Source organism: Henckelia pumila, unplaced genomic scaffold (assembly GCF_033568475.1).
Source record: "Henckelia pumila isolate YLH828 unplaced genomic scaffold, ASM3356847v2 CTG_461:::fragment_3, whole genome shotgun sequence".
Taxonomy (NCBI): domain Eukaryota; kingdom Viridiplantae; phylum Streptophyta; class Magnoliopsida; order Lamiales; family Gesneriaceae; genus Henckelia; species Henckelia pumila.
Window position 1 is genome coordinate 9135828 of NW_027331831.1, and position 144179 is coordinate 9280006.

At 33.6% G+C, this 144179-nt stretch overlaps 15 protein-coding genes and 1 long non-coding RNA gene across 23 annotated transcripts in view; 6 read left to right on the forward strand and 10 right to left on the reverse strand.

Moving 5' to 3' along the window:
* The first annotated feature begins 3370 nt into the window (after positions 1 to 3370).
* On the forward strand, positions 3371 to 4002 carry LOC140872315 (uncharacterized). The gene is made up of 2 exons (XM_073275135.1): positions 3371 to 3495; positions 3591 to 4002. Exon 2 carries the CDS (start codon positions 3603 to 3605, stop codon positions 3861 to 3863), a length of 261 nt encoding a protein of 86 aa, XP_073131236.1. The 5' UTR covers positions 3371 to 3495; positions 3591 to 3602; the 3' UTR covers positions 3864 to 4002.
* Positions 4003 to 4388: 386 nt separating this feature from the next.
* LOC140871570 (BTB/POZ domain-containing protein At1g67900) lies at positions 4389 to 7972 on the reverse strand. Of its 4 annotated transcripts, none has more exons than XM_073274138.1 (5): positions 7536 to 7972; positions 6888 to 7137; positions 6669 to 6738; positions 5296 to 6564; positions 4389 to 5211 (listed from the first exon to the last, which is right to left on the reverse strand). In XM_073274138.1, the coding sequence occupies exons 2-5, from the start codon at positions 6944 to 6946 to the stop codon at positions 4720 to 4722; spliced, it is 1890 nt and encodes a 629-aa protein (XP_073130239.1). In that variant the 5' UTR covers positions 6947 to 7137; positions 7536 to 7972; the 3' UTR covers positions 4389 to 4719. The 4 variants fall into 4 exon arrangements, with proteins under 4 accessions (XP_073130239.1, XP_073130238.1, XP_073130237.1 ...); XM_073274137.1 differs by having other exon boundaries at positions 6888 to 7089; positions 7498 to 7972; XM_073274136.1 differs by having other exon boundaries at positions 7498 to 7972.
* Positions 7973 to 23102: 15130 nt separating this feature from the next.
* On the forward strand, positions 23103 to 25351 carry LOC140871575 (uncharacterized). Its single transcript, XM_073274143.1, has 2 exons — positions 23103 to 23459; positions 23932 to 25351. The coding sequence occupies exons 1-2, from the start codon at positions 23391 to 23393 to the stop codon at positions 25018 to 25020; spliced, it is 1158 nt and encodes a 385-aa protein (XP_073130244.1). The 5' UTR covers positions 23103 to 23390; the 3' UTR covers positions 25021 to 25351.
* A 4529-nt stretch (positions 25352 to 29880) lies between these two features.
* On the reverse strand, positions 29881 to 30279 carry LOC140871962 (probable E3 ubiquitin-protein ligase XERICO). Its single transcript, XM_073274701.1, has one exon. The coding sequence runs from the start codon at positions 30277 to 30279 to the stop codon at positions 29881 to 29883; it is 399 nt and encodes a 132-aa protein (XP_073130802.1).
* Positions 30280 to 31332: 1053 nt separating this feature from the next.
* On the reverse strand, positions 31333 to 36085 carry LOC140871614 (chloroplast sensor kinase, chloroplastic). The gene is given in 9 exon segments (XM_073274206.1): positions 31333 to 31788; positions 31918 to 32191; positions 33333 to 33559; positions 33657 to 33749; positions 33854 to 33922; positions 34000 to 34065; positions 34261 to 34553; positions 34656 to 34821; positions 35628 to 36085. Coding segments are annotated over 9 exon segments (1872 nt in total). The 5' UTR covers positions 36054 to 36085; the 3' UTR covers positions 31333 to 31530.
* Positions 36086 to 54888: 18803 nt separating this feature from the next.
* LOC140871963 (uncharacterized) lies at positions 54889 to 58145 on the forward strand. The gene is made up of 2 exons (XM_073274702.1): positions 54889 to 56857; positions 56914 to 58145. Exons 1-2 carry the CDS (start codon positions 54889 to 54891, stop codon positions 58143 to 58145), a joined length of 3201 nt encoding a protein of 1066 aa, XP_073130803.1.
* Positions 58146 to 59550: 1405 nt separating this feature from the next.
* Positions 59551 to 63063, reverse strand: LOC140872218 (uncharacterized). Of its 3 annotated transcripts, none has more exons than XM_073275019.1 (3): positions 62053 to 63063; positions 60390 to 60916; positions 59551 to 60312 (listed from the first exon to the last, which is right to left on the reverse strand). In XM_073275019.1, the coding sequence occupies exons 2-3, from the start codon at positions 60660 to 60662 to the stop codon at positions 59689 to 59691; spliced, it is 897 nt and encodes a 298-aa protein (XP_073131120.1). In that variant the 5' UTR covers positions 60663 to 60916; positions 62053 to 63063; the 3' UTR covers positions 59551 to 59688. The 3 variants fall into 3 exon arrangements, with proteins under 3 accessions (XP_073131120.1, XP_073131119.1, XP_073131117.1); XM_073275018.1 differs by having other exon boundaries at positions 61025 to 63063; XM_073275016.1 differs by having other exon boundaries at positions 60390 to 63063.
* A 2426-nt stretch (positions 63064 to 65489) lies between these two features.
* Positions 65490 to 67669, forward strand: LOC140871464 (probable protein phosphatase 2C 14). The gene is made up of 5 exons (XM_073273988.1): positions 65490 to 65906; positions 66125 to 66295; positions 66558 to 66728; positions 66842 to 67021; positions 67111 to 67669. The coding sequence occupies exons 1-5, from the start codon at positions 65616 to 65618 to the stop codon at positions 67579 to 67581; spliced, it is 1284 nt and encodes a 427-aa protein (XP_073130089.1). The 5' UTR covers positions 65490 to 65615; the 3' UTR covers positions 67582 to 67669.
* A 407-nt stretch (positions 67670 to 68076) lies between these two features.
* LOC140871463 (protein-tyrosine-phosphatase MKP1-like) lies at positions 68077 to 71027 on the reverse strand. The gene is given in 3 exon segments (XM_073273987.1): positions 68077 to 69083; positions 69086 to 70415; positions 70916 to 71027. Coding segments are annotated over 2 exon segments (1359 nt in total). The 5' UTR covers positions 70395 to 70415; positions 70916 to 71027; the 3' UTR covers positions 68077 to 69033.
* Positions 71028 to 77495: 6468 nt separating this feature from the next.
* Positions 77496 to 81524, reverse strand: LOC140871615 (uncharacterized protein At3g49055). Its single transcript, XM_073274207.1, has 5 exons — positions 79818 to 81524; positions 79662 to 79738; positions 78961 to 79072; positions 78714 to 78830; positions 77496 to 78101 (listed from the first exon to the last, which is right to left on the reverse strand). Exons 1-5 carry the CDS (start codon positions 81177 to 81179, stop codon positions 77748 to 77750), a joined length of 2022 nt encoding a protein of 673 aa, XP_073130308.1. The 5' UTR covers positions 81180 to 81524; the 3' UTR covers positions 77496 to 77747.
* A 1293-nt stretch (positions 81525 to 82817) lies between these two features.
* LOC140871215 (glycosyl hydrolase 5 family protein-like) lies at positions 82818 to 86791 on the forward strand. The gene is made up of 4 exons (XM_073273627.1): positions 82818 to 83297; positions 84610 to 84857; positions 85247 to 85767; positions 86120 to 86791. The coding sequence occupies exons 1-4, from the start codon at positions 82896 to 82898 to the stop codon at positions 86659 to 86661; spliced, it is 1713 nt and encodes a 570-aa protein (XP_073129728.1). The 5' UTR covers positions 82818 to 82895; the 3' UTR covers positions 86662 to 86791.
* A 4017-nt stretch (positions 86792 to 90808) lies between these two features.
* Positions 90809 to 95185, reverse strand: LOC140871216 (glutamate--glyoxylate aminotransferase 2). Its single transcript, XM_073273628.1, has 14 exons — positions 95005 to 95185; positions 94074 to 94253; positions 93809 to 93874; positions 93618 to 93735; positions 93149 to 93230; positions 92967 to 93054; positions 92738 to 92896; positions 92469 to 92642; positions 92248 to 92379; positions 92058 to 92123; positions 91686 to 91750; positions 91521 to 91612; positions 91266 to 91422; positions 90809 to 91168 (listed from the first exon to the last, which is right to left on the reverse strand). The coding sequence occupies exons 2-14, from the start codon at positions 94185 to 94187 to the stop codon at positions 91039 to 91041; spliced, it is 1443 nt and encodes a 480-aa protein (XP_073129729.1). The 5' UTR covers positions 94188 to 94253; positions 95005 to 95185; the 3' UTR covers positions 90809 to 91038.
* Positions 95186 to 102012: 6827 nt separating this feature from the next.
* LOC140872068 (uncharacterized) lies at positions 102013 to 103058 on the forward strand. The gene is made up of 2 exons (XR_012147757.1): positions 102013 to 102152; positions 102633 to 103058. It is a non-coding gene; the product is annotated as an uncharacterized lncRNA (long non-coding RNA).
* Positions 103059 to 103148: 90 nt separating this feature from the next.
* On the reverse strand, positions 103149 to 105621 carry LOC140872066 (L-tryptophan--pyruvate aminotransferase 1-like). Its single transcript, XM_073274798.1, has 5 exons — positions 105388 to 105621; positions 104613 to 104919; positions 104096 to 104376; positions 103683 to 103984; positions 103149 to 103599 (listed from the first exon to the last, which is right to left on the reverse strand). The coding sequence occupies exons 1-5, from the start codon at positions 105504 to 105506 to the stop codon at positions 103394 to 103396; spliced, it is 1215 nt and encodes a 404-aa protein (XP_073130899.1). The 5' UTR covers positions 105507 to 105621; the 3' UTR covers positions 103149 to 103393.
* Positions 105622 to 130071: 24450 nt separating this feature from the next.
* Positions 130072 to 134163, reverse strand: LOC140871743 (protein neprosin-like). The gene is made up of 7 exons (XM_073274423.1): positions 133652 to 134163; positions 133470 to 133556; positions 133150 to 133365; positions 132228 to 132392; positions 131792 to 131845; positions 131524 to 131670; positions 130072 to 130644 (listed from the first exon to the last, which is right to left on the reverse strand). Exons 1-7 carry the CDS (start codon positions 133988 to 133990, stop codon positions 130267 to 130269), a joined length of 1386 nt encoding a protein of 461 aa, XP_073130524.1. The 5' UTR covers positions 133991 to 134163; the 3' UTR covers positions 130072 to 130266.
* Positions 134164 to 143338: 9175 nt separating this feature from the next.
* The window catches only part of LOC140871297 (alpha-glucan water dikinase, chloroplastic), an 11198-nt gene continuing 10357 nt past the window's right edge, over positions 143339 to 144179 (reverse strand). For all 3 annotated transcript variants that reach the window (XM_073273741.1, XM_073273740.1, XM_073273742.1), the window contains 2 exons: positions 143910 to 144025; positions 143339 to 143808 (listed from right to left, as the gene is read on the reverse strand). In XM_073273741.1, the coding sequence (XP_073129842.1) occupies positions 143604 to 143808; positions 143910 to 144025 (321 nt within the window). In that variant the 3' untranslated portion in view covers positions 143339 to 143603. The remainder of the gene's footprint in view (positions 143809 to 143909; positions 144026 to 144179) is intronic.

The window sequence follows — 144179 nt, forward strand, 5'->3', positions numbered from 1 at the left end:
TAATAAAATAATTTTTAAAAATAAATTGTGTATCTATTTTAATTTAACAAAAATATTAGACTTTAAAATAATGTAGGTGAAAGATAAAATTAACTTTATAAGTTGATTATGTGTCAATTAAACCATTTTCAATAGTTCATTTACCAATTTGATATTTTACCAATAGTTCGTGTATTAAAATGAATTTTACTCTAAAAAAATAGAAAAATCGATCGAGCTGTAATAATTACATAAGTTTTAATATCAATATTGTGTTAATGTAAAACTATAATAAACGTAACACTTATATTTATAAGCTTACGTGAATTATTGATAATGTCTTATTCTAAACTGTTAATGTGGATGTAAAATAATCATGACCGTAAATAATACAATATTGAAACTGCAAGTGTTACATTGTTCGAAAATGTTTCAAATATTTTTATTAGTTGCAATGTCGAAGATTATATTGATTACATCACTAAGACATGTAATAGGTTTTTTTTTTTCAAAAAGTATATATTATTACCATGAAAATCATTTATTAACTGTGTGTTAATGTCTTCTCATCTCAATTAATTTATTTAACATCGTTTATCGACAACAAAAGATGTTTTCACGTGCATCGCACGTGTCTTTTACTAGTTATATAAATACGCGAAAAAAAAATACACAATTTTTCGATCTGAAAATATTTTCTAAATTTATAATGCTTTTAAATTGTACAGTACTTATTTTTTTTGTTTTTTTTCCTATCTCTCTCTCACATGGCTATCAAAAAAGACGTATTCACATTTTGTAACATTATATTAAGGGTGGCGAAAATTTCTTAAAAAATCCCAATCCGAAATTTTTCTGACTCAAACTTTCGGGATTTTTCCCATCCCGATTAATATCGGGAGCGGGATCAGGAATAAAACCTTATCCCGACCGGATTCCGGACCCGTCCCGAAATAATATAATAATATATTTTTTTAATAACTTTATTAATATAATAAGCTAAATATTATTAGGTTTCAACTCATATAACACTTAATTGTGGACTTAATTCGCATAATTTTTATTGTTGGGACGATCAAATTGTAAAATCACAAAATGCCATTTTATTTTTGTGTATTTTTTTTAAAAAATAAATTAATAATTTAATTAATTCATACTTATAATTATCTAATTAAAAAAAATATGTAGAACAAGACTCAAGAGATTAATTTGACAATCTATTTAACAAAATTTATTTAGTAATTGTATCCGAACATTTTATTAATAATTATTTGATACATTTTTTTTAACAAAACTTTGAAACATTATCCGGAATATTTTAATATTATATGTTTTAAGTTGAATATTTATTTTTATTTATAAATATAAGTTTCTAACTAGTATATTTAATAACATTATCACATTTTTTTATTTTTTGAACAAAATCTTGAACATGAAAAAAAATTCGGGATTTTCTCTCCCTACCCGACGGGATCCCGAATAGTCGGATCCCGAAATGTTTCGGGTACGGGATCGGGAGAAAAAAAAAATTCTCAATTTTTTTCGGGACGTGAGTTGAATAGGGGATTTACGGGACGGATCCCGACCCTATTCCACCCCTACATTATACTACTCTTCTATGAACCTTATCTTTACTTTATTCTTTTGAATTAACTGACGAATTTCAATACGTTAGTCTTAGTATCAATCAACTGGCTGCATTAAGCTTGATTGTTGAATAATATTGGTTATGCTTGTCTTCTCTATTGACAACTAAGAATACCAACTTTGACAGAATTCCAAAATTTATTGGCTCACTTCCAACAATTTCTCAAACCTTTAATGCCTTAAATTTCGCGATACTAATGCTCTTCAACAATGTATTCTCTTATATTTTGATTTCGCGCGTAGGGACACTTTCATATGTCAACCAATAATATATAACACTTTTTCAAGATCAAAGCCAACAGAGAATATGTCGAAACTATCGTCTCTCAGAAACTGTACGAGAAAGCATCCCATAGCATAAATCGACCCATGAATTTTCGTATCCGAAAAATTAGTCAAATTTTAAGTTTGACTGAAACGGTAATTTTGCATTTACTCACATCTTACCTTGCCTAACAACAAACTTAACAAATAACTATTAATATAAGTCCGTTTTAATACACAGGTGAAATCGTTTTGGATCAAAGCCACGTTAAAAATTACAAATTCAGGACACCGTTTATACTTTTTAGCTTGCCCAAGTTGCCCATGGATTCATTTATCACTGGACAGTGGACCCTGGTATTAGATCTGAGAGATCATAGCAATTTTGGGCTCGTTATTTACCCAAAGTTTTGGGTTGGACACAAAATAAAAAAAACAATGGGCTTTAGTCAAATCTCTTAGGTCTATTTCGGATCCATAAAGTAGTGGACTCACTTTGAATCCTAAAAAAACCCATTTTGTCAATTTCCGTAAATGTATATGACTTTACGCGTATAATGTCATATCAACCCCTAAATTATTAAAATTATCAAAATCATGCCACAAAAATAAATTATTAAAACTGAAATTCGACTGTATAAAACAACCAAAACCTATGACGTAGCGGTAAAATGAAGGGTACAATTACCTTTTTATCGAGTGAAAGGGACAAAAATGAAATAATTTTGAAGTGGGTAGATATTTAGAAATGGCCACCTTATCCTCCATTATTAACCAATGGATGTGACCTTTAGGCACCCACACAAGATGCTTGAAATTGAATGAATTAGGAAGTGGGGAGTGATATGTAAAATCGACCCTTCACAAGAATGTCTGCCATGATAATAATATTAGGTATGGGAACTTGGGACCCCTCCAAAAGTGATTCTATAATCATGCTATTTCTCATGAATCCATGATTGATCCAACAAGAACCCAAAAAAAGCAAATCGGTTTATGTATTTTGCATTTATTTACAACATCAGTGGTTGAATGAATCTTTATGCAAAAGTGTCACATTACTTTTGGTGTGACATTAAAAGATATGGATTTATTTGATTATTGTTCAGACCGATTTGAAAAACTCACCGTGCAAAACATATATATGATGATTAAATATAAAAATTTAAATTGTTTTCTTGTCATGTGTTTTTAAGGTTTTGGTGTACTAATGCAAGTCATTTTAGTGGTGATTTGATTTTTCACAACAACTGTTATGAGACTGTTTCACGAGTTAATTTTTTAGACGAATCTCGTATTCGAACAAACCGCAGAAAAAATTATATTTTTTACTTCATCCGAGGACCAGATCGACCCTTATCACGTATAACAGAAACATACTCTTGATTTTTTTTTTTTCATTTATGATTTTCAGATAATTTTGAAGAAGATACTATTAATTAAATGTAAACCCACCCTATGAATTTAGCCCAACAATGAACACAATGCATCCCCTTTCTTATCCTTACCCAAATCCACATCACTTTCACCTTCAATCTTTTATTTAAACCGAATTCCAACTTATGAAAACAAGTTGCATGGTCTACTTCTCTTGCCCTCCAAAAGGTGCAAGCTAGGATAAGTCATCCAAATCATTTTTCGATTAATCTTCACAATCTTGCTTTCAATCCATTCTGACTTTCTTGATTGTTTCATGACAGAGAGAACAAAAGATGGAAAACGAAGAGATGATCATCATCAAAGATAGGAAAGCCGGATATTCGCCCCGGGAATCGGATGTTGCATCTCCTACATCAAAGATGGTGAATGCCGGAGGGATCTCGAGGCAAGGTAGTATTACCAAGTACAACTGCTTGTGTGCTCCAACCACACACGCGGGCTCGTTCCGCTGCAGGTTGCATCGTTCCCCGAGCCTCCAACGGACAAAGAGCATCGACTCCCCGGCCTGCCAGGATTCACAATCTAAGGCATAATCAATGTATGCATGCTCTTTATCATGATATGTATAAGAAGGATGCTACTCAATTATCAGTAATGATTTGAATGAGTGAAATCCAGTTGTACTATATATTATTTTTCATGTTCTTCTATATGATGGTTCTGTTGCTTTTATACAGTTCCTGGAAAGGGTCTCATCTGAGAGAAATTTTGTTAGTTTCAACCTATGAATTTTGATTCATTTTCTAATTCACCAGTTAAACAAATCCAAACCAGTAAAACATAATCAAACTTGTGGCGATAATTTTCTCCACGCCTACATGAGGTTCATTCTTTAGCTTGTGAAAAGAACAGCGAAAGAGAGAAAAAAGCAACCTTGTTTTTAAACTTGGTCTCATCGTGGCCAGTATTCTCAACTTTTATTGTTGAAACCATGATTATTGATTCAATGTTCATGGATTCAAGAGTAATATTTGATGGAGAATTACTGCAACATGTTAATAAGAACAACAAATGAATATTATTATATGGTCAAATGTAAGTGAGAAGCATGACGCAAAGTGTAGGAAATTCATTCATCAAATGCTTAAAGGAAAAGAGTAACTTTTTTCAACATCACATTTAGTTTTACAAGTTCCCCTATTCTAGTTTTACACAAACAAAGGTTCCTAAACAAGATTTTTCCCCTCCTGTCAATAATAATTGCTTGCTTATTTTTTTTATGAAGATTACACCACTAATTCACAAGGGATGATGTTTTATGTCCTAATCATTACAAGGGTTCTTCAAGAATCAGGGGACAAAAGAGACTAAATACAAGGCACATTATAATTTACCCTGGAAAAAAAGAACCAAGCAACCCTCCAAACAAGAAAATTCCAACAAAATTTATCAGTTCTTTTCACTCACACTTCTGTTGATTGGCCAAAGCTTGCTGAACATTCTTTTAGGCCTATTTGGAATCATACAGAACGACTTTGCCTTCGTACATTTCTCGATCCCATTTGGATACACATTGTCGTCCAATTCATCATCCTCTGCAAGCTTCATTTTGAGCGTGGAAACATTGGATTTTGGTGATTTTAAGCCTGATACGCTCCATTGATCCTCTGGTGCAATCGTGGTATTGGTAGTGATCATGGATGTGGCCTTTGCAGGATTCTTCTGCACCGCTAGTAATGCCTTGATATTATTTGGAAACTCGGCCACTTTTCCACCGTTCATGGCAGCTCGAGCTTGCTCAAAGAAAAGGACTTGAACCACCACCCTTAATGGAAGCATCTCGTTTTGTGCAGCGTGCATACATGCTTCTACGGATAGCTTTTTGCAGTCTAATATTTGGCATAACCGTTTTCTTTCACTCTTGTTGAGCTCCGGATGCCCCTGCTTAACAAGAAATAAAAGATTCAGAATAAAATTTTGCATTAGAAGCTGTTGCGAATATAAAGTCATCTTCTATTTTTCTACCTTCAGGTAAAGGTCGATAGCTTTGTAAAGATCATCATGATCAAGCCTGGAAAATTCGGGGATCGATTCAGCAATGGAAATGAACTTAGACAAAGTCAAATTCTTGTCTTTGGCTATCTCTTGTAAATATCCATCCACAAGCTTTGCCACCTTGAGTTTGGAACTATGTGATGCAGAAGAAGATCTCCTACTTTCTTGAAACTCCAAATCGATGTTCTCTGCGGATCGAGACCTTCGCCTCTCGAAATTGGTTTTGCTTCTCCGAGGACTAACTGGTGGACTCTGTCCTTGCAACATAAACTGCTCCAAAATGATCATTACAACATCAATATCATACAGTGTCTCGTTTGTGGATGTTAAGGATGGCACTAATAGATCACCAACTGTGGCATCGTCTAATTGAAGCCCAACCCTTCTTGCCAATTCCATCCTTGAAGACGAAGAAGCTTTCAGTATGTTAGCAGCCTTCAATAGTTTTGACAGAAAACCGCAAGAAACGGCGCCTTTCTCCGCTGGCAACAAACTAACAATTGATTCCAGCAGCACCCTGTGTTTCCTAGTAGCTTCTCCGGTCGAATCCAACTCGCTGTCTGATTCTACTCCCTTCTCAATACTAATGTACTTTGAAATATTCAGTAGCCACCGTGATGCATAGATTCGCAACGCATCACCGATGAGAACCGAAGGAACCTTGCCGCCAGATTTGATGGCTATCATTGCTCTCCAATAAAGATCAATCCCTAAATCTGCTAAATCTTCAGCCCACCATCCTTTACTACTACTTGTAGACTTATGCCTATGGCTCTCCGACCCATTCCACGACATGTCATCTCTCCCACGTCTCGAATAACTGTGTGACAAGTTAATCTTTGCGGGATGAGCTAAAACTTTTGAAGCAATGGCTTCAATGCATCTGCCTGTGATTCGAAGTTTCTCGGACCACAAAGAAAAGGCTTTCGTGCTTTGTAAAGTCACAATCGAGTCCCTCCATCCCTGGAGGATACAAGAAGTCAAAAACACTTCAATCTTGTATATGAGATTACCCTTTTCGATATCTTCCGTCATTTGAAGATACTCGGCTGCACATCGAACCGAAACAATGTTGTAAGCACTGAGAGTGATCGTGATTCCGTAGCAGAATTTCGCGCACATTTCGAAGGCCTCGACTCCTCCAGGATAGTCATGGAGATGGACTATTTGAATTTGCGAGGCTTCTGAGTTCTCCGCACATAACCTCTGCAAGCGCAAGCACTTGGACAGCAGGGGAAACTGCAGCAGGTGAAATTTTTTGGGAATTCAATCACCATAAGTTATCATTCTTTCTATGCAATTTTTCTAGTTACATAACTTATAAAATCAATCTGTAAATTCACCTTATGGAGTAGATATCTACTTCCCTTCACTTGAATGATAAGATCACTCGAAACCTCAGAAGACACAGACCTAAAAATCAAGAAAAACAAGACTCTGATTCTTCTCCATAGAACAAGCATCACAAAATGACGCCATATTAAAGAATTCTCGCGCCAAATCTAGAAGAGCAACCCGAAAATTAGAAGAAACAGAAGCACAAACAAGAAAAGAAAACTCACCTCACGGCCTCAGTGGTGTAGAAAGTATCAGGCCGGGATCCAAGTTTCATAAACTTCATTTCTGAATCTTCTAAATTGGAACAAAACTATGGTGTTTTGCTAAAAGGGCAGCACCATTTCCGAATCAGACAAAAACCAATTTCTCCACTGTTGGTAGCTTCGCTTTTTTACGACACCCTACCAGGAAAAGATCCACCTCCAGCTGCAAGCAATAGATTTTGTCGGAAACCAGGCTTCCACTACCAAGTTTCTTCATTTTTAAATACAAAAAAACATCCAAACAAAACAAAGATTGATTCAATCCCACGATAGAGAGATTTAAGCTAATAAAGAAACAAATATGCAGAATTTTGATTCAAGATGAGGAATTTCAAGAAGTAAGCAAATTTAAAAGAAAACCTTGACTATTCAATCGAATTCTTGACAAGAACCAAGCAAATCAAAAGAAACCACCGATCCCATCAAAGATCGTCAAAAGAATCGAATAAATTTCGGTTTTTGCGTGACACCCATTGTCCAAAACAAGCGGAAAAACATGCAAACACTAAAAACAAAAGTTGCAGATTTCAAGAAACATAGACTATAAGACTAAGATATGAATCATATATACCAGAAAGTAATTAATGTGTGGTTGATTTAAATCTGTACCCACAACTGCCAATCTGTTGGCTGTTTTCTTCCTTTTAATTTCTTGTTTTTCCCTTTAATTTGAGGAGATATAATGTTTAAACCAGTACTGCTACGCCAGCGTGCACACGTGCTTATCCTGCGCCCACTCCCTCATCATTACAACACCAATTTTTACTAGCGCCATTCTTGATTCTTCGCCACCACCACCACCACCACCCGGATTATTTTAGTCAAACTCTACTTTGTAACCAAAATTCTACGCCGCTTCTAAACTCAAGAATCTGTATAATTAATTTGTTTTTACAAATGGAAAAGAGTTGGCATCTGTGTGTATATATATAAATATATATATATATAATATGCAAAAAGAATTAAAGGGATTGTGCTTGATTTTAAAAAAAGGGGAGGAATAGAATAGGTATCACCATCAATGGTGGGTTTAAATCTTGAAGTGTTGTTGGGTGCTGGGCTCGATTTGAAATTATATAAAATTATGGAATCACAACTGCCCTTGTTTTTCGTCAAAATAACACAAACATCACTTTTTCTTCCATTAATGCATGGGGGCCATGCAAAATTAATTCTCGTGTGAAACAAGGGAAAATGAAATGAGTCTCCAAATTACACTACGTGGTTTTACTTTTATTTTATTTTCTTGTTTCGATAAAAATAATTATTTCATGTCAAATTTTTAGAAAAATAACTTTGGAAGTCGAAAAGGTGCACTTCTGAGATAATTAATATTACTTAATTTTATTGATATACGTTAATTTTTTTATATATTGTAATAATTAGAGGTGTCAAAACGAGGCCAGCGGGGCGGGCCGGACCACAACCCTTCGTAACCCACTGTTAAGCGGGGCGGGGCGGGGCGGGGGCCTACCTTTTAGGCGGGTTGGAAAAACGCTAACCCAACCAACCTATTTTAGGTGACGGGACAGGCCAATCCGACGGGCTCACGTGTAAATTTACGGAGTTTTTGCGGGCCAACCCGCAACCCACCACAACCCACCATTAGACGGGGCGGGACGGGGCGGGCCGACCCACCTTTTATACGGGTTGAGAAATTTTCAACCCAACCCACCAATTTTATATGACGGGACAGGCCAAGCCGACGAACCTAGCCCATTTTGACACCTCTAATAATAATTGACTTTTTTAAAAAAAAAGAAAAGAAAAGATATCAAATAATTGATTGAAAAAATATATTATATTATATTAATAAAATATTTGCGAAGCGGAGAAATATCAAAGTATTAAATATAATGATTAATATGTTGAATGTACGATATGATAATGATATATTTTTGTAGAAAAAAATTAGTTGGTTGTATTTTAATTTATTTGGAATAGAATATAAACATATATCTGATAGTTAATATCTTAATACGTGGGTAAATTAATATCACAATGTTAACGTAGCAAATCATGAGTCATTAAATTACGGTCAGAGAAATACCTTTAACATATATATATTGAACTCTATTGAAAATATGACAACTCCATTATTTTGACATCTAATTTATTATAGGAATTTGATATTTATATTCTATTTTGTACGTGTTACCTACATTCCCGTATTATATATGTAAAATGGAGTACAACATGTCAATCCTGAGAATATCATCAAAATTAATTAGCATCAAAAAAAATTTATACATAAAAGAAAAATATGTATGTATATGCATATGTGATGCACACGAGAGAATAGTTGAGTGTGTGTATATATCATTATCGGATGATAAAAATTGATACTTTATATATATTAGGGGTGGATAAAATTTCCGAAATTCCGACCCGTCCCGAATCCCATCTCATTCCCGTTCCGAAAAAATCCCAACCCGAAATTTTTCCGACCCGAACTTTTGAGATTTTTCCCATCCCGATTAATATCGAGAGCGGGATCGAGAATAAAACCTTATCTCGACGGGATTCCCGACTCGTCCCGAAATAATATAATTATATATTTTATTAATATCTTTATTAATATAATAAGCTAAATATTATAGGTTTCAACTAATATAACACTTAATTATGAATTTAATTCGCATAATTTTTATTGTTGGGACGATCAAATTATAAAATCACGAAATGCCATTTTATTTTTGTGTATTTTTTAAAAAAAATTAATTAATAATTTAATTAATTAATATTTATAATTATCTAATTAGAACAAATATGTAGAACAAGACTCAAGAGATTAATTTGACAATCTATTTAACAAAATTTATTTAGTAATTGTATCCGAACATTTTATTAATAATTATTCGATACATTAATTTTTTCTCTTAACAAATCTTTGAAACATTATCCGAAATATTTTAATATTATATGTTTTAAGTTGAATATTTATTTTTATTTATAAATATAAGTTTCTAAATAATATATTTAATAAAATTATCACATTTTTTTTATTTTTTGAACGAAATCTTGAACTTGAAAAAAAATTCGGGATTTTCTCTCCCTACCCGACGGGATCCCGAATAGTCGGGTCCCGAAATGTTTCGGGTACGGGATCGGGAGAAAAAAAAGTTTTTTAATTCTTTTCGGGATGGGAGTTGGGTAGGAGGTTTACGGGATGGGTCTCGACCCTATTTCACCCCTAATATATACTAGCTAGTTACACAAGCAATGTGTGTGTTTTGTTAATGTATATATTTTTAAACTATTATTTTAGAAGATAAAATATATGTAATAATAATTATTATTATTTTAAAAAATTATTATTATTAAAAAAACAACAAACTCAAACAATTTAATATACGGTGGGAGTTATCTTCAAAATTTGAAAATAATTGAAATTATTGAATTGCACATTTGATTTTTAAAAATTATTTTATTAGGTGTAGGGTTATTTTTAAAAGTTCACTTAAAAATAACATAGGTAGTTATTATAATATGCTCTTGCTTTATAATAGTAGTAATAGATAATCATATCATAAATATTAAAATATATAATTAAAAATTGGAGTGAAAAAATATATATATACAGATACACTTAAAAAAATTACAATAAAAAGAAAATACAAATACTGCACAAATTATCATGGAATGAAATTCACGATCATTAGTCGTTGGCCAAGAAAGCAGGGACGGAATCCAGCCCACCTCCACTCAATTTTGCTCATTCTTTATTATCCAAATTAATTCACAATAACATTCATATTTATGAATAATTTACCCACACTATCCTCTTCATCTAATAAAAATCATTTTAATTTGATGTTCTTTAGTTGAATTTTATAGCTCCAACCAACCATATGCAAGAAAAGTGATAACAATTGAAAATGGGCAAGTGGGATTAAGGATTTACTGACAAGGTAAAAAAATACTTGGAAAACTTCATGCGACGTAAAGTGGTTATTGAATGCTACAAAGAAAGATTGCATGTGATAAATTCAGAAAACATTTTTTTTAATATAGTTAATATAAAATTAACGCCTCAGAAAGGAGTACGGAATTAGCTGGCATATCATCAAATTTTCATGAATATTTATTTTTCTTTACGAGGTAACACCTCTCAAGAAATCTATAAAGTAAGATATATACGCATTTTTTTCTTGATTGCCTAGCTTTTAAGCATAATAAATATTTTAAATTATAAACAAGTATTCGTAAAAATTAAAGTTACATTGGATTCTCCTCGTAAGGTACACGAATTGTTCTCTCTTGTACCAATTGGTTGATAATTTGATGACAGAACATCAAGAAAATCAACGAGTGGAAAATATGAGGTTCCAATAATGTAAGAGGTCCCTTTTATTCAGAAAAAAACCTTGGAAATTACAAGAGTACTGTACGACATTAACATGTGAAAATTACTAAAATTTTCTTAAATTTGATAATAATTGAGAATTCATGTATATATCCAATATAGTAAAACAGAAATTGGAGGGTAAAAATTTTTAACCTTTTAAAATACAAAAAAAATAATAATAACATAATATATTGTTTAAATAGAACAATTATGTCTAATTTGGACCATGGATATTGGAAATTAGAATACATGAACAAGATATGTCTCTTCAAATGTCAAAAGGACCAGAAAATAGAGAGGTGAGAAAAATAAACTTTTGAAAATTTGCCACCAATCATTTAATTCCTCAATATGCAGTCAACTAAATTTGCTAAAACTTAGCTTTTGAATGGATGGAATAATTGAGATTATGTTATGTTTCTCGGACTTTATTTTCTTTACAATAACACCAAATCACTCATAATCTTGACCTTGATATTGTTGGGAATATTTAGAACTCAAAACATAACCACATAAATTTTGTAAAAATAAATAAAAATATCGAGAACATATATTGTTTGACAAGAACAAATCATAGATACATGTCCCCCCATGTACTAAGATGGCTCCAAGATCCAAGCCACGACTTGACTCGATCGATGCCTGATCGGGACCATGGCTCAACCATGTGTTGGCTCAATCCACGAGCCCAAGTGACTCTGATAATCGCAAGCGATGGCGATTCCGGTGTTTTTCATCGGGGCCAAGGGCAATTTGGGGATAGAAGTGTGGTGGAGGAGGATGGCATATGGGAAAAGGCGGAGTAGTACAGGGACCCAATCCGTGCTACCCAACGGGGTTACCGTCGGACATATGGGCCCCTCCATTTGGACCAATTGGGCCCATGTTTATTTAGGTGATAGGCTTGGAAATTTTGATTGGCCCAAATTAATTACTTGTTCGGCTTTTCGTGTTTGGGTTTTAATCTCGACTCCAAAGTCCCATCATTTGTATTTATCAACTTTCGAAATTAATTAAGTTGTTTTTTTTTATTTTTAAAAAATGATTTCATCATATTATTATTAGTAAACAGACTCCAATTAAAAAAAGATTTTTTATTTGTTAATCGAATACACTTTGGGTAATAGTTTTAAAATTAATATTTGGTAATATTGCTCACTTCCTTTTCGAAATGGTAAAATAAATGTATTATTGGGGAAAAAAAAGAAATTGAAATATTTTTTTTGAAATTGAAATATTTTTTTATGTATCCGGATTTGCCCCTGACATATTGGGATGAATAGTGGTACCTTTCGGTGAAATATTTTTTCTAATCCCAAAATTGTCTTTACATATTTTTTTAATACATACGATTTTGTTCTTAAATTTGATTTTTAAAATAGTGGGAAAAATCATTCCTCTCAAGATCTTATCATGTTATTGATTTTTATTCTTTATGTAATGCAATAGAATGTACTTGAATTTTCATATTTTATAATTGTAAAAATAATAAATCTCACATCATATTTTTTTTTACAAGAATCTCACATCATATCTAATTTAATTTTCAGAATATATATTATGATTAAATCAAATAATTTAAGAACAAATATACACAATACATAATTAAACCAAGAACTTTATGAACAAAATATACATCATACACATACAAAGTGTGTGCATAGTCATTAATATTAAATATTAAATAATGTCAATCTATGATGTACATGATGTGGACACTACTATCCTTCTTTTCATAACCTACTGCGTTAAAGCCAATCATATATTCTCTTTACTTCCAAAAAAAAAAAAAAACCAAGTATATATTAATGTGTAAATAAGTACATATTAAAATACGTAATTATATTCAAAAAGTTAAAAACTTCATTAAAATAAAATAGAGTCATTACAATCAATATTCGAAAAGTTAAAAATAAATGAAGGAACATCATAAAAAATACAAAACTAGCATAACAATTTGACGCTCTAAATAATATATGAGCAACCACGTTCACTTCACACGATCGAAAATTCAACTTATTACTATAGAATAATGCTAGAGGTACAACATATATCATGTACAACGATATTTACAACAAATATATCGTGAGATTTTACTATTATATCGCGATATTTTACATTCAATTATCATGAGATTTTGATAAATGAAATTTTTGTATTGATTTTTTTGTGTTGTACAAATTGATGTACAAATTTGGTTGTACATAACTCAATTTGTGTGAGATCAATCTGTCCTTAAGAGTTAAGATATTGTCTCAAAGGTGTACGAAATGGGAGACAAGAAGCTAGCTATCTACTTTTATTTCTTTTAACAAGATAGATATTCACTTTATTATCCATATAAAAATTAACACCTGAAAGGCAAGAAGGTTCAAGATAATGATGATAATGGTGTAAAGTGAAGAAAATAGTGCAACTTGAGAAACGTTATCATTCATTGCAAATTAAGTAACTAAGTGGAAACCTATTAATGCATGATCCAATCTTAAATAAAATAAAACGTCCACAAGTTACCCGACGCTACTCAAAACTAAAGAGAAGAATTATTAAAAACAAACTGACCATATCCAACGAGGACTTCATCTAAACTATTTTACGAGTGTTGCCCATTTATGATATATAGATCAAACGTAACATTTGAATTCTATCCGACGAACCCACGTAAAATATACGAGGAACTCATATAATTCAAAATATGTATTATAAATCATTCGGTCGTATCATCCCAATAATCCCAATCCTCAAAAGAAGTAGATTATTGGTCGTCAATAAAATAAGCAAAACAAAAATGGTAGAGTCGAATAATATTCCAAATTTCCAGTTTACTAAAAAATCTCATGTGTACATACTTAAATTAAGTACCACATATATATATACCTTGCATTGACAAAGCCTAGCTAGCATTATTATATGAGTGGACAGGACCAGAAATTGCTAGTGACAGGTACCAATTAAGCACATCAATTCTCGCTCAGTCGATTCGTGCCCCAATCCGTAATTAAGACACTTCAAGAATATATATATATATATATAAAGAATAAATAAAAATAAAAATTCACCAACCCATGGCAGAATCCCAATTTATTGTCAATATATCTTGAAATGTTATATTACTGAGCGTTCGTTACATGTTCGCACATCTCGCAAGAATTTAAATTTGAAATGAAGTTCCACGAGATATTATCGCGACTATTTTATTTTATGATGTTCATGTATGATACCCATCCACTAATGCCCGTGTGTGTGACCTTGATTTTGTCTTGATTTTGTGTCAAGGGTACTGTGGGTGAACTGGCAATTTGATCCCCGAATGGTCACTCTCACCTTATTGTAAAATGGGCCACATAAATTAAAAATCCCCGCTTTTGTTACATATATGATTTAGCACTCTTCTTGTTCATGTTTGTGGTTCTATATTTCCCGATTTTATATCATATTAATTTGATAAATTCGAGTGAAAAATCGGTCAAGTGAGAAGAGACCGTAGCTGATATTTTGATTTTACGATTGTGTTCCAAGTATATACGTATACATAGTAACTAAATTAGTACTATGCATATTTGATTTTTTCATCCAGCTCATGATGAAAGACGATGAAGATTTGTCGTGGACAGGTGATCGAATTCGAAAGCCATATATATTAAGCAAAAAATCCAATGAGACCGGTTCACATGTCAGTTTTGTGAGATGAGTTTTTTAATTGAGTCTTTCGTGAAAAAATATTATTTTTATATTAAAAGTATTACTTTTTATTGTAAATATGAGTAAGGTTATGAGGGGATCTATATGTGTTCTTCCCGGAGCTTTATTCCTCTTATATCCAATGAATGACATGTGTCTATTTTGCTTCCTTTTCTTTTTTCTCTTCAGTTTTTTTGCTTTTGTTTTTATGCTTTTCTTTCATCATTGTTTCTTATTTTTATCTTTTTTAGACATGAATGGTTAATTTTTTTTCTCTTTATTTACTATTTTTCTTATAAAATTGAACTTGTATTTTCCATATTTAATCATTAATATTTACTTATGAGAATTCAACTTTAAATTCTAAACTCAAAAATGATAAAAGTGAAAAAAAATTTTGGTAAATAAATCGTATATTTATATATCAAATTTTACTAATGACCTAATTAATACATATTAGTTAAATTTGGACCATTTTTTGATAAAATATAACTAGTATACACATTTTACCCATAAATAGTTAAATATGAGTTATAAGGGATAAAATGAGTATTTTAGTTAAATTTTATTAAAAACTATAATTTGAAAAATAGATATTTTTTTAATAATGAGTTATATACACATTGAAATAACATTAATGTAGATTTTTATCGTGTGGATGGATGTCTTTATCTTTATGAGGGAGTTAGACTATTTTTTTATTGGTAATATAAATTCCTTGTGGTTTTTAAAATTTATAATTGAGAGTTTTAAAATTTTAATTTTATCATCTATAATAGAATTTATGTAGTAAATGGTAATTGTTGGAAAAAGATTAAGAGAAAACTAGAAAAAAGAAAGATGAATTAAAGAGAAATGTAAAAAGGAAAAGTGAGACACATGTCATTAAATGGGGAGGAGGGGTAAAGCTGGAGGAGGAGCAAAGACTCCCTCTTATTATTATGATTTATGAGGACCAATATTGAAAATTATTTCAAACAAATGTGGCTGATTCACGATGATAAACGTATAAGAATATGATAGATTGATAGTTATAATAGCAATGGTTGATGCGGATATATATGATTAGAAGATTGTGCAATATTTTTTTGGACCATTTTACATTAAATTCATGACAAATACAATCTTGATCATAAATATTGATTAACATGTTTGGATTATTAATTTATTAGAACTACTTCTTGAAAAAAAAACATAAATAAAAGATCAAACTCTACGAAAAGGATTGAAGCCAACCACAATGCATGGGGAATACTAAAATCTTTGCGCAAATTTTATTTAAGAAATAAATCTTACTCTTTTTTTTCTCAAGTTGACATCGGAAAGAGGATTTTTATAATTAACCTCGAACACGAGATCCACGGCATTGCCCATCATTACATAAGTTATTAGTCAGCGAAAAATTTTAGGTTTTTTTAATTTTATGATGTCTTATATTTAATTTTTATTATCAATTTGATCTCTTGACGTAACTCATGCAGACTATGCAGTGACCATATATAAAGGAGATTGGATATACTCAACCAAGGAAGCAGAGTGGAGTGAATCTCATCATTCGACGGCAAATAATTAAAGCAAATGGCTAGCTAATTCATCATTCTAAATAATTTTTCGTTTTTTATTTAATTAAAGAAATAATTAATTAAATCTTGTTCTTCAAATATTCTGAAATACTCTCAGAGTCTCATGTCCTTTTGCCATTAGATCTCGTTATAATTTGGTAATTATTATGATCAACTTTCCCAATTAATTTTGTTTTATTTTTTAATTTTTTTTCCCCCCATTATTCTCAGGCTTTAACCTGCAAATGTCGGAGGTTATTCAACCTCTAACGTTTGTCAAATATTCGAAGGAATAATACTCTCCTAGAACGGCACGATTTTGATTGCGACGCTACCACTTTTGCTTCAGCTTTAGTTAATTTGTCAAGATATGTTAAAAAAAACTAACTGAAAAAAAAAAGAAAAGAAAACAAAGATTACTTTCCCAAGATCGACTTAACATAACTGCATATGTGTTCCACGTGTTGAAAATTGAAAAAAAAAATGTTATATGTATAGTGAAGATTATACACTCGATTATAAGTTATGTTTGACATTACAAAAATTGTTACAACGAATTAATCGTGTATGTATAATTCATTGTATGTATATCATAACTCTGAAAACGTTCGACGAACCAAAGATTGTGTAGATTTTCTATCAAAAACTGGATGCATTGCTCACTCTCGATCTAATTATGTGAAGTAATATCCAAATTTATGTAAGTCTACACATTATTGAAATATTTATTCTCATTAAATTCAATACAACGCATGCATGATATGTAGGGGTGGGCATAATTCGGTTAAAACCGAAAAAACCGGCCGAACCAAAAAATTCGATTTATTTGGTTCGGTTTTTCGGTCGGTTTCGGTTTTATGAAAACCGGTTTTTCGGTTCGGTTTTCGGTTTTATGCCCCGAAAAAACCGAAAAAACCGAATCGGCCGAATTTTGATTAAAATAAGAATTTTATAAATATTGACCATTGGGCCTTAAAAATGGGCCTTTTTTTAATCACTTCTATTTTTTTTCCTTACAAGATGTAAGCCTATTTTAATTAAATATGATTTTTATAAAACTTAATAGTCGCTTTATTGTTTTAATTGAATTTCATATTGTTAATTATAATGGAATAATTTATGTTTTATTGTTATTAGTTCTCTATTATGTATTACATGCATCAAGTGAGATATCATTTTAGTTCTTAAATTTTTTTTAGTATTAACCTTTTTATATTTTGGTTTTCATTTTAGTTTTAAATCCATAATTATTTTAAAAAATTCATAATTTTCTTTGTCCCTAAACTAATATATGCAATCGTGCAAAATAAATTTAATTCGTTACTTAAACCGTATAAAACCGACCGAAAAAATCGGACCGTATCACAAAAAAAACCGAACCGAACCATAATAAAATAGTTCGGTTTCGGACCAAAGATTTTGAAAACCCAAACCGAAAAAACCGAAATAGAGTAAAACCGAACCAAACCAGCCGATGCCCATCCCTAATGATATGAATAATCAAGTTTAAGTTCCAAAGTACCTCACAATTATTAACTATATATATTTGTCCTTTTTGGGTATGGTGAAAATGGGATCAAGGTTCCTTGTACCAAAAACAAAAAACACAAAAATTGGAAGACAATGCCAGCCAATCTACGGCTCCATTGTTGTTATTTGGACAAGACTTGTGAAAAATCAAGCCGATCAATGATTCCGTAGTAAACTTACAATTAAATCAAACAAAAGAAATAGGTTTTTTTTTTTTTTGGGTGTCCCCATTAAGACAAGATCCATCTGTGCAAGCATGGTGTTGTCCCATTATCCCAAGCTGTTTCATGCATTATTCTAAGGGAAGAGTTAAATGGCCTGTTGGTAAGGGAACATCCATATACACAAATTGGTTCCCACCAAAATGTTCCGTTTCACCCACACACGTGCAACCCGGATACGCACAAAACTTCGTGTGGCTCACGGGTCATGTCAGATATGGCTCGAGTCGATCTAACCCATGCACTACAAGGATATAAATTCGGGGTCGTGTGTGTAGGTTTCAGTTGTTGGCTTAATTTCTGGTTAGGTGATATGTCTAGTGTCTATTATTAATGTGCTCAATTCGTGCAAGGAAAAATCAGTGAAAGATATTTATGTATTTTTTTTTTTTATCGTAGTTTGTTTTTTTGAAAAATCAAGAAAACAGGTGTGGAGCCACATCCAGTACTTCTAGTGGTCAATTACCCGTCATGTCTTAAAATATCCAGTTTTTAATTTAATACTTTAAAAGGACGATTTTTTTAATTAGAGATATCAAATTGTGTTAGGTTCATGGAGTTGACCGTCCTGCTATGTAAAATAGGTCGGATGATTTGATGATTTCTCAACCCACTCGCCTTATGGTGGTTGCGTCGGATTGCAGGTTGATCGTCTTAATCCACAAAATTACATATAAAACCGTTGGTTTGTACAGTACTGTCAAGCTACCTATAGGTTGGTTTGATGTTTTTTCAACCTGTCTAAAAAGTGTGTCAACCCATCCTGTTAGCCGGTCTTAACACCTTTGATTTTAACTAAATATCATGAATTCACACCCCCAAACCCTTGAAAAGGATAAACTATGTATCCGGAAGGCGAATTTCACAGAATCTAAATTTTGCTAGTAATTTTTGGAAAATTCAAGTTTCTATTTCTTTGATTAAAAACTTAGATAAAATTTGAAAATATAGGCCCATTTAGTTTAGTAATAGCGAACCCATCATCATATAACTTGGGCTTTGACATCGTGAGGTGGCCAATATCAAAATACCACAAATTGTACCCAATCAACTAAAAGGTATTTGGGCTGGATATCGTGAGGTGGGAAATATCAAAATAGCACAAATTGTACTCAATCAAGTAACAGGTATTTGGGCTTTATTTCAATTGCACACCAAAATTTGCAGAATTTTTTTTTTTCCAAACCCAACTTTGGATTCACCTAACGGCTAACATTTTACAAGATTTTGCTTGTCGGGTCACTGGATTGAATAATTTGAATAATGTAGCTTTTTGTTTGTTAAGAATTCACACAATCCATTCAATAAAAATTTCTAACATTTTTTAAGGTTAAATGAAAAATTCTATAGGTCGTTTAATAAAAACTTTGTAATAACAAAGGGGAAAAAAAAAACCACGAGAAGAACGAGGAAATTATAGCAATAACTGCACTGTTTTGTTTTTAAAAGCAATCCTCCTGTATATATTGAAATATTATGCAATTAAAAAAATGCACCTATTAAAATATCTCGAACTATTAAACGACGAACCAATTTTTTAGTAAACGAAACCAAATCATTTAAAAATAAAAAATAACTACGTGTCAAAGAAAAAGAATGAGATAAGACGTATATATCGATCTTGAATCTCTTTCGTCAAAATCCAAGAACCACTGGTCAATAGAAAAAGAATGTTTGGTTCAACTATAAATTTAAAGTTTATAGGTAGTATTTGCTTTCCATAGATCGATCTCCTTTTACTTTATTTTGATTTTGATTAATTATAAATTAGGAGCAAAAAGTGAGTACCCACCCCCATGTTTAACGGGTATATTGATATATTCTAAGGTTTATGTCCCGAAAAGATCAATGCAAGAAAGCTTAATGCTAAGGGAAAAGCAAACACGTGAAATGTTTCTTAAAAAAGCTACGGATTTTTCAGAAATGGTCCCATTGTGTTCCCTCCCACACGTTGCCCTTTCTAGCTTATGCAATAATTCAATATCTTCATTTCATAAATGTGCTCAAGGGATATTTTGTTGGAGATTTTTCGATCTGGTTTTGTGTTCGTGTGTCCCGAAAGCCGAACCAATACGTACGTTGTGAAAGGACTGATTCATGTCGAAATTAATATGTAAGATGATCTCACAAGAATTTTTTTATTTAGAAAATAAAATCACAAAACATGCCATATAGATAAAGCCACCAATTTGAATTTGAGTACAATAATAGTCTATATAATCCACACATGTTTCCGTTGCGCAATAGTATTTTTTTTTTCCCAATGCTTATAAAAGAGATAGATGAAAAATGATGTTGATCACTTATTTGTAAATATTTTTTATCAATAAAAATACATTAATTAATTAGAGGAAAATGTAAACAGGGTGAACCAGGTTGCCATAATTTATTTTGTTAAAATAATAATAATAAGCTAGCAAGCTTTGTAACATGTCAATAAACCTGGTCAACCATTTTTTTCTTAAAATAGTTTATCGATGTTAGATAATAAAATACCCTCAATAATATAAAAGTGTATTGACTAGTTTTAGACATTTTTTATTAAAATTTTAAATTCTATGTGAATATAAGGTCTTAAACTATAACCCAATCAGTTTTGGGAATCAAATCACTTAAATATATTTTATCTATAAAAAAAAATACTTAAATAGAAGTAAATATAGGTCATTTTCGAAATAATAGTATTTTTATCTTAAGAAGATGTGCGTTGGGTTTTATATAAATAAATATACATCTTTTAACCCCTAAGGATGTGTCCAAGTTGATGGAGTAGGTGAACTCTTGGCTAGAGGTCAGGAGTTCGATTTCCCCCACCAACACCTTCTTGGACTAGCCTGTCACACAGAGCTTGCCTAGTGTGGCTTACCTGGCTAACGTAGTTTGCAGGCTACTGCGTTAGTTCGGAGGTTTATCCAGTGCGCACCGAAGATAGCGGCTGCGGGTTCCCACGTCACAAAAAAAAAAATTAAAAAAAAATACACATCTTTTAGTTGATGACTTAATTTGCTGACTCATGGAAGATGACCGAGTAAAACTCGAAAGGTGGAAAATATGGTTGACCTAAATTACCTGTAAGAGGGGAGAAATTAGGAGGAAAAGAGAAGGAAACTAAACCCTAGACTGGACCCGGAATGTATTTTTAATTTATTTTATATTATAGGTTCTCTTTTCATATTTTAGTTATACTTTATTTATATTATATTAGATAAATTATACATGAATACAGAATTTAGTATAATCTAAGCGCACATAAAAATAATACTTTTAGTCAGATTGGTCGGAAATCCGTTCTAAAAAATTAACACGTGAGTCAGTTTTATAAGAGTTTTTGTGATGATTTAATTAATAGTATTGGTGATGATTCATATTCAAGTGATGTGATGTATATTCTCTCATCGAATTCAAGTCTCGTACATGAAAAAAGAATTTTGAATCACTCAACATCGTTCGTTAAATCATTCATTAATCTTTAACCAAAGAATCCAAAAAACGTTATCCTCGTGTAAATCCAAGGATCAATGTTTTTTTAGTGGTAAAGGATCCACATCATTTCCTCTTGATCCAACACCATCAAAGGAATATAAGGATAGGATCTTCATTAGATCATAGTAATGCTCTATGTGTGCACGGTAGGAATTCAACCCAATTGGATCGTAACCTCCGTGTATAAAATTTGTGGAAGACCATTTAAATGTTCAAATTGAGAACCAAATCTTTTTCGAAAAACCCCAAATAAAATATATACATTTTTATTTTGATTAAAATAATCAATGTCCAGAATATATAAAAATAAAACTCCACCGATAAAATTGTTGGTAGCGAAAATCATCTATTTCCAGACCTGAAATGTGTATAATGATCATATAATTATCACATGATAATATTACAAGTGATATTATTTATACTTAATTTGTTTATTTAATTGAGTGCGAGTAACACAAATTAAAGTGTAAATAATATTACCCTAGGGTAGGTATTGGATGAGGGAAAATAAGAACACTATCTTCCAAATGATACGGCTTTGAGTATGATAATTGCTATGATCCAAGACTTAATCCGGTCCATCCAAAGTTTTCCTTCTCAATCACTCCACCTAATCTCATATACAATACTAAAGTTGGAGGTAGGCTTTATCCCGATGATATCGTGAGATGGATTGACCTAATTTATATATGTCGAATGAAGAGTAGAATTTTTAACTTTAAAAAATATTAATTTTTCATGGATTGGATCGAATACGAGATCCATTTCATAAAATTAATTGGTGAGAACTAATTTTTTATGGATCGGATCGAATACGAGATTCGTTTCATAAAATTAATTGGTGAGAAGGTTTTAGAAAAACTTTTTGTTGTGTAAAAATTGATGGATTTTCCTTTTCAACACCACACAAGATTCTCTATGTATATTTCCTAAATCTTGACCTCACTTCTTCTTCTTTTCTTTTTTTTTCAAATGACTGCTTTGTTTTATAAAAAATGTGGATATTTTACCTATCTAGGGAAAGTAACAACATATAGATGGAAAAGGTTAATAAAGATTATTTGTCATAAATATAAAATTAATTAATAATTTATCAAACGCATAGATTTAAAAATTTAATGTATGGATTGGGAATTCCACGCGCATAAGTTATACTTGAGCAAGTCAAAAGACGTGTTTTAGGGACCGAGCCCAATGTTATCAATCAAATTGCGTATTGGTAAAAGACCGAAATACCCATTCAACGATAAAATGTAATGAAATTGAGGAAGGGCGTTTTGGTCAACTAGATGGAAATATTCCCAGCCTTGAAAGATTTATATATAAATGTGCGTAAGTGGGGTAGAAGACAAGAGAAACGGCTTCCTTGTAATCTTTACAACTGCCACCCATTCACAACCAGAGGGGCAATTTCACGCACATTGCTGTTTCCATTCTTATTTCTGGGTCTTCGTTAATTTTTCTGGCCTGCAAAAAGAGAGAAACTTTCTGTTGTTTGTATTGAGTTTTGATTCTCTTTTCTGACCCCCGGTTGCCTAGAATTTGAAGCGTTGCGAGAGAGAGAGACAGAGATATTCGTCGGGTTTTCATTTATTCGCATTATTTTTATCTGAGTTGATTTTGGGACAAAGTGTTTTTTATGGCTGAGGGGGGATCTTATTATTGTTCCAAGAAGAGCGATGATATATGCGGCAAATCCTGCGGCGAGGTAACTTTTTTTTACCTTTTTCTCTGTTTTTCTTAATTGAAACATTTTCGTATGTTGCATCGAGAAAAAAGTCCAAGTCTTGGTTTTTCTGAAAATAATGATTTTGGTTTTGATTCCCTGATCGGGAATTTTAATTCTGGGTAGCTTTCCTTTTTTTCATTTTTTGGGGAAAATTATAGCGAATGCCATGGATGGGAACTAAGTTTGCCCTTGAATGATATTTTTGGCATAGAAATCTGAAAGGGATTCAAGATCCCATTTGTTTTCAATGTTTGTAGATCGATTTTTGTTCTCCGATGCTACTTTTGCATTTTAATTATTGCAGCAATGTGGATGTATGCCTAAGTTAAGCTTTATGGTTTTTTTCCCACAATGTTGTCGAATTCCAATTTTCTTTGAACAGCTTTTCCATTACAAAGTTGAGGTTGTATGCTTTATGTGGTTTTAAATTTGTTGTGTTTTGGTTGTGCAGGATTCGGGACGGACCTTGAGTATGTCGAGATTGAAGTGCATTATGCGGGGGCTGGATATAAAAGCCTATCTCTTTCTGTTTGTGATGGTGCCGACTTGTGTATTCGTTATTTATGTGCACGGCCAGAAGATTACATACTTTTTAAGGCCTTTGTGGGAGTCTCCACCGAAGCCCTTCCATGAAATACCTCACTACTATCATGAGAATGTGTCCATGGAGAATCTATGTAAACTTCATGGCTGGGAAATACGGGAGTATCCTAGGCGAGTTTATGATGCCGTGTTGTTTAACAATGAGGTCGACATTCTCAAGATACGGTGGAAAGAATTGTACCCTTATGTGACCGAGTTTGTATTGCTCGAGTCAAATTCGACCTTCACTGGGCTGCCTAAGCCTCACGTGTTTTCCTCTGTCCGAGACCAGTTCAAATTTCTTGAGGCACGGTTGACCTATGGGCAAGCTCCGGGGCGATTTAAGAAAGGAGAGAACCCTTTTGTCGAGGAAGCATATCAGAGACTTGCACTAGATTATCTTCTTAAGCAAGCAGGGATTCAAGATGATGACTTGTTGATAATGTCTGATGTGGACGAGATACCGAGTCAACACACGATCAATCTACTGAGGTGGTGTGATGGAATACCTCCAATTCTCCATCTTCGTTTGAAGAATTACTTGTATTCATTTGAGTTTCTGGTTGACGATAGTAGCTGGAGAGCTTCGGTTCACATTTATCAATCTGGGAAGACGAAATATGCTCACTATAGGCAGTCTGATGAAGTCTTGGTCGATGCGGGATGGCACTGTAGCTTTTGCTTTAGACACATTCGCGAGTTCATATTCAAGATGAAAGCTTACAGCCACGTCGATAGGGTGAGATTTTCTCATTTCTTGAATCCGACCAGAATCCAGAGGGTAATCTGCAAAGGTGATGATTTGTTTGATATGCTACCCGAGGAGTACACTTTCAAAGAGATCATCGGAAAAATGGGATCAATACCACATTCGTACTCCGCCGTTCATCTCCCTGCATATCTCTTGGAGAATGCAGACCGATATAAATTTCTCCTGCCTGGAAACTGTGTACGATAGTGTTACTTTTGAATGAATACCCAGAATTATTCATGCCATTCATTTCACAAAATATCTGGGAGAAACCGAACACATTTTGGGATTTATAGTGATTTTGTACATAAGTTTTTTGTAGTGTTGATATTTTCATGGGATTGAATGGTATTTATCTTGTATCAAACATGGAGACGGGCTGTGAAAAGATTACTTCTTTGTAGTAGAATACACCAAAACGTTCATTTGCCATTTCTGGGCATTCATGTGAGGAAATTTTTTGGATTGTAATGTAATTAATTTATTCGTCTGAATACTGAGAACATTTTTAACTCTGTGAACCGATGAAAGTTTGTTAGCAATTCATGTCAACTTTCTCCAAGAACAGGGGAGCAACTTCAGTTATTGATTTGCAGATAGATGCTAGAGGGAAAGCTTCATTTGCGACTTGAACTCGCACCACGAGATATGTTAGTTCGATCATAGTATGTGAGTATTGCCTCTTTAACATTTGATCCAATTACGACATAGGATGTGATATATTGGACAACGTGAAAAAACACATCTGGCTCGAATATTGTTATACAATAACATAGGGGAAACTGTGAGTTGGGGAATCTGATACCTGGAATAGTTTATGATCTTTCTTTTTTTTTTTTTTAAATAAAAAAAATATGAGGGAAAAAATACAGGTTGGCATATCCTTGACAAGGTAATAATTGAAGAGAGGCTGATGTGCAGCTCATTGTTATAAGATATCCATCAGTAAAGAGTGGAAACAGTAATTGATTTTTGTGTAGGGAGTTGATGTTTATACTCCATTTTGTGTTATTTACACTCCACTTCATATGTAAAATAGAGTGAAAATTTATTCACAAATGGAGTGCAAATAACAAAAAATGGAGTATAAATATCAACCTCCCTTTTGTGTATCGTGATATGAATTATTATAAGATAGCTCGTTTTTTAATTGAAGATTATTTCTAATTTTATTGTTATCGGTTGAATTCATTACATTAAATAACCATGAATAAAATCAAGGATAAAACTATGTGTACATAAAGTCTTAGATATAGGGTTACACGCTCTATTAAATTAGGAAAGTATCTCAAAATTCTTTTAAATTCTTTCATCCTACAATTATTTTTCTATCTCAAAAAAACTTTTAATGAAAATATTATTTTTTATTTTATTATTTATTGTGCAGTTTTAGGCTGTCAAAATTGAAACCGACCCGAGTTGACCAGAAAATATCGGATTAGTTTTTCATAATGTAATAATTATTTTTGTAAACTTTGATTTTTAAAAATAATTTTTTATTTTTCTGTAGTAAGTATATTTATAAAATTTGTTCTCATGTATTTAAATCAAAATATATTGATTATTATTATGTGTGTTCAATTATTTTGTTTAAAAAATAAAAAAAAATCATTCTTTATTAAAAATAATTATTATATAATTAATTTTTTCGGGTCAAATTTTGGGTCCAACCAGATCTGACCCGAACTCAAAAAACTCAAACTAATCCAATATTTTTTTGGTCAGCTTGGATCGCGTTAAATTTTGACACCTTTATAACTGCATAATATATAATAAAATAAAAAATATTATTTTTATTAAAAGTTTTTTTGAGCAAAACTAACAATTGTAGGTTGAAAAAAATGAATTTTTAAAAGAGTTTTGAGATATTTTTCTAATTTAATAGTGCGTGTAATCCTTTATGTAAGTATATGCACACATAGAATTACCCTAAAATCAAATAACTTGTACACCTACACACATTATATATTCTAGTTATTTTTTGGAGTATTAATTAGAATTAAATAAATCTAATATTTATTTTAACTTCAGATTACCGGTTGGAAAACAAACTCCGAATACTTCTACTGTTCCACTATATTCACGTTGACTAAAACAGCATAAGCTAACGTGTAAAACGTGATATCTAGACCCTGTCGAACGGCCCACCCGGCCCACGAGGCCCGTCCTTCATGGGCCGGTCATTAAATGGGGCAGGCCGGGCTAGCTTGTCAACTTGATAGGTTGGGGAAAGCCCCAAGTCAGTTAAATCCGGCCCCATATTTCGGGTCATGTTGGTCAACCCAACAAAAAATCGGAAAGATTACCAAATTAATTTAATGAAAATTATTATAAATTATGTGTTTTAAAATTCATCAACCCATGAACATATATAAATCATTATAAATCAATAATATAAATATTTCAGAATTTATCAATCACTCATAGAACATTATTAGTAATGTAATAAATCACTCAAATTTCATCAAATACGGTAATCACTATATATAATATAAAATCATTTGAAACACAAAAATCTTCTTTAAAATATTTCAAAACCCATCAACCATATATAAATTATTGAAAGAATCAAATAATAACACTAATATAAAAAATTTGGACTGTCCGTCTAGACCCGCCTTCTAACGGGCCATTAAATAAGTATTTCAACCCATTTTCATGAACAGACGGGCTTGATCCATCAGTGAAATAAAAAAAAATGTTATAAATTTTATCGAATTACTATAAACCCGGCGGTGGTTCATAAGTTATAACACATCTAACCCCTGAGATAAAATTTCAGGTTTATGACCTAATTGTAAAAAAAAAATCCTGCAAATAAAAAAAAAAACTTGAGAGGAGCTTTGTAAAATATCATAAATAGATAAATTACCCCAAATTAACCTGCAATTTTTTTTTCCCTTGTTTAGATCTTTTACACCATATATAAAAATAATAGTTTGAAGGATTACATCAAGTCTCTTATTTATACTAAGAAAAATACAGTTAGTGTGAAAACTGAGTTGCTAATCCTTTATCAACTAACTAACTAATTATTGTTATATATGGTGTAAAAAGATCTGACAATTTATATGTCAAATAAAAAAATTCAACTAGTACTTCATACCGGTGATATAAAAATACGTATTTTTTCATAAATCGAATCGACCATATACAATTGAGCCGTGAGACAATCATATAAAAATTTTAGTAATTAAGATGTGGGAGATAAAAACTTAGAATAAAAAGTTATTATTATATTATTTATTTAAAATGAGAGCGATCGACTTGATGTACGTATCGGTTATAATTAACCCTTGCAAGAAATGTGCACTGTCGAGGTTGCTTGAAATTCCCGAATTGGGTTTGGTCAAACTTGAACTATTCAAATTTCCACAACTACACGGATCTAACAAAGGTGGACTTATAAAGATTAATCGTATCCAAATTGAAAGACTTTTGTATCTTACTTATGATATTTTTTAAAAAAAATAAACCAAATGTATTCGGAAGCAGCTTTTTTTTGTTCAAAACCAAAGACAATTCCAAAGATTCGTATCCAAAAATAAATTAAAGCCTTTTTTGAATTTTCAAGACCTAACTTAATGTTTATATTTGACACACATAACAAATTCAAAAAGAGAATCAGATTCTATCTTATCGATCAAGTTAAGAAACCACACGTACGTACTATATAAATAGTTCTTGCATCAACAATGTCCGTATCAATTGTATCTCATCATCAAATCTTACAATATACGTCGTTTAGTATTCCACAAAACCTCCTAAATTAACTAAGGCAAAAAAGATGGAAAACAAAAGGAATTTGATGCTCCATGCTAGACAAACCGCTCTATTGGATGCTTACGATCTCTATGAACTAGAGCACATGCCGCCAACCATCAGAAATGTTGCCGACTTCGAAATCCGAAATGTCCGTGCAAAGTCTCATGCACTACCTGATCGTGAATTAGTAGTCAAGTCTGGTGCCGGAAAGGGTAAGAAGGGACGATGTTTCCGGGACACCCGTAAAGACGATAACCGCGATATACGTGGAAATAGTATCGATGCCGAAGCTGAGAAATTCATCGAATTTGAGCACGAGAAGTTTGAGTTGGGCAAATGGATGTCCAATATTGATTGATGCAAATACCATTAAGTATCACTCTGATCTCCAAGTGTTGAATATTAGTTTGTACGTAAATTAACGTTCTTGCTAGAATTGGTTTTTTCGGTCGTTTTCGTCAATTTATTATTATGTTTTATATATTCAAAATAATGATGGCGATGCATCGCTTAGCCTAGGTTGGAAAACTTTATGTCAATAAATGAAAGCATTAATCCCATGTATTTTTAGTGTGGTCCTTACCAATAATTACCATTTATACACACATGTATGTGTAGATATATACAAAATGTAGTTCGTGTAAATTAAATTTGTAAGAGATTGAGTGGAATAAAATGTCCTGTGTATTTATTTATATCGAATGAACATATATATATACGATTACGAAAGTGATTAACAAAAGGTCGGTCGATCGATCTCATTAGATCTTGAATTGCATGCACGAACAATTTAACAAAAAAAATTTTTAATGAAACGATCTCATATAAATCAATTTTGTTGATGTATAATATTATTTTTTATGTTATAATTATTAATTTTCATTGATAAATATTTTTACGTCAATCCTTCTCATTGATATAAAGCACACGTCGATAAAACCGTATCACATGACACCACATACTATCATAATCCGAGAGTTAAATGCATATTAAACATCACATCACGTCATATGCATATAAATCATTTTTTAAACAATAATAAAATAAAATCTTACAAAATTTAATAAAAACAAGTTTAAATATTTGCAATTTGAAGGGACCAAAGATCGATTCCAAGTTATGGGGTTCGGGATATTAATTAAAGAAGTTCAATTACAAACATTAGTTAGTCTGCAAACGAGTAGAGCTAGCTAGCACAAGTAGAGCTAGGCTTCACTAGATTAAACAAATTGATTAATATTATTTAAGGAATAACACCATAATCGATCGACTCCCTTTGCGAGAGACAAAGCACGCATTGGTTTAGAGAATACAACGTCGGCAAAGAGGACAAGTGTTGTGATAGTTATCGAACCATTTGTCCAAACAACACTTGTGGAACAAATGGTTGCAACAAAGCTCGCTCACTCTCTCCTTATCTTTAAACCTACGCAAGCAAACGCAGCACTCCATCACAGCCCACTTGTTGCCGCCGTCACACCGCTTCCTCCACCGCGAACTACGACGTTCAAGGTAGACCCTTTTGGCCGCCGAATCGTCGTCGGAATATTCTTCCTCGGATTCTTGATACGCGGCGAGGGCGCCAAAAACTTGAAGAAATGGTCTCAGCATGTTCTTGACATGATTCACTGACATGACTGCGTTCATCGCCAGCAGTGGCAGAATGCCTTCCGATGGACTGTAAAAATTCGACAGCCCCATATATGTTTTTTTTTTGGAGATCTTTATAATTTGTTTGTTTCAAGAAACGAACACGCTATATATATATATATATATATATAAAGTAAGCCATGGTTTATGGGTTTAAGCCAATGGTGAGGGTGGTGTGGACAAGTGGCGACACGTGTAAGGATGTTATGCTGATTCTTTGGATGGATTCATCCGTCGCCGAAAACAACTCCGTCATTCTCACGGCTGATTCTATGCTACACCGGGTGAAATACTTCCTAATTTTTTTAAGATGTTCGCGTGAACATCTCTCTAAATGACAAAAAATATCATGCTAAATGACAAAAAAGTACAGACGGGGTCCACATGATTTTTTTTAAGCAAGATATTCGCGCGAACATCTTAATAAAAAACACAAAATGAGTATATCTTACCTGGTGTAGAATAGAATCACCCCATTCTCATATATGACTATTTATGGGAAAACGAGGGAATAAAAAATGGAGGATTGGAGTTTCACATAATTGATTTTTTTTCTAAAAAAAAATAAACAAAAAAAAAACTACCCTTAATGAGACGCTTTGATTAAATTAAAAAGTCAAGAGTCTTTTTAATTGAATTAAAAACAAAATCAGACTTATATATTTAAATGGCCCGACTATTTATTTACTCACGTCAATTATTTAGTAGAGTTCAGAACTGAGAGCAGGTGCAAGGAACCGAGGCCACGCGTTCTGCCATGATTATGCATGCATGAGTTGTGGTGGGTACAGTAGAGTGGTAGCTGGCGGAAGGTTCAGGATCATTTTGGTTTGGAGCTAATATTAAATTTCAATATGCTCCACTTCTATCCAAGTTAGTCGGTGTTCGGGTCATTCTTTATGTATCGCATGTCAAATATATGATTGTTAAAAATTTTTTTTATGTTCATTGAGATATGTCCCAGTACTTGGTTATATATATACACGAATACATGCATTTGGTAAGAGGTAACCAATAGACTTTGAAACCAAGAATCTTGAATTACGATCTTGTGGATAGAGAGAGACGATGAAATGTTAACTCGATTCTAAGTTAGTGTACAGATACGAAAACTATAATATTATTACTCAAATGTCATCATAAATTCATAATAATGATTACGTATCATGACAGAGAAAATAAACATTACGTATTAATATTGTGATATCAAGCACTGGAGTTGTAATTTTAAGACACAATAAAAGCATCGTTAAACATATATCGCAGTGAATGTTTATAGCTCAAGAGTTTTTTGTTTACTTTTCAGGCATCCCGGGATGAGCCCTCTACATTGGAGGAAGCCGGAAAGGATAAGGGTAGCCAAAGCTCGATACGAGTACCACCTGCTCCAACTGGTGTCTCCATATTCCTCGGGGAGATAACACGGACAACACAACCATAACTCTCCAGTATCTCTCGAGCAACAGTCAACCCGGCGATGAAGTTCCAAGTCATATTGTCTTCTAATCTATCTCCAGCTAATAGATCTGCTCCAAATGGTGCAAGTGAATGCATCTGTGTCTGAAAGAAATTAATAAGAAATTAAAGGAGTGGTCTACAGTCATGATATGCTAACAAAGAATGCAATACCGAGTGAATGTCTATTTACAAATAGAATAACATTTGAAACAAGAAGAAGAATACCATTACCATATAGTGCATATCAGGTCCATCATCGTCGATGATGATAAGGGCACCTGCTGGAGTTTCAGTAGACACAATTTCAACTTTTCCTCCAATTTCTGTGCGCAATAAAGAACCCTCAATCAAGTTGCTCAATGCCTGCCTCAAAGCAGGTTCATCAACCGCAACCTTTGATGACCTCGAAACATCACATAGTTCCACCGCACGTTGCTGTTTATTTGCAAGAGGTTTTATGGCCGAAACCAAATCCTCCAACACATCAGAGACTTTGCAGGGTCTTCTGGCACAATGTGGCTTCGTAATTAGCAAAAATAACAAAAAAAACACAGAAAAGAAAGAATTGGCAAGACGTTACTCCTTAAGAATCTTTGCAGTTGTGGAGGTAATCTGAATAGGAATCTCTAGATTCTTAGTTACCTCCTTCTATCATATAATAAGTCTGACTCTTACGCATGAAACCTCATGAACTCAAACTCATTAGTTCGCTCTGGATCTTCTCAATTCACCTTTCAGCTTCATTGCTCTAAAAGCAAGCCTTGAATTGAATGAATGAATTTATAGAAATTGCTTAATGGGAGACCGGGCTTGGTGCTCATTGGAAGTCCAATTAAAGGTCTATTCCTTTCCCGTCGGAAGCAGTTGAAGCTTCTTAAGGCTAAACCCATCCCCGTTTCGAACGCCCGGCTTAACATAACAACCCCAGAAGACCAGAACACACGGAAAAAGAGACAAGGACCCTCTTCTTTTCCAAATAAGACACTGGATCATACGTCCACAAAGCAAAGGAAGAGAAGCTTGGTTCTGTACTCCCTCAATCCAAGAAGGAACTCCACAAGCAAGGAACCGCTACTTTCCGAGCATATTAGCTCAAAGGCTCATACAAAGGCAAGTGGGCGACCTACCGAAGTAACTAAAGGCGGATTCACCTATAGTTGCCAAGGGAGGAAGACCAAATTCGTACTAGTAAAAGCGAGACGTCGCCTTCACTGGTTCTTGGGGTTGGAATAGTAGGTCTCTCGAGCCTTGTTCTCTGCGGTCATTCTCGCTGTCCTTGCTGGGACAGCCAGCCATTAAAGGGTTCGTAGATTGCTAAAGTTTCCTTGCAGAGAAAAGGCATTTTTTGCTACTTGATTTTCTAAATTCCCTTCTGATTTGGCTTTTTTTTACTCCATGATTTCTATCTTCATTCTGATGAGAAAAAGTTCTACTCACAAGAAAATAGCAGCAAAATGTCACTCTGTCGCTGCTGACCCTAGTTTTATCAAATCTTCAACCATATTGATTTTGAAGAATGCCTAAAAGTGAAGTCTTCCACACAAGGGCATACAAGTACACACAATAACCACATACACATTGCTTGTCAGGGAAGGGCTCAGAAAAAATCTCTAAACAAGCCATAAAATTATTGAGCACAAGGTTACCTAATTTCCTGATGACGAGAAGGTGCTAGAGCAAGAGGTGGCATGGGAAACTCCAAGTCCTTGGACGGAGAACTTACTGGTAATTGACTATTAGATTCCTGTGATGTGCTGGTAGATGTTTCAGTTGAGAGGCTATTGGGTAGCTGGGAACTTAAGTACTCGGGCTGAGCACCAGCTGAACGACGCGTGTTCTTTAGTGCATTATTGTTATAACGCATTATATTTTCCTAAAATACAAAAGCTACCAATTCAGATGGATAAGCAAGGATGGTGATTTTAACAAAACTGAGTGAGATTAGAAGCTCAAACCAAGATAAATCACACCTTTGTCATGTAGACAGCATCCTGAAGCTGTTGAAGAGTATCTCTCATACGGTCTGCTTGCACTAAAATGTCTTCAACAATGTCGTAAGAAATCTGGACACCCATAGTCGTGATTTAATCAGAGAGCAAATCGGATAATTAAAAAATGGACCAAACATAATTCTAGAAGGGTCTTTCATAGCCATGACCATACCAACCTCACTCCTCCTCATGTGAACAGATAACATCTGGCTCAAAGTTCGAACGCTTGAAAGAGAGCTCCGAATCTGTAAAATAAAGATAATGATACTCATGACAGGCTTAATATCCTAAGATAAAAAGATAGAAAATGAGCACATCTTACTTGCTCAACCAAATCACCCATCCTCACATTATTTTGCCATGATGATTGTTGGAGAAGCATTGCTTTCTGGCGATGGAAAGAAAATAACAACGATGGGAAAAAAAAACTAAAAACAGTAAACAATAAATAAATAACAGGCTCGAAACATTAAAAGAGAACTCTTCTTGGGTATCAATTAGATCGCATATGGAATATTTTCTAATAGGAAGAGTAACAAAAATGATACTGATAATAAGGCATATTCATGCATAAGAAACCTACCTGATCCATGACATAGGCCACAGCTAGTGACTTGGTGATATTTATGGAATTTAGTATTTGGTCTCTAGTGAATTTCAGCATTTCCACAGGCTCATCCTTTAAAGTTGGGACGCCCAAAGGTTCAAGATCCAAGCTGTTTGCTAACGTAAAGGATTTCTCAAGAAAAGGGCGCTCGGCTATGTCATGAATTTCTTTCTCCAGAGACATCTTTGGAAGTTCAGCAACTAAGAAGCCCACAACAAATGGATGTGTTACCATAGGGAAAACTACAGCACCAAGGTCAGGGATAAACTCTGCCTAGAATGAAGAGAATGTATATCAGGACACATTAATAGAGAACATGGAGAACAACTTGAAAAACAACCCTTCATTGCATAGTCACTACATTAAAATACATGCCTTTCGACTTGAAATCGCAGCTTCTGCAACTCTTAAGCCAGCTGGAACACTAAAACTACCAATTAAAACCACAATATCAGCTGCATGGACACCTGGATGGGAAGTAATTAGGCGCAACTCCAAGCGATCCATGACATAGCTACCAGCTGGCCTGACATAAACCTACAGTTAAGTTACATGGTATCAGAGCTCTACTTTGTAGCATCACTCAGGTATTAACATTTCATCACAGTGCCAACTTCTGAATCATAACTAATTATATATTTTTCCCTTTTTTCCAAAATATTGGCAAAAATAAAAAAATACTTGTCCGTTTCTATTGTTCTATACTTCTATGATCTATCTAATGCTTCTTCTCCTTTACCGTTTGGCCAACATCACCAGAAGACAATTTCGCTAAATTCCAACCCATCACAACAAAAGACCTTCTCAAACAGAAGAGAAGAACAAATAAATTTCGCTCCCAGCAATAAACAATTTAACAATTTTAACTTCAGATGTTGTTCTGTGTTCCAAATAAATATCTAACTATATCCATCTTCACTAGGTACTCGTTAACCAAAAGAAATCAAATAAAAATGCTAGCGTGCTTTTATTTCAATGAGAAAGGTCAACCATAGAGCTATATTCCAAGTTCTCACCAATCAAGACTCTTTAATTACAATAAAACGGTGCAAGAAATAATTACTTAATTTGTTTGGATACGCGAAGCTTCTATAATTGCAAAACTGAAATGAGACATTAATATAGTTTGTGCAAGATCACGAAAATAACCGGAAAACCAAAGTAATTTACAGCATGACTGCCACTCAACTTCACAAAAGCTGCTACGATTGTCGATTATCAATAACAAGTTTTGTTAAAATGAGTGTTGCTTGGTGATTGCATGTCAAATTCATCAAAGTGACTTCAACAAGACCATGATTCATAATCAATAATAATTATGATAATTATATTACTAAATATACCGATAGAACAGCATCGGGATTAATGATGCGTCGAAAGAGATCGAGCTGCTCCACACAAAGGCGCTGGAAATCCGGACTCGGCAACACGAAAGCTTTGTTCTTCTCGCCGGAGCCTTTCTCTATCCTCTGCACGAACTCCACCGGAGAAGTGGACGCAGCACGAATCGCGGCCGCCACGGCTGCGGCGGATGGAACCATGGAGTCCCAATCCTCTTCCGCGTCATCGCTGGTGGCGCTCACATGACGGAGCGAAGTAGAGGAGGTGGCAGCGACGGAAAGCGGCCGCTGAGCCGAGGTGTTGGTGGTTGCGCGGCAGGTGATTTGGGGCTGAGGTCTGGTGTAATTTGGAGGGGACGTAGGGGCAAAAGCGTCATTGGAGTTGACGTTGGGAATCAGATTTTGTGGAGGGAACGCAGAGAGAAGCATTGCTTGCAGCAGCCTTATCAGTACTCCCTCTTTCCTCAACTTTTTATCTGCTTCTCATTAATCATTTCATTTTAATTCGTTTATGGCCCTACAATTAAAGACTATTTTTAAGTTACTTAAATTAATATGGAGTATTAATTAAAAATATAGGGATGATTCTTTTATAACTTCATTTATAATTATAAAAAATGTTTTTATTATGTTACGGTTCCGTTTGAACATGTACTTATAAAATATTTTTATAAAATTATTTTTAAAAAACTTTTTATAAAATGTTTTAAAAATTGTTTTAAAAATAAATATGTGTTTGTACAACTATTCTATAAAAATATTTTAATATTTCGAAAGTAATTTTGTTTATTTTTGTTTTTCATAGTTTCATTCTAAAAACATTTAAAAACACATCTCAAGTGTTCTTCAAAATTATACTTGAAAAACACTTTTTAAAAAATATTTTTCAAAAACATTTAAAAAAAGTTTATCCAAACATATTCTTTAAGTTTTTTTACATTTATAAAACAATAATAAAAATATTTTTAAAGTACACAATCTAAATGGAACTCTAGTTTTGTTTTTATTATTTATCAGCCGTTAAAAATAAATAAAGACAATATCAAAGACTACAAATCTACAATGCACCAATTCCATGGAGCATTGAATATCCCATGGTATTGCTCCACGTTCGAGATAGGTTTTTTTTTTTTTTTTTGAGTAAAACGTTCGAGATAGTTTAGGTATGGATCAAAGGGAAATAAATACTTTTAATCATACAAGTTACTTTTTGATAAATGATTTCAAGTATATTTTTTGTGTTTTAGAGAAATAATGTCATAAAAATTAAGAATTTATATATATAGTGTTTCATGTTAATTATGCTTTATTTATAATAATGTATAAATAATTAAAATATGAATTTAAAATTTGATAAATTGTTGCATTATTAACGGGATTTTAACGTGTATAAAAACATACACATGCATTTCGATTTCATCCTTTAGATTATATATATGTCACAAGTCTTAATCGAAAATGTTATTTTTAATAAATAAAGAATAATAAAATCTTAAAGCGGTGAACAGTAGTTTTAATTTTCAAGAAACCAAAACAAAACAACTCTGAACTTACAGAATCAAAGGCCGCCAGTACGTACGTACCATGCATGATATCGTTTCTGTTCCGTCATTCAACAAAAAGGATAACAAAACTGCAACAAGACGTGATTTCAAGCAGCAAACAACAATCACGCATTGTTAACAATAAAATATATCCGCAACACGACGGGGTTATATCAAAACATACCCATGCATTTCGATTTCTTCAGTACAATTAATTCAACGACTCTTCTTGATCGAAAAAAAAAAAAAAACTTTTAATCGGTGAACAGTAGTTTTAATTTTCAAAGAAACCAAAACAACTCTTAACATCATGATATCGTTTCTGTTCCGTCAATGTTCAACAATCTAAAGATAACAAACTGCCACAAGATATGCTTTCAAGCAGCAAACAGTCTAGTAATCTCGCATCCCCATCACATTCAACCATTTGATTTGATTTGATTTGATCAAAACTAGCTACACTAGCAATCACCATTCCTGCGTACCCAATCAAAAAGTAACTAAAAAGAGATCAATAATAGAAAAGAAAAAAAAAATTTTGTGGAAAAACGAAACCTGAATCTCAAAGACGAAACTACTCCGGAGGAACAAGACTAGCAACGATTCGGCATATGAATGTAACGACGAAAACCACCAGAAAGTCTGTTCCAAATCCACCCTTCCCAACCCAATTTTGCACGAACAGGTAGCAGCACATCGTACAGCTAGGTCATCCTCACATTAATCGCAAAATATTTACGCATAAAACGCTTCAGCAGCAGGAGCGGCTCCGAATCAGGGATCCGCTCACGCTCTGGTGAAAAAAAAAGAACAAAGCACCTCCTCGAGAGCCCAAGCAGATTGCAGTAGGATGACGCCCTGGATCACCGTGAGCAATTTCGAGTAAGGAATTCCGCCACGGTTCTGATCTTCGTAATATTCTGCCTTCTCGATAGCAACGAAGATCGGACTGTGAACAAGAAAGCATACGACGGCTATTGCAACGAAGAACTCTCGGTAGAAGCTCACTCTGTCCATCGGCGGCCGGAGATTTAGGGGATTTGCCATTTGCGGCGGAACGGGAGGAGAAATATTGGAATGTTCCAGATGGTTTAATGTTATGGGGTAGTTTCCATATTATATTCGGTCCCGAAAGTTTTTATTATTTTCAAATTAGTCCAGATAGTTTTCATTTATTTAATATCAATCTGGTCACGAAATTATGAGCTACTACAAATTTCCCCGAATTAAAGTTTTTTTTTTTTTTTTTGCATTTTATTTATGTTACATGGATAACACTAAATCAATTTATGTTTATTTTTTTAATACACCAATATATATTACATATCAATTTGATAGATATCTCTAAATTTTAAAATAAGTAACAATTATATATACACCGTTTTGGAAGGTAAGTTAGATGCTACATATACCCCATTGGGCATTTAACTCTGCAAATATTTCTAATAGTTTCGTCTCCTTTTAGAGCATCCCTAAGGGGCGATCAAGTTGGGCGGTCAAGTCCAACTTGATCGCCCCTTTTTTTCCTCAAACCTCAAGGGGCTCCGCGCGATCAAGAACTCTCATTTTTTTTATGCGGGGCCCACCACTATTGTTTGTCTTTTTTTTTTAATTTTTTTTCACGCGGGGCCCACCATTATTTTTTAAAAATAAATGAAATAAATTGTAAAAAAATCAAAAAATTTAAGAATAATTAATAAAAATATTTAAAAAGGTCAACGACTATATTTTTTTAAATTTACTTTTGTCAAGTTTAATTCATGTGTATTTTTTTTCATGTTTGTTTTTTTATTTTGGAATATTATGTATGCTTTTAAAATTATTTTTTATGTTTTAAAAAATATTTTTTTTATTTTTTTATATTTATGTGCATTTTTAATGTAATTTTAAATTTAATTAAGTTTATTTTTGATTGGTTATAAATTTGTGTATTTTATTATGTTTTAAAAATATTATTTAATATATTAAAAAATTAATATTTCAACATCACCATTACAACATCACCACACCATTGTAAAAACACACAATGAAGTTATCAACGCTGACATCATCATGCGATCAAGTTGTCAACTTGACCACACCAACTTCCTCACATCCTTGTACATGCTCTTAGGTTCCAATAACTGATCATTTGTTTTCGGTTGCAGTTTTGTTTCTTCTTGAAATATTATTTGGTTTTTTGAATGATAAAAAAAAAAAAGGATTTCATGTAGCTTCGTTCTTGATTCTTTATATTGGTTTTGATTTCTTTGTTTTTGAAGCCTGCTGTTCTTGGATTAATAAGACTACTTTTTCTAATTATATGCATTTGTTTCACTTAATTAGATGGAGCTAGCTAGCTAAACCTTTAATTAATAACAAAAAAAGAAAGGAAAATTAAAAGATTGCATGTAGATATATAGAGAATTTAATCAAAATTTGATTAACAAAGTTTCACATGTTTAGATGGAGCTAGTACAATTGTCCAACAAAAATGACTTGATTTCTTTTGACAAAGTTTTTTTGGGTCCAGTGCAATTTCTCTATTATAGATATCTTGCTTAATATCTATGTTATATAGAGCCATTATTTTTAACTGCTGATAATTAATACACAGAATACCTATATAATAAAATGATATTTTTAATAATAATCACAACTAATTATAAACAATTTTGTATAAAAAAATCATCCCTAATATTATTTTATTTTAATTGGTGAAGCTTATAAAGATAAAATTATGATTAAATATATCATAACTTAATTCACAACAAAACCTAAATTATTAGATAGATTAATAATTTTATATGACCCTATATTTTCTTAATCATTAGATGTTTTCTTATTTACTAAAATGACATCAACTTTGTGACGTTTAATGTATTTAATTTACGAAAATGTAACTCAATAACTCACCTGTAAAATTAATGTAGAATTTGTGTTTGAGTGATTATTTATTTACAAAAATATTATATATTTTTATTTTTTAAATTAAATTTAACAATTTATTTTTTCTTAAAATATAAGGATTTTACCAAACCCGCAACGCATACACGAGAATATTATTACATATAATAAAATTTTAAATCATTAAACGACAGAAACAAGACATAAATTTGAATTGTCCAATTGAAATGTTTTAAATTTTTTTGGTAAAGTTTTGGGTGGAGTTCAACTTCTCTATTAATTTTAACGGTTGATATTTCACAAAATAACTACATAATAAACAGAACATTGTGAATAATCATAACTAATTATAAATGACGGATATTGATTCAAATATATATATAAATGACGTATAACAAAAATTAATATTCATAATTTTGGTAAATATAATTTATTTATTTAATTTCAAAAATATTGTTTAATGTCTTCCAAAAAACGGTTCGTTTCAACCTAACTTTCCAGGCATTATCCCATGATAGATCTAAGGGTCATCATTTATCAATATATGCGGGATCCAGTAAAAAATAATGGACCCCACATTTATTGATAAATGTCACACTTTCGAGATATATTATTAGCAAGGTTCTAAAAAACGTGAAGCGTGTCGAAGCGCGAGAGCCAAACTTCAAACTTTTTAAGCTTAAGCGCGATTACTACGAGCTTAAGCGTACGCTTAAACGTAAAAAAATATTTTTAATTTAAACTATAATTTTAGTCATCTAAAACACATTACTGAGTAAATAATGAATAAATATAATATGTTCAAGTGTAATGCATTAATTATTTGTGAGATTGTAATTCAATTTATTTCATAATTCATTTCATATCTTGTGTCATCGAACATAAATTAAATTAATTGATTTAATTTAAAACATTAGTTGTAAAATCCCTCAATATGTACTGCATTCACATCATCGCTACACTTAACCATACAATATTGTACATTTATAACATTGCTAACAATCACTCACTAATAAATCACTAATTTATGATATATTTTCGTCTTATTAATAAATTTTGATTTTTAGAAAAGTCGGGTCAACTTATGTCTGACCTCTTTTTTACTGATTTTGGCCAAACCGAAGCATTTTTGTGAAGATTCAAGCTTAAGCGAAATTAAACGAGGCTTAATCAAGCTTTTTAGAACATTGATTATTAGGCATGGATCAAAGTGAAAATACAAGAGAATACGTTGGTAAAATTTCATTTTTGAAAAATAATCATCCCAAGTGTATTTGAGTCTATTAAATGCACATTAGAAAATCATATTTTTTTAAAAAAGAATAGTTAACCCAAATTATTTTCTAGCTATCTTTAGATATTAAACTTCCACGAGATTTAATTGTAACAGGTGGTGCAAAGTGCAATGATGACGTAAAACGAAATTTAATGTTTTTTTTTGTGCGTGGATCAAATAAGATTTTCGTGACAATTGAGTCTTGAGCTCGAGACTTTGTTTTATACTCAAGATTTAATGTCAGATGAGCTACATATCATCGACCAATATTAATGTATTTTTTTTAAGAAGGGATTCGTCAATTGTTATTATTTGAAAGAACTCGTGTCGAAATTTTTTATTTACTCTCTTTGTAGTTTGTACGCATGCAAATTTTTCTATAGTTAAAATAATTATTTATACGTACGATACTTTTCTTAGTTTCTAATTAATAATTTTCAGATTTTTTTGTCAATTAAATGTGATATATCAAAAAAATTAAATATATAAATAAAGATAAATAAACAATTTCAATAATTCAAAATTATGTTAGGATGGAAGAATTTTAAATATATTTTTATTTTTTAAAGAAAGAGTTATTTTCACCAATCACCCCTGTGAAATATTAAAAATGTACACTTTTTCCCTGTGAAATTTTAATAGGCATCTTCAACCCTGACCTTTTAAAAAATTAGCACACTCGCCCCTTCAGATGAGTGATTGTTGCGCACGCGCCTCTCATGCGACTGGGCAAAAATTTTGATATTTTTTTGCACCAAATACCCTTGTGAAATATTAAAAATGCATATTTGACCCCTGTGAAAATAATTTTTAAATCTATTCAACTCATAATACACAATTTTTATTAAAATATAATTATAAAATATTTATCAAACATTTTTTGTTTTATTACTTTTATTTTTAATTTTAAATTTATTATGATTATATAATTGTTTTCTAAAAAATATTATCATTTTATCTTGTTATCATCTTACTATCTTATTATATTATTAAAGTAGAGATCATCTAATTAACAAATTTTCAATTAATTGGTGAAACTTGATATGGAATTACCATTATCTCCTAATTTAATTTTCAATAAAACCAAAATTATTGGACAAAATAGTCATTTTATACAGTTTCCTATTTTCTAGCCATTAAAAGCTCACTTTGTGCCATTTGATATTATTTTATTTACAAATATGACTTTCACTTTGTAAGATATATATATTTTTGTGAATATTTGTTTAGAAAAACTTTATATTATTATTATTTTTTAATTTTAAAATTTATTATTTATTGTTTTATTATTTTTTAATTTTACAATTTATTATTTATTGTTTTATTATTTTTTAATTTTACAATTTATTATTTATTGTTTTTTTAAAAAAAAAACAAAATGTACGAGCACACAACGCGTGCAGCAGAATACTTGTTTATGAATGCATGTTTAATGAAAAATTTGGAAATACGAAATTAATTTAATAAAATAATGATAACAGGATAAAGTAATAATATTTTTTAGAAAATAATTAATTAATGATAATACATTTAAAATAAAAATTAAAAAATAATATAAAAAAAATGTTTTTTAAATATTTATAATTGAATTTTATTAAAAATTGTGTATTATGGATTGAATAAATTTTAAAATTATTTTCATAGGATCAAATATGTATTTTTAATATTTCAAAAGGGTATTTGGTGCAAAAAAATTATTAAAATCTTTGCCCAATCGCATGATCAGAGGCGCGTACGCAACAATCATTCATCTGAAGGGACGAGTGTGCTAATTTTTTAAAAGATCAGGGTTGAAGATGCCTATTAAAATTTCACAGGGGAAACGTGCACATTTTCAATATTTCACAGGGTGGTTAGTGCAAATAAAGAAATAATGTCATAAACTACAAATTCTTCTCTTGTTTATTATATAGAAAATTTATGTTAATTATAACTGATTTGAAGTTGCTATTAATGTGTAAATAAGTAATATACAAATTGAAAGTCTGATATATTTTTACATTCTTAACTATGAAACTATATCAACACAACCCATGCATTTCGATTTCATTCAGTAAAATTTCACAAATCTTAATGAAAAAAAAAACATTTAATCGGTGAACAATAGTTTTAATTTTCAAGAAAACCAAAACAAAACAACTCCGAACGTACAGAATCAAAGGCCTGTAAGCAACAAGATGTGATTAATTTCAAGCAGCAAACAGTACTGTCACTGTCAGTAACCTCGCATCCAAATCACATGGAAGCATATGATTTGATTCGATCGAAACTAGCTATCACCATTCCTGCGTACCAAAACAAAAACAACTGAAAAAAAAAAAAAAAAGAGAACAAGTTTGTGGAAGAACGATCGAGAACTTGAATCTCAAAGACGAAACTACTCCGGAGGAGCAAGACTAGCTAGCAACGATTTGGCTTATGAATAGAACAACGAAAACCACCAGAAAGGCTGTTCCAGATCCACCTTTCACAACTCCATCTCTACCCTTCCCAACCCAATCTTCGAAGCAGCACATCGCACCGGTGGCCCTCACATTCCTCGCAAAATATTTACGCACGAAACGCTTCAGCAGCAGGCGCGGATCCGGATCAGGGATCCGCTCACGCTCTGGTGAAAAAAAAATTAAGAACAAAGCACCTCCCCGAGAGCGAAAACAGATTGCAGTAGGATGACGCGCCGGAGCACCACGAGCAATTTCGAGTAAGGAATTCCGTCAGGGTGCTGATCTTCGTAGTATTCTGCCTTCTCGACAGCAATGGAGATCGGACTGTGAACAAAAAAGCAGAAGACAGCCATTGCAACGTGGAACTCTCGGTAGAAGCTCACTCTATCCATCGGCGGCCGGAGATTTCGGGGTTTCGCGGCGGAATGGGAGGAGGAATATTGGAATGTTCCAGATGGTTTGTTTAATATGATGGGGTAGTTTCCATTATTCCATATTATATTCGATCCCGAAAGTTTGGTATTATTTTCAAATTGGTCCATGCAGTTTTCATTTATTTAATATCATCTGGTCACGAAATCATAAGCTATACCCTACAAGTTTCCCCAAATTAAATAATTTTTTTTGGCATTTTATTTAGGTTACATAGAATAGATAACACTAAAGATCAATTTATGTTTTTTTTATATTTTTTTCCTAATTATGTTAAAACAAATATATATATATATATTAAATATCAATTTGATAGATATTTATAAATTTTCAAATAAGAATTTTTTTAGCACCGTTTTGGAAGACATTAAACAATTTTTTGAAATTAAATAAATAAAAAATATTTACTAAAATTACGAAGATTAAATTTTGTTAACATAATTTATAATTAGTTATGATTATTCACTCAAAAAATGTTATATGTACATGCAGAGTTACACGTTGCATTTCAAATTACATAACAATCTTTAATGTATTTTGAAAAGAGTTTTTTCAAATAAATTTTTTCCTATATGTATATACGAGACTGTTGGTATTTCGGTACACGCATCGCGTATTTGTAAAAGTCTTTTTTTTAATGAAAACAAAAAATAAATGGTAAAATTGCAACAAAAAAAAATGTAGCCTATTTGTAAGCAAATAATCGTCAAAGTGCAGTAGTTGCATAAATTCTAAAAACTCGGTTCACACTTTTTCAATAAAAAAACCAAATCAATAGACACAAATAGTGTGTTATTTTGATAAATAAAAAAATCAAATGACTGAAAAATAAGATAATAATTGCTAAGCACACGCAATCATGATACATGAATATTATGTAAAACAATATTTATATTTTAAAGTGTCTCTATATAAATTACCGATAATTATATTTATTTTTCTATTTTTAAAAATATAATTTATATTTAAATTTTCAATACTATCTTTACCTATATAATTTTAAAAGTTTTAGAAGAGGCAGTCTCTCACTCATAATAATAATAATAATAATAAAAGTTTGTTTATATGTATGTTTGTAAATTTAAGAAAAATAGGTCACTTATGAGAATGTCTAATGCATTTATATTCGTGAGACGTGTCGATCCGTTAATATTTTTTATTATTTAGTTGAGTCGAATATTTGTTTGAACGTGATATATTCACAAAAGTAATTAAAAGACATCATATCTCCCATGTTAAATCAATTTCTTTTAAAAAAATTCAAATAAAAATTTTGTTATTACCGTTTTGGCAGACATCGCGATTAATTTTTTTAAAAAAACTTAATGAAACATGATTTGTTTCGGAAAATTGAAAATAAAATATAATTTAAGTGAAAATAAAAGTAACGGTTAGTGTATTTCTTTTTTACACTTAATAATATTAACAAATTCAATTCTCGTGAGTCGTGAGTAATTCACATTCCAGTACATATCTTATTTTAAAACCTGAAATAATTTACTAAACCGTAAAACTAAAACCAAATCGATTAAAGTGTATCGGCCAAAACGTATATCCATTTCGGCTTACTAAAAAACAAATTTTGGAGGAGCAAAAGTGTAATTCGAGTTAGTGTTGGACGTCTGGGCCGTACAATATTCTGTTTTTTTGTTTTTGTTTTTAACGATATCTTTTTATAATATTTTCAAGTTAAAAGCATTAATATATGTTATATTAAAATTAAAATAAAATAATTTAATTTTAGGGATAATTATTTATGTAAACGTGTTTATAATTAGTTGCGTTTATTATTAAAAATATTTTTTTTATTATATAGGTATTTTATCTATAAAATAATGGATTTATATAATAGAGGTAATATATAAGCAAGATATCTATAATAGGGAAATTGCACAGGACCCAAATTTGTCAAAAGAAACCAAGCTCATTTTCATTGGACAATTGTACTAGCTCCATCAAAATAAGTGAAACTTTGTTAATCAAAATATTGATTCAATTCTCTATATATCTACCTGCATTAATATTTTTTTCCTTTCTTTTTTTGGTATTAATAATTAAAGGTGTAGCCTAGCTCCATGTAAATTAACTGAAACAAATACATATAATTATTAGAAAGAGTTGTCTTATTAATCCAAGAACATGCAGCAGGCTTCAAAAAACAAATTATGAAATCAAAACCAATATAAAGAATCAAGAACGAAAGCTATATGAAATCTTTTTTTCTCATTCAACAAACCAATTAATATTCCAAGAAGATCAAATCATCGAAAACAGATTTATTTTTTCCAGAGAAAACAGTACGTAGTATAGTATCACCATTTCCACTCACGAAAACCGAAAACAGATGATCAGTTAGTGGAACCTGAAACGAGACGACTTAACTTCGGAATATTTTCAGAACGAGGAGCATGACCAGAAAAGGCATTCCGCCTCTGACAAATCCATCTTTATCCTCGCCAACGCACTCAACGAAGAACATGGTCAAGCACGCCACAGTAATCGTCCAGTAATTCCTCCCGGAAAACTTCCTGAAGAAATGGTTCAGCAGCAGGAGCGGCCGCGGGTCGGGGATCCTCTCACGCGCCACCGTCTGTGGGAAGAAAGTAGAAATCAACACCTCCGACGAGAGAAGAACTTGAACCTTGATGAAGATCCGGAGAATCACCAGAAAGTTGGAGTAGCGAATCCCGGCGGAGTATAGATCTTCGTAGTATTCCGCCGTCTTTTTAGCGGCGGAGCAAAGCCAGTTGAGAAGGCAGCAGAGAAAAATGAGCGCCAAGTGGAATAAGCGGTAGATGGTAAGTCTCTCCATAGCGGTTTTATTTTCAGCGAATGAATTAATGGAAGGAAATGTCGTTGGAGTGTTTCATTTATATCGGGTCCCCCCAATAATTTGGCAAATTAGTCCCTGTACTTTTTATTTATTTCATATCGTCCTCGGGACGAAATACATAATACATACAAGTTCCCTCCAATTTATCATGGATATTTGGTATTTTAATGGTGAAAAATTAAGTTCAAACAAATTTTCTTTTAACTCTCGCAACGATATTAATTGTTTAACTCAATTATAAAATAAGAATAAAAAATGATTTTTTTTAATTTTTTTATATTTAAGAGTATGATTGTCGATTTTTAATTAAAGATGTCAAAAATATTTGCCATTTCGCTTAAATGTGTATCATGTGGACAAAAGGGTTGAACCTTTTAACGCTGTGATCCTGTGAATTTTTGTAAGTCCAATTTTAGAATGCTAAATTTTAATTTTAATTTATTTTAATTTGGTCTAATTTTTTATGTGATAGCGTTAACAATTTTCAAAGTTGCACCATCATTTTATTTGGTCACGTAGCACAGTTTGCAGATGTCATATGAGCAATTGAATCAAAATAGAGAAAAAAAAAAAGCACACTAGTTTAAATCTAATAGACTACACTACAGTTTCGATTGGGGCATTTTTTATCTCAAATTATTTCAAAATGTAAATTGCAATTTTATTTTTGTAAATTAATGTTTTTGAAGTTTAATCTAATAACTTGTCAAATTTTGATTTTCATACAATAACTTAATTGGATTTTATTGCTTTGACATTTTTTTTTGTCCGTCTGTTGCTTATTTGTCATTGATGTTTTTTTACGTGACTCGTGTGAAAAAAATAAAACATATAGGGTCCGTTTGAAGTTGAGGATAAGTTAAATAATATAGAGATAAAGTAATATATTGTAATAAAAAATGATAGTTAATAAGAGATTTGATTTAATTGATTATAGTTTGTTTGATTTGATTGATTATATATTATATGAAAATAATAAATTACTATTTTATTCTTTTAATAATTAAAAAATATATGAATAATATTATTTATAAAGAGTAATATAGTAATCTAAATTCAATGATTTGATTGGTGTAAGACAAATAATTTATGATTTGATTGATGTGAGATAAATAATTGAAAATGGATAAATAATATGACAAAAGAAACGTGAGACTAGATAAGATAATTTATAGGTAGATTAATAATGTGTAACTTCAAACACACCCATAGTATACACATTTAGAATCTACTTAAACAAAAATAAAGGAATGAAGGTTGTTTTCCTTTATTTTTCTCTCTTTTTTTATAAATATATTTAGATGAATTTTAATGTGTGTGATATAAGCTTTATTTTTTCCAAAGGTGTCGGGTAGAAGAACATCAGTGTTAAATAAATCATATTCGATGGATTTAGCCTTTTCAGACCAAAAAAATAAAATAAAATTGAATGACTAAATGAAGTCAAATTTTGACAAATGACAATATTAAAAACCCAAAACCTGCATGCATGTTTTACAGAACTAAAATTAAAATTTTCTATTTAAAATTTATCGTGTTTGGATATAAAAATTGTAATAACTAATAAAGTGCTTAAATATATAAATCCTATTTTGATAACTAAAAAAGTTAGTTTTAGTCCGGAAGTCGTCGTTTCGTTTAAGGGGTGAAAAACGATCGACGTATGAAAATAATCGTGAAATTCAAGTAACTGCGACCTTGATTTTTGACCAAGTTATTGAGAGGTAGGGAGATTAAAATTTAAATTAATGGACTCAAGGGTCTACATCGTGTACACCATGTATATATTTTTCTTAAACAAAAAAAAAAAGGGAGATACGAAATATAAATTACGTACCAATGACTATGATATATATTTTTAAAACCCACCAATGAATATGCTATTGAATAAGCTCTGTGGATATAATTTGGACGTTGGCCTATAAAAATTTAAAGAAAATAGCCGTAATTAATCTCTATTCTTTCTTTCTCAAGGGAGGGTACGTAGAGCGACCAAATTGGTGGTGTAGTAGCCCGACTCTACATAATTAATATATAAGAAGATATATATATATATAGAGAATTTTTTTCAAGTGCCCATCTATCATGCCTATTATCATACCCATCATTGGTGAGCATGGTAATGAACATGATAAATGGGCACTTAAAAAAAACTCTATATATATATATTTATTCAATGTAAATTATGCACGTTATATCATAACAAGGTACGTACGTAATATGATAAATCTTCGACAAATATCCTTTTTATCAATTAGTTTGAATGTGGGAGGAACTAATAATTTATCAAAAACAAAATGCCAGGTGCTTGAAGATCTCAAATTTTGGAGGGTATATATATATATATATGAAGGGCAAAAGTATCATTGGAGTCAGTGCTGGGAATAAGGGGAGCAGTTTGCCTTGCGAGCTAGTATTATGAATTATCACTGTCGGTCTGTTTCTTCAACTTTTATCTCCTCCACTATTATATCTAAATATTAATCATTTTAATTTTAATTCATGAAATAAAATGGGTATATATTTCATTCAAAATTTTGATATCTTAATGTGTGATACTTTTGTCATTAAGTGGAATAATAATTACCGTACGTATTAGATATTTAGAAATTAAAGTTGGAACAGCATGAAAACAAAAATAGCTGTTACACATGAACTCTCGTTGTAGACTATATATAATCACGCTATTTTTCATTCAAATTCTATATTTTTAACTCATTTGATCTAAAAAGTTATTTGTAATCGAACTAAGAACGTACAGAGAAGTTGGACTCTCGAGTAAAATAAATAAATAAATAAAAGCCTCTCAATCCAAAAACACTAGTTTTTAATATATTTTCAGAAAGAAACCAAAACAAGTCAGATCGAATCAAAATCAAATAATATCTTTTTTCTATTCCAACCTTCAAAAAAGATTGCAAACAAACCTGCAACAAGATTTTTGAAGGAGCAAACAGTACCCATGCATCCACATCGCATTCAAACATTTACATGCATTGGAAATGAAATTAGATCGTACTATCACCATTTTCCTACGCCCGAAAACAGAAACAACTGGGTGAATGATATATTAAAGCAATAGTGGGAACGAAACTTGAATCTAACTACTTATATTAAGGCCGGGGCTCAAAGGAAACGAAACTCCTGACGCAGAACAACGATTTGGACTATTTTCAGAGCAATGAACACGACCAGAAAGGGAACCCCGCCTTTGAAAAATCCATCTCCATCCTTTCGGAACGATTCCACGAGAAAATGCTGCCAGCACGCTATGCTCACGATCCTCACACTCCTCGCCAAATACTTACTCTCGAAATCCTCCAACAGCAGCCACAGATCCGGCTCAGGAATGAGCTCGAGCTCCCTCCGTGACAAGTAAAAAAGAGGCGCATTCAGGCTCGCGAAAATACTTTGCATCAGGGCGAACATCTGGAGCGCCACCAGCATCTTCGAATAGCGAATGCTGGCTGAGTGCAGATCTTCGTAGTACTCCGCCGTCTCTTGAACAACCGAGAACAGCCAGTGAGAAATACACAAGACCACCACGAGAGCGGCGTGGAATGCGCGAGAAAAGCTAGCTTTGTCCATGCTTTTTTCTCCTTGAGATTTAGGGCTTTTTGGGAAATGGGGTTTTGAATGGGAGGACGAAGAGAATGTTCGAGATTATTCAATTTTGATGGGGTAATAACACATCAGTCCCCAAACTATTGGTACTGTTTTCAAATTGGTCCTTGTTTATTTATTTATTTAAATTTGGGTTCGGTACGTACAACTTTTGATATATATAGTGTACGAATGTTTGCCCAAAATTATAAGTGACAAGCTATGTCAATAAATTTACATAATAACTTCATATAAGGCAGTAAATATTGATGTCTCAACTTTAACATATACTATGAATAAATATATATTTATATATTTTTTTGATGTGAAACCCGCGTCCGCTACTTTTTTTGTGTGTTCTGGGTAAATCTTCGGACTAACGCAATAGCCTGTAAATTACACTAGTCAGGTAAACCACACTGGACAAACTTTATTTGATAGACTAGTCCAAAAAAGTGTTGACAAAGGCAATCGAACTCCTGACAAATGCTGGATAGTTTTTTTTTTTCCCCAGTTGAGCCTGTACGCGTAAATGTATCTATTGCAAACCTAAAGAGGAAACATATAATGACTTCTTATCTATAACCTGACATGGGGAACAAAGTATTAAGGGTGTCCGAAAATGCTCGATGTAAATCTTTCAACGCTTTAAATCAGGAACCATATTATAAGAATGATAAAATAAAAATTTTAAAGAGGAAATGACAAGTAACTCTCCATTAGATTTGTCTTGCAGATGACTTGACTCATTTGATATCAATATCTCAAATTTAAGATGAGATCGAGTAAAAACTTAATTATTATAATCACTTAAAAAAAAAAAAGAACGAAGAAGGATCGATTTCCAATTTTGGAAAAGGGCAACGGGCCTAATTAAAGAATCTATTAATTAGTTCTCTGCTAAACCTCAAGTCCTAGAGGTTTACCATTTCGCTTATTCACCACAATACAAAATATCAAAATATTACTAATCTGTTTAGATATTTAACTAAAAATATAATAATTATCTTACTGTTCCCCAAAATTGAAAAACCTTTTTTTTTTCTAATTTTTGATTTATGGGTATTTTAAATTTAATTATTATTTTTTATTTTATTCTGACAAAATCAAGTCAGAGATTGGTTTTTATATTATTTTTCACAAGGCAACCACCACACTGATTTTTGACTAGTTCTTTTGTGATGGGAGATATAGATAATTAAATAATGGACTCAAGGGTCTGTTACCGTTCTTTAACACAATATTTTTATTTAAAAAAATAAAAAATTACTCCAACCACCATTGTAAAAGTACGCATGAACTAATACATTTTTATGTAACGAGTTTGAACATTTAAGCCTATATGTTATAATTTTTTATCATAAAAGTCTCTAACCGTACGAGAAAATCACATCAAATACCTCGGTGAAATTATTAAAAAACTAATAACACTATGTGTAATGAATTTGAGTAAATGAACCCATGTATTATATTTTTTTAGCTCACTCTTCCCAAAATATATTTTTTATCTAAAATATATATTAAACTACAAAAATTCATCCGTTTAAAAATAATATACTATCATTTTTTCAATTGATATATTATATATTTCGTTCCATCAAATTTATTGTGCAAAGATTTATTTATTTTTTATCACTTAAAATCGTAAAAATCTCAACCATTGAATTGAATTCTTATGTAATAATTGTATTATATTATATAAATAAATAAAAATGTGATTATTTTTTTAAAAAAACTAAAATAATATATAAAAAAAATTCTTCAATTTTTAGGCACCAATTTTCTTAAAATTTAAATGACACGAAGTTAATCTTAATAAATAATTTGAGCACATGATAAAAAGAATTTACAATGAAAAACTTTTTCTTTCTATTTATTTTCAGACGTAAAATAGATTAAATATATTTTTACTGAAAAGTATTATCAAACATCTATTTTTTGTGTTATTATTTTTAAATTATCTAAAAATTATGTTTCGACAAAATATTATTTTTTGGGTGAAATTTTTTTATATATCATTTTAATTTTTTTTAAATAATCATTTTTTTTCATGTAGCTAATATAAGATAAGCTAATATAATCATCATAACATAAAAATTCAATTGAATCGATTGATATTTGTATGATTTTAAGTGATAAAAAATAAATAAATAAATCTTTGCACAACAAATTTAATGGATCAAAATATATAATATATCAATTGACAAAATGATAGAGTATTATTTTTAAATGGAGACATTTTTTGTCTTTTAATATATATTTTAGACAAAAAATATATATTGGGGAGAGTGAGCTAAACAAAATATAAAACAGGGGTTCATTTGGTCAAATCCATTACACAGGGGGTTATTAGCTCTTGGATAATTTCACGGTGTTATTTGGTACTATTTTCTTTAAGAACAAAAATGACTTTGAAATGGTTGTTTTCCTTCTACAAAATTTAGAGTACCAATGACCATGATATTGCGTGGCTCTATGACATATTTTAGGGTAAATTTGTGCTCAGTTCCTAAAATTAAACTAAAGTTTGTGTTCCGTTTTTGTAAAAAAAAAAAGGTGTTTACATTCCCTAATCCATAAAAAAATTGCACTCTCTGGGTCCACATGTTTTTCTCCGATGAAATTCAGTACAAAACATTGTGATGGATATAAATATATTTTTAATATACTTATAAATATAAATAAATAAAATGGTTCAATTTGCGAGAATAATATTTTTAAAAGGACTAATTCTTAAATTTAGAGTCCTGGGTAATTAATTTACATTTTTGAAGCCTAGAAGGGTTAATGTGCGATTTAGCTCAATTTTGCCTATAAATAGAAGTAAATCTCTTCATTTCAAGGTAAGTGACTCTTGAGCCTACAAAAGCTCTCTGCTCTCCTATTTTGTGTGGAGGTGATCGCTGACTTGAGCGTCGGAGGGTTTTCGCCGGGTAACCACCCGGCGCCTCTAACGTGTGTTCGTGAATCAGGTGACAACCCAAAAGGAAGACGTGCGACTTTTTCAGGTGATCATAGAAGCAGGAGACCAGGAGGACGTGCGACTTCCTATTTTATTTGCTGAATAGGGACATAATTATTTCGCCCGCATCAGATTGGCGCCGTCTGTGGGAAAGCCACCTATCCACTAGAGATGCAAACGCGATCACATGCCACCCGTAACACTGAAGGTGGACGGGAGCTCCCGCCTCCTAACCACCCGCCGCAAGAGGAGTTTCTGATCACCCCAAATGCCTTGAAATCCATGTTGGAGGAAGCTGCCTCACGTGCGGTCGCGTAGGCCATGACACATTTTTTGGCAACGCAACAGCATAACTTGGAAAACAATCCAAATGTAAATGGTGAATTGCCTCCTCCTCAACACCAAGAAAGGAGACGCACACTAGAAGAAGAAGTTGGAACGAACAGGGTACCAAACCCCAGTGCAAGAAGGGAAACAGTGCTCCATGAGGAGGAGGTAAATAGCCACGGGCCCGTGCGCCCCGGAATTCGGACTGAGGAGAGAGGAGAAAGTGCTCTAGCAATCTTACCGGCCCGGCGTAGCCCATTCACTACTGCTATCTTAGCCGAGGTACTGACAGCTGGAGTGAAGATAGCAAGTCTGCCAGAGTACGATGGTTCAGGAGATCCTCAGGATCATCTCGACAGGTTTTATGCAAAAGCCGATCTATATGACTTCAGTGATGCCGCGTACTGCAAAATCTTCCGGACTACGCTGACTAATCGCGCACTGGCGTGGTTCAATAAACTCCCAGCAGGAAGCATTGCAAGCCTGGAACAACTTACTCAGCGTTTTCTTCATCAGTTCTCCATTAATCGAAAATACCCTAAGACCGCATCATACCTATTCTCGGTTGTGCAAAAAGAAGGAGAGAGCTTGAGAGAGTATGTGCAGCGTTTCACTCAGGCTGTTCACGAACTCCCACATGTCAATCATGATCTCTTGGCAGGAATTATGCAACAAAACCTCCGTCATCGAAAGTTTAAGGAATCCATAGCGGGAAAACCCCCAAGCACCTTGGAAGAATTACTGGAAAGAGCCGAGAAGTATATACGCATTGAGGAGACTATTGAACCACGATATTTAGGGAAAAGAAAAAGAGAATAAGAAAAACCAAGAGAAGGCCGAAAAGAAGAAAAACGAGGATTCCAAGGCCCTCGTCTTCAGCAGGTACCCCTAAATGCACGCTTGACTGATATATTGGTGGTTGCGGAAAAGCAAGGTTTGCTGCAACCTCCGAGGCCAATGAAAGACAACCCAAAGCGACTGAAATCTGACAAGTATTGCCACTTTCACAAAGACAAAGGACATTCTACCGAAGACTGTTATAGTTTGAGAACAGAAATAGAGAAGCTAATCAAACGTGGTTATTTAAAAGACTTCGTGAGTAAGTCTCACCACCAACAACGAGACAACAAGACTTATGAAGACCGCCGAAACAGAGAACCCCCAAAGAATCATGAGAAGCAAGGAATGCATAATGGAGATTTCCATGAGAACATGCCGATCGGAGGGGTTATCGCTGTTATAACCGGGGGACCAGCTTGCGGAGATTCAAATAGAGCAAGGAAGACTCTTCTGCGTAATGCTTCTAGGGGGAATCACTGTCCTCACCCTAACCAAGCCCAAGTCGTGTGTGAAATATCGAAAATATCAAAAGAAATGACATTCACTGAATCAGATAGGGAATACCCTTTAGTTGAGCACAATGACGCATTGGTTGTCTCCGCTACAATATCCAACTTCTGGGTGAAAAAGATGCTGGTTGACTCAGGCAGTTCAGCAGATATCATTTTTCTTAATGCATTTGTTAAAATGGGGATAGACAATGCACAGCTAACGCCCATCAGCACCCCTTTAGTTGGATTTTCTGGAGAAGTAGTGGAAGCACTAGGAGAGATCACACTTCCTCTCTCGCTAGGATCGTATCCGAGAAGAGTTACAAAAATGATAAAGTTCTTGGTAGTAAATGCATCCTCTGCATATAACGTGATACTGGGGCGCCCGAGTCTAAATGTGTTCCAAGCCATAGGATCAACCTATCATATGAAGTTGAAGTTTCCAACGTCAGAAGGAGTTGGAGAGGCTGTTGGTGATAGCAGGTTGGCTCGGGAGTGTCATGCTAACATCCTGCGAGACCCAGCCAATTGCAAGAAAAGGTCAAGGGTGGACGAGATATCAACTCAGAAGAAAAGGCATCCACAGACAGATGAGCCCAAAAATGATAGAATACATACTATCGATAGTGAAGTCGAGAAAGTAAAACACTTAGAGGCAACCGAAGCGCTCAAAAGAATAGAGGTAACTCCAGGAAGTCCCGGTAGAACTCTTAAGATTGGAACGGAGATGCCTGCTGAAGTAGAACAGATGATAACAACGTTCCTCAGGGAAAATGCAGATGTATTTGCCTGGGAAGGTGAACCCTTACCAGGAATACCTCATGAGTATGCCCTCCATCAACTTAATGTGGACCCCAGGATAAAGCCAGTAAAGCAAAAGAAACGATCTTTTGGAGCAGAAAAGAACAAACATATTACGGTCGAAGTAGAAAAACTGGTGAAGACCAAATATATCAGGCCAGTCTCCTATCCCGAATGGCTAGCAAATGTGGTGCTTGTTCCCAAACCCGGAGGTAAGTGGCGTCTATGCATAGACTTTACCGATTTAAACAAGGCTTGCCCCAAAGATCTCTTTCCCTTGCCACGAATCGACTTGTTGGTTGATTCCACCGCCGGATGTGAGTTGCTCAGTTTTTTGGATGCTTACCAAGGGTATAATCAGATAGGGTTAGCTCCTGAAGATCAAGAAAAAGCAAGCTTCATTACTGATCAAGGTATCTATTGCTATGAAGTAATGCCTTTTGGATTGAAAAATGCTGGGGCCACGTATCAAAGATTGGTAAACAAAATGTTCGAGAAATTGATCGGGCGGAGTATGGAGGTCTATATCGATGATATGTTGATAAAAAGTGTTATAGCTCTCAAGCATATGGAAGATCTCAAAGAATGTTTTGAGATATTGAGAAAATACAAAATGAAGTTAAACCCCAAAAAATGTGCTTTTGGGGTTCGAGGAGGAAAATTCTTAGGATACATGGTTTCCCAGCGAGGAATAGAGGCGAACCCTGAGAAAATTAAAGCAATCCTAAGCATGGCGCCCCCCAAAAGCATAAAAGGGATGCAGGAGTTAGCAGGAAGGATGGCCGCCTTGAACCGTTTTATTTCCAGATCGGCTGACAGAGGGTTGCCATTCTTCAAAGTCCTGAGGCAGGGAAAAGGTTTTCGTTGGACCGAAGAATGTCAGCATGCTTTCGAAGACTTAAAGAAGACTTAGCAGCATCACCATTGCTCGTGAAACCAAGAGACGGAGATACCCTTTTACTCTACTTGGCAATATCGACTGAATCAATCAGCGCAGTTCTGACGGTAGACAGGGAACGAGAACATAAACCCGTGTACTACATAAGCAAAGTACTGCAAGGCGCCGAGCTCCGATACACTAACATCGAGAAGTTTGCCTTAGCATTAGTGGTGGCAGGAAGAAAGCTGCGTCCCTACTTTTTATCCCACCAGGTGGTCGCACTAACAAATCACCATTTGAAGAGAATATTGTCCAGCCCAGAGACATCTGGAAGGATGACCAAATGGGCCGTCGAGCTAAGTGAGTATGGGATTGAATATCAGCCGCGCCCCGCCATTAAAGCACAAGTTCTAGCAGACTTCATAGTAGAAATGGAAACCAATGGCGCAGGAGTTTCAGCTCCCACTTGGGCAATCCACGTAGATGGATCCTCCACGTCTGGAGGGAGTGGAGCAGGAGTGTTAGTAGAGAGTCCACAGGGAGATCAGTTCCAGTACGCCATCAAATTTCAGTTTCCAACATCAAACAATGAAGCAGAATACGAAGCACTTATCATGGGAATAGAACTGGCTTTAGCGGCAGGGGCTGGGAAGCTGATCGCCTATAGCGACTCACAACTCATAGTCAATCAAGTTCAAGGGAACTATGAAGCCAAAGAAGATAGTATGAAGGAGTACTTATCAAAAGTGAAGGACCTTCTTGTTCGTTTAGAGAATTTTGAAATCAAGCAAATTCCTCGAGCTGAAAATGAAATAGCAGATCAACTGGCCAAATTCGGCAGCTCCGCGACAGGAATTAGTAGCAGGAAAATTACGTTCATCACGTGTGATAAAAAGGGAATAGGAACTGGAAGTCTTAACATCCTGTGTGCGAATCAGGGTAAGCCAAGTTGGAAGGATGAAATCATCAAGTACCTGTCAGAAGGAGAACGCCCCCCAGAGCAGGACAAAGCAAGAAAGCTTAGGGTAAGAGCCGCTCGATTCACTTTAATAGACGGAGAACTGTACAAGAGGGGGTACTCTCAGCCGTACTTGAAATGTCTTGCACCTGCTCAGGCAGACTACGTACTCAGGGAAATCCACGAAGGAATTTGTGGAAACCATTTGGGAGGCAAAGCATTGGCTGGAAAAGCACTCCGATAAGGATACTTTTGGCCTACGATGAGGCAAGATGCGCTCGAGCTAGTAAAACGATGTAGGCCGTGTCAAGAACATGCTAATATTCAGCATCTACCAGCTACACCGCTTCAACCACTCGAAAGCCCATTGCCTTTTGCTCAATGGGGAGTGGACCTAGTAGGGCCTTTTCCTCTTGCTGCAGGGCAAAGAAAGTTTCTCATCATAGCTGTCGACTACTTTACTAAATGGGTCGAAACAGAGCCACTTGCAAAAATTTCTGAGAAAGAGGTGATTAATTTCCTATGGAAAAATATAGTTTGCCGATTCGGAATTCCGCGAGCACTAGTGTCTGACAACGACACTCAGTTTTCCGGTGCCAAGTTGAGGGAATGGTGCCTAGGACTGTCCATCCAACAATTCTTCACTTCCGTCGGGCATCCACAAGCCAACGGACAGACCGAAGTAACCAATCGAACTATCCTGCAACATATCAAGACTCGAATTGGGGAGGCCAAGGGAAAATGGGTTGACGAACTACCCAGTGTCCTGTGGGCATACAGAACCACTCCGCGAAGCTCGACAGGAGAATCTCCGTTCAGCCTGGCCTATGGGGCCGAAGCCATTGCCCCTGCAGAAATCGGAGAAGAATCACTAAGGATAAAACATTACAATGCAGAGGGAAACGAGCAGGATTTACGGGCATCTCTAGACCTTATTGAGGAGCTTAGAGAAGGGGCAGCAGTACGAGCCGCAAGGCACAGAGCACGGATGTCAAGGGCATATGACCACCGAGTAAAACAACGAACTTTCCAGGTGGGAGACCTGGTAATGAGAAGAGCAGATATCCTACACCCCGTAGGAAAGCTGGATCCAAAGTGGGAAGGACCATATAAAGTAATCAAAATAGCCCGAGAAGGAGCTTATCGCCTTCAGCATTCGAACGGGAAGGTGCTGCCTAGAACGTGGAATGTGGCAAACTTAAAGAAATATTTTCAGTAACTCATAGCTGCTTTTCCTTTTTAGCTAAGCAACAAGAGTAATAGTTCCGTAGTTGTAATACGTTTTCATATAAATAAAAGTTTTTGTAAAAGCATCGCATCATGCTTTCTCCCTTCACAAAACTGCATGAGTAAATCACGCATGTTTATTCACTTAAAAGCATTTTTTATCGTCACTAAACCCTGGTCGTCAAAAAACAGGTCACCTAAAGCATAAGAGGCCTGGCCAGCCCAGCTAAGGTACTTTGACACTGTAAGAGGTCAAGACGAATAGGAAGCCCCCACCACCCATGAGGTAGGTGTACGCTTTTCCAAGAGACACGACAAACCTTGGAAATCTGATCAATTTCCAAGTACTAACGAGAGTATAACAATAAGGAAATATTTCGAAGCAAGCATAAAATAAACCAAGATATATAGCAGAGTATAACAAAAACCAGCTCCAAAAAACAGACAGAGTATAAAAACATCGGAATATCGCTCTCGCAGGAGCTGGAAAGAGACTATAATAGAAATTCCAAAAAACGCAAAATCGTTTAAAGGACAACTCTCTACACATGAAATAAATATCATGGAACACCAGGAGCATCATCTCCCTGGAGGGAGTTCAAAGCCTCTATAATCTCGAAGTCACCAAAATCATCAAGGGGCGCAGATACCCTCGGCATATCAGTCGGTCCCATGTCCGGATCTGGAAAACCAGGGCCAATCATCTTGACCACATTCTCCGAAACATGCTGCTCGCGAAGAATCCGGCGGCTCTCAAGTATCAACTCGTCATGAATCGCATAGGCACGCCGAAAAACTTCATCCTCAAAAGCAGCGGAGGTGCAAAACGATTCAACAACCCTCTCCTCCAAACTCCTCTGCAACTGCAACCCCGGAGGGGAGGACAAAAACCCAGCTCCAGTCTGCACCTCAGTATAGTGCCTCTCATAAAGAGCACTAAGCTCGGAACGAAGAGTCTCCCCCTCCTTTTCCTTCACACCAAGCTTCTCCGGCCACTGACGGAGTTCTTCCTTAATGCTAGCATTCTCCCCTCCCAAACGAAGAATCTCTTCCTTCGCCCTAACCTCCGAAGCTTCAAGGCGAACAACATCTTCCTTCAGTTTGGCCAACTCCTTCAGAATCTTAGCCTCGTCAGCCCGAGCCTTGTCTTCTCGAGCCTCCAGAGCTCGTACAGCGGACAAAATCTGAAGCCAATAGAGAAAAATAAATAAGAACCTTATTGATAATATCAAGATAAGAAAAATAAACTCTTCAAGAATACCTGACAAGAGCCAAGGGTATTAGAGTGGTGTAGGATCGAAGAGGATCGAGGGATCAAATGGTTCAAATCATGATCCCCTACTACCTTGGCCCCCCGCCTAAGGCCAATCTCAAAATCACTAGAGTCCCAGAAGGACTCTGCACCATCCCTATTCACCCCATCAAGAAGCAAGGGGTGTGATCTCGCTTTCCTCACCGAAGAGGATGAAGCCTCCCGAAGTTTCTTCGCAGGATCAGCAGGAAGGACTTCACCCCCTTTTTTACCCTCCTCCATCGGCCTCTTGCCCGCCCCCCTCCGGTGCTCAATAGCACCAGCACCCGAAGATCTCTCATCAGGCAAGGAAGGGATACTATGGCCCTGGCGTCCCCGTGGTACCACGCCTCGGCTCTCTCCAGCACGGGTAACTGACGCAGCAACACGATCAGATGCATCTCTCCCATTCCCCTTGTGCTTCGGCCCACTCCAAGGAAGAGGGCGGCCGAAGGTATTCTCCCGATGACGGAGCTTACTCAGGTCAATCTGGTTACCTGTAAGGGAGATTGCATAAATATAAAAAAAAATGTTCAGAGCCAAACGAATATAAGTAGTAAATACAACAAGTAAATGATTACACACGCAAAAGACCTAAATAGTACCAGCACTAACTAAACACCGAGGGTCAAAATTTTTGTTAAAGAGCCCCAGAGACCGACACTGTGATTGAAGCTCAAGAATAGATCCTTTATTCTTTATTATAGTAAGCCCAGAGCTCTAATCCACGGGCACCCCCCACCCGCAATCTTTAGCATAAAAGAAATCTGACTTCCAAGCACCTCGATGAGATCGAAGTTTACGTAAGAACCTACACTTCGGACGGGGCTGGAAGTATATATCAGAGTTCGGTTTCGTGGGACGAGCTGAAAAAAGTGCATGAAATAAATCCAGGCTTGGATCCAATTCAAAAGCACCCATTTGATGTCGAAACCCGAAAAAATACAGAAGGGCATTAGGAGTCAACTGACTGAGACTAACACCTAAGCTTTTTATTAACCCTATCAGGATAGGGCATGGAGGAATTGAGAAACCGCTGTTTAGGTGTTCAACATAAACTGTGAAAAAACCAGCAGGCGGAGAGTGACGAGAGTCACCAGGGCACGGAACTATAATGTCGCAGAATCTGGGTATTCCTTTGCAGCGGCACACGTAAGAAACGCTTTCCCGAGACAAAGGATGGGACACCATCTCACCAGGAATCCCATCACTGTCTGACTCGCTAGAAGAACCAGGGTCGGGCTCAAGATTAAAATCAATAGGCTTTGGGCTCTGTAATGATGCCGACGCAACGTCAAGTGTGACAGAATTACTCAAACTGACGATACCTACACCTGAGCTGGGACTATAAGCCGGCAATTCAGTTTCAGAGTATCGCTCAGAATCAAGGCTATGATTGGACTCAGTCTGGGATTCACGTAGAGACATTAATAAGGAATATTCTTTCCCTCTGCCGCATCCTACGTAATTTTGCGAGGATCTCACGAATTAAATTTTGTATATTTGAGATTCTTCTTTGAAAATATTCCTCAAAAATAATTAATGCATAAACATGAAACACATATACATAAACAAATATACAGTCAATAAACTGAAAATTAATTGTATAACACATAAATACAGTAACAACAACCGAGGGAGCGACGCCCGCTCTTTCCCCTCCCATCTTCGCCAGAACACTAAAATAAGCGACACCCGCTCCATGCACACGCAACCCAGCAGCACGCCGCTGCCCTCCTCACCGCCTATCACCACATCTCCGCCGATCAAGAGCGACACCCGCTCATCAGCACAACCACCCCCAGCAGCACGCCGCTGCCCCATCTCCGCCAAAATAGTACCATGAGCGACACCCGCTCACCCGCATTCCACTCCAGCCTTACATCGCCCGACGCCTTACAAAGCTTCACCATGATTAGTAGCACGCCGCTACAAGAATCACCCCTCCACGGCCAACTCACCATCATCCCACCCAACTCCAAATAGCAGCAAGCTGCTACAAACATTCCGAACAGCGCCTCGCCGCGCCCATTACTCTGCCCAGCAACACACCGCGGCAGCCACTCCTCCACTACGCCGCTACAATCAACACCCCGAAAAGCACCCCGTCACCAACGACCAGCCGCTTCAGCAGCTGTATCTCTGCCCAAGAATCGCAACCTCCATGCCATACAATAACATCACTGCCGCACACCATCGCACCACTTCCCAAAATCAACAAAGAGCGACGCCCGCTCATCTTCTCCGCCTAGCAACGCATCGCTGTTCCCATCACCACCTCGCAACCCCTGGCGAGCCATCGCCGCCATCACGCGCACACCAATCCTCACCTATCGCCCCAACCATCCCTCTGCCTCCTTCGAAATCTCAAAAAATTAGTGGAGAAACCACCAACACAGAAAGATGTCTATAAGCTTCGCGCAAGCATATCCACATGAGAACGGCAACTCATCTCTAATCGGCTACAATCAACGCCGTAAGAAAGAAAAAGAAAAAAAAACAACAACAAACAAACAAAAAAAAAAAAAGGAAACAGAGCACGAAACAAAAAATAAAAAAGAGGAAAGAAGAAGGGGACAAAGAGGTGCAGATTATATAAATATATAAAGAAGAAAGCATAAATGTGGGAGAAAGCAGAGTAATGAAACTGTCATTTCGTGGGAGGAAATCGAGGTGAGCCAGCGGTACACTTACTATTTATAGGGGAGTCTTAAACCCTAGAGTCGGGTAAGTGGATGATAGTGTGAATAAAAATGACTAAAAAATCCTTACTCTCAACATTTTCCAAAATAGAGAAAATCGTGTATAAAATATATATATATATATATATATATATATATATATACGAATAAATTAAATTTTGGATAAACATTGAAAGTAGGGGGCCTATGATGGATATAAATATATTTTTAATATACTTATAAATATAAATAAATAAAATGGTTCAATTTGCGAGAATAATATTTTTAAAAGGACTAATTCTTAAATTTAGAGTCCTGGGTAATTAATTTACATTTTTGAAGCCTAGAAGGGTTAATGTGTGATTTAGCTCAATTTTGCCTATAAATAGAAGTAAATCTCTTCATTTCAAGGTAAGTGACTCTTGAGCCTACAAAAGCTCTCTGCTCTCCTATTTTGTGTGGAGGTGATCGCTGACTTGAGCGTCGGAGGGTTTTCGCCGGGTAACCACCCGGCGCCTCTAACGTGTGTTCGTGAATCAGGTGACAACCCAAAAGAAAGACGTGCGACTTTTTCAGGTGATCATAGAAGCAGGAGACCAGGAGGACGTGCGACTTCCTATTTTATTTGCTGAATAGGGACATAATTATTTCGCCCGCATCACATTGAAACTATGATACAAATACATAATATTTGAGTATCAAATGTTCATATCTGGTACTAATATATTATTTTTAAGTTCTTCGACATGTGAGAAAGTATTGATATTTATGACATACTTGTCTTCTTCGAATGAAAATCGGTATAAAATATTATAAATATATGATATTAATATATGATATTTGAATATTAAAGTGTTAGATCTGATAGTGTTTAAACTCAAAATCTTATCATCTTTACTAGATTTAAACCAATAAGTGCTTGAATTTCATATATTAGTACCATATTTTTAGTGTTTTGTACTAAATTTTACCCGTGAAAATACACGTTGGGTCAGAGAGTGCAGAAATATTTTTTTATTACGTCAGGAAGTGTAAACACTTTTTTTTTCTGAGAGATAATGGACACAAACTTTAATTGAGACTTATGAATTTAAAGTAAAATTTACCCATATTTTTATACTGACCTACACAAAAAAAAAAAGAAAAAGAAAAAATCAAAATATGATAAGTGCTTGTAATTTATATCTATTTGTCCTTACACAGCTTGATTACATTATTTACATATCATGGGTAAATATGGAGATATTCAATGCAAATTATATATAACAGATTAGGATAGTTTTTAGGAGAATTTGTAGAAAGCATTTTTCAGTTTTTTTTAACAAATTTTTTTAAAATTTTGTTAAGAAATTCCTAGAAGCTAGATCTACAAAACACTACCTATATATTCATGTAAAAACTAAAAACAGTCACACACCCCTCCATCTTTCTAATGTGTCCACTCGTGTCCTCCTGCAGTAGCTATTCGATAGACATAGTTTAATAGTGCTTATTAGAGGTGTAATCGAGCCGAGCCGAACTCGAGTAACATATTACTCGAGCTCGATTTGTATTTGAATACTCGAGCTCGATCGAGTGGTTAATGTCGTACTCAAGCTCGTCTATAGCTCAAGCTCGAAAATTAAATATAAATATATATAAATAAAAATTATATGAATAAATAAATAAATGAAATATTATATATATTATATTTATATATATATATTTATATTATATATTATATTTATATGTGTTATCGAGTAACTCGAACACATATATTTGAAGATCGAGCTCGAGCTCGAACTCGATCAAACCGAGCTCGAGTCGAGTTTTGACCGAGCTACGCGAGCTACTCACGAGTAGCTCGTCTCGTTTGCACCCCTAGTACTTATGATGGCCTAATCGAAAGTGTGTATGGGCATGGTTTAAATGTTGCAGCGGCGGCATCCGTATATCAAAATTTGTTTTAATCAATAAATATTTTTTAAAATTTAAAGTTTATTTGCTTTTTTTTTTCTCTTTTTTTTTTCCGCTAACATCTCCAATTTAATGATTAAAATGTCTTTAATTAATTTAATAAAAAAAATTCTTCTTTTTTTTTTCCAGGCTCATCCATCTCCCAAAAATTTTTGGTACCCATGTAATTCTTTTAAAAAAAAAAAAGTTTATTATCATAAAAAAGATTGCTTTTCCCAATCCCGTGATATAGCTGGAGCCAACCACCGTTGCCATAATAATGTATAATAAGTAATAACCAATACTAAAAGTTCAAGCTATATTTTTCCTTAATTCCCAACGGCTCCGAAAACAAGAATTCAATGTTTCAAACTACAACTTTTGACCCCATCAAAGAATCTGCCGTGAATTTATATTTCGTCTTTGACCCAACCAAAAATTGTAGCCGTTGTATATAACGAATCCTCTTCAGGAAAAACAAATAAAGTATTCATCGTATATCAAATCATCTTCATTCTCTTGAAATATTACTATGATGGATGGCACCAAGCACTGAAACCAGTGAAGTATCCATTACGCAATGGATCCTTCTTTTTGTTCAAGTAAAGAAAGAGCAAACATTTGTGGGCCAAACTCAGATGGTTTGATTTCCTGTTCTTTGAAAAGAAAGAGACCTCCCAAGATTGAGATCCCGAATGTTTTGAGGGAAATCTCTACTCATATAGTCAAGAAATGTGAGCCCAAAGAGGAAGGTGTTGGTGGTGATCAAGGTTTCTATGATTATGGGGTTGGTGTTTATTCTTTGAAGGGCAAAAAGAAGTTCATGGAAGATGCCCACAAGATTTTTTCATCAAAGGATGGTACTAAAAAGGTAGTGACAAAATGAGATCTTGCTTGTATTCAATTTTTTTACCTGATTGACATATGTTGTTAATGTTTTTCTGTTTATCTCACTGATTCATGTGGACCAAATTGAGGTGAAACTGAGTTATACAAGAATTAATTAAATATAAAGTGTTTGGGTAGTTAATTCATTTGTTTTTTTTAGATGTATGCGTTGAAAGAACTTATGATAAGTGAGAGCTGCAGGAATTTTTTGGGGTGTATGATGGGCATGGAGGAAGCAAGGCTGTAGAGTTTGTGGCAGAGAATTTGCATTTGAGGATATTTGAAAAGTTGGAGAATGCTTCTGAAAGTGAAGCAATAGAAGAAGCCATCAAAGATGGGTACCTGAAAACAGATGGTGAATTTCTGAAGCAGGTAACAGGATGCAGATTGGATCTTTTACTTGGTAATTGCAATCTTGATAGAGGAATTTGACTGTGTAAGCAAGGAATATAAAAATGAAGACTTTTTCAACATGCCAACTTTTGAAGGCAATTACAATGATTTGTTCCCCAAAGTTCACTGGAAAAAGTCCTTGAAAAGCAAACATACATACTACTGTGGGCTTTGGCCAGAGTTCATTCTTTTCTTTTGGATAACAACAAAGAAATTTAACAAGTAGGTGCCAAATTCGCAGGGATTCGGCAGCGGTGCTTGTTGTGTAACTGCGTTGATTCAAGGGCAGGAGCTGTTAGTTTCGAACTTGGGAGACTGCAGAGCAGTTTTGAGTAGGAGTGGAATAGCCGAAGGCCTGACAACCGATCATTGCCCTGCTCGTGAGGATGAACAACAAAGAATAGAGGATAAGGCAAGGCAAACACAAAGAAAACTCAAGGATTTTCACACGTCTGTTGGATGTAGATTTGTTTAGTTTAACTTTTAAAAAGTCTCTGATGACCCTTTTCTTGAATCTTGACACAGGGTGGATACGTGGAGTTCCATCGTGGAGCTTGGAGAGTTCATGGAACACTCGCAGTTTCAAGAAGTATTGGAGATGCCCATCTGAAAGACTGGGTGATCTCTGAGCCTGATACAAAGATTATACACTTAAAACCAGATATGGATTTTCTGATTTTAGCTTCTGATGGGCTTTGGGAAGAGGTAAGCAAACTTTGATCGAACGCACCAAATTTAATCGAATTTCGGTTTAGATTTTCACAAGTTGATTAATCAAATGTAATGAATAACAGGTCACAAATCAAGAAACAGTAGACGTTGTGACGAAGTTATGCTCTGGTAGCACGAAACAAGAAGTGAGATCGGTACCGGAGATTAGGAGTAGTTTATGTCCATGCACAAGTCCCATTGATGTGACAAAATCACCAAGAGTTTCATTGGTTAAAACAAAGAGGATGTTACACCATACATGCCATAAAACGTCTTCGGTTTACCAGAAAAATGTTGATGATCATGACGATGAATACTGTAGTGAAAATCGAAGCCCTCCATCAAAGATTCGAAGAATTTCAAGCACGCAGCAAATCAAGATAAAGAAGAATCCATTTCCACACAATGAGAATGCGGACTTGGCGGAGAAAAAACCGACTTGCAGTTCACTTCTGACTGCTTGCAAAGAGCTTGCAAACCTAGCTGTCACAAGAGGGAGTTTGGATGATATAACTGTTATGATAGTCGACTTGAAATGTTACCAAGATGTTTAATCAATTACTAACAAAATTGCTGACATATGTATCCTTCCAAAAACCAACATAAAATTGTACCTAGCTAAGCTATTCATACTATACTACAGGGAAACTTCTTTGATCGAACAGAAGGGTCTTGAGACCGAATCTGTTGACAATTCCATCAAAAATCTGCTTTTGCGAACTGGGTTCAGTCCCAACTGGATCAATACTGATGGATCCTTAAAAGACTCCCAATTCTTTTGTTAAACCGAGTCTTCTTTTTTCACTTTTGTTCAAGCAGTTACAGTCGTTTCCCCATGTTTCTCATGTAATGACAGTATTTTTCCAGACTTTGTAGTTAAGACACGTGATTGACATTTAGTAATTGTTTCAGAAAATTTCAAGTCAACAGTCAAAACAACTTTCTGAGAATTCCAAGATGAAAAAGGTTAAAAAGCGTAAATTATAAAGACCAAGAAAAGAAAAAGTGCGAACGTTTTAGGCTAGGGGATTAATTAGCCTCAACAATCGAATAGATTTTGTTTTATCATGTATTAAAACGAAAATCAAATTTCACACTTGTTTCATAGAGTGGTCTCTACTTTCTTGCTGAATTTCTTGGATCATCCCCGAGCACAACGGAAAGCTATAGCTAAATACACATTAAATTGCCCCCAGGGGCATAGCTGGACTGGCAAAGGCCTTGGTGAAAAAGAAGGTGACGAGTGTTCAAATCCCGTAAAAGGTGTATTTGGCCTTATTTATCGCGCTTGCGTGTCTTCCTCTCCCTGGGTACTTACCTGGCCAGGCATAACCCTGATTTACCTCCCTTCACGCCGGGGCTTGGGGCGGCTCTGTGTGGGGCCCTTGGGGGTGGGGCTCACCTTTTTTTTTTTTTTTTAAATACACATTAAATTTTTTTTAAAAAAGCCTACCAATTTTGTGCAAGAACTTATTATGGGCACAAATGTATGATGTAAACTAGCAGATACAGATTCAAGGATGTCAAAATGCATCTCTAATATTCTCCATGTATATGCAAAAACAAGGCTACTGGCGGGACACTAAGCTAGTTAACTACTCAAACTACTTTGTCTTTCAGTCAGTTAGTTGTATCATCTGCTGTGAGGTGAATTCACACTGTAAACTAAAAAAGGGGTATTCCCATCTGCAGAGCCAGCACTTTCCTCCATAGGACCATTCTTACAAGGATTGGTATCTCAGCATTCAGGTGCATTGGGAGATTACTGAGTAGATATAGTATACAGATGATGAGTCAGAACAGTTGGACGATGATGGGGAAGAAGCTGAATGAGCCTGCAAAATCATAGGTTGAAGACGGCATTGAACTGGCATTCGGTTTATTGGCTGCTCTAGTTACAAATTACGGGAGTGATTCTGAAGTTTTGGCAAGAGGCACAAAGTTATCAATTTTTGTACAGATATCAATGGAATCCGGCGCCTAATATGTTTTTAAGACACTCGGGTTCAACTTTGAAGAGTGATCGATTCCTTGACTATATCGCTGGAAAATTTCTCCTCAATCTGTTCCAATCATTCTCTCTCGCAGGAAGGCTTGTCTCTGACCCTGCTTCTGATAATGGAAAAGGTGGTACAACCCCACCACCAAGAGCTCGGTGAAACATTTCGAAGTCTAAATCGTACTCGGAACACTTCCTCTGATTGAGACATGGAGGAGCAGTTTCCGGTACCATGTCAGGCTCGACCGACCTGTTTTGTTCCTCGGACTTCACAGAACGGCCATCTGTTAAACCCTTTCCGTAGTTGAATGCATCCCAGAATTCACATGACTCTTTGCCTTCTTTGACATTTATAACGGGACCCTTGGCCATTTCGTAACGAATAAACTGAGCCGTTGCTGCCATCGCATTATCTGACATCATTTGGGAACAATGCTTCCCGCTCCAGACATATAAAGCAGAAGGAATGAGAATAATGAATGCCCCCCGAGAATCAAGACTCCATTCACCCGGGTCACACAACATTTTCGGCACAAGGTGAAGTGGGTCATATGACGAGTGAGGCGCCATTCGATACATCCTAAGCAGAGACATTGGACTTGGGGGAAGGGCATGCACACGTTTCTGGCACTGCAGAAGTTGGCAAGCAAATCCCACATTTGGATCTGTAACTTCTCTGGCAGCTTTGACAAGCTGGTATGCATCATCAAAGCTATGACCCTCTTTCCACATAAGATATGCAATAACCAATGAGGTTGATCGAGAAACTCCCTGACAACAGTGGACTAGGACGTGTTTCCCTTGTTCTCTAACATCTTCAAAATAATCAAACACATCGTAGAGAATACTCGTAATATCCTCAGAAGCGCAGTCCTGCAGCCAAAGTGTCTTGTACACTAGTTCACTCCTAAAATATTCCGGGCAAACAAAACCCACACAGTTCAGCACATGGGTGATCCCATTCTGGCGGAGAATTTCGCGATCCTTTGCAACTGCTTCACTTCCCAAATATACATGGTCTAAAATCCTTGAGCACTCCTTGTCAAAAAAGGCAAGCTTCTCTCTTATACAATCGAACTCTCGAGGTGGTTGTTCGGAAATTAAACCTCCACGGGGTGTCATTGATCCAGGAGTTGGAGGTGGATTCGGCCATATGCCAAGATCATCTGACCCAGTTTTGGGCCAATTGTCGATACTGGGTTTGATGATAGAAAGAGGCTGAAGCGGTGGCAAACATGCCCGTGCTTTGCTGTTCCATAGTGGCTTAGAATGTGACTTTCTTGGCGGGCGTTCAGTCCATGAAGCCGACCTTGAGAATGACTTCCGACTTCCGACTGATGCTGGATCCTTCTCTTCTTCCCTTAACATTTCAAAATTTAAGCAAGCGCACTGTAAAACAAATTAAACCCATCAGCATAGAGCCCTAGAAATCCAGTACCATCAATTTCAAACCCCAAGATTGAAGAAAAATGAAGCCAAACGAACCATCAAATTGAAGTCTATATAAAAAAAACAAAACAAAAGGGACGATGACATTGCCAATTCCAGATGGAAAGCCTCCAAACACAATCAATCCTTAAAAAAGGCGTCGAATAACGTACGATTTTCAACAGATCTTTCTCACACTAAACCCGTCACCAAAATTCTTCACTTCCATGACATTGAGAATACACGAAATCGAACACAAAATATAATTCAGTACAAAACCCACAACTCAACGGAAACCAAAGCTCAAACTTTCAACACAAAGACAAAATTTTCCCCCAACAAAAGTACGCATAAATTCTATCAAATACTAAATTCATAAACACAAGAAGAGCCCAACGAAAGCCATAAATCGGTACAAAAATTTCCCAAGAAAACCAGAGTAACCAAAAAGAAACACGTACGTGAACTCGATGTCCTTCCAAATCGCGAACATGAATTTGAACAGAAATGGAGGGTGGCCGAGGATTCTTCTATCACAAATTGTGTGCACAGAGAGAGTAAAATAGGTCTGCCGATTTTATAGATCTGGAAAATGAAGAGGTCAAACTTGCCACCTCATCATGTTGACCTCATTAAATATTTCAGCGTGATTTTCTCATTTCCCTTTTTCATTTTAGATTTTAGAATTATACTTTTCGCATGTCCATTTTTTAATATTCCATTCTTTACTCTATTTAGTACCTCATTTTCATTATAATTAATCTGAACTAAAGTTTTAATCATTAATATATACATACATGTTATTCAAACTGACCCTTTTTTTTGAAAAAAAATTTAGTCATTTTTTTATAAAAAAAATAATCAAATTCGTGATTTCGTGAACTAGATCATAAATTAGTCAACGACAGGACAAAAAATAAAACAAATTCATATAATTTATTATTAAGGAATGTAATTTTCCCATCTTTTTATTGTTTCGCGACACCAATTAACAAGCATAAAAATTTACTCTAAGGCACCGTTTTGTTCACGGTATTACTAATATATGTATAACTCATCTCATCTCATCTCATCTCACGTTCTTTTCATCATATTATTTATCTATATATTAACTATTTATTTTACATCAATTAAATCATTAATTATTTATCTCACATCAAACAAATCATTGAATTCAAATTACTATATTACCCCTTATAAATAATATAATTTTTATTTTATTTATTGTTAAAAGGACAAAATAGTCATTTAACATTTTTATATAAAATTTAATCAATCAAATAAAATAAATCATAATCTATCAATCAAATCCAATACAATTTTAACTATCATTTTTTATTTATTTTTTATTACATTATACTATTTATCTATATATTATTTATATCATACATCAAGCCAAACGGTAAGAGTCTAAGGTTGTAATTGGATTGAATGATATATGATTTGGATATTAATTAGAAGTATTTGAAGGGAGGGATAGAGAGAATATGATATTCGTCATAATAACTCAAATTAATATTTGAGATTTGAAATTTATTGTCAAACAAATCAATGCATCTAGAATCTCAAATACTGATTCCGATTTTCTCGGGTATAATTAGCTAAACAAATTGACTATCAAAACATACGAAAAATAAAATTGGAAATAAAGAATTTAAAGCACTAACCATTTCCTTTTGGATCTCATGTTTATATATATATATAATCCTATTGGCTGTGATAATTGATAAGTACCCTTCCTATATAATTTCGTGTATGTAGTTGAAAGATGTGTGTGCATGCATCATGCATGTTAAAAGGATATTAATTAAATAATTACACATTAAAGTATCGTTAAAAATCCGACATTTTGATTGGATTAAATAATATTTTGTGTGGCTTATCAAACTAAACTACTTGTTAAATTATTAGCTAAGTAGTCAAATTTTAAAGTACTTGATTAGCGTATTCGTTAGCTGAGTATATTAAGTAAATGAATTTGAACAATTCCAAATGAAAAGCACAACAACTGATTTAATGGGGTATTATATACTAATAATCACCGACTATTACCGGATCAAACCATGCAATATATGTATATATATATATATATATATATATATATATATAATGCATGCCGAGCAAGGTTAGTTTTCGTATTTTTCGAAAAAATCAAACAAGAATTTGAGAAAATTATCGATCCTAGAAGTGATTACGTACATCCCTCGATCATGTATGGTCAAATCCAGAAATAATAAAAATATTAATAATAATAATAATAATAATAATTATTATTATTAATAAATGGAAAAATAACCCATGAATCAGAAAATAATCACTTTTGAAGTCAAATTGAAACTGGTGATTTTGTCGTACTTTTTATAAGCTATGACTATGAAATGGCCAAATTAGGGTGACACTGAGGGGACTTAATCCTATTTTATATATTCAAAGTTTACGAAGCCATTTCAAATTATGATAAGTGCAATATACATCGAGATTCGAGAGGCTGCTGTAACGAAGACGTGTTCCTAAATTGATCACCTTACTGTAGTAAATGTATTGGATTGAATCACTCTAAAAAAAAAATGTATTGGATTGAAAATAAAAGCAATATTATATATGATTTTGATGTAGTCAAAAGACAAAAATTGATATTATTATAAAAAATTCCGGGTGATTTGTGTAGATCCGGAGACTGATAATTACTTAAATAAGTAAAGAGAACAAACTTTATGGTTGTTATCAGTCAATAGTTGTTCGATTAATGTCATAAAAACTAAAGCATTTGACTAAAATGATAGTGTACCTTGGAAATGGAAATGGAAATGAGGTAATTTGTATTCACAGAATATATGTATCGTATAATATAAATATAATTTGGGATAATTCCCAATTTGGTCCCTCATTTTAGACCGCTTTCCTGATTTGGTCCTCTGTTCCTACATCGACCCAATTTAGTCCCTCGGTTTTCGTTGTTTTTCCGCAATTGGTCCATCCGTTTAATTAAACGTCAAAACGAACGGAATGACTTGCTAAGCCGAGGGACTAAATTGGGTCGATGTAAGAACGAAGGACCAAATCAGGAATGAGGTCTAAAATGAGGGACCAATTGGGAATTATCCCCCCATTATAACATTACTTTTGACTAAATGATTTTTTTATCCGTTATATTTATAAAAATATTGTTTACCTAAATAAAAATATTTTATAAGAATTCAACACATACCATATTAATATTATTTTTTAAAATTTAAACACATAATAAAAAGTCTCGTTTATATAAAATTAAAATGTGAACGTTTAATTTTAAAAATTTAAAGTATACTTAGTAAAAATAAATAAATATTTGTTAACAAAAATCAAAATTTTATAAAATAAATATTAATGATGACAATATGTTTAAATATACATTTTTTTCAAACATAAAATATTTTTTGAATGAACTCATATAGGTTTGTTAATATAATTGAAAAACCTTCATAAATCCAAACAAATTAAAATAAGTCAACAATTGATATAACAACTTTGTAATTAAAAAATAAAATGTATAATAAATAAAATAAAAAAAATAAAAAATATTTTTATTTATGTTAAGCAATATTTTTATAAATATTTATATAACTGATCAAACAAATTTCATTTAATGACTCTACTTTTTTTATATTCGTCTTCTTAATAATTTTTAAAATGGAAATCAAAATCGAAATTTAAAATAAATTTATCAATTTTGAGATAAAAAAATTTGCAAAAATATTTTTATAAACTTATAATTTATTTATTATAAATGTGAAATTTTGTTTCTCAAAATTGATAAATTTTAATTTTAAATTTCGTTTTTGATGTCCATCAAAAAAATTATTAAGGAGACGAAAATAAAAAAGTAAAGTCATTAAATAAAATTTTTTTGATCGGTTGTATTTATAAAAATATTGGTTAATATAAATAAAAATATCTTTTTATTATTTTTTATGAAGGTTTTTCAATTATATTAACAAACCTAGATGAGTTCATTCCGAAAATATTTTATGTTTGAAAAAAATGTATATTTAAAACATATTGTCATCATTAATATTTATTTTGTAAAATTTTGATTTTTGTTAAAAAATATTTATTTATTTTATACTTTAAATTTTTAAAATTAAACTTTCACATTTAATATATATAAACGAGAATTTTTATTATGTATTTAAATTTTAAAAAATAATATTAATATGGCTTGTGTTGAATTCTTATAAAATATTTTTATTTAGGTAAACAATATTTTTGTAAATATAACTGATAAAAAAATCATTTAGTCAAAAGTAATGCTAGAATGGAGGGATAATTCTCAATTTGGTTCCTCATTTTAGACCACATTCCTGATTTGGTCCTCCGTTCTTACATCGATCCAATTTAGTCCCACGGCTTAGCAGGTCATTCCGTTCGTTTTGACGTTTAATTAAACGGATGGACCAATTGTGAAAAAAACGACAAAAATCGAGGGACTAAATTGGGTCGATGTAAGAACGGAGGACCAAATCAGGAACGAGGTCTAAAATGAGGGACCAAATTGGGAATTATCCCATATAATTCTTAATTTAAATAACGGGACTTTGACTAGTGTCATGGATGGATATAATCACGTGAAACAAATCAAATATTTAATTAGATGCCACGACGTGTGATATATAAAAAAGAAAATAAATTTGATATTCAAGCTTGAGTATAAATTAGTTCGCTTCATTTATCAATTATCACTAGTATTCTCGTATACGCATTTGTAAAGTTCATTTAAAAAAAAAAACAAATTAAAAAAGAAAATTTTGATTGTAAAATTTAAAAAATACAAAAAAATATAATGTTTTTGTAAATAAATAATTATTAAAACGCAACAATACATTAATTATACAAGTAGGTGGCATTTTCGTAAATAATAAATACTAAAGGTCACAAATTTCACAAATTTAATGTCATTTTGATAAATAAGAAAAAATATAATGGTTAAAAAAGATAAGATAATATAAAATGACTATTTTGCGTAATAATTTTGATATAATTATGAATTAAATTAAGATCTAATCGTAATTTATCTCAAATTTTACTAATTAATTGAAATTTAATTAATTAAATAATATCTATAATAAGATATTGTGCCTTGGTATTTTACGGATTATTCTATGCTACACCTAGAGTACTTCTCCCCCATGATGTGGTCAAATATCAACCATTGGATCATCAACACATATGTCAGTTTTCATAAAAATATAGTGGTCCCACGTGATCTAATGGTATTGAAATAGGGAGAGAAACACTCCCGGTGTAGCATAGACTAACCCATATTTTACACTGCACTTTGAATCAACAAGTGTACAAGTTTTTTCTCTACCCAATTAGCTAAACGCAATAATACAGTGTATGTTTAATTTTTTATTTTTTAAAAAATAAATCCTCAGAATCCCAATTGGAAAGTGATCTAAGATTCAAACTAAATATTATGTTTGCACATAATTAAACTAATGTTATAGTCAAGAAAGGATGGCAGAAGTAAGCAAAAAAAAAAAAAAACTTGTGTGTTTCATGTACCTTAATTAAATTCTATTTTGTAAAAGTAGTCCACAGTTCGTTTTGAATATTTTCATAGTACATTGCGATTTGCGAATAAGACAAGATCAAACATTGTATAATGAATTTATTGACTTCAATACTCATAATCTATTTTTCAGAATACATTTGTTGTCCTCTTGAGACTATATATTATTTATTTAATTATTTTTTATTAATTGGCACTAACGCATTGTTTCTATGAAAAAAAATTCAATTTTGAATCCGTATATTTTCTCATTAGTTGATCAAATAAAATATGAAATAATTATTGCATTCATTATATAATTAGATTACAACTAACAAAATATTAATAATAGAAAAATTAATGCATAAAAAATATGAAATACATTAAATATTTTAAAAATTCATTTTTTAAAAATATAATAATAATCATAACAAAATCAAAGTATACGCGTATCAATATAAAAAAAAATGTGCTTAGAACGAACCAACTAATGTATATCGAATGCTAGAAAAAAGAAAAAAATTATAGGGAATATATATATAGGGGTGAGAAAATATATCGAAAATTTCGGTATACCGCATTTATTGTACCGCAATATACTGTTTAAATCAGTATACCAAAAATTTTGGTATACCGGCATTTCGGTATACCGAAATATCGGTACGGTATCGGTATCTATTTTTTTGATATCGAAATTTTGGTACGGTATGCGATATCATTTGGTAAAGTTGGTACACCGTACTGAACCCCAAATATATATCCGAAGTTGGAGGACGAGAAAATATTTGTTGGAAATCAAAAAATGTGAAAATATGAAATACAGAGATGGTAAGACTTAAGAGAAATAATGGGAAATCAACGTAAAAATTTTATTACGTATCTTGATTTAAGGATTTTATTGTGTATTTTGATTTTTGATTTGAGGTTTTTCTTTTATTGTTATTATCTCTTACTTTATATTTTATTAATTTATTTTTAAATAATTTAAAGCAAATGAAAACAAATAAAGATAATAAAAATATATATATATATTCTATTATATTAAGCACACCAAATTGGTACGATGACGTGATTTTTTTGCTTTTTTTTAATTTTTTTACAATTATTTAGTATTTTTTTAAATAATTATTTAATAAAAAAACGAATTGTACACGCACGCAATGCATGTACGCAAGAACACACGGTATAAACACGTACCATGTACTCGGTACTAGTATATATAAAAAATTGAAACAACAACTAACGGCATAGATTTGCTTGTGCACCACCGTACCACCACCAATCCCACTTTTTCTTAGAGAGTTAGGGGAAGGCGACCGCACCCAGCCGTCGACCTTGGCTCCGTCTCTGGTGTCGACACACCGATAACATATACAACATCACATCAACACCAACACCAACACAAGATTGGTTGCCACATTTCATTCGATCAAGCTGATTGTGTTCGTTATATTCATTGTCACTGTGTTGGGAGTTGGGATACAAAAATTGTGATGGTAAACGGGAAAACGAAAATCAAAATCAATTAATATACCTTCCCCAAGTTTTAATCATATAAAGTGAATTATATAGCAAATGAAAAAGTAACAACTATCAAATCAATGCCCCTAGCTTTTCCTGCGTCTATATATATAATTTTTTTCCCCTTAAAAATCAACTAAAGAGAACATGATCAGTATGCTCATTCAGCTCCACCTTCGAATGCTCACTCGCAAAACATGAGAAGAAGAAAAAGAAACACAAGGATAAAGGGAGAAACAGAATCAAAGAAGTGGTTCGGAGAGTTCCATTTCATTCGCAGATTCTTGATGCGTTTCAGGGCGATGTGAGCCTACAATATTTAAACCAAGCCATTGCCATGGCCAGCAGATGTATCGAGGTCTGCTTAGGCCGGTTATTGGGTTACCCCGTGCATCGAGTTCGTCCAATTGACGTGTGAGCTCTTCCACTCGATCCCTCAGCCTGGACGTCCTCGTATCTGCCAACTTCAACGACTTCTCCGCAGCATCTCTTGCTACCATGGCAGCTTCTGCGGTTTCTTCTTTGAATTTGAGTTTCTTCTCTGACTCGGTTAAGGCCTGCCTTGCCTCCTCTAGTTCTTGACGCACTGCTGCCAACTACAGAACCATGAAAAACTAGCTTGAATTGACGCAATAACATGAGAATATATATGCATATTTATTATCTTTTCACGATCCCAAAATCGAGGAATTCTAATTTCTAATCTCTTAGATCGAACAACACCATAATTCAGACAATTTCCTCATTGTGGCCTAGCTACAAAAGCTAGTACGAGCTATCATTGCCCTCTTAACAATTCCTATCGAATTATTGCTTCATCTTATAGCATCTAATAATGATCAAATACACGACGACCTTGGCAACCACTGACGAGTGGATATATGCCATTCTACAAAAAGTTATAATTGGTAGCAACGATACAATTCAAATATTTTATATCGTATACGACTAAGCGCCGCATTTTATTGCATAAGAAACAGAACACGTGAAAGGAATGAAATAAGGAGATAGACAAATTCCAATTCAGATTGTAAAAAATATTTTTGCTCTTAAGAATTCAAGAAGAAAATTTTGGCCATCAAAGAGAATAATACAATTCTTTTCACAATTTAATTTTTCTTTAGATGTTCAAACACACGGTAAACTAAAACGATTAAAAATTAACACAGATTAACTTCTTCTAACTCATCATTCATCCTCAAGAATACCTGAGCGACGTACTCCTGTTCCACTGCTCGACCGGCAGCAGCTTCTTGCTGTGCTGCCACTTTCCACCGCATGATTTCTTCTTCTGCAGATGCAATATCCATCATAAGCCCTTCAACCTAGGCATACCAAGCAGCAGAACGAGTATCAAACTATGCATTTTCAGAGTGTTGTTAAAAATTAAGTAGGATGTAAAAACTTTGATTTCTAGAGGTTGATGTCATTAAGGATATAGAACCTGTGACCTACATTTTCATTTGCCACTCGCTCCTTCTCTTCCAGTTCTTCCACATGATGTCTCCATTGATTGAGTTCCTTGGCTTGAGCATCTACATGCTCCTTGTATAAACTTGACTCTTTCCTTAATCCAGCAACATTGGCACACAATACTAACGGTCAGGAAAGGGTTTAACACTTTTACAATATCAGTCTCAAATTTATTGATACAATGCATAGCTCATTTTACCAAAAAAAGCAACTTTGTTTGTATGTCCTTGCAGCAAAAACTGTACACAGTTGTGTTCACTAAATTCAGTTATTTTCATTCAGCTTATCTTTAATGCGCAACCAGCAAGTCAGAGTTTTGGACTTCCTAAGATCAATGAAGACCACATGCATTATAAATTTCAGCTTATCTTTAATGCGCAACCAGCAAGTCAGAGTTTTGGAGTTCCTAAGATCAATGAAGACCACATGCATTATAAATTTATATGCTAGTTGAAATCTTGAATCCTTGGAAGAAGTAGGAAAATGTTACTAGCCCTTGTTCCATTGGCCAACATATTGCTCATTAAAATCCAAATAACTGTCATGTTGGACCACTAGCATATTGTGTCAATATTTTGATCATATCATAGCAAATTGAAACTTCGGTGGACAGTCCTGTTATATTTACACATGCAGAAAAAAAAAGATGGCATTGACACTGTAAAATTTTGGCACAAAGGTACCTTAGTTCCTCCACAGAATGCTTTAGCTCGATAATCTCAAGCTGTGACTGCTTAATGATATTCTCCAGCGCACTGGCCTGCGCGTAGAATAATGATTAACAGCTGGAAAAGAAAAGCAGGAAGAAAACGAAAGTTAATGCTAAAAATTACGAGTACCAGAGCATATACTTCATCTTCCTCTGACTCGCCAGTACCCAATTTTTCTTTAGAAGGCTGAAATTTGCTGAACTTATAATCTATACCGGCCTCTTTTAAACCGTTTTCTGCAACTTTAAACAGTTGGTTTGTTTTAGATGACAAGTCAGCTGAACTTCGCTTCGACAATGTACTTCTTAATAAAGACCCAATTTGTTCTTTCTCATTTACTAATTGTGTAATAGTTTCACTCAGACTTTTCGCTTCACGAGTCTTATCCTCTATTGAATCCCTTGTTTTCTCAACAACAATTTTACTCAACTCATATATGGACTCCATTCCAGCTAAAGACGCTCTAATATTTTCCTCATTTGACTCTTGAGCAAGGAATAAGGACTCAGACAATTCTGACGATTTCTTAGCATCAACAATTTTCATAGCTTTACACATTTCCTCGTGGATACTGGACACAAAATTCAATTGATCAATCAACAACGGCCTTTGTGTCTCCATTTTCGATTCATACTCGCTCACCAATAATCTCAATCTTGACAGCTCACTCTCAATTGTGTCATGCTTCTCAAAAAATTCTTTTTCCAATTCAGCCGTTTTCCCATTTTTCTCATCTATTGACTGTTTCAAATTCTCAATTTCCTCACTTTTCTTTGCCATTTCCTCTCTCAACCCACCAATTGTTGCCTCAAGCTGTGAAACTTCGATGGCAATCTCATAATTCCTATGGTCGACCAATTCCCGAGCCTCATTTCTTGCTTTGACACTTGATTCAATCTGTTTTACAAGCTCCTCCACGATATCATTCGTCCTCTTAATTACACTATATGCCACAGCTGGCAATCCAGAATACTTATTAGACTTTGGCAACCCATTCCCTCCAAAATCTTTATAACTACTCACTTTCCTTGATATCTTCTCCGTCCCACTGACAAGCATAGACGACCCCGTTTCCATTTCTACCCTTGTCGCCTCCCTCGCCTTCTCTACTTCCTCTAGCTGCTTCAAAACCTCATCTTTCTGTCTCAATGCCTCCTCTTTCAGCTTAATTTCTTCTTTCAACTCCTTGCTAACACTATCCAATTTCCTCAAAGCTTCCTCCTTCCCATTCACTGCCTCATCACGCTGCCGCGAGCACTCATCTCGTTTCTTGATGGCCTCGTGGCACAACACCTTAAGCCGATTAAATGAAACTTGGATATCATTTTTCGAATTCTCAGCCGCCTCACGAGCTATTCTCTCACGATCAAGCTCTGCAAGAATTTCCCGGAACTTCTCCACAGATACACTTTCTGGTGTCTTAATTTCAATATGCACCGGATCATCTTCCTCAACATCGCTCAATACATCGTTCTCCTCGGCACTCGACATCGTTCAATACCAAGAAAAACAATATATACAATAATTCACAGAAATAGCAAGCACCCACTACAAAAGATCCATCATTTCACTCCAAACACAGAATCAAAACAAAAATAGCGACAACAAAGATCGGGATATTGCGAGGGCCTAGGGTAGAGTAACCCAAAAAAAATCGGAAAATAAGAATTAATACCCACGAGAAGAATTGGGATTGATTGACTTAGTATGCAGACAAGGAAGATGATGATTGAAGGTCTAGAAGTAAACGTTTGAGCATGAAATCGTACCCGGCAAAATCTCTGGAGTCCAGTGGAAGAGGGGGAAAAATAATTCCAGAAAGAACAAAGAAGGAACCGATTAGTCTCATAATCCTTCCTTTGATATAAAATATAATATTTTATTTAATTCCGAACAGGTAATCCATATTATTTCCCTTTATCATATATTATGTTATATTTATAAATAAATAATATTATGTGTTATAATTACTTATCAATATGAATCATAATACTTGGTCGCACAAAATTTTCTTTCCCAGATTACCTCTTCGACTGTTAGAAACAATAACATTATTTTTAAAACAAAATTGAACTATAACAAGATTGAAATTCAAATATAGATTGTAAATTAAAAATGTTACTCTAATATTGTATTTAGATTGATGGATTTGAAATTCAAACACTAACCTAATATCATTATATTTCACGTGTAAAATTATATTTACTTTGACAACGAGTGATAATTTTACAATTGCTTTTTTTGTAATATCAAAAATGTTAAATCTCGTTTTTTTTTAAAAAATTTATTTGTAGCATAACACATATATTTATTTCTTTCGGAAAATATGATAGACGAGAATCGGAATCTATAAAACTAGGAATTGGAGATCGAGTTAGCCCGATCGACCCTCCATGGATTCACCTATATAAGCCGTTGCTAGTCTCTGTTCGAATGTGTGGAATTGGACCAACAAACCAAGAAAGAAAGGAATGGGATGAACTCGAATGTCGATAGAATAGGATTTTTGTGTGATACATACTAAAATTTACTATTTACTAACCTACAATAAAGATTCAACAAGATATATATAAAAATATAATCTAGTAAACATGAATATAGTTCGAATGGGAGGTCTAAATCAGGAATGTGTAGTTAATATTTCATGATCCATGGATTACTCTTTCCTGGTTAGATTATGAAAATTTATTTCAAAATACATGAAAAGAAAACATAAAAATGTTTCTTCAAAAAAAAAAAAAAAACATAAAAATGTTCAATAAATATTTCTAAATATTTCTGTGTGAGGGATCGACCAAATTTATATCCAAAGTGAAAAACAATATTTTTTACATAAAAAAATAATATTTTCTACATAAAAAAATAATATTTTCATAAGTCGTGTCAAATAAAAAATCGTCTCACAAAATCAACATGTAAAACAGTGTCATAGGAATATATATTAGCTTATGATAATTGATAAGAATGTCTTACCTTGTAACTTAAATGATCCATGTTTTGTTTTTATCTTATAATAGCTAATGAACTAGTTGATAACAAATAGAATAAGATAATTGCTTTCGAAAATGACTACCACATTTAAATAACTCGTTTAACGAACTTACACCACTAATATATATATAAAAAAAACAACAACATGGAGTTTAATTACACATTCAATGCCCTCCCAAAAGTCTTGATCCCAAAGAACAAAAAACAAACACAAGGATGTTTTTCCATCTCTGTTTCCATATTTTGGTCACTCAACTTTTCTTGTTATCCACCGGAGATCTCGTGGCGGCACAGCCACTCTCCACAGACTCGCGGTGGGTGGTGGATGAATCCGGCCATCGCGTGAAACTCGCCTGCGTTAATTGGCCATCGCATCTAGAAGCGGCGGTGGCGGAAGGGCTGAGCAAGAAGCCAGTGGATGTCATTTCTAAAGAGATAATTGACATGGGATTCAACTGTGTGAGGCTAACATGGCCACTCTTCTTGTTCACCGATGACACATTGGCTTCTACTAGTGTGAGACAATCTTTCAAGAATCTTGGGTTAATGGGAACCATCTCAGGTTTTCAGAAGAATAATCCAACCATCATTGATCTTACTCTCATCCTTGCCTATCAGGTTAGTCAATATACATACATGATCAACATAACATTCAACAAATGACAATATAAAACTCGTGTTCTTAGGATTACGATTATAATTGTGATGCTCGATTTCGTTTGTTGATCCACATCTTCAAAAACGTCGACTGAGTCGACATGAGTTTGATCTTGGTGCAGAGGTATATGGATTGTATGGTTCAAATGAATTCAAAGTATCTAAAGTATAAATATTAATCTTGACTGGTTCAAGATGTAATTAAAGGATGGTGACCCATAACAATGACAAATGAGCAAATGCCGTTCAATTAGAGTTATTATGATGTGGAAAAATTCTTCCTCAACTAGTTGACTTGTGTTATGGATTTATGGTGTGTTTGGAAATAATATTTTTTAAAAAATAAATAATAATAACATCATATTTGTGATCAATCACATATATTTTAAATCTTTTGGTTACTATTTTAAACTTTAAACTTATATATAAAGACCCTAAACCCTTTTTACAGCCGCAAATTATTTGATTTGAACGCAATTCGGAGGATATTTTTCTCATGCACTCGTGATTAATAGGTCCTGCTATATTATTATTATTATTATCATTATTATAATAAGAGGAGCCTAGGGCAACTTTTTTTTTTTTTTTTTTTTGACGGGAGCCTAGAGTAACTAATATAGGGTGATGGTATAATTTTTTATAAACTTAAAATACACTTATAAAATTACAAAAACACTGCATCATAATTTAATAAAAAAAAATTTCATTAAAAACCTATTATGATTAATTTTTGTTTTATCTATAACTAACATATCTAACAAAATATTTTTTCATCTTTATTTCCACTTTTGAATTTTTAAATGATCGTGTCTTATTTAACATGAAAAAATTATTTCAAAAATTATTTTTAAAATTTCTATTTGATATCATGTCTAGGAGTTTTACAAAAATATAATATGTTGAGATTTTTAATCTTCAATATTTAACATCATTTATATGAAAATACTATAAAAATATAAATAGGCTGAGTTTATGTCATATATAACATCTATTTATTATATCACACACTCACACATGCGTGTGCCTCATCTACCAGTTATTATTATTGATTTGAAACCACGACCATTGTCAACCATCTTATCCAAATAAATCTTATTGCACTATTGGGCCAAACTATAAATAAACTCATCTAAGAAAGTGTTGATAAAGGAGTCGAATCTCTGACCATTGATCAAGTTCACATACTCCACCAACTCGAACACCTCTTTCGAGACGTCCATATATAATATTATTACATTTAAATGAGCTGATGTGAAAACTCGACGTATTTTAGGCGGTGGTGGCTAGTCTCACGAAGAACAACGTGATGATTGTGTTGGACAACCACACGAGCAAGCCCGGATGGTGTTGCAGCAAGCTTGACGGCAATGGATTCTTCGGAGACACGTATTTTGACCCGGACGTGTGGATCAAGGGCCTAACCAAAGTTGCCACCATTTTCAATGGCACCAAGAATGTGGTTGCAATGAGCTTGAGGAATGAACTCAGAGGCCCTAAACAGAATGTCAATGATTGGTACAGGTGTGTATACCTATTATACAAATACAAGTTTGAAAAATAATAGCAACCAGGTGGATTTAATTAGTAATGTCCCAACTACTAAATCTAACATTAGAATATGTTCCATCCAAACAACACAACTTGTCAGAATATGGTTAACAAGATATTCCTCATCACACAACTTTGTATGCTTAATTTATCGTCATTATATTATTCATTCTTCATCATCTCATTCATGAGTCAACCGGTGTGTTAGGCTAAGGAACTCAATAGCTAGAACGAGAATAGTTCCATTCGAATTGAAGATTGAAAACCAAACCATCGTAGAAACTTGTAACTAAAACTAATTTTCAGACTGTTTACTTGTCTTAGATAACAAAAGCTCTACTCATGTCATTATAATCGAATAGGTACATGCAGAAAGGAGCAGAAGCAGTGCACGCAGCAAACCCAAATGTTGTAATCATTTTATCAGGGTTGAAATTTGACAGAGATCTTTCTTTTCTCAATAAGAAACCAGTGAGCTTAAGTTTCACCAACAAGATTGTATTTGAGCTTCATTGGTATGGTTTCTCAGACGGCACCGCATGGCAAACGGGAAACCCGAATCAATTTTGCGGGCGAATAGTAAATGACATTAAGAGAAAGGCATGTTTCTTGTTAGAGCAAGGGTATCCGTTGTTTTTGAGTGAGTTTGGGGTGGACATGAGGGGAACTAACGTCAATGACAACAGGTACTTGAATTGCTTTTTGGGGTGGGCAGCTGAATTAGATGTGGATTGGGCATTGTGGGCACTTACTGGGAGCTATTATCTGAGAGAAGGAGTAGTTGGATTTGATGAAACTTATGGAATATATGATTGGGATTGGAACGAAGTAAGAAACATAAGTTTGCTTCAAAAGATATCTGCTCTTCAGTATCCTTTTAGAGGTACAAGTTTCTTGACTTCTTAGTTTGTCAAGGATTGGAGAAGTATTAACATATAGTTGTGCCATGGGTATCGACTAATCTAACCGCTTGTTGAGCTTTTTGAATTGGCTCGAACATTATTCAATTCCAGTTCAAAATCATCGAACTTTGGCTGAGCTCCAGAACGTTCGAATAATTTTCGAGCCCAAACTATTAGTTTGCACCCATGGCATGTGTCTTTAATGCAATGAAGTGATTCTGATACCTTGAGCATCTACCACTTGTCATTCTAGACAAGGTAGTTGCTACATGAAACAATAACTCGAGTATTCATGTCAGATGCTTATGAAATTTTTTTGGTGAAAAAATGCAGGACCAGGGTACACTGAAGCAGATGAACACAAAATAATCTTTCATCCAATGACAGGTCTGTGTGTCAAGAAGACGTCGTTACTGGGACCACTGGTTTTAGGTCCATGTTCTGAGGCCGAAGCATGGAGCTATACGTGTCACAAAACCTTAACAATAGTGGGCAAATATTTGTGTCTACAAGCAGATGATATGCAGCAACCTGCAAAGCTTGGTTTTATCTGCAGCGACGCCAGTTCAAAATGGGAAGCTGTTTCAGACTCTAAGATGCATCTATCTTCAAAACTTAGAAATGGCAGCACTGTTTGCTTGGACATAGATTCAGATAACGCAATTGTCACTAGTAGTTGCAAATGCTTGAACAAGAAAGACCATATGTGTGACCCAGGAAGCCAGTGGTTCAAAATTATCGACAGCACTAGAGGTACTACTGATAGGAACTTCCTCCAAGCGATGAACTTAATAGTGAGAATTATAGCCAAGAATTTGTTTCGTTTTATGCAGCTGTGGCCTATATCGTCACGACAATGGTTTTCAATCCTATAGTTATATTTATTGTATTATTTTGTAAAGTTCTAAAATCAAGATACTTGACACAAGGTTACAGAGAACTGAAACAGAACCACAGATTTCAACAGAACAATTTGAACTCTTGATGCACAGATTTATTTCTTCACATTTTTGCCCCATCATTAACAAATATATGTTGGCCCATTTGGAGTCTTATTCCAAGATATCATAAATGGGATGAATTATAAGCAACAAGTATTCAATGGATCAAATCACTGTCACACACATATAGTTGCCATTTCTCTGTTTTTATTAAACATGAACCCAAAATTTGCAAGATATTGAATTGAATGGTTTGTGGGAACTTAATTGTGATCAAAGCTATAGTTCTACTCGCTTGGGATTTGTGTGGTAAGAAATTCATTACCATTCTGATTCAAGAAGCGTAAGCCGTAAGACGTTATTCCTAAAATATGCGAACTCCCATTCTGCCAATCTGCTAGAAAATGCAAATTAGAAGACATAGGTAGTGTTTGGGATAGCTTCTTAGAAGCACTTCTCAGCTTTACCGTAACAAAATTTTGAAATTTTGTGAAATTTTGTTAACGAAAAGTTGAGAAGTGCTTCCTAGAAGCTCTCTCAAAGACTATAATAATCACTTAACTTACGGCCCAAGGAGACCTGGGAAAGGCCATAGCTTCCAGAAGCACGAGGCATGATAATATCTTAGTCCCTGCATGCAAGGCAATAGGCAAAGGCATGTGTATCCTAAATCTAGGAACAAAGGTGCGGAGAAGGATTTTGTGTTCTTGTTTCAACACAAACTCCTTTCTTGTCTCATATTCTTCCTCAGCATTGCTTCATTCGTTGTTTTCGACTAAAGCTTTTGGAATAACTCGAGTTCTAAGTGCCCACATTGTCTGATACCAGGTGTGGATCTAGTGGGGGGAGGCAAAAAAGATAGAAATTTTATATACTAAAATGTTGGTCCCCCTAATTTATTCTTCTCTACGACAGGACGACCCCTTCCCTCCCGGGTTGATGGGACACACAAGAAAAACCCTAAATTCACCTCATTTAGCCCCAAAAGTTGAACTTTAACCCAACCCAAGACTCAAACTTGAAACAAGAAACATAGAATCCTCCAAAATGTCAAATCCAGCTTCCATGCCCATTACGCAGAAATTAAAATCGATCTTTTATTGAATATATACTCTCCATTTCACTCAATTATGGGACAGAGACTCAAATTTGATGCAAACATAAACCTCAACTCGATGAAAGAATCTGAACAGGATACAAACCTGCAAAGCAGCTGACATTTAGCCATGAAATTACAAATTTAGAGTAGCTTCTTACCTATGGATCTGCTAAGCGTCATAAAACCAGATGCAACGAAATAATTTCTACCAACATCAATGCAAAATCCAACTAAAAAATTGTTCTCAGCTACCATATTTCTTTTTTTTTTTTTTGGGAAAATCAAACATCACTTTACTCTTGAACGCAACCTTTTTGCAAGGTCTTATTTTTAATACTTCTCAAAAAAATCAAATTTTATCTATAGGTTTTTAAAAAATATGAATAAATTTCTTGAAAAAGTAATAAAACCCTATGTAAATATTTTTAATAATTAAATATTCCCTATAATTTTGTTTTATAAATTCTTTCTAATATTTTTAGTGGGCAAAAAAAAAAAGCCACAAAATGAATTAACGTTTCCGGGCCAACATTATACATCCATTTGATCTAAAAACAAATACATTTCAAGAAAGTAACTTGTTTAAATATGGGTTTGATCAATTAATTTTCTAAATTTAGTTTTGATACATTAATTTTTACTATTTTGGTCTATAATTACTGACGTGGGATAAAAAAAAGTTACTTATAACTCTTATCACATCGACAATATTATCAAAATGGTTGAAAATAAAAATTCATGTATTAAAACCAAAATTTGACAATTTAATATATCAAAATCCAAAATTAAAGAAGTTAGTGGACAAATTTATTTCCCCCTTGAAAACGAAAGTATTAAATAGGGTACATATATGCATGTATTAAATAGATATGTGATCAATATTAGATCAAATAAATCTAATGATCTAAACTATATAGAATTTGTCTTTATCTTAATTAGTTTTATTTGTATAATAATATCCCTTATTTTATCACATCGCCGTAGCCCTATAATGGGAAACACGATCAGAAAAACTCTCTCAAAGAATCAATTACAATTTATTCAAATCAAATAAAGCAAGCAAATCCAATTACCAAATACTTGCATCAATATTGTACCATCCATCACCAAGCGCCGCATACAAGAATTCAACTAATCATAATCATATCATTATTAATATAAAACTTTATACTAAAAATTTTGAAACCCTCAACTATTTGTATATGTAAAAAGAGTTAGCCATAATTCTTGTGTTTGGAAATCTTTACGCCTTTCCGATTACTACGATACCAAACCGGAGAAACTGGAGAAGATGACTTTCGTTTCCTCGGAGTCGGCGGGCATTGCGATGTTTTCGGAATTTTCGAACTCGGAGAAGTTGGAGTCTTGAAACCATCTTCTTCTGCATGATCTTCCTCTTTTTCCTCCCTCGTTTCCGCAATGATAATCGTCGGCTTCGCTGGACTACTGCACAGAGATATCCCAGCAATCCCACGTCTTTCGGACTCCACGGTATCTTCCTCGGGTTCATTGTTCGTCTCCAAAACACTACTCATCTTAACTTTGTATCGAGATTCTGGAAAAGTTTATGCAGATGCCGGAATTAGGAAAATCTTGCATGAAACAATATCTTGAGAGAACCCATATATATGCATGTGAATTATATATTAGTTTGAGTGACAATGTGTCAAAAATTTCTCATCATGAATTGAGTTTTTGTAGTATATATAGCGGAAGAGACGTAGCCGAAGAATATATATATACGCATCACGGTGTTACAAGTATCTTAATCAACAATGAATTTTGGATTGTGGAATAACTTATGTTTGACAAGTAAATATTAATCAACAATGATTTTTTTTATATATATGTACCAAAAGTCATTTTATTTTTATAGATCTCACGTGTTCAAATCAAGTTTGAATATTTTAATTTAGCATTAAGGTGCTACTGGTATGTTAGCGTGAACTCATGAACTCGATAAAATTAATTAAGTTTATGGATTCTGCGATGAGCCAATTAAAATAGTTATTTAAACTAATGTCTTCTCGCAAGCATCATGTTAAAAAAAAATTGTGTTAAATAATTTTTTTTTAATTCAAGAGATTGCATTAAAATGTAAAACTTTAAAGTATTTTTTATATTAAATTTTTTATGTTATGATGTATATGATTATTTAATTTAAAAATTCAAAATATAGATATAAAGATATAAAAAGCCTTTACTAGAATATAGATATGATAGATATATCTCGTAAGCAAATTTAATAAAATAAGTTTAATTATATTTTTCATTAAAAAATAGAATATTTTATAATTTGAAAAACAAAAAACTCATGACGACATCTCACATATCAATTTTGTGAGAATGATCTCCTATTCGACCAAAACCATAAAACAATATTATTTTTTATGCTAAAAATATTTTTTATCATTTAAATATGGACAAATGACTTGTAGATATATCCCTAAGATCGTCTCTTTGACAAAAAAGAGTTTTTTTTAGATTATAAGAAAACAGAAATTTAGTTTCTCAAGGACAAAGGTATCTCAAACTTAATAAATAATATAAATAAATAATATAGACAAATTAATTATTTCGCAATTTGAGAGTTATGCCCACAAGGAGAACGCGTTTAATTATCCCCCAAATACAGATGGACAAAGGAATTAATTAGAAATTATCATATACTTTAGAGAAAACTTGTGTTTTCATTGTCACATATTTATACCCAGACATATTTTATCATGCACTCGTACGGGGAAATTTGCTAGAGCAACAACAAAATCAGGTCGATACCGAGTTAACAAGGCTCTAACGTCAAGATAGTACCTCCGATCCAGAGCATGCATCCAATTGTCCAAATTTTTATAATGGTCAAGAAAATGCGGGTCATTCAATGTTTTCTCAGGCCATACACGGCCAAAAAAAATTTGGGCAATCGTAGACTACTCAGGTTACTACTCTGATGTCGAGCCGAACGAACCCCAACGCCAGGCGATATGTACTAATATGTTATAACAGGAAGCCCACCAATTTATCTGTCGAATGTATAATATTCGACAGAACGAACTTAGTTTACAATCTATTAAAGCACAAGGTTAAATGTAAGATTCATGTCGATCTGTTTGAACAAAATGAGATAAAACACAATAGTATATGATAAATTTTTGAACAGGAGTAGCATGAGATTCGCTACGCGAAGGCAATATGTAAGACGTCCATAACCTTTTTCACATCCTGGAATAGCCTCTGTAGTCTTCATACTGCTCCATGAATTCGTCGTTGAATTTCTTGAAACTCGCCATGATTTCAGGCATATCTTCCTCAGCTGGTAAGATGGTGGTTCTCAAATGAAAAACCCTGATAACAGATTGCTCGATTCAGCGTCGTTTCAATTGCAATTCTCATAAACTAGACAGCGAGGACACAAATATTGGTGAAGTAGGAATAAACTCACCCTTCCTTTTGCCCAAAACCTGAACCAGGGACCGTGGAAATGCCCGTGGCTTCAAGAAGTTTGAGACAGTAGAAAACATCAGGTACTTTACCAGCCTTTTTAGCAGTCTCTAGCGCTTTCGGAGGTAAACGAATTTGCGGGAAAGAATACATGGCTCCTGAATTTATATTTACAATCGAATCAATAAAATTTTTTCAGTCAAGAAAATGAAAAACTGCAGGTAATTGGTTTCATCATCACTGAAGAGTACTGTACCTTCTGTAAAATTGCAAACCACATTTCTACAGCTGTTGAATCCATCTGTCATTATCCGAGCTCTCCTCCTCAATGATTCAAGGATACCTTTGCTGAATAGGTACCACAAAACAATCATGATAAGTTCCAGATTTGCAAATATGATTATGGATACAAGAAACCTACCTCTCGCTGATAAATTTTTCGTACGAGATATCTCCAGGTTTAAGAGGATTCACCATAAGTCCCATCTACAAAACAACAAAGATTTTAGCTCTGTTTTTTAAAAATGTAAACCGGAGAAATGACCTTAACAGATGCACAACCTTAATCTGAGAATTCATAAGGTTGCGCAGGGATTGATAGAATTTGATTCGGATAAAGATATTTGATTTGAGTAAGGATTTCAAAAATGAATTTCAATAACTTAATTTTAGAATGGATTTGAATTTCACTTTCATCCATCCAAATAAATCGGAAATCCATCATTTCAAATCTATCAATCCAAGCACCACCCAAGTGTCATTAACAAACAAATATGACATCATTTTGACTTACAAATATTTGTCCAGGGACGGTAGGACTGAGAGATATGGAGGCAACCTTGTATATCTCCTCTACTGTCTGAAATAAATGAGACAGGAACTAAAAATCTGTATGTATATACATGAATATCCGCAGACATGTTGCTAGATTAAGGCCTTAAAACCTTGAGATGTTACGTAATATCTAATATTTCAACTTAAACCTTAGGAGATATATTGGTCATCTCGAAGTATCCACCACGTTGCCCGCATTCTCCAAAATAACCTTTCGAGACAGTGTGAAAAGAAACAAGTTCAAGCTCTTTGCTGATTGGTGGTCCCATATCCATCAGAACCTTTATTGTACAATGAGAAGCCATCAGTGCATAAAAGATCAGAAAATTATGTGATAGCATTAACAACAGTTTTATCAGATTATATATACCTTCCTTGAACTTATGAACGGGCGCTCATCTTGGTACACATTTTGTTGATAAACTTCATCACCAATCAATACCAAATTGTTTTGGTAACAGAATTTCAACACTTCTCTTAAATTTGCTTCACTCAGACACTGTCCGGTCGGGTTTCCGGGGTTTATGATCACCATGGCTCTTACCTTACCACAACCAAAAAGTTAGGAGATGCAAGATAGAAAAATACATCAGATTTTTTTTACATCGATGATAAGAACAAACACAAAATAATGCATACCGTAGTTCCTTGAGACCGAGCTTTTGCAATGGACTGATTAAGGTTCACAACGTCAAGACCCCAATTCGCAGTCTCTTCGAGATAATATGGAACCAGAGTACCACCCAGTAAAGATATTGTAGCTGAGTAAAGAGGGTATTGTGGGACAGGGACCAAAATCTATGAAACAAATGTGTCAGAAATCTAGCATAAAATACGCAAGGGTACAAGAAGATCCAAGGAAAATTACCCCGTCAACCGGGCCACGAATAATGGCATTTAAAATCTGCATAACTCCTTTGCTGGCACCGTCTGTTAGAAATATGAGTTCCGGATCACTGCCATGAATGCAACAGTTTAAATAATCACTTTGAATTCAATAGATACAGTATAAAAAATGCCTTGACTAAAGCATCGTTCAAGTATTACAACCTTGGATATCCATCACGTCTCTCAATGAACTCTGCAACTTCTTTCCTTACTCCAGGAAGTCCACGCGAATCGCTGTAAGCACCTGATCAATTATAAACATTTGATTGGTCTTAACTTACACCACCTTCCATGTTACAACGACCCACTGAACAATGTCGTGGTTAATAATGGATTCAGCTATTCTTGATGCATTTCCTTTACATGGAAAAATCAATCTTGACAAGACAAGCATATTCAAATAACTTTATGCAGGTTCCATAACAGAAAGAAATTTGAAAATGTCGTGGTTAATAATTTGAAAATAACTTTATGCAGGTTCCACTGAACATTGTCGTGGTTAATAATGGATTCAGCTATTCTTGATGCATTTTCTTTACATGGAAAAATCAATCTTGACAAGACAAGCATATTCAAATAACTTTATGCAGGTTCCATAACAGAAAGAAATTTGAAAATTTTCAAATGTTACCTAGACCCCCTGGAGTCATTGAAAGATAATGCTTGGCTCTAGCAATAGCATCAGCAGGAAATATGAGCCCCACATTTGGATCATCGAGCAGGAATGGAGCTTGGCAGAGTGCAACCACCTGCATCGTTCTTTCTTCTCAATTAACAAACTGCAGTGGCAAAAACAACAGACACACACACACTATCTAAAACCTGCCGAGGAAAGGTCAGAGGTTTCTGCCCAAGAGCATGAGGATTGCCAACATTGGTGAATATGATCTGTAGTCAGAATAACAAGATTATGAGACGGGGGAAAAAACCGCAGTAGATGATTCTTTTAGTTTATGTCTGCATAATACTGTCATTCATATTCAGCCACCAATGTGCATTATTTTTGAAACTATTTCTCAAGGGGATAAAAAACATTTAGTAACAAAACTGGTCCTATAAATCCTCGATTATAACAGGTAAAATTTACCTTCTTCCCTTCCTTCTGAAGCTCAGAAGCACGAAGATACAGCTCTCCTCGGACAGCATACTGACATTTCTTGACGTTTTCATTCAAATTCTCGTAATCCATTGACTTGGACATGATGCAATACGAGCTTTCTCACAACCGGGCTAATTACCAGATGTGGAACGCCTAATTGCTATGCACCTGAAAATTGTACAAATAAATTCATTTATTTGGTTTGGAAATAAGTATTAATATGCAAGACAAATGATGAGAACGGCTCAAACTCGAATTTTCAATAACGTCCTTTGCATCCCACATAAACAGAGATACGAACTGTGTCACAGTATCCCATTTAGAGCAATATTTTCAAACAAATCCATCTAAACAGTCCATAGACTGCTAAAGAACCAAGAAATTTCAAAATGAAACGAGCTTTCTTAAACGAATCATTAATTCAATGCAATTTAATCAAGCACTGTCCAAGAATTTCAGACAAAGTACAAGACATACGGGGGGAAATTATCACAAAGAAAAAACAGAGACACAAGCAAATCATATTGCATGCAGAAGAAGATATAAAATACTTTTTTTATTCATTTTGAGCTCTAATATAATCACATTTAACCAGAGACGGACACCCAATGGGCCGGGGCGGTGGGTTATACCACACCAACTCAAAAGAATGAAAATTTAATGCTTAAATCTTCTAAAACATTTAATTTCTGCCTCGATTCCGTGGAGCCACACTCCCGGGGTTTCTGGGTCATCCCCACATAAAACACACAACCGATCAAGAAAGCAAAGGGGGCAAAAATCAATGTTTACAAACGTGAACTGAGACTTATTTCCGCCATGAACAAACAAACACAAATTGACATGATTGAGCACTGCTAAACATCTTCTTGATGTTCTCAATTCATGAGCATGTTAGAAGTTAAGAGCAGCAAGCTACCTCTGAAGCTCTCCCTCCTGGGTGGGCTCTGTCACATAAAATTAAAAACCCACTGAAAATAAAATGATGTTTTATTTTTTGGAAATATGAATTTGCAAAGTGGATATTCATGTTTAGGTGGCAACACGAGAAGTCATATATCCTGGGGCAGAACCACAACCACTGACGAGGGCTGGATGGATTTTTTTTTGGAATTTTGGGGAAATATTTTGGTGCAATTGTGATAGAAGAAGAGTGGCTCCTACTTCACTTCTCATTTGCGGCTGCGCCTGCTCGTTAAAATTTAATTAAATACTAGTATTGAATTGCACGGGATGTGTGCTTGTACAATGCATTTTTGTGTACATGTTTGCGTCCATGCACAGTCCATTTTTTTATTAAATAATTTTAGAAAATAAAAATATATTAAATCATTGCAAAAAAAAAATGTAAAAAAAAATTAAAACAAAGAGGCCACCACATCAACGTACCAATTTGGTGTGACCTCACATTTAATATAGATAACGTTTTACGCAATATATCTTTAATTTAAATCCTAATATTATATTATTTATGAATATTGGTTATTGTTAATTCATTTTCAAGTTAAGCAGCTCGTTTCGATTTGATAAAAGTTGCTCGTTAAGTTAAACGAACTAAACTCAAGCTTTACGATATTCAGCGTGTTAACTCACGAAAACTTTTGTTAATAGACTCGTGAGTCAAATCTTAGATGAAAAAATTATAGTTTATATTTGATTTATTGATTTAACACTTTTAATTATTAGATATGTATAAAAATCTATTTATATAATAAAATAACAAATTTTAATAAGAATATTATATTTTTGTCTAAATATTAAATTTAGTTTTAAATTAGTTTAATAAATATTTAAATTTATAATTTATATTTAGAAAATTTTTTAAAATTCGATAAAAGCTCGTGAGTCATGAATATATCTTTTAAATAAAACTTGAGTTCGGCTTAGTTTGGCTGTCAACATCGCTACGACTATAACATAAAAAGTCATATGAGACTCTCATAAATAACTTTTGTGAGACATATATCTTATTTGAATAACTAATGAGAAAGTATTACTTTTTATATTAAAAATCTTATTTTTATTGTAAATAAGGACAGAGTTGATCAATCTCACAAATATAGATCTTTGAGATCATCTCATCTTCTCATTTTATAATTCATAACTATAATTAATGAAGAATGTTGCGTGTTTTTTGTTCGCAAGCGCACGATGTCAAGTTATAATATAGGAATTAAGTCCAAGTCGATCCCACGGAGAATGAATAAATGATATTATATCAAATATTTGTAACTAATAAAATCCTAATTCTATGTAGATCTACGAAAATGGTTTGATTTTAATAAAATTAAAATTTGCAGGAAATAAAATTAAATAACCACGAGTTCACGAGATGAAAATTCAATAAGCGATGAATGCTAGAGGTTCGACTTCACTTGACTGTCCACCACAACTTATTTCTAGTGATTCTTCAATTCTAAATTCTTCTAGTTTATTAGCCAAGAATCCCTATTATTTTCTACTACCTCTCTCGAGTGTCAAGCAGAAATTCGTATTCAATAGCAAACTCAATATTTCTATCTAAGTTCAACTATTAAATCCGGTAAATGGAACAGTAATTCTTACAGAGGCTTCAATGGAGTTATATGCCTCTCGAACTCTATAAACACCAATGATGTATTTTTCTACGGTCCTATTCAAAATCGCCTTTCTCGAGTGCTAGATTTCAAATAAATATAACAATTCAACTAATGATTAGTTAATTGAACACAATCAATTCAGAAAAACAAATAAACCGAATGAAGAATTCTATTATATCAATCAAAATATCAAAAACATGGTTTCAAGTCAAGTTACGTCGTCCCTCTAGACAAATAAATTAGTTCATAATGAAAACAAAATCAAACAAAACATGTTCTTGAACATCATTCAAAAATCAGGAGAAAGAATGAAATAAAAACGAAGGTAGATGATGCTTCTCTGTCTCCGGAAGTCGCTTCGTCCGTCTTCGTGCCAAGAATGTTTCTTTCCCCTTCTCAATGGTCACTAACCTTCTCTAGCCTTCAAAAACCTTGGAAACCCTCGATTCCCCTTCTAAAAAGCCAATAAATATCCTTCAAAATCCGAATAAAAAGTTTTCCTAATTTTGATACAGGGCAGCGCTGGAGCGCGACTTCCTCGGCGCTGGGGCGCTCAAGTTTCGTATTTTATTTTTCAATGACGGACGTCTAGCATTGGAGTGCTTCCAAACTGGAGCTGGGGCACTTAAGACATGAAATTACGGGCGCTGGAGCGCGTGAAAACTAGAGCTGGGGCGCTAAAATTTCGAATAAAATCCTTTTACTGAGCTACAGAGAAGCATTGGAGCGCTCGAAATATTTTAATATTATATGTTTTAATTTGAATATTTATTTTTATTTAGAAATATAAGTTTCTAAAGTAATTATTTTATAAAAATAATCTTTAGAAACTTATATTTCTAAATAAAAATAAATTACTTTAGAAACTTATATTTCTAAATAAAAATAAATATTCAACTTAAAACATATAATATTAAAATATTTCGGATAATGCTTCAAAGTTTTGAATAGAGAAGAAGTGCATCGGATAATTATTAATAAAATATTCTGATACAAATTAGTAGATAAATTTTGTTAAATAGATTGTCAAATGGTATCTCTTGTTTTACATATTTGTTCTGATTAGATAATTATAAATATGAATTAATTAAATTATTTATTAATTTTTTAAAAAAAATACACAAAAACAAAATGTCATTTCGTGATTTCACAATTTGATCGTTCCAAAATGAACAATTACTAGCAATTATGCACACGCAATGCGTGTGTTATATATTGTATACAAATATCAATATCAAAATATAAATGAATGTAATTTAGATGCGTTATTTTGAATTGATAATATACATAGATAAATTTATCTTAGAATAAAGTAAGATAAGAATAATTTTAAAAATGAGAAATAAAATTTATTATATAAGACGATGATAAATGCTATGACGGTTGGAAAAAAATCGAGAAATTTCAAGCGGTTTGCGAACTCGACGTGGATTTGTGGATTAAAAAGTGGGTTAGTGGGATTTTCAAATTTGATTTATTCAAATATTGTTTGTGAAATGTCATGACAATTTATGATATTTATCATTAAAAAGGGCAATTTAGTCTCATAATTTAATTTACCATGACAGTTTTTCTAAGGGGTTGATGCATTATAAATTTATAATATGGTAAGATGTGAATTAAGTTCACAATTAATTGTTATATGAGTTGAAATCCAATAATATTTAGTTCAATCTATTAATAAAATTATGAATAAAATATATTATAATATTGTTTCGGGACGGGTCGAAAATCCCGTCGGGATAAGGTTTTATTCCCGATCTCTCTCCTAATATTAATCGGGACGAGAAAAATCCCAAAAATTCGGGTTTGAAAAATTTTGGGTTGGGATTTTTTCGAGACGGAAATGATATGAGATTTGAAAAGGGTTGAGATTTCGGTAATTTTTGTCAACCCTACTTGAAATCATGTAAAATAGTAAAAAATCTTAAATAGGGATGATACTGAGACGAGTTTGGCCAAACCTGAAATCCGCTCCGTCTCTCTTTGGAACCGGCTGCCCCGCGAACCCGACTGGTCCAATCCGGATTAGACCCATTAGACCCGCTAAAATTTATATGATTTTAAATTTATTAAATAAAAAATTAAAAGTTTAAAAATTAACAAAAATCATTAAATTTAATTTTCTATTTTATATTAATAATATTTGAGGCAAAAAATATTTACACAAGTTAAATTTTATCAATTTGTAGTTATTTAATAATTAATAACAAAAAAAATGTAGTTGATATTTACACTCTATTTTGTGTTCATTTCAATTCAAAAAAATTATAAACTCAAATTATGGATAAAGTATTAATTATTTAATATAAACATTTATAATCATATATTATTAATATATATACAAATATATTTTATATTTATATATATCTACGTTGGCGGGGCGAGTCCGGGTCTATGGGTGGGTTTTCGGTATATCGTATAAAAAATATTGGTATGAAAAATATTCATAGCTATACCGATATCAAAATTTTGAAATTTTGGTATGGAAAAAATTCATATTGATATCGTATAGATACCGAAAAAAAATTTGATATACCAAAAAATGTCTATATATCGAACAAATTTCGGTACGATACCGAAAATTCGGTATTTTGATTCGATATCCCAACCCTGAGTCCGGGACGTGTAGCGACCCAATCCGGATCCACTATCTAATCAGAGTTAGAGCATAATTAAGCATGCATTTAAAATAAATCGCTGCGAAAGATTTAAATAAAAGCGGGTCGGCAGAATACAACCGACTAAACAAATTCGATATACAACCCAATCGAATACTTAAGCCTAACAAATAAAACCTACAGCTAATCATGTTGCCTCCACGGTCACTGGCCACTCCAAGCTACTGGGTACACCACCTATACCTGTATCTGCCCCGTTGAATGGGGTGCCCAAACATACAAAAACATTAGACGTGAGCGACTACACTCAATACAAAAGTACGGGTAAACATACAAACATGATGCATGCAAATGAATGTGACAAGGTATCCATATCTGGGATAACTGTATACAACTTCTCAGAATGGCGCCTAGGACATGAGTAGTACAACCCGAAAATCAAACCACTGAGTACACTACTCATTCCTACCGGACTTGGACCGTGTCCGTCAGATTCCAGTGCCGGCTAACTCATCGGTCGCGGGGCGCTCGACATCAACCGTCCAAACAGGACTGAGCGGGCCTTACATGGCTCATCTCAAAAGATGTACAGTCTCAATATGGTGTAAACGGGACGCATAATAATCCATGCAAAACATAGCACATAAATGCAACACATAAGCATGCATACCCGCTGGCTATCTCAGTCAGTACTTACGTACCTTACTATATGCAGTCCTAGCAATCCTATTTTAGGTTCTCAAACCTATCATCAGCTCTACAATGCAAATACTCATGCATCATCAATTAAGCTCTAAAAATCTTAACTAAGCTAATAGATACTCCTAAATAATTTAAGGAGATCATAGCTATACATGCGTCCGTCGTCAGCCCGCAGATGGCGACTATCCCAAAACTCAGCCACGGCTCCGCTACGACGCCGGGATCGCTCCACTACTTTCGGATTCCCTATAGGATGCCTAGAAATCTTTAAAATCTACTAAATGAGCTAAGAATGGAAGAGAGGAGGGAAAATGGTGCAATTAGAAGTGAGCATCGCACCCATTTATATAGAGCACGATCGGAACCTCTGATGCGCCATCGAAGCTTCCATTCACTCTTATCTGCCACATGTCACTCTCTCATTGGCTGGCTACGGATAAGGGAGATCGGAACCTCCGTTCCTGATCGGAGCTTCCGTTTTCATGACGTATTACTACCAGAACTACCGTTACAGATCGGAGCTTCCGATTGTCACAGTGGAGCTTCCGTTCCCATCGAAAGGTCCGATCTTACATCAGGTCGTCCGATCTTTACCAACCCTCTGGACCATTTCCGAGTATTCTGGATTCATCCGCGAACTCCGTCAATTCATCTGAAATTCCTTAATTATGTTTTACTAAATCTAAACATGATCACTTGATTAATTACTCATTAATCATTAATTCCGAATATGGGTCACTATAAGACGGGTTTGACCAAACTCGAGACTCACCCTAGACCAGTTTGTGGACCCGCTTGACCGGGTCTAGAGCCAACACATTGCCATCTATTATCTTAAATAGTGTGTATTGGCAGGCATATTACTATGCATATGAAAACGATTGTACAAGTGAGTATTTTGATAAGATGTTCGTGCGAACGTCTTACTACAAAATAAAAAATATATATTGATGGACTCGACATTTTTTGTTTTGTATAAAGATATTCTCATGAACATATTTATAGAAAACAAAAACAAAGTGAGATACTCCTGATATAGCATATACTCATTAGTATCGTATTTATAAATTTTTGGGTGTAATTGTTAAATACATTTTGTTGGAGTATACTGTAGGGTCAATTTTAAGGGGGCAAAAAAATAAAAATAAACCGTCATCTATAGGTACTAAATAAATTGTAATGAAACTTCTTGAAACATCGTTAAGCCCATTATAATTCACAAAAATTTCTATTGTTTGTCTCATTAGTTAATTTTATGAGATATAAATTCAACTTAAATATTATTTTTTATGTTAAAAAAATATTAGTGTTTTTTAATTTTTTTTATAAAATATTTTAAAATTTATTTTAAAAAACATGTCTTTGAACAACTATTTTATAAAAATATTTTAACATCACAAAAATAATATTTTTTATGTTTGCTTTCCATAGTTCTATTATAAAAATATTTAAAACACATTTCAAATATTTTTAAAAAATTATAATTAAAAAACATTTTTTAAAAAAATATTATTTAAAAATTTTATCCAAACACATACTTTAAATATTTATCACTTATAAAATATTAAAAATATTTTTAAAATACATATTCAAACGAAAGCTAATCCTTTTATCACAAATACAAAGTCGATGACCCGAATCACGAGATCACCTACTCATTATAATATAATTTATGGTGTGGCAGGCCCTCAGGGCTCAGCCTACTTAGCTAACACGTTTTTTATTAGACCAACTTAATTAAAGTCAAATGTGATGATCACGTAAATTAGATTTTACTTGGATGAATACTGTTAAAAAAAAACAGATATTTATTAACATATGTAAAGTCTAATATTTTTTTTACAAATCCTACGTATATTGATAAATTTTATCGATGTACTATTAAGACAATATCTATATAAATAGGATGAAATTTTCTACCTTTTAACACTGTTTTTCCTATATGTCTTCCACTAATTAATGCTGGACAACATAAAGTCGCAATTTGTTAATAATAATAATCATGGCGACATTATAAGGAGGGGTGGAATTACCTTATTTTAAGTGGATATCAGAATTCCATCTCCATCAAGCTCCAGTCATGGAAAACAAATATCTGAAGAGACTTATGCTAATTCCACTTCTGTTTCATATCATTAATGGAGGCTGCAGCGTTCTAGCATCAGGTACAATATTTATGGAAAATTTTCTCCTCGTATATATACATTTTAAGGCCCAACTATGGGGTCTGAGATCTAATAAACAGACAGGTTAAATTAGAACTGAAAAAACGGATTTTTATTTTTTATTTTTGGTCTCTCAAGATATATGAAACCTTGGTCAGCTAGATGCACCATGTTTGTTTGTTAATTTATACTAGTCACAGATCCACACACGTTATATACTTTGTATAATGAATACATCAGAAAAAAATGTGTATTTGGGTTGAATTTGTATTTTGAGTAGTTAAAAAATTGACCAAACTCGTATTGTTTATAATTTCCAAATATAATTGATTATGGATTTTTTTCCACAAGTTTGTTAAAAATTTGACGGTTCATATCACGCCAAACACTTAGTATATGGTAGTCGATTATTATGTATAGTAATATATAGATGACAACAAAAATATGGTTGAATTTTTTTTTATGGATGTTCAAAATTAGGAGAAGACGGGAAGCGCTCATCTTGGCCATTCAATGGCAATGGATATTTACCTTATAGAGGGCCGCTCCCAACGCCACCATCGCCTATATTTAGTGGCCGTCATCAGTACGTTATGCCGTTTGAAGCTCCCCCGCCCCAAATTTTAGCTTAATACAATGGACGATGATGGGAGACACGATCACTAGGAGAAATACGAATCGGGGGTTTGAAAGAAAAATATTTGATTCGTATTCCAAATTATCGGTTTCAATACCAAATAGAATATGTTCAAATATTTTGTCCGCCCAAACTCGAGCCGATTTAGTTGGTTCGATAGTTCGCCAACTTTAATATTTCACAACCTTTATTTTTGATCAGCTCAATCGGAACTCGAACCAAGAATACTAAAATTTCTGACTTTCGAATCAAACTCGAGAGATTGACTTTGATTCGGTTAGTTTATGATGATCATATGGAAAGAACATTATGATTCCTGCGTGGAATTAATTTTCTTGCCACACATTCATTTCAATATAGATTAAGAGACTTTCCTGCTTTCAACAGATATTTTATCATTGATGACATTTCAACCTTACATATTTAGATTGCTACTACCATAACCAAAAAAAGAAAAAAGAAAAAGTCCAACTGGTCTGTAAATTTGTAGTAGTAGTTGCAGTAACGTTGTTGCAAAATTTTACCTAAGCCCAAGTCCTGTCTAAGTTCAACAAAAAAAAAATCCCTATACAAATAAGAAAGCCACATGAGAACAAATATAGGCTTAAAGCTCTGAATTTCCAGCGGCAATCCCATGAATATTTGACAACCTCTGAAGAAATAGATCAAACTCTTCATCCCTAGCCAGCATGCTTATTCTAACATACTCTTGATCGCTCCCGAATCGCCTCCCGCTTCTCGTCAAAATCTTGTGCCCTCTTAACAGTTTTTCGCAGTCAATGCCCTCCTTGCATTTCAACCATGCAAAAGCTGTGGAATAACCAGACATCACTGATCAGTACATGTAACATGTTTTGTGTTTTAGTAATTCAGTTTTCAGAAAAGTATGTTACCGGGGTATGTTTCAGTGAAGTCTCTGGTGAAATGGCAGTATTGTAGGGGGAACTTTGGGACACTAAAGAGTTTGTTGTTCTTGACTGAGGCCCGCAATTTCTTCCACCTTTCAGCCATGAGATTGTGGGTGTATTCGAAGAAATTTTCCACGTCACGAGGCTTGAATCTTTGGCAGCTAGCAGAAGTCACTTCAAGGATCTTGGCTGCTCTGAGTTGGGCTTCTTTTGACACTCCAATCGTGTTGAGTTCGACGAATTTCACCATCTTTTTAGCTACATTTTTGTCTCTAACAAGTGCCCATCTTCATATAATATAGATAACCAAACAACATCAGTACAGATAAATGAGATATAAGCTCTAGGAACATTGTTTGCTTGGCGAATCGCTTAGCAGTACAGCGATGGTGGCATACCCGATTCGTGAACCTGCATGGCCAGTGCATTTGGAAACTGTAAATAACATGATCTCATGATCTGCTGGAGACGTGATGGCTGTGTATTGTGGCCAGTAGTATGCAAAGTCATGAATGAGCACCCCTTTTGCTCCTTTAACCACCGGCTCACGTATGACCCCGTCGGGGTTATTCGGAGATGTCACCATCTCTATATATGGTCCATCTTCATCAAAACTACGTGCATCACCTCCCCATTTGAAGAGCCTAGAACGCAGAAAATCCGTGACCTCGGGATATGACTGCAAAGAAACCAGCAAAAGACTGGATGAGTTCGATAAAGATTCAAATTCTTACCAAATCATTGGAACACGTTTGTACGTTTCCATGTTAGAAACAACAACCTGAGAAAGGAATACATTTGTCTCAAGACAAATGAAACAGTGTACTCTTTTCTTGATCCATTTTGCTTCAATCATATAAATCAAGATCTAAAAACGAGAATCAAGGCAATGATTTGATGAATAATCAATCTCACCGAATAATACGGAGCAGCCGACACAACATTGATAGGATTCGGCTCATTTAAAGAATCACAAAGAGCATACAATGCCGCCATAATTAGCTGGCTTGAACCTGTTCCCACAACAATGTAATGATCTCGGACAACTGCGTTGCCCACCACGTCGTGCAGCATTTTTATTTCTTCCTCAAGCTTCGGCTCCAAAAACCAACACAAATTCTTAGCGTTGGCAAAATAACTCAGAGATTGGTGGGCTGGGATTGTGACTGTGCACTTGCTGCCGACATTCTTCCAGTAAGATTCATACATTGTAGGATCACCACTGTCACATGAAATGGAACAAAAACAAAAACAGTAACTAATTCTCAGTTATTCACTAAAGAGAGATCACTTCTTGGACCCATTGTATTGGCTTTGAACCTAGTAAAGACGACCATATTACCAATTGACATCAAATCACCCAAATTTTTCTTCTAACAATCAATAAAGAAAGAAAAACAGAACCTTCAATTATTAGAACCACTAAAAGAGTAAAAACATAAAGAAACACAAAAAGTGAGACAAACATATATAGTGGGAAATTTTGATCCAAAGGGCCATTAACATGAACGTCGCCTCAACATCACAAACACCCAATAAAAAAAAAAGAATCCCATATCAGTAAAAACAGTAGGAATAGCGAGCAGCACAGGCACAAATTCACCTTCCACAAAGCCTAGCAAGAACACACACGCATCGACGAAAACCCATAAAAAATGAGCATAGCAAACACAATATTGCAAACACTTACTGATCAAGATTGATGATTTCTTCGAAGGAATGATTTTTCGCGGAGCCATTTTCTTTTTCTTCAGCAACAGATGAAGTATTTGAGCTTTTGATCACAAGTGCCTGCTCTGTGCCACACATATTGCTTGTTCTGTATTATACTTTGCTCAATTTCTTAATTCTGAAGCAAATTTTTACCCTTTTACGGCTGCAACAAGAACATCTATGTTTTGCATATCTTCATGACTGTTAGCATCTGTATTTATAGGGCATTAATGCAACAATTTATTTTCTCTTCTTGAAAAGTTGGTTAATTTCCTTAAAATAAATTGATTGAAATACGTACAATTATATATATATATATATATATATATATAGATGTATATGTATAATGGTACCAGATGGTAAGCATATCATCATATCTATGATCTACTTATTCACACCGATATCAAGGAAGAAGGTGAATTATTGTCCGAAGGCGTGTCCAAGTTGGTGGAGTAGGTAAACTCTTGGCCAGAGGTCAAGAGTTTGATTTTTCTGCCAACATTTTTTTGGACTAGTCTGTCACACAGAGTTTATCCAGTGTGGTTTACCGCGCATGAAAGGTAGCGGCTGCATTTCTTCCGTAACCCAAAAAAAAAAAAAAGGTGAATTATTAAAGGTTACAATCTTATAAAGTTTAATTTCAGAATATGAGTACTACTTCCTCGTAAATTTTTTTTTAAAAAATATTGTCTCACATATATTTTCATATTTCTGGTGTAAAATATACAAGGACATGGGTTAAAATAAAACGTCAAAGAAATTTATAAAATTTTAAAAAAACATTAAATTGACCAAAGCCATTTCTTAAACTCTCACATTAATTTTTGCACGTGTTACATTTTTATAGGGTCGAAATGTTTATCTAAATATAATAATTTTTCTTATTTTCAAATTACTGATTTTTATTTTTTTTTCCTCTTAAAATGATGAAGTATCTAAAATTTAAAATCTAGATAACGATAAGATTGGAGATTTTTTAAAAAAAATTATTTTAGGAAAATTTTTAAACATTAATATATCAGTAACCAAATCAAGTAAAAGTTAGTTAATATATGAGTCTCAATTTAAATTAAATGGTAAGATGTAAATGTAACTTCTATTTATTTTTTTATTTGGGATAATTTTTTTTTATAATTGGTTAAATCCATTATCTTATCCAAACTTGGATATTGATGTCAGATGATCTCATCCAACTTCTACTTTAAATTTAGTTAGAAATGTTATCACCTAATTCAAAAAAAAAAAAAAGAAAGAAAGAAAAAAGAAGGAAATGTTATCACTGAAAAAAAAAAGGTTAAAAAAAGAGATAGAGGCAAAATGTCAAAAAACTACATATACACTAAAACTTCTCTTTTGAACGGACCAAACATTAATTAAAAATCTGCATTTTTATAATAACTATTTTTTAATTAATTTAGTGAAGTCTAAATGAAAGTTACAATTATGTTTTACATAATATTAATAGTGTTAAAGAGTGCATAATAGCCAACTTATTTGTAATTTATCTATAACGATCATATTGTATTTGTTTTTAAAATTTTTTATTGTACAATATTTTTTTTTTATCATAATCTAGACTTTTGAATATTTAATTCATTGTAACAATGTAAAAAAAACAAGAAAATTAATTAGCATTAAAAATTTAAGCATTAAAAAAATTATGTATGTGCATACATCGCGTGAAAAAACGCTGGTAATTAATTAACAATCACCTATTTGTTTCACCACTGCTTGGCTACCTAGTTCAATTCATTTCTATTTTTCAGTAAAATTTTTCTAGTAAATTTTCAATTTAAACAATTTTTTTATATATAATTTTCAAGGAAATTCATATATGTTTTTTTTCCTATTTCAGTTTCACGTAAATTCCGGATGGCTTATTTTATTATTACATACATACGTTTCTATATTTCTTAATTCTATTCAATATTAACACTGGATTCCCGATAAGACCAAAACGAGTCAGTTTCAGGTGAAATGGACTGACGGATTTTATCTATAAAAATAAAACGGGTTAATCATTTTCATATTTATGATAAATATTAATACTTTTTTTAACGAATGACCAAATTAAAAAATTCGTCTCACAAAATTTATCTGTGAGATCGTATCTCGAGATTTTATGTGTAAATTAAACTAATTACAATCCAAAGAAAGACCCGTTTTGATAGATCAACACTCATCAACTAGGATTATTTTGGGAGAGAGAACTTACTATTTTCGTAGAAATTTTGAGTTTTTATTGTAAATATAGGGTTATTAATGTTTATGATTGATTTTTGTGCTCCGGTGGGTCTTTTCTAACCGGTAACCATAATTATGTGTGACTAATAATATAAGATAATGATGTTAGGCGTGGATCAATGCTTGGATTGCCTTTGTCATTATTTATTAAATTAAATTTATAGAATTGTGAAAATCACATCTTCTTTATTTGACTCTCGACATCATTACTCAAAAACCCCCACAATTTTTTAAATATTTTTTAATTTGGTGGTTGCCTATCCTCATTTTAGAAATCCTTTTTTATTTTTCAAGAAAAAAAATCCATTATCATTACTTTATATTATATATTTTTTTAAAAAATTTGACCATAACATTGTCATGTTACTAAATACATAATCTACATGACAAAATGAGGTCAAAACGAATAATTGTAAAATTTTCTATCCACATGTTGTCTAAGTCAACCATATAACATGAAGAGTTGATTTAAGAAAAATTAAATATGTCTTCCTAAAAAAAGTAATAAAAAAATAGATCTTAATCCCATGTACTAAGTTCAGTGTTCATAACTTGCATTTTTTTATTTTTAAAAAAAATATTTATATCGACTAAGATGAGTATCTTTTCAAAATGGAGAGAAGTTGGATTGGACCAATCATTTGCAAGATTATTAAACTAATTGGTCGATCGACATGTTTCATGATTGATGTAGGACCATTATAAACCAAACCAACTATCGACAAAAACATTAATATTTAAACCTCAATCTCTATTTATTTTGTTTTTTAAAAACTTTTCGGAAACATTTCGTCCATCCTTCAATCCCTACAACTGCCATAATATTATGTTATTAATGTTGTAACCTATAGCTGCGGGCCTTTATACATTAAATAATAACTTATAATTATTATTATTATTATTATTTTTTTTTTTTGAGTTTGGGAAGATGAATTGAGGTATGTCTCCGAGTAGAACGAATGGCATGTGCCACTTATGATTGACCATTCACTCCCATGTGCCATCTTCTATGATACATACATGTCTCAAGTCTCAGGGTCCAAGGGGGGCGTTCTTCATAAATTTATGTTGTTTACGTTATATGGAGCAACAATCCAAGAAAGAAAGAAAAAACAAATAAAAAAGTCACTGTTCGATACCTTCGATTGATTCGAGTAGGTTCAGAGATTGTATGTCACTCTATATCGTATCGAAAATCATAATTCATATATTATACCGACGATATAAGAAAATATATATCGATATTGATGAGTAAGAACTTATTTAAAATAATTAAATTATATTATAATTGATTATAAAACAAAATATTAAGAAATAAGATGGCCCAGTAAGGTTATTAGCCCAAAAATGGGGTCACGTTTTCAAAGGCCATTGTCTATCTTGGAGAATCTATAAATAGAAGTTGATATTCCGGGAAGTTATTTTAACCCGGACTCGTTTATTATGAGTTTAAGAGGGTTGACCCAATTATTGGATTATTATTATATATAAGGTCCAACCCAGTTTCCTGTTAAGGGTGAGACCCATATTAAAATCCCCAATCGAAAGATTATCAAAACTGAATGAGAAGACCTCCTATAAATAGAGCTCCCTTATTTCAGTTATTATATCACATTCTTCTATTTTGTATTGACATTAGAGAAAAAAATAAAAAGAGAAAAAAAAAGAGTTGTTTTTTTTCGGTGATCTCTTGTGTGAGTTAGATAAATATTTTCTCGGTAATACTCGAGGCTTGGGTGTGGAGAGATATAGTGTTTTGTATACACTTGTAATATTTTTTCGGTAATAAATATTTGCAGCAGCTCCGTGGACGTAGCCTATATTGGGTGAACCACGTAAATTTTTGGTGTTCTTGTTGATTATTTTATTCCGCAATTTTTATTATCGTCATGTTCGCTTCGGTATAATCCATAACAACTGGTATCAAAGCTGTTACGGTGTTCGGGAGCCTTGGTGAAAAATTTCTTAAAATTCTGAGTATGCTCTGTGGTTGCAGCTTTGTCTGATTTTCCACATCAGAAAAGATTTTTTGAAATTTTATTAAGGCAGGAGAAGCGATGGCCGGAAATGACGGATCAAGACCTGAAATCAATAAGTTCGACGGTACAGATTTCACATTCTGGCGGTTACAGATTAAAAATTATTTGTATAGCAAGAAGCTACATCAACCTCTATCCGGGGTGAAGCCAGAAAAGATGGAGGATGATGAGTGGGAGCTCCTTGATCGACAGGTGTTAGGGGTAATACGATTGACCCTAACAAAGAATGTGGCACACAACGTGGCGGAGGCAAAAACTACGGAGGAGATGATGTCCATTTTGTCGGACATGTATGAGAAGCCATCAGCAAATAATAAAGTGTTCCTCATGAAAAAGTTATTCAACTTGAAGATGGAGGAAGGTGCTTCGGTGGCGGCACACATAAATGAATTCAACACGATTGTTTCCCAGCTAACATCGGTTGAAATCAAATTTGATGAGGAGATTCGAGCACTTATTCTTTTGGCGTCTTTACCAAATGTTTGGGAGCCGATGCGGGCAGCGGTTAGCAATTCTCCTGGAAAAGGAAAGTTACAATTTAATGATATCAGAGATCGAATCCTTGGTGAAGAAGTTTGTAGGATGGATTCGGGAGAAGCAACGTCATCGAGATCTGCCCTAAATCTCGAAAACAGAAGTGGAGGCGGGAGTAGCAAAAAGGGTTCTAACCGATGGCGTGGCAGATCCAAATCAAGAACTGGAAAAGACAAAAATACATTTAAAAAGAAATTGAAGTGTTGGAGCTGTGGTGAAACTGGTCACATGAAAAAGGACTGCAAATCACCCAAGAATAATGCAAATGTTGTTACTGAGAATGTACATGATGCCTTAGTACTATCCATGGAAAGCCCGATTGATTCTTGGGTTATGAATTCGGGAGCTTCGTTTCATACCACTGGTGATCGTGAGCTATTCAATAATTACACTGTTGATAATTACGGAAAAGTTTTCCTGGCTGATGGAAAACCTTTGGAAATAGCTGGCATGGGTGATGTCAGTTTGAAAATGTCAAACGGGTTTATCTGGAAACTCAACAAAATGAAGCATGTACCAAAGTTGACCCGGAATCTGATCTCAGTGGGACAGCTCGATGACGAAGGCCATAAAGTGACCTTTGTTGATGGTTCTTGAAAAGTGAGCAAAGGAGCCATGATTGTTGCTCGAGAAACGAAAACTGGAACTCTTTATATGACTTTCAGTTGCTGAGACATGTTAGCAGCTGTGGATGCTGGAGTTAACTCAAGTCTATGACATTGTAGACTTGGACATATGAGTGAGAAGAGAATGAAGATGCTGATATCAAAAGGGAAGCTACCGGAGTTAAAAAATGTCGAACACAAATTGTGTGAAAGTTGTGTTCTTGGAAAACAGAAAAGGGTAAGCTTTTCGAAAGGCGGTAGAGAACCGAAAACAGCAAAGTTGGAGTTGATTCGTATTGATGTATGGGAACCATCTCCTGTGACATCCCTTGGAAGCTCACGATATTATGTCACATTTATTGATGATTCGAGCAGGAAAGTTTGGGTTTATTTTTTGAAAAATAAATCTGATGTTTACGAAACATTTAAGAAGTGGAAAGTCATTGTGGAGAATGAGACCAACTTGAAGGTGAAATGTTTACGGTCTGATAATGGAGGAAAATATGAAGATTTTGAGTTCAAAAAGTATTGTGCACAAAACGGGATCAAGATGGAGAAAACCATTCCTGGTACACCTCAACAGAATGGTATAGCTGAGAGGATGAACAAAACCCTGAATGAGTGAGCCAGGAGCATGAGATTGCACGCTGGACTGCCGAAATCATTCTGGACTGATGCAGTTAACACTGCAGCATATTTGATCAACAGAGGACCTTCGGTACCACTTGATTGCAGAATACCAAAGGAGGTCTGGAGAGGCAAAGGAGTAAACCTTTTGTTCTTGAAAGTGTTTGGTTGTCTCTCATATGTTCACATTGATTCAGCCAGTAGAACGAAACTTGATCCGAAATCAAAGAAATGTTTCTTTATTGGTTATGGAGATAATGATTTTGGTTATCGGTTCTGGGATGACCAAAATCAAAAGATCATTCGGAGCAGAGATTTCATTTTCAATGAGCAAGTTTTGTACAAAGACAAATCAGACATTCCAGCTGGAGATAAATGTCCTGAAGTCAAGAAAACAAATGAAGTGACATTGATAGATATTCTTATGAATGAATCGGAGGATAGTAACCAGGAAGAAGAAAATGCACAAGAAGCTAATCCACAAACTCCGGTGATTGAACTGAGGAAATCTTCGAGAACAATAAGACCACCTGATAAGTACTCCCCTGCACTTCATTATATTTTGCTGACAGATAAAGGTGAACCAGAGACCTTTGATGAAGCGATGCAAAATGATGATTCAATCAAGTGGGAGTTAGCCATGAAATACGAGATGAATTCACTGTCATCCAATCAGACTTGGGAGTTAACAGAACTTCCGGAAGACAAAAAGACATTACACAACAAGTGGGTGTATCGGATCAAAGAAGAAGTTGACGGTAGCAAGTGGTACAAGGTGAGACTTGTTGTGAAAGGTTTTCAACAGCGGGAAGGCGTTGATTATACCGAGATTTTCTCTCCAGTGGTGAAGTTAACAACTATCAGAACTGTACTTGGACTAGTGGCTAAGGAAGACTTACATCTGGAGCAGTTGGATGTAAAGACGGCGTTTCTTCATGGTGACTTGGATGAAGAAATTTATATGAAGCAGCCACAGGGATTTGAAGTACGAGGAAAGGAGAAAATGGTATGCAAACTTCAGAAGAGCTTGTACGGTCTCAAACAAGCTCCAAGACAGTGGTACAAGAAGTTTGCATGAATAACAACGGTTTCCTGAGGTGTCAGGCGGATCACTGTTGTTATATGAAGAAGATTGATGGTTCTTATATCATTCTACTGCTATATGTGGATGACATGTTGATAGCAGGATCGTGTCTGGAGAATATTGATAAACTCAAGAGAGAGTTATCAAAAGAATTTGCAATGAATGATTTGGGAGCTGCAAAGCAAATCCTTGGAATGAGGATCTCAAGAGATCGGGTGAACAGAGTCTTGAAGTTATCTCAGGAAGAGTACGTGAAAAATGTGCTTAGCAGATTCAACATGGATGAAGCGAAAGCTGTGAGTACTCCTCTGGCTAGTCACTTTAAACTAACCAAAGCTCAATCATCATCGACGGAGCAGGAGCATGCTTATATGAATAAGATTCCTTATGCCTCTGCTATCGGAAGCCTCATGTATGCAATGGTGTGCACCAGACCAGACATAGCACATGCAGTGGGAGTTGTGAGAAGGTTTATGAGCAATCCGGGAAAACAACACTGGGAAGCAGTGAAGTGGATTCTCAGATACTTGAAAGGTACTGCTGGTTTATCTCTATGCTTCAGGAGGACTAATCAGGACTTACAAGGATATGTCGATGCCGACATGGGTGGTGACCTAGATGGCAGAAAGAGTACTACTGGATATGTGTTCACATTAGGTGGTACGGCAGTAAGTTGGGTGTCCAAGTTGCAAAAGATTGTTGCACTTTCGACTATTGAAGCTGAGTACGTTGCAGTCACGGAAGCGAGCAAAGAGATGATTTGGTTGAGATCATTCCTTGAGGAATTGGGTCAGAAGCTTGAGGATAGCATATTACACTGTGACAGTCAGAATGATATTCATTTGGCAAAGAATCCTGTTTATCATGCTAGGACAAAGCATATACAGGTTCGATACCATTTCATCAGATCAGTTTTGGAAGATGAAATCTTGATGCTTGAAAAGATTCCTGGAAGTAAAAATCCAGCTGATATGTTCACAAAGGCGGTGACCACTGACAAACTGAAGTTATGTTCGACTTCAGTTGGATTGCAAGTATAAGCAAGGAGGCATGAGCTGCTGCATTGATTGTGTGAAACCATGATTGAAATCAAGTCTTCAAGTGGGAGAATTGTTAAGGGTGAGGCCCATATTAAAATCCCACATCGGAAGATTATCAAAACTGAATGAGAAGACCTCTTATAAATAGAAGCTCCCTTATTTCAATTATTGTATCTCATTCTTCTATTTTGTATTGACATTAGAGAAGAAAATAAAGAGAGAAAAAAAAAGTTGTTTTTTTTCGGTGATCTTTTGTGTGAGTTAGAGAAATATTTTCTCGGTAATACTCGAGACTTGGGTGTGGAGAGATATAGTGTTTTGTATGCACTTGTAATATTTCTCCGGTAATAAAGATTTGCAGCAGCTTCGTGGACGTAGCCTATATTGGGTGAACCACGTAAATATTTGATATTCTTGTTGATTATTTTATTCCGCAATTTCTATTATCGTCATGTTCGCTTCGGTATAATCCATAACATTTTCAACCTGTTAGGGCGTGTCAAGCCCTGTGCTGCTGTTAATGGGCCGACCCGAGCTGGGGCCCAATGGGCTTGGTATGTTTTCTAGTTCAAGTGGGACTTGAATACATTGAAGATAAGCTTGACCATTGCACAAATATGAATGAGATAGGGATAAACTCAAGGGCGGACCAATGAATGAAGAGTCCTACTCCATGACATGTTATAATTCGACTAGGTAACTGTGAGACCCCGATTCTAATCATCTAATCAAGAGCTAATCATATCGAGAACTATACAAAGTCCAAAAGATAAGACATCAAATGAATTTAAAAAAAATTATTTTTTTTGTGAACAGTACTGCGCTCGATCCGGCAAAAAGCCAGGATCGAGCGCACCATATTCCTGAACTCTCTGCCGAGATCAAAATAAGTGTCGCGCTCGATCCGACAAAAAGCCAGGATCGAGCGCACCAATTGAACAAAGTCACTGCCTCCAATTATACAGGGGCTGCGCTCGATCCCAGCATTTCATAGGTGTTACGCCTTAAACGCATACAAATCTCGTGTTATGAGATTAATGTTTTTAATGCATTAACAAGTCTCATAATATTATTTTTGATTATTACAAAACTCGGTTAATTGTTACTAACCATTTAAAGTGAGATTTTGCAGATTAGAATTTATTGACAAATAAATTGTTGGAAGTTATTTTGAAGCTATACATGTATTTATAAAGTCTTTTATTGCTCATTGAATGGATGAAACATTGTTAAGAGATATGAAAAAAAAAAAAAAGAAGAAGCCAAAGTATGGAGCAGCAACTTCCGAAAATTACTGGGAATTTTCTAGGCATTTAAATCCGATCTCCACCGGTCATAATCGTGATGAAGAAGTTTTACATGTGGTTTCCAAATTTGAGAGCAATCCAACGGCTAGATATGGAGTTATGATTTTTCCAAAAAAATTGTGCAGTACCTATTTCTGCAGAACTTGTAGTGAAGAATGAAGAATCAACTTCTGAAAATTACTGGACGTTCTTAAGACATCCAAATCAAATCTCCACCGTTCAGATTGAGGATCCAGATGTTTTAAAGCTTCAGTTCAAATTTTAGATCAATCCAACGGTTATATTGGAAGATATGATTTTTCCACAAAAGCCGCTCAGTGCTGGGAAAATGTAGGCAGCGGCGCCGAACACTTTTTGTCACTCCTTGACTTCTTACCACACGCTCCAAGCACTCAAATCAGATTCAAAACTTTGTCAACTATAAATAGAGGCCATCCAAGTTCATTTGGAGACATCCCAACTCATCTCTTCTCTCCTTTGCAAGCAATTTCTCACTATCAAAGTGTTTGTGTGATATATTTGAGAGTGTTTGTAAAAATAGTTTGTGAGTTAGTTGTGCTATTGTTGTAAACACTTGAGTGTGAAGCCAAGTGTGTTGTGCTATCGTTGTAAGCACTTGAGTATGAAGCCAAGTGTTGTGTTGAGGCTATCCTTGGAGCCCTTAAGGCCAAGAGTGTTGAGTTATATCGGCGCGGTGATCGTGTCAAGTTGTAAGGCTATCCTTGGAGCCATCAAGGCCAAGACATTCGAAGTGCTAGTGGATCCTTGGTAAATCGACTTAATCAAGAAGGGGAGACGTAGACGATTTATCGTTGAACTTCCATAAACATCTCTTATCCCTTTTACTGCTTTATTTACATTACACATTTATTTACCGCACTTATTATTTGATTGCTTAAGTCTTCCGCTTGCGTACTTGCATAATCGTTTTAAATTGCTAAAGTTGCCAATAGAACCTAAATCCCCACCCATTAGGTTCTAACAATAGGATCGAGCGCACCCTGGGCAACAGAAAAATTAACAGAAACAGGGCAATGCTATTCCTTACAAACTCAATCCAACAATAAGTCAATCTTCAATCTAAAACATGCACTAACACATCCAAACATGCATAATACATTATAAGGTAGTTCTAGAGTTATACAATCTCAAACTAATAGAACATGCATCAATCTAAGTTCCATAACCGATACAAATCAAATTCGAATAAAATCTACGTTCGATTACATATTCGACTTCTAAAACAACAAGGCCTCACGTCTATCATCTCAACCACCTAGCCATGCTGCCTCTGACTCGGTCCTGCCCCACCTGTTTCCAAGCACACATACAAAGACAAGACAACAGCTGGATAATCTGGTGAGAATACAATTCCCAGAAGAAGAGACAAACATGCATATCAATTAATATATCAACACATGATATATATACAAGACAATCAATTCCAAATTCATATCTAAACTCAATTCAAATGCATACAATTCAATGCATGTCTTTAAAATCTGGGATTATCAAGTCGGATAATCAAAAGAGTTGCTGCTTTTGCTTTTGGGATCTCGAGGACGAGATCACGTAAACAACTCACCGACTCTCCCGATCGAGGTGGTGCTACGTATCTCCATCCTCTAGACTTTGGTGCGACTATAAGGAGTATGCTAGCACTAGGTGAAACGGCTACACTCAGGCCACTCACAATATAATCCCCAAAACGTCTATCATAAAAGGGCCGTCCTGCCCGCAGCTCAAATCAAGGATTCTTAGCTCAATATGAATGCAATGCAAAACATAACTCAAATAACTCAAATAATCAAATAACATGCCAGTATGTGATTTTTTCCGGAACACTCGAATCAAGTCGGATTCGAGTCACACGTTCCATTCCAGTCTAAGTCATCTTATACCTCTTTTCAACAACGTCGATGCTCCAAACCTGGAAACAACAATGATTTCTCAAACAAGATTCAATCAAACTTTCTCAATCGATAATAAGAGAATCGATACTATACCGGCTCCAATCTCCAAGTTGCACAAAGCTGCAATCTCGCAACTCCACTGGCCTCAAATCAATCTGTACAAGAAGTAATAAAGGCTCGAGATTAACATACAACTCAATCGAAGGCTTGGCTCAAACAATTCAAACCGATTTACAATCCAAAACTCAAATCGGCGGCATAACGGCTATAATCTGATCAAACCGAAATGCAGATAGCATAATATCAATCCAATAGACTCAATTCAATCAACATTTCACCATAACAATCCAATTCTAACAAATCATAAATCTCAACTTTCGAAAATCCCTTCAAAATTCATAACAATTCCGAACGTCGCTCTATTTCAGAATCGACAGATAATAAACGATCAGAACTCTGTCAAGAACAACATACTCGAATCTCGAACGATTCTAACAACATCCGAAAAATAGAATAAACCTGATCGTAGAAAAACTTACGATATAACAGAGCTCTCGCAGCCGTGATCGTTAATGTGCCTTCAGAAATAAATTCCAACGGACGGATCGAGCTCGGGATGAAATCTGGAAAGCTTGAGAGGCGTTATCTCGCCTTCAATGGAGGAATCGGTTGGGAGAGAAGATATGGAGTGAAAGAGAAAAGTCGAAAAGCTTATAAATATCTAACAAATCCAATATTTGCATTTTAGTCCCTGAAATTCCAAAATTTGCAAAAAGAACCTTGATCAAAATCAAGTCGGCTCTTGAACTCTGCAATCTCCGATTATCTCAAATAAAGACAATTAAGATAAAATCGGGGCGTTACAATTCTCCCCCTCTAATAAAAGATTTCGTCCTCGAAATCAAACACGGTTATAACACGAACTGTGTCTCTCCAATTTACTCCTTCAAGTCCGTCAATCCAAAGTCGACTCATTCTCGTCAGAATAATCTTCCTCTGCTTAGTCACAATTTGATTCATCTTTGGTTCCAAAACAGGTGACACAGAAAATCACCTCCAATCAACGGGAATCTTCTTCTATTCTCGTACAACTCTTGAAAAGTGCACTCAAGAATTCACCAAAAAGCTGTCGTTGTACGAAGTCTCCACAAGAATTCGGAGTTCTGCCAACTAGTGCTAAGTCGAGCACTACAACTCATGGCATAACTTCAAAAGTTCAACTCATCTACTCTGGTTGTCCGTTGTTCTGAGGGTATCGAACTAAATAATGTTGAAATCAGACCACAAAACCTCATCGAAGTCCTTTCCTAAAGCACGAGTGCATCAAAGATCTCTGTCTAAACTAACAAACTTCTGCAAATCATACAATCTGACAAAAAATTTCCTGACAGAAATCTAACATATGATCATGTATGAGAACCAATCCGTAGGGAAAACAAAAGCAGAATAATAATCGTCAATCATACACGGATAGCAACTCAACTTAAACCGATCACAGAAGTCTCGCGACGTATCCCTCGAACGTAATCTCTATCTCATTCTGATTCGGCTCAAAAGCAAAATTCCTGATAGGACTCCTATCTGTTTCAAACTCTAATCAGAAGTGTAACAATCATCGATCAAAGAAAATAATGATAGTAGATAAAATAAAAACAGATCTTTACATCGGTTGCTGCATACAATTCCTCAGAAAAAAATTCGCAGTCAGAAATCTCATACAATCTAATCCTCTTCTCTGCTTACAAATCAGTTCGGTCTGCTAAAATAATTACTCCAACTCTTAAGATTAAAACAGATCACATGAATTTTTTCATAAGACAATAGAAAAACAGATCTTCAAATCAATAAGATCGCTGCGAGCTCAAGGTCCAGATTCAGACATTGAGTCTCGAGATTCTTCAGCTGTCTCGATGTCTAGAGTTAGAGTGTGATTCCTTTGAATAAGAATACATCCCAAAAATTTCGATAAGAAGAGATCGTTGATCGACAGAAATTCCATCATCAAATCATACAATCGAAGAAGACCATTCGATCCAAACAGAATTCAGACAACGAAGAATAGCATACTACTGATTGGTAACACAATCTGCTATACGATTCTCAAAAGCTCCAAAAGATCAGTATAATTCTCATTCCAAAAAGATAAGAAATCAACGATAAGAATTCATAGTCTCAACTAATTCTTCTGAAAGATCCGGTTAATAGAAGTTAACAACACTACTGGAGTATTCATCAATTCGAACGATTCGACAATTTAATAGAGGCACGTTTAACATAAACAAATTCTTCAATAAGAAGGCAAGAGATCGCCAGTATCTAACAGTCCAATAAGAATAGGAAACTCAAAATTAAACGTTACCTGATCTGTCATTATCGGGTGCAGCCTGAGTCTGCGGATCCTCAGACAGAGCAAAAACTCGTGCATGTTGTCTGGGAGGCTGGCTTCCATACTGATTACCTTTCTGAATATTCTGCTGCTGAGGTTGGAAAGAGTGGACAGTATGTGCTTGTTGCTGAGGCTGAGCTGTCTGTCTCGAAAAACTTCCACTATGAGCTTGCTCAGGGACACGCTGAGGACATGCTCTGGAAAAGTGTCTCGCCTGGTTATAAATATAGCAGTTTTCAAAGATACCTCTACATTGATCACTGGAGTGACGACCTCCACAATTTTCACAAGACATTCCTGACTGTCCCGAACTCTGTCCCGATCCATACTGCCTCGAACCACTAGAGCTCGAAGAACTGGTTCCGTGCTTCTTAAACTGCTTCCCTTTAGGATGATAGTAATCCTTCTTATTACCTCCACTGCTACCACCTTCAGAACTCGGTGGTTGATTCTGAAACTGAGATGGTTGGTTCTGGTATTGGTAAGGTTGTGCCTGAAACTGTCCTTGCTGTTGCTGCGGTACAAACTGACCTCTACTCTATCTCCACAAACCTGCTTCTGCTCCTTTTGCGTGATTCATGGCATCCGCAAAATTATCTGGCCTAGCAGTGTTTACCAGCGTGAAGATGTTAGGGTTCAAGCCATTAATGAAATGGTCGGCTTTAGCTTCCTCATCACCGGCAATTAGCGGTGCAAAACGCAACAGACTATCAAACTTGGCTACGTACTCTTCAATGTTCAGATTCTCTTGCCTCAGATTGGCAAACTCAGCTCCCTTATCCTTACGGTACGAGATAGGGAAAAACCGCTTATAAAATTCAGATTTGAAAAGAGTCCAAGTAACTTCCGTACCTCTATTCTCCATTGCTTTCTTCGTCATGATCCACCAGCTCTTAGCAACCCCACGAAGCTGATGAATGACTAACCTGATTCGACGGTCATCTGTGTAATCGATGGAATCAAACAACTGATCGATATCATCCAACCAACTCTCACAGTCAACTGGATTTTCTGAACCCATCAACAACGGCAGATTGAACAACTGAAACCTCTTCAGAAAGGTTTCCATAGGCGTCGCTGTAGCATCCATCTCAACCGTTTCAATACTAGCTTGCTCAGTTGTAGGAATAACTGGCGGTGGATTCCTATTAATAACTCGTCGAGGACCCATCTGATAATCAAAGGTTAGGACACAAGATATCTCAATCGCTGCAATTCGGTGCCCTTGCAACCTCTCAGAATTCCGGATACAGGTGAAATATAGTTCATATCTCAAATAATTCATGCTTTATAATTCAAATCACAAAATCATGTAACTCAAATAATTCTCAACAATAAAGCATGCTCGCATGGTATTTAAATAAATAAATTTAAATAAATCAATCACATGCGAGAATCAATTCATGCGGACTCGATCTACCCCGCTCACTTTTAATTCAGTCCAAGAATCTTATCGCTTTGATACCACTTAATGTAAAGCCAGGATCGAGCGCACCATATTCCTGAACTCTCTGCCGAGATCAAAATAAGTGTCGCGCTTGATCTGGCAAAAAGCCAGGATCGAGCGCACCAATTGAACAAAGTCACTGCCTCCAATTATACAGGGGCTGCGCTCGATCCCAACATTTCATAGGATCGAGCGCACCCTGGGCAACAGAAAAATTAAAAGAAACAGGGCAATGCTATTCCTTACAAACTCAATCCAACAATAATTCAATCTTCAATCTAAAACATGCACTAACACATCCAAACATGCATAATACATTACAAGGTAGTTCTAGAGTTATACAATCTCAAACTAATAGAACATGCATCAATCTAAGTTCCATAACCGATACAAAATGAATTCAAATAAAATCTACGTTCGATTACATATTCGACTTCTAAAACAACAAGGCCTCACGTCTATCATCTCAACCACCTAGCCATGCTGCCTCTGACTCGGTCCTGCCCCACCTGTTGCCAAGCACACATACAAAGACAAGACAACAGCCGGATAATCCGGTGAGAATACAATTCCCAGAAGAAGAGACAAACATGCATATCAATTAATATATCAACACATGATATATATACAAGACAATCAATTCCAAATTCATATCTAAACTCAATTCAAATGCATACAATTCAATGCATGTCTTTTAAATCTGGGATTATCAAGTCGGATAATCAAAAGAGTTGCTGCTTTTGCTTTTGGGATCCCGAGGACGAGATCACGTAAACAACTCACCGACTCTCCCGATCGAGGTGGTGCTACGTATCTCCATCATCTAGAATTTGGTGCGACTATAAGGAGTATGCTAGCACTAGGTGAAACGGCTACACCCAGGCCACTCACAATATAATCCCCAAAACGTCTATCATAAAAGGGCCGTCCTGCCCGCTGCTCAAATCAAGGATTCTTAGCTCAATATGAATGCAATGCAAAACATAACTCAAATAACTCAAATAATCAAATAACATGCCAGTATGTGATTTTTTCCGGAACACTCGAATCAAGTCGGATTCGAGTCACACGTTCCATTCCAGTGTAAGTCATCTTATACCTCTTTTCAACAACGTCGATGCTCCAAACCTGGAAACAACAACGATTCCTCAAACAAGATTCAATCAAACTTTCTCAATCGATAATAAGAGAATCGATACTATACCAGCTCCAATCTCCAAGTTGCACAAAGCTGCAATCTCGCAACTCCACTGGCCTCAAATCAATCTGTACAAGAAGTAATAAAGGCTCGAGATTAACATACAACTCAATTGAAGGCTTGGCTCAAACAATTCAAACCGATTTACAATCCAAAACTCAAACCGGCGGCATAACGGCTATAATCTAATCAAACCGGAATGCAGATAGCATAATATCAATCCAATAGACTCAATTCAATCAACATTCCACCATAACAATCCAATTCTAACAAATCATAAAACTCAATTTTCGAAAATCCCTTCAAAAATTCATAACAATTCCGAACGTCGCTCTATTTCAAAACCGACAGATAATAAACGATCAGAACTCTGTCAAGAACAACATACTCGAATCTCGAACGATTCTAACAACATCCGAAAAATAGAATAAACCTGATCGTAGAAAAACTTACGATATAACGGAGCTCTCGCAGCCGTGATCGTTAATGTGCCTTCAGAAATAAATTCCAACGGACGGATCGAGCTCGGGATGAAATCTGGAAAGCTTGAGAGGCGTTCTCTCGCCTTCAATGGAGGAATCGGTTGGGAGAGAAGAGATGGAGTGAAAGAGAAAAGTCAAAAAGCTTATAAATATCTAACAAATCCAATATTTGCATTTTAGTCCCTGAAATTCCAAAATTTGCAAAAAGGACCTTGATCAAAATCAAGTCGGCTCTTGAACTCTGCAATCTCCGATTATCTCAAATAAAGACAATTAAGATAACATCGGGGCGTTACAGTAACTTACTCTATTTTTCCTTTAAATACAGGTACTGTTATGGTTGTATTCATTCACTCACTATTCATTATTCATTACTCATTATCAATTATTTATCACACATTCACTCTCACTTTTAGATTCACGTATTCATATCTCTCAGTTTTCGCATTAATCATACCCTCTGTCTTCAAGACACTGACTTAGGCATCGGAGGGGTCACGCCAAAAACACCTTTGGCGTCCCTTGACCTAGTGGTTGTCTGTGCAGAACTTGGTGGTACCCGACCCGACCTGCTCTACAAGGGAATTGGAGGATCCATTCTACCAGACCGAACCCGAGGTAAAATTCCGACATCATCAGAAGTAATGTTTCGTTTTAGGAGCACTGTTCTAAAAAAGGGTGTTTAGGACCGTCTAAGCGGTCACCCACCGCATCGATTTTTAAATAATCGATGGTTCTAGGCGGTGCTGAAAAAAATCAACATCCTAGGCGGTCTAGGCACCGCCTAGGAGGCTCAAAACGCGCCTAGATGGGTAACAAGTTTCCTACACGGGTAAATAACTAGAGCCATCAATTTGGTTTAGGTTCGTCGGGTCGGCCCGCCTTGCCATACAATTTAAGTGGGTTGGATTGAAATTTTTTCAACCCAACTAAAGGCGGGCCTAGACTGGCCAACATGCGGCGGGCCTGGACAAAAAAAATTATTTTTTTTAAATTTTATGGTGATATATGTATTTTTTAAACGAAAGTTGTGAAATTTTTTTTGTATTAATTACCTTTGTACAAAATTTACACCTATTAAATCAATAATTAGAAATTTTATTAATATGTTTCTATTAATATTAATTAAATTAAATGAAATTTATAATTAATTATGATGATTTTTATTTTATTTTTATTTAGTTTTATTTGTAGTGATCCAATCTACGGGCCGGCCAGCCTAACCCGCAACCCATCTTGGGTTGGGTAGAGAATTTTCAGCCCGTCGAGATGGTGGACCGGCCCGTCTTCGACCCGCCAAAGGATGGGTTTTTGGTGGGCTGGCCCATCCCACCATGGGTTGGCTCGTCTGACAGCTTTATAAATAACTGCCTAGGTGGTTCGATTTTTTTTAAAAAAATAAATTTTAAAATATTAAAAAAATTTTAAAAAAATATTGAACTGATTCATGCATGTTTTTTTGAAATATTTTCATATAAAAAATTTATGCACATCAATAAGAAAAAAAATGTTGAACACTTTTATGCATATTTTGACTAATTTTTGATATCGCAAAATATAAAATATATTTATAATTAATTAATATATTTTAAAAAAAACGCCTAGGTACCTATGAACTAAGAGGTAGGTGGTCGTCCACCTACCGCCTAGCGCTTTTTAAAACATTGTTTAAGAGAGAGTTCTGAATTTATAATTAAAAAAGTTCTTGTTTTTGTGTATACAGATTTTGAGGTGATCGCTGATTTGAGTGTCAAAAGATTTTCGTCAGGCAAATCCTGACACCTCTTATCTCATTTCATGACGCATCTGACAACCCAAAGCTTATTTCTTGGAGCACGAAAGTTATTTGTAGAGGTGTCAAAACAGGCTAACGCGGTGGGCCGACCCACATCCCATCGCCAGGGACGGAGTTAGGATATTAGGTCAGTGTAGGCGATAATATGCGGCAAAAAAAAAAAAAATTATAGTTATAAAACATCACAAAATAACTACCTTACAATTGTTCTTTTTGAGTCTTCATATTTTGAAGCTTTTATACAATAGCTTCGTTATCAATAGTTAGAAATATATCTTTCTCTACATAGACAATGAGACTATCATTTATCCAATCATCATTCATTCGATTGCGCAATCTGTCTTTCACAATTTTCATGGCAGAAAACATCCTCTCCACAGTCGCAGTTGCAACTGATAGAATTAATGTCAATGTCAAAAGCTTATAAACCAACGGGTACACCATACTTTTTTGACATAACTAACTTCTCTAAAAGATCACCAAGTCCTCTCAATCCTTGAAATGCTTTGTTAGAACGCATATCACACATATAAGTTTCAAGTTGATCATCAAGTATAAGGAGATCAGATCTCGAGAAATCTTGTGGATAAAACTCAGCTAGTTGCATCAATTTTTTCTTGTCAAAAACCAAAAATGAGTTTTGTGGACACAAGCAAGCTATACAAAGGAGTAACTCCGTATATGCCTCTGAGAAACGATCATTTAACTCTGGAAGTTGCATATCAATAATACCATAGAATAAATCCACACGATAATGATGCAAATTTGTCACTTCTGGTCGATTACGATGGGGACGACCACGTGGAGCTCAACGTGTGAACATATCATCTATTTTGAGAACATCAATGTAATGTTGCTCACAAAAATGGTGAAACTTTTCTAAAAATGAATCCCAACCACCATCTCTCATCCTTTGCAGTCGAAGTTTGCATATTTGCACCCAATCCATTGCATTCCCAATATCTTGATCTTTTTTTTTTGCAATTTCGTCGACAATTCACTCAAAATTCCTAAGAAATGTTTCATCAAGTGTAGATTGAATGCAAAATCAAATGAAAATATTGATTCTAATAAATTAAATGCCTAGCTCGATTTTTTGATCAGGGGAACTAGAATCATCTTCTGAAATTATTTCAAGCACATCACTAACAGAAGATAACATATAAATCAAGCTGATCAAAGAATTGTGATGTGACCCCCAACGTGTATTCCCGACACGTTGGAGTGTAGTTTCTTGATTAAGTCCCCGACCACTTGAAATCTCGCCCCTATCCAATGCCTCAAAAATAAAATCTGAATGTTTATCTCGAAGAAGATCAGAACGTTTGCAAGATGCTTCAACAAGATTTACCACATCACCAACAACACGAAAGAATATATAAATCGAAAGATTTTTCTTGGCCACAACCATAAGAGCTAGTTGAAGCTGATGGGTAAAACAATGTATGTAAAAAAGCACATGAGTTTTCCTTTAAAACGAGTGCTTTCAAACCATTAAATTTACCCTGCATATTACTTGCTCCATCAAAATCTTGTCCTCTCAACTTAAATATACTCAAATTATATCTAAAAACATCTTATCAATGACAGCTTTAAGTGAGAGTGTTGTAGTACTAACAACATGTTCAATCCCGATAAAATATTCATTTACATGCCCACTACTATCCACATAACGGATAACAATTGACATCTGCTCTTTTGTTGACACATCACGAGATTCATCAACTAAAATAGAGAACAATGACTCACCATCATCTCTGATAATAACATTAACCGTTTCAGTGGCACAAGCACTCATACATAATTATTATATTAAAATTAATATATATACAGTTTCAAATATATATATATATATATATATATATATATATACACATAGACATATTTTTCTATTTATAGAATAAAATAAATTTTTTATCATTCATAATTTTTGAATTTTAATTACAAAACCTCACAAGATTTAAAATCATATTTATTAAAAATTTTAAATAAATATTATAATACACGACAAAAATTATAATATTTTATTGATCATAAATTGAAAATAACAATAATTATTTTTATGATTAATTCATTATTTATTATATAAAATTTGATGTTTTAATTATTTTTTATATTTTTTAAACCTGTAGCTTAATTTTTATTATAACTCAAAATTTTCGATAGTGATTTTATTCACTTTAATATATATATATATATATATATATATATATATATATATATATTTATAATAATAATATGTATATGATTGATATATATTGACTTGATATATTAACGTAGTTTTAAAAATTTATTAACACGAATGTGTATATATATAGAGAGAGATATTATATAAATAAGGATACTATATAAAATTAAATATATTCAAATTTTATAAAGTTATATTAATTTCTTTTAATTACAATAAATTTAATACTACTTATCGATTTTTGTAAACCAAATTGATAAGTAAAAATTATTTACATTGATAGATAAAAATATTTTAATGAAATATAATTATTTTAAATAAATATAAATAGAAGTTATTGACACTCGATTAATAATTTTAAGAAATAAATCAAAATCAAAATCATGAATTACAAAATTCATAAGATTCTAGAAAAAGTTTATAAATGTCAATAAAAGTCATGAAAAACAAATCTGCAAGATTATGTGACAATCTAAAGTATGTGAGATTCTATAAAAGTTTGTAGAAATCCATCAACTCCACAAAAGTTTGTCAATTAAAAAAAAACTCAATAAATCTCTGAAACGAATACACTCCCTAAGTCACTAACACTATTGCCGAAATATCAAAATCATTACCAAACTCTACTAAATCCATTATTAATTGAAATTCACATATATTTTTACATACCTAAATAAAAAGAAGATCTAAAATGGAATCAGAATAGGCGCTAGATTTCCGATCTCGACTTCGAAGAAACAGTGCGGCGAAAGCGATTCCCAATTTCCCGCAGTAGATAGAATGTTTCAAATTAAAAAACCCAATTTCAAGGGTGGCCGTGTCTTGCATGTGGGTTGGGCTTCAAAAATCAAAAAAGGCCCTACACCTATACTATACACATGTATATATATACTTCTTTTTTTTTTTGGCCCAATGTGGGCAGCCTGGGAAAGCTTTGCCCGTGCCTGCTGCAACCCATTATTAGGCGGGCCGGCTCACCTTTTAAGTGAGTTGAAAAACACCAAACCAGTTCATCTATTTTAGGTGACGGAACGGGCCAACTCGACGGCTCACGTGTAAATTGGCAGGTTTTGTGGGCCAACCCGCAACCCACCATAACCTAACATTAACTGGGGCGGGGTGGGGCGACTCACCTTTTAGACGGTTGAGAAATTGTCAACTTAACCCACAAATTTTGTATGGTAGGGCGGGCCAACTCGAAGGGTCTAGCCCATTTTGACACCTCTAGTTATTTGGCTACCTATAATGTTTGTCTACTTGGATTTGCTGACCACCTGAATTGGATGTCCACCTGGAGTTACTGACCTTCTGAATTAGCTCCCCCAAAGTTGATGACTGCTTGAATTGGATATCCACCTGGATTGGATGTCCACCTGGAGTTACTGATCTCCTGGATTATATGTCCTTCAAAAGTTGATGACTACTTGGATTGAATGTCTACTTGGAGTTGCTGACCTCCTGGACTAGATGTCCATTCAAAGTTGATGACTACCTGGATTATATGTCCACATGGAGTTGTTGAACTCCTGGATTAGATGTCCTCCTGGAGAGACGTGTTCAACGGGATTGACTAATTAGTCGAATTCTTTGATTTTGAGTAATGAATTTTCTTACCGCATTAGATACCGTACCGAAACTTTTGATATACCGAAATTTTTTGTATGTAATAACTAGCATAGCGATTATATCAAAATTTTGTGGTATACCGAGATTTCGGTACCGTATCGGCATATATCATTTTTATATTTAAAAAAACCTAATTTTTTAAATTTTAAATAACTTTATTATTTTAAAATATTATACAGTTTAAGATTTATATATTGTTTCGATATTTCGGTATTTACCCAAAATTCCAAATTCATACCATCTAAAAAATTCGATATCATTATCATACCGAAATCTATACCGAAAATTTCAATAAATTTAATATTTTTTGTAGGGATGTAAACGAGCCGAGCCGAGCTTTTGAATATTCAAGCTCGGTTCATTTATAAACGAGCCGAGGCCGAGCTTATTTAACGAATATATTCATGGCTCACGAGCTTATTCGAGCTTTTATCGAGCCTAAACGAGCTTAATATATTTAAACTATAAATTTAAATATTCATTAAATTAATTAAAAACTAAATTATATATTTGAAAAGAATATAATAATATTATTAAAAATTTTAATTTTATTCTAATAAATTAATTTTTATAAAATTTTCAATATTTTTCATAAGTAAAGTGTAAATTAATAAATTAAATATTAATACTATTATTTTTTCGTCTAAGAGATGATTTACGAGCTTGTTAACGAGCCTGTTAACGAGCATGTTCACGAGCTAACGAGTCGAATATTATAAAGCTCGAGTTTGGTTCGTTTACCTTAACGAGGCTCATTAAACGAGCTCGAACGAGCTTTTAACAAGCCGAGACCCGAACAGTTCGCGAACCGTTCGTCTCATTTACATTCATAATTTTTTAATAGGATAACCTCGATCTTCCATATACCATTTTCCCCGTTCTAACTAGGGTAATGTATTACAGCCAGATAAAATTCATTTTAAAAATTTAATTGGGTACGAGGGAAGACATTTTTTTCCTTCTTTTTTAAAGAAAAAATACAAATGTCAAACAGTGTACTTTTTAATTTGGGCCTTTCTTGTCCCAACATGGACCCATTGGACCAGCGGGTGAAGGTTGAGGCCCAATAGCCGAGTGACCTAGATTGGATAAATAACCACGGGGTATTCATTTCACTTTTACTTAATGTATGTATTAGACACTTCTCTCGTATATTATAGTTTTTGCACTTCATAAAGAAGGTAATTGCCAAATATATCAAATAGAGGTGAAATTAATGCAAAATTTCATAATTACCACATGTCGTGACCCATTCAAGATTAACTTACTTTATGGTCCAATAACTACAACATATACCAAGAGATGATGGGTTAGGCCCATTGTCAATTTTCCAATAACACAAGAATAATATAAAAACAAAAACATTAATTCTAGACGTGGCATGAATAGTCTATTTAAAAAAAATATGAGCACATTCCAGAGTTAGAAAGACATAGTATATTCAAATGGGGAAGATTGTGATAACACATAAGGGAATGTGGATAGTCTCCTAATCATAACAACATGTACATCATCATATATCACTTGGTCCACAACAATCAATACATGGTTTGCATTTTCAATACTTGTTACCTACATTTATACATCATATCAATTAAATTATTTTGGCTTCTCATAAATAGCAAATTCATCATTTTCTTCTTTCTTTTTAAAAGAGATAACGATGTATCGTGTTTAAGAAAAGTAATCAGTAATCATCCGCTCGAGATAAATTATAAGTTTATTCGTCGATGTTACAAAATATAGGAGAATGTAGGATCTAAAGTTTTTAAGTTTGATTGGATCGTCAATGCACAAATAGGAAGATATTTATAAATGTGAAATGAAATGACAGCCAATATGTGAGCATGGCATATCTTTCAAGATTATCTGTCAACATTAGTGAAGGTGGGTGGATTCATTAAAAAGATTGAAGAATACGGATACTAGCCTCCATCAAAACATTTCAATACAACTTCCGACATCCAAATAAATTAAAGTCAACAATATTAATGGTAATAATAAATTTACATGATCAATACCATTTATTTATTTAATCATGTTACTTCCATAGTTGATCTAGTGGCAAGAACGAGACCCAAAACCCAAGAGTTCTTGGCCTCAAAACAACGGAAAAAATACACACATATTTTATAAGAGAAGGCAATAAATAAATTTAAACTCAACAAAAAGTGTATTCACTATTTCCATTCACCAATATACAATGCTTCTGAGGTGGTATAACTAATGGATCCCTTGTTAGATCAAAAACAAAACTAGAAAGAATAAGCCACGCTGAATTCACCCAAAAAGTATAAAAATAAAGAGAAGTAAAAAATATAAATATAATGTTGTTCTTTTTTCAAGGGCATCTTGAATTTTTCCCCGGACCTCCATAATAAAAATAATTTCCCCAAACTCGATTGATTCCCCCTCGTATATCATAGCAATTCGGGTGGTCCGCCAAAACCCGAAGATTCGACAAAGGAATCAAGCTATTATCCCAATCTACAACTTGTAGATTTCGAAAATAGGATGCTTTCGCGAACCCTTCTCCCGCGAAATGCCCGCTTCCCATTTGGGTCAACGTGTGCTGACCCGAGACCCGACTGTTAACAACTTCACCCCCAAATTGGACCATGCTTGCATGATCCCTAAGATGTGTGAATAAAAAAGATGGCCAATAACCCACCAAAATCCCATTGCCAAACTCTAGCCACCAATTCCCATGCTTTGGATCCTACAAATTGACATGCCAACATATTGCAAGAACATTATTCATTAATATCAATATAAAATTCACATTTCAAGTGCATCGAAGATAATATTATAAATAGTTACACATAAAATATAAATGAAAAATGATTCTAAAGATCTTTAAAATGAAGCAAAGTATGAAGTCCAACAAAAGGGTAAAACTTAAAAGATCTACGAGTAAGATCTTTGGGTGAAAAAAGAAGAATAGGGGAGAATCTTATAAAGCACAAAAGGCACAAGCAAAATAATTGTGTCCATCGAGTGAATACAATCTTGTATTCTTGTATTGTGTGTCTTCTTACAACATGCGTATCTTGGAAATTAAACACTCATTATGAAAGTTAACCTCCACTCTCCCCCCCCCTTTTCCTCTCCACCCACCAAACCCAACCCAAGAAATAACAACAAATATATCCAATTTTTTTTAAAAAAAAAAATTAAATGCACAATAATTAGGATACTCAAGAAATTTGATTATAAGTTTACTTTAAGTAAACAATAATTCATATTAACAAAAATTGCTATGACTAAATTAATGGGTTAAAAAAAATTAAATGCACAATAATTAGGATACTCAAGAAATTTGATTATAAGTTTACTTTAAGTAAACAATAATTCATATTAACAAAAATTTCTATGACTAAATTAATGGGTTTGACATAACAAAAAAAAATTGAAGATTCTACACCTTAGTTAGGATGTCCAATCATTGTAGTACCCTTTCACATGAAACTATCATGTTACTATACAAATTGACTTTATTTTAAAATAATTTATTTAAAAAATTAAGGACAACTTATCACAATTATATATTATATAGCACATGAATTTATTTATAGAAATATTAAATAATATTAATTACCTTCCACACTAACAAGCTAATGTCAAATTGGCCAGCATTGTAAGAAGAGATGGGGGAAATGGCTGCGCCAATTGCTATTCTGCTGCTGGTCTGAACAAAACCGGAGCATAGCAGATTGTAACACCCCGTGGCTTGATATGCATCGTTCTGCATCATTTCATTAGCATAATTTATAATTAATTAACATTATGCATGCATAATTAAATGACAAATAATTTTATATTTGACCATATTATTTTAAATATAAGAATTAATCAATGAAACTTACAGTCCAGTAGGTGAAGAACCTGGGATAATTGTCCCCATACAGCTCTGGACTTACCTGTTGGAAATTGAACAAAAATCAGCAAATCCATTGCATACAACTTATGGTGGTTGAAATATATAATAGCTGTTTTTATTAAGGTCGAAGAGAATTATTTTTTTCCATTATTTTGGAGCAGTATTATGTCTACAATAAATAGCCGTGTTCTAAATAGTAACATTAATTTTTTTTTTATTTTTTTGACGTGGAAACCCGCAACCGCTATCCTTAAATGCGCTAGCTTGCAAACTAGCGCTAGTCAGATAAACCACACTGGAAAAACCCTGTGTGACAGGCTAGTCCAAGAATTATTGATTATATGGATGTATGTGTCAAAAAATCGAATAAAATAATGAATTAAAATTTGACAACATAAATAAACAAAATTGTAATAACGTACTTGCCAACCAGCTTCGATGGTATTAAGATCATCGCCAAATGAACCTGAGATGACCCAAATTTGGGAGAGGCTGAATTCGTATTGATTGACAACTCGTGGCGCCCACACATTTAAACTTGCTTTGGCTCCATAGTAAGAATCACCAGTCACGTACCCGACCGCATGCTGCGATTGTTAATTTTTACGTTATATATTTTATTTTAAATTAATTCAATTCAACTCTAGCTAGCACATGGTAAAGAATCATGAAAATCTCAACCAAAAAAAAATTAAATAAATATAAAATAAAGTCTGCCGTGAAATTGGTTGACCAAGAATAATAAATCTTCTTAATTCTAAAGGAGAATGAAAGTGAAAATGACGTGGGTTCAGTTTTTTATCATTGTTTTTCCAAAAAAAATCTATTATTTCTCGGCTAATTTTAAATACATAAAAGCCATTTCAGAAATATATTACAGAACACTAACTAAAAAAGGGGGGCTAAATTGATGTTGAATATTGACTACTAAAGTTAATAAGCTACAACCGATTTTATTATTAATTAATACGTGCACAGCTGAATTTAACCTCGGAATTAAAGTTTCAAAAATGAAAATTAAAAAAAAAATTTACATTTCTTCCTTTCTAGTTTACGTACGAACTAAGTTCTTTGCCACGTTAAACGAGGTAGAACGTATTTATATTTTTATTTAAATTCAAAATAGTATTTCAAAAAAGTACATCCACCGTAAAAATCATCAACGGAAGATATCATCTGTCAATTCAGAAGAATGTTGAAGTTTTAGCTCCTAAAATTTTGAGTTTCAACATTTATAAGAAATAAATATTAATTGAAGAAGATGATAATCTATGTTCATTCAAAAAAAATAGCTAGCTAAATTATGAATTTGCGGTAATAGTTAGAAGTCCTAAGTATATATACCTCATGTCCCCCGCTGGAAGAATCCCTTCTAATCGGTTTTCGAATTTTTGTTCCGAATCTCCTAATCGAGCTGGCCCGTAAAACGTCTTGTTCCGTCGTTCTTCGAATCGGAATCGTGCCTTCGGGGCAAAACTCATCGAAACTGCTCCAAGTTTGGAAGTTCTCTTCAAAGATTCCCGTCGTGGTGGCGTACCCTTGCGGCCTCTCTGGTGGATCCTACAAATTTTTTTTTTAAAAAAAATTAAACAATAATGCAAACTCTGTTTTCTTGATATTCGAATTGAATGATTTTGATTTGATTTGATTTTTTTTTTTTGTACCAATGGTTTTTGGCCTTTTAATTCTGGATGATCAAAAGCTGGTTGCTTGTCTGCTAACACACAATCTATGATGTCTCCATCAGGACTCTGAAGAGTTGAAAACAGGGGAAGTACGTCAAATTCTTGGATTTCAAAAAGAAATTAAAGAAAAGAAAATGAATCAAATTTAAGAAAAAAAGTGCCTGAATTGTCTTGACAGAAGGCTTATTGATCTTCGCCAAATGGGCTCTGATGAACTTCAACTTCTTCGCCTCCTTGTCGGGTCGAAAACTCAGCTCCGTCTCATTAAATTGACCGGATTGAACAGAGGAAACAAACAACAAGAAAACAACGAAGAATGAAATGATTGGGGAGATCTTGCAGCAACTAAACGCCATATTTGTGGGATTTTTGTATCTTTTTTCTGGGAACACAAGTGTCTGTATTCGAGTACATTGATGTTGTCTTCTTCTGTGATCCGAACAGCAAACCATCTCCATGGATTTTCCAAATTCCACACCTCGAATTGCGGCAAGTAACATGTCACAGCTCACTCGCCATTTCCAAAGCTTCGGAGCTTTAAAAAAACAAAAATGTAAATTGAATCCCTTCTATTATTTTACCACTCCCCACGCTTCGATGATCTTGTTTAATATTCTTCACAATGTACGACTAAGTATAAATATATAAAAATAATAAAGAGAGAAATTGTATGTGTTTGTGTGTGTGAGAATTTTTAGAATTCTGTCCATGTGGGGGGAGGGGTATAAATAAGGATGAGGCTAGATCAAGATCAGTGGTCAAGTCAAGCATGGTACATAGAGAGCACAATCGATATTTTTTTTAAATAAATTGTTTTTCCATAAATATAAAATAAAAAAAAATTCGATCAATTCTTTCCTTTAAGGTATCAATCTCTTTCTATCCAAGTTTTTTGTATGCTTAATAATTTCGTCCATTTTCCAAAGCTACACCCCAATTAATTCCATATTGTATTTTTTTTTTTTGAAACCTCATATTGTAATTGTTGGAATATATCTTTTAATATATTGTATATATTGTGTATCTGTTTCCTTTTTTATCTTTAATCATTTAGGTTGTAAATAACTATAACTTATATAATTATTTCAGCAATATATGAAAATATATTTTCTCTGATACCATAAAATAGAAATAAATAATGTAAAATATATTCTCTAATCTCTCTGATATCATGTATTACTGAAATAATGATATAATTTATAGTTATATGCAACCTAAATAATTTAAGATAAAAAGGAAACAGATATACAAGATATACAAAAGATATGCACAATATATTCAAAGATTATTTTTATATATTGCTGAAATAATGATACAGGTCATAGTTATATACAACCTAAAAGATTAAAAATAAAAAGAAAACAGATACACAAGATATACAAAAGATATTAACAATATATTCAAAGAATATTTTTATATATTACTTAAATAATGGTGCATGTCATAGTTGTATATAACCTAAAGAATTAAAGATAAAAAAGAAACATATACACAATATATACAAAAGATATAAACAATATGTTCAAATATATATTCCAACAGTCGTAATATTTTCATTTTAATTTCTTCATGTGTCTTTTTATTTCTCTTTATTTAATAAAAAAAACTATGGGAAATTTGAAGTGGGAATGGGGGATATTGTGTTCCCAGTCTCCAACACAAAGACTGAAACTTTTTTAACTTCTCTGGTGAGAAATTTTTTATATTGTTTTTTGGAAAAAAAAATTATATTATATATAATATTAAATTTATGTTATTCTTTACTTTGGGGGTTTGAAGACACAAAGGGAATTAAGTTGATTCTGGTACTATTCCAAAGTTTCTCGCTTTGGGTGGTTCTCTTTTCCCTTTCCCTAGATGTTCTTTATGTCAGCTACCCATATTCACACCCATGATTTTACTAAAGTATAATTATTGTACCTCAAATTAATTTCAGATTTAATCCCCAAATACAAAATTAAATTAAAGACAATATTGGACCATATTTCATTGAGTAATTTGCTTTTCCTTTTTGTCCATTTTCTTAGTTCTCAAGAAAATTAAAATGTAACCTTACGTCAAAGGGGGCGCATTTTATGAGCAAGACATTTCTTATAGAAAGGAAAAGAATTAGTTGATTGTAATAATAATTAGTTAGCAAAGCATAAAGTAAATAAGATTTTATTGATCGTTTTTAAGGTCTCAATTTCTTTGCGAAGACAAAAAAACCTTCTTTTTATGTTTTGTATATAATCGTGGATGCTAGCAATAGCATGCGCACACTGGTCATTTAGGCTAAATGCGTGCCCTCCTAAATAATGTCTCATTATTTGAGTTGCTACCGAGCACCACGACCATCTTTTGTCCAAATAAGTTATTTATCATTATATATATATATTAACAAAAATATCATCATTTTATTGTCAAGATACATAAATTATATGAAAAACTGCAATATTTTTATTAAGATATATAAATTATACGGAAAGATGCAATATTAGTAATGTATATTTGTCTTCTTATGTTTTTTATCTTTTATATTATCAAATTTTGAGGGGTGTATTCGTTGCAGAGATTTATTAAATTTTTTTAAAACCACATACTTTTGTAAAGTTGATGGATTTCTATAGAATTTTATAGAATCTTACAGACTTTTAAAGATTGTTACAGAATCTTGTAAATTTGTTTTTATTGATTTTTATTGACATATATTTATAAATTTTTCTAGAATATTTTGTAATACATGATTTTTATTTATTTTTCAGAATTATTAATCGAGTGTCAATAAATTTTATTTATATTTCTTTAAAATAATTATATTTATTTAAAATATTTTTATCTATCAATATAAATAATTTTTACTTATCAATTTGGTTTACAAAAATCGATAAGTAGTATTAAATTTATTATAATTAAAAAATAAATATAACTCTATAAAATTTAAATATATTTAATTTTATATAGTATTCGTATTTATATAATATCTATTATATACACTGTTAATAAATTTTAAAAAATACGTTAATATATCAAGTCAATATATATCAATAATATACATATTATTATTATAAATATATGTATATATATATATATATATATATATATTAAAGTGAATAAGATCACTATGAAAAATTTTGAGTTATAATAAAAATTAAGCTACAGATTTAAAAAAATTATAGAAAATATTTAAAACATCAAATTTTATATAATAAATAATGAATTGATCATAAAAAAATAATTATTGTTGATCAATAAAATCTTATAATTTTTTGTCGAGTATTATAATATTTATTTAAATTTTTAATAAATATGATTTTAAATCTCGTGAGGTTTTATAATTTAAATTCGAAAATTATGAATAATAAAAAAATTTATTTTATTTTAGAAATTTAAAAATATGTTTATATATATATATATATATATATTGAAACTGTATATATATATATTATTTATAATATAGTAAGTATGTATGAGACTAGTATTATATATAGAATATTTTGTAGAAATGAAAAAAAGTTTCTGAGTTTGAAAATGTCAATCCAAATCTTTAGGTTGAACTAAAGATAATTACTGACTTTTTATTGTTGTACTTTAGATTTTAATTATTGTACTTAATAGAATTTCATGAAGTCTTTAAAAGTCTATTGACATTTTGAATACCTCTAGACTTTTATAGAGTTTTTAAAATTCAAGTTTGAATATCACGTGACTTTTTAAAAGTCATCTTGAATACCACTAAACTTTTATGGAGCATATAAAAGTCTAGATTGAATACCTCTAGACTTTTAAACTCCACAAAAGTCATTAAAAATCTAGAACCAATACACTAGTTTTGATCCGTTTGTCTTTGTTATTTTTACAATTTTAGTCATTTTTCGACGTACTACATATAAAAATTTCTTAAAAAATGTCAAAATTTGAAAGGAATCGTAAAGAAACAAAATATATCATGAACAAATTAAAGTTACAGTTTTTTATAAATTATAAATTAATCAACTAGTTAGAGGAGTACTACAATTCATATGATGTAATGATCAATTATACCAATAAAAACTACAAGTCTATAACATATTATTTATTATTTTTGTTTTGGTTGTAAATTAAGTGTTTATATACATTCAAGGGATCAAATTTAAAGGTGGGAAAAAAAAATAATTCCTCCAAAAAGTTGGTGATTGAAAGGCTGCAAAAGGGTTATGTTGGTTTAGGAATAGGGGACAACAGATGGATTCTTGAAATGAAAAGGGCGAGTTTAGAATTATTAGGCCACATGATTAATCTTAAATATTATCAAAATTTTAAATAAAGCAACCTTTGGTAATCAACATAATCATACCATGCGTGTGCATTCTCCATATATTTATTTTGCATGCCAATAAAATAAAAATCTATTGCCCAAATTTATTTTAGGTTTGCACAAAAAAAATAAAGTAAAAATAAAATAGGGTAGGCCAGTAGGCCACCTCCTGGATTTACGGGGTGGGAGCTCAAGCTCGACATGAATAGGGATGACAATTTCCTCCGAACTCGATGGGGAACCCGATATTCGACCCAAATAGAGGAGGGTATGAAGGCATTTTTTGAACCCGATTAAATAAATGGGTAAATGGGTATGGGGATCTCGTAAATGGGGATGAAGGAGGATGTAGTGGTATCTTACCCATACCCGACTCGATACCCGATTATATATATATATATACACATATTAATTTATATTAAATAAATGCTGATTTAATTTTTTTTTGTTGAATTATGTTAGTTGGATGAAATAATGAAAATTATTAATATAAAACTAATGCTATTTTTTAGAAGTTTTATTTTTTATACAAGTCTTTGGTTGTAAATTTTATTCGGTGTTTTATTTTTTTATTATCTTAAAAATTTTGATATAAAAATTTAGTAAATAAGTATAGTTTTATCAAATAATTAAAATTTTTAAAAAATTATTTTGATGGAGTATATATAATAAATGGGTATATGGGTAGGGTATGGATATCCGATCATCCGACGGGTATGGGGATGAAGATGAATTAAATATCCGATGGATATGGGTATGAGTACGGAGATGAATTTAATAAATGAGTATGGGGATGGAGACACGATATCCTACCCATACCCGACTCATTGCCATTCCTAGACATGAACATGATGAGCCTCGTTCAATGAAATAATTTGATAGAGATATCCCATTTGAATTGTAAACAATTAACATTTTCAATTTTATATCTGAAAAATTAATACCACTCAAATTGTGTCATAAAATTCAGGGTAAAATATTGATTACTAAGCATCAAAATTTGTTAAAAGCCCCTTTAAAAAAAATCAGTGCTAAAAAAATTATCTTTAAGTCATTTTTTTTTAACATGTACATAAAACACATTTGCCTCGTGCAAATGTTTTTTTACTCTAAAACCAAAGAAAATGATCTCGGTCAAATTTTTTTTATTTTGGACTGACATCAACATCATATATATATATATATATATATATATATATAATCTCACAGGAGGCAAGTGCACCCCTTAATTTTTTTTTTTATTATAAATTACTAAAGTACTCATACATTTAAAATGAAAATTATAATTTATGAACATATACTAGGAACCAAATACGGAAATACAAGAGAGGAGCTAAAAAATTTAAGTTAGTTTTTATTGTGTAACATGTGCAAAGTGACCGAATTTTTTTTTGGCTCATAGTATTTAAAAATTGAAGTCCAAGTACTAAGTTTTTAAACCTAGATACAAACGAGTTTTAAATTTTTTTTAACCTGAACACAAATTGTTGAAGCAAGAATCGTTAGCTTACAAGCTTATGAGTTTGATTTTGATTTTACCAGTCGCAACAATTTAGTGAATAGAAATTTTTTTGCTGTGAAGATTATTACGAATGTTAATTACTTATATTGAAATATATATATTTTGTAGTTTGTTGAATAAAGTTATTAGAATTATTTTCAGAAAATGTCAAGTCGTAGGGGTAAATTGTAAGTTAAATTTGAAATCTAACAATATTATTTAAATTGGACTACTATATTTAACTTTTTTTATGTGATGAATATATATATATATATATATATATATATATATATTTGTTCTTTTATTCTGTCTAGCTATTCTCCCTTAATAAAATTCTTGGATCCGTCTCTTGACTTGTATATGTGTTTGTAGACTATGAAGGCTACAAATAAATAAATAAAATAAAATTTGATGGAGCTATATTATTTTTCAAATTAACCAAGTATGCAAATACCCAATGTACGTTATAGGTAAAATGTTTTGAGGTGAAAATGGAAGATTTGTCGAGTGTTGGTTTACATGTGAAGATTGTTCGGAGAAGACTGAACATGTTGTGTTTCTCTTTTGGGCGGAAATCTGAGAGTAGTAAAGCTGAAAACTCAGAAATATGTTTCATAAAGAAACAAATTGAGGGCAGTATTCGTATTTGGTTTATATATAGTATATACACTCACTCACCATATATTATACTATAATAATATAATTTGTTCATGAAGTTGAGTTACATTCAAAGAAATGTGGTCCCAAAGCACTCAATCTGTATTTAGATGACTAGAAATTGATAATAATCTATTTCTTTGTTGGTACACATGGTTTTGGAACTAATGAGATGTTTCTTTTCTTTCTTTTTCTTTTTTTTTTTTTTCTGATTAAATGAGTCGGTCTACCCGTGTGTCACAGAAGAACTACTGTTATATCAATATATTTTTGATGAATAGATCAAATTATGAAAAAAAATATATTTCTTGTTGGAATACATGGTTTTGGAACTAACGAGATGCCTTTAAGTTTCTGATTTAATTAAATGGGGAGCAAAAATGGAGTCTGACCTTTAACCACTTACATTTAAAAGTGGTCTCCTAGTTGAGAATGTTGGTAGTAGTCAAGGGATGTGGACTACTAATTGTTACTAGGAAAAGTCACTTTTGTTTTTCTTGAATTCATTTTGGGTAATCATGGATTCATTAGAAAATTACTATATATAAAATCTTGTTATTGGAAATACTAGTTTCATCAAATATTTGACAAGATGGTGAGTTGCAAGTTTCTATACTATTAAAAACATATTAATATTTATTTTATATTTTTTCATTTCATTTCATTTCATTTTATTTGCATTAATATTAATATTTATTTTATAATTTTCCATTTGATTTTATTTGCATTAATTAAATTATAAAACGAGACAACATAAAACCATACAACTCGAGAAATATTTAATCAAAATTGAGAAAGGAGACCGTCAATGACGGCCCAATGAAATTTGAAGTATCAGCTTTTTGGGCCCAGAGACAGAAAGAATGATGGGGGTAGCTGAATTGACTTGTTATGGGCCCATTCTTTTCTTTATCCATTTGACCCAATTATTGTTTTTCCCACGATGTCAATTACAGAACTACCCTTCATCATACATTTTTTTTCCTATATTATTTTTATACAATAAATGAGAGGCCAAGATTTAGTAATCAACCAACTTCGAAATATAATTTGCTATTAGCATGCAAATTTTAGTTAAATGCACAAACTTTGTCCACTTTATTGTCCACTAACCAAACAAGACATGGAACTGGAAAACAAAGTGGTCGGATTCATATTCTAAGAGATAGATAGCCTTCCCAATTATTTCCATCCATTACAATTTCCCCTTTCTTTAGTACTGAGGAATATTTCCACACTTGAAAAGAAAAAGAGAGACAAATCATTCCATTCTTTTAAAAGAGAGAATGTACATATAATTTAGGTCCTCAAACATGCAATCAATGGTGTGGAACTCCAAAGATCTGTGTCGGGACCGGAGTCGAGATCATTCGGGGTCGTCGAACCTACATAAGCTTCTCGAAAAGAATCTTTTACATCCATGCTAGGCTTGAAAAATAAAGTTAATATCACAATTATTCCAAGTTAAAAGGCGAAGTTGAACTGTTATATGACAAATACTAATGGAAACAATGTGCCCCATTATATTGAGGTTTATAATGTCAAAGTTTACTTTGAAAAGTGCATTACCAATGGAATTTAGTAATTTACACCTATAAACAGATTGGGTTAAGCAATCATTATGTCCCATCTTTACAAGCCAACATGATGAAGATTTGTAAATTAACATATTCATAAATTGAGAAGCAAGCCCAAAGTGGAGATTTTCTTAAGCCATAATTGAATAGTGTTGAAAAGGAAAAGCGAAAATAGAGAATGTTTTTGTGCCCTATCTTTCTTTTGGCTAAATGTCATCATGGGCATGCTAGGTGAATTATGCTCCTTGGGCCATTGAATCATGATGATGCATAAGATGATGGTGTTTGCATGCTCATGTTAACTATACACAAATTCTTTTGTTTTTTTTTTTTGGGTGGCATCAACCATGATTAGGTTTTAGCTTTATTTCGCTTGATTTCTTGATCTTGTCTATCAATGTAGTTAGGTATATAAGGTTGATGCATGTACGTAAAACTTATATTATTCAGAGATAAGATTGATAAAATGCACAATTAGTCATCCATCTTTAGCTTTTAAGTTAAACATATGTTAAAAACATTGACCCACTTCCGGAAAACATGGATTCACCTTTACACAAGAATGGATCCATTTAGAAATCAGCGGATAGGGAGAAAAATGGTTTACATCGCATATTTCGGAATTATTTAACCATCGATATAGTTTTTAATTATTTTGGGTACTGTTTGATGTGAATGATATGATAATTAGTGATAAACAGAGAAAAATAACTTAATGAGATTCTAAGAATAAAAAATTATGATAAATAATATTGCATTTGTTTTGGTTATGAAAAGTTGGGTTGTAATGTTTTATCTGAATGAAATGCCCTAGATATCTTTGGATGGAAAACATACATAATTATTTTGTTTATTAGGATCGAAAACAGTAAAAAGTTGATAGGAAATATATATAAATATAAATTTTTGATCAGAGATGTACCAGATATGATTGAACTTGCACACCGTAATATAAGCCCACAGGCCGTATCTAATGGGCTAGGAAAATTTGCAACCAAAATTTTAGAATATCAAATATAAATAAGGGCAATTTGCTAAAAAATCCTCAAATACAAACATGTTTTGCTTTTGGGTCTTTAGTCATAAAATGTGGTACAAAACAATATAAGATGTGGTACAAATTAACAAAAAATGTGGTACAAAAAAGTGGCTAGGGAGTTAAGAGCAAAACAAGTTTGCATTGGGGATTTTTGAGCAATTTGCACTATAAATAATCCTAGAAGAGAGTAAAAGAGCATTTTGCATTTGGTATGATATTGAAATGCACTAAATAAAATTTTAATCTTCGGTAAGTATGATCAACACCAGAAAGATAAATCTTGATTTTTTTAATGATTCTATGCTATCTTATTCAGCCTTATATAATATACATATATGAGTTGATAAAACAAGAACGAATAGTAAAAAAATATAATTTATTTCTGACTTCTTCTTTCTTGCATCGTGTCGTTTCAAAAAATTTCAAGCCGCACATGTAGTAAAAAAATAAATCTTATGGTAAGGGGCATCTCCTTCAAGTTAAAAAATGATTTTTAGATTGATATCAACGCCGAAAGCTACAAGTTCAAAGCATATTATGTGCAAATTCACTTATATTTCATCGAGTTGGTATTCTGCATCATTTACCAAATAGAAGTTATATATGACTAAGATATCATCCCACATATAAAAATTGAATTCTTGTCTCCAATATTTGCATATTGGAACGTGTTAAAGTTTGAATAAATCGTTAGTCATCTCTCATCGGTTCAAACTACTGAAAAAACGACCAGCGCCACAAATTCTCTGTGTCATCAAGACTGAAATTTTGTGCATACAAATATGCAAATATACAAACTAAAACTTTGAACACGCTTCAAAGAGTATTTATTTAAGAAAATTTACTAGTTTTCCTCCATTAGGAGTTATGCATGCCTCTGTGTAATGCTGTAAGTAATTAGGAGTTATTTTTGGGACTCTAAAGCTTATGTCAAATACAATGTTCTTTATTCTTAATATATGATCAATAACACTAAGCTACGTTTCGAGCGTATATAATTCAAGTCCTGTAGAATATATCGATGAACAAATTCTTCATATGTATGATTGCTGAACATGCCTGATCACATCTGAGGTCTCGTTTGGACAACATAAATCTTACCGTCCTTAACGACACCTTCAACATCTTGTGCAGATCCATATATATCCTCAATAGTACTTCCTGCTTTAGCTATGCTGCTTAGGATTGAACTCCGGAAGTTATTGTCGACAATCAATGGATCAGATGAGTAATCAAGCACTACTTCTTCCTCTTCATCCATTGGCACACTGTAAGAAACATTAAAAAAATGTACAAAGGTGAATCACAATTTTTTTTAAAAAAAAAAAATCGTAAGCTCCTCAATTCTATACATTCTGTCAAGTGTTACCTATCATAAAGCCCGGCACCAGCATAACCTTCTAGATCTTCACCATTTGAATCTGACCTGAATATCATAGACCGCTTTATATAAAGGCCAACAGGTTTACTGGGGTAACCCAAAACCTGAAAAAGGTTCAAAGGATGGATACGTTCAGAGTTAGGCTCCGTGCACAAATCACATACATTATCTTTTCATGATGCCACTGCTTGTAACTTCTCAAGAACTAAAACAACAAATTTTATGGACTGATTATATTTTAAAAAATGAAAGGCCTAA

What these genes read in the sequence shown, in the direction of transcription:
- LOC140872066 (XM_073274798.1), bottom strand. Translation starts at nt 105,506, where the DNA reads ATGTGTGGCACAGAGCAGGCACTTGTGATCAAAAGCTCAAATACTTCA. An exon ending in GAAATCATCAATCTTGATCA is followed by an intron (nt 104,920 to 105,387) that starts GTAAGTGTTTGC and finishes TTCATGTGACAG; the next exon opens with TGGTGATCCTACAATGTATG. An exon ending in CGGCTGCTCCGTATTATTCG is followed by an intron (nt 104,377 to 104,612) that starts GTGAGATTGATT and finishes GTTTCTTTGCAG; the next exon opens with TCATATCCCGAGGTCACGGA.
- LOC140872218 (XM_073275019.1), bottom strand. Translation starts at nt 60,662, where the DNA reads ATGGAGGAGGGTAAAAAAGGGGGTGAAGTCCTTCCTGCTGATCCTGCG. An exon ending in ATACCCTTGGCTCTTGTCAG is followed by an intron (nt 60,313 to 60,389) that starts GTATTCTTGAAG and finishes TATTGGCTTCAG; the next exon opens with ATTTTGTCCGCTGTACGAGC.
- LOC140872315 (XM_073275135.1), top strand. Translation starts at nt 3,603, where the DNA reads ATGGAAAACGAAGAGATGATCATCATCAAAGATAGGAAAGCCGGATAT.
- LOC140871570 (XM_073274138.1), bottom strand. Translation starts at nt 6,946, where the DNA reads ATGAAGTTTATGAAACTTGGATCCCGGCCTGATACTTTCTACACCACT. An exon ending in GTAGATATCTACTCCATAAG is followed by an intron (nt 6,565 to 6,668) that starts GTGAATTTACAG and finishes CACCTGCTGCAG; the next exon opens with TTTCCCCTGCTGTCCAAGTG. An exon ending in CTATCGACCTTTACCTGAAG is followed by an intron (nt 5,212 to 5,295) that starts GTAGAAAAATAG and finishes CTTGTTAAGCAG; the next exon opens with GGGCATCCGGAGCTCAACAA.
- LOC140871215 (XM_073273627.1), top strand. Translation starts at nt 82,896, where the DNA reads ATGTTTTTCCATCTCTGTTTCCATATTTTGGTCACTCAACTTTTCTTG. An exon ending in CTCTCATCCTTGCCTATCAG is followed by an intron (nt 83,298 to 84,609) that starts GTTAGTCAATAT and finishes GACGTATTTTAG; the next exon opens with GCGGTGGTGGCTAGTCTCAC. An exon ending in AATGTCAATGATTGGTACAG is followed by an intron (nt 84,858 to 85,246) that starts GTGTGTATACCT and finishes ATAATCGAATAG; the next exon opens with GTACATGCAGAAAGGAGCAG.
- LOC140871464 (XM_073273988.1), top strand. Translation starts at nt 65,616, where the DNA reads ATGGATCCTTCTTTTTGTTCAAGTAAAGAAAGAGCAAACATTTGTGGG. An exon ending in AACAAAGAATAGAGGATAAG is followed by an intron (nt 66,729 to 66,841) that starts GCAAGGCAAACA and finishes ATCTTGACACAG; the next exon opens with GGTGGATACGTGGAGTTCCA. An exon ending in CTGATGGGCTTTGGGAAGAG is followed by an intron (nt 67,022 to 67,110) that starts GTAAGCAAACTT and finishes AATGAATAACAG; the next exon opens with GTCACAAATCAAGAAACAGT.
- LOC140871743 (XM_073274423.1), bottom strand. Translation starts at nt 133,990, where the DNA reads ATGTTACTTGCCGCAATTCGAGGTGTGGAATTTGGAAAATCCATGGAG. An exon ending in TAAAAGGCCAAAAACCATTG is followed by an intron (nt 133,366 to 133,469) that starts GTACAAAAAAAA and finishes AAAAATTTGTAG; the next exon opens with GATCCACCAGAGAGGCCGCA. An exon ending in CCATCGAAGCTGGTTGGCAA is followed by an intron (nt 131,846 to 132,227) that starts GTACGTTATTAC and finishes AATTTCCAACAG; the next exon opens with GTAAGTCCAGAGCTGTATGG.
- LOC140871216 (XM_073273628.1), bottom strand. Translation starts at nt 94,187, where the DNA reads ATGTCCAAGTCAATGGATTACGAGAATTTGAATGAAAACGTCAAGAAA. An exon ending in CTCGGTCTCAAGGAACTACG is followed by an intron (nt 92,643 to 92,737) that starts GTATGCATTATT and finishes GGTTGTGGTAAG; the next exon opens with GTAAGAGCCATGGTGATCAT. An exon ending in TGACCAATATATCTCCTAAG is followed by an intron (nt 92,124 to 92,247) that starts GTTTAAGTTGAA and finishes CATTTATTTCAG; the next exon opens with ACAGTAGAGGAGATATACAA.
- LOC140871615 (XM_073274207.1), bottom strand. Translation starts at nt 81,179, where the DNA reads ATGTCGAGTGCCGAGGAGAACGATGTATTGAGCGATGTTGAGGAAGAT. An exon ending in CATTCTGTGGAGGAACTAAG is followed by an intron (nt 79,073 to 79,661) that starts GTACCTTTGTGC and finishes TGCTGGATTAAG; the next exon opens with GAAAGAGTCAAGTTTATACA. An exon ending in AACAGGAGTACGTCGCTCAG is followed by an intron (nt 78,102 to 78,713) that starts GTATTCTTGAGG and finishes ATGGTTCTGTAG; the next exon opens with TTGGCAGCAGTGCGTCAAGA.
- LOC140871575 (XM_073274143.1), top strand. Translation starts at nt 23,391, where the DNA reads ATGGCTGAGGGGGGATCTTATTATTGTTCCAAGAAGAGCGATGATATA. An exon ending in GCGGCAAATCCTGCGGCGAG is followed by an intron (nt 23,460 to 23,931) that starts GTAACTTTTTTT and finishes TTGGTTGTGCAG; the next exon opens with GATTCGGGACGGACCTTGAG.
- LOC140871962 (XM_073274701.1), bottom strand. Translation starts at nt 30,279, where the DNA reads ATGGGGCTGTCGAATTTTTACAGTCCATCGGAAGGCATTCTGCCACTG.
- LOC140871963 (XM_073274702.1), top strand. Translation starts at nt 54,889, where the DNA reads ATGAAAGACAACCCAAAGCGACTGAAATCTGACAAGTATTGCCACTTT. An exon ending in AAGGATGGCCGCCTTGAACC is followed by an intron (nt 56,858 to 56,913) that starts GTTTTATTTCCA and finishes GTCCTGAGGCAG; the next exon opens with GGAAAAGGTTTTCGTTGGAC.